Source organism: Acomys russatus, chromosome 11 (assembly GCF_903995435.1).
Source record: "Acomys russatus chromosome 11, mAcoRus1.1, whole genome shotgun sequence".
Lineage (NCBI taxonomy): Eukaryota > Metazoa > Chordata > Mammalia > Rodentia > Muridae > Acomys > Acomys russatus.
This window is the reverse complement of record NC_067147.1, coordinates 39,982,703-40,096,586: the sequence shown is the minus strand read 5'-3', so window position 1 is coordinate 40,096,586 and position 113,884 is coordinate 39,982,703. Positions and strand designations below refer to the sequence as shown.

Below are 113,884 nucleotides of genomic sequence, written 5' to 3'. Positions count from 1 at the left end.
TGCCTCTGCCGGGATTAAAGGCGTGTGCCACCGCTGTCCTGCCTTAAAAACCAGAATCTCACTGGAGTGCTGGTGTATGCTCGTAGTCCCTGCACTTGATATGCAGAGGCAGGAGGACTCCCACAAGTTCAAGGGAAGCCTGGTCACCATAGTGAGTTCCAGGGTAGTTAGAGCTATATATTGAGACCTTATTTTTAAAATTTTTTTTCATGTGTTGGGGTATCAACAAAAAAACAAAACTACCCAGGGTTGAAGAGACACTGGGCATGCTTCTTGTTTTGTTTAAGACAGCCTCTTAACAGTCAGGGCTGATCTCAAATTCATTATCGTGATGCTGGAGAGATGGCTCAGAGGCTAAGAGCACTGTCTGCTCTTCCATAGGTTCCGAGTTCATTCCCAGCAACCACATGGTGGCTCAAATTCACTATAGCTGAGGGTGACCTTGAAATACCTTTAGAAAATTAAAATAGGGTCTTATAGCCCAGGCTAGCTTTGAACTCCTTATGAACCAAGGTGATCTTTAACTTCTCATCCTTCTGTTCCCTTTTCTTTTCTTTTTTGTTTTTGGTTTCTTGAGATAAGAGTTTCTCTGTGTTAGCCTTGGCTGTCCTGGACTCATTTTGTAGACCAGACTGGCCTCGAACTCATAGTGATCCACCTGCCTCTGCCTCCCGAGTGCTGGGATTAAAGGCGTGCACCACCACGCCTGGCAATGTCTCTCCCTCCCAGTGTTGGTATCATAGGCGGGCAAGATGCCTGGTTTATGTGGGGCTTGGACTTGATGACCCACAGCTTTGAGCATGCTAAGCAAGCAGTCATCACTTCTATCACCCTAGCTCTAACCTGTCCCTCTACCTCTTGGTTTATAAAATGCCAGGCAAGTACTCTCCTAACTGAACTATATTCCCAGACTCATTTAAAGTTTTGTTTTTCTCATTAATGATGTTTTTGTGGTTTGTTTGTTTATTTTTTGGACATAGTTGGGAAAGAAAGGCTTTTCCTCTATTGTTTGAGACAAGGTCTATGCAGCTAGGATGGCTGTGAATCCATCACCCTATCTCAGTCTCTCGCATGCCTGATTCTCTGTGTTGTAGTGTAAGAATTGCCACATTAACCACTTGAGCACCCATTTCAGTGAGATATTGATGGTTTATTAAATGCAACACCTCAAGACTGACCATGGCCAGGGCAGTGGACTCAGGAGCCAAACTGTGATGTTGGCCTGTTTCTAAAGCAGGCCTTTTTTGTTTTTGTTTTTTTCGAGACAGGGTTTCTCTGTGTAGCCTTGGCTGTCCTGGACTCGCATTGTAGACCAGGGTGGCCTTGAACTCACAGGAATCCACCTGCCTCTGCCTCCTGAGTGCTGGGATTAAAGGCGTGGGCCACCAATGGACAGATGGGCAAGCAGGCTTTTCATAAGAAAAACTGTAACAAGGTGGGAAGCAAGGGGAGGTCAGCACTACAGAATTTTTTTTTCTTTTTCTGGTTTTTCAAGACAGGGTTTCTCTGTGTAGCCTCGACTATCCTGTACTCACTTTGTAGACCAGGCTGGCCTCGAACTCACAGCGATCCGGCTACCTCTGCTTCCCAAGTGCTGGGATTAAAGGCATGTGCCACCACCGCCTGGGCGCACTACATCATTTTGACTAGCTAAACACAAGAATCGATTTTGTTCCACATTGTATCCGGTGTCCAGGTGGCCAGACAAAACATTTTAAGCTGATTGGCTAGGATATAGGGTTGGGGGCTTTCCAGTTCCCCACTGTTCCAGGAGAAGGGAACATAGCAAGTATTGTGGTTTTGTTTAAGTAGAGCATATATCATTAATTCAAGAAGAGGATTCAGCTAGTACTGAATTGTAAGTAAAAGGCTGTTCAAGCTCCAGGCAGGCAGAGTCTGAGAACCTGTACTTAACTTCACCTTATGATCAAAATAAAGACTTGAAAATAAAATGGTTTCTGTTATAATAAAGACAAAAGCAGGTATTAACAGGAGCCTACAGGTTTTTGTTTTGTTTTGGGGGTGAGGGTGGTGTTGAGACAGGGTTTCTTTGTGTAACAGCTCTGGTTGTCCTGGGCTGGCTTTGTAGACCAGGCTGGCCTAGAACTCCGAGATCCGCCTGCCTCTGCCTCACAAGTGCTGGAATTAAAGGCGTGTGCTACCACCGCCTGACTAGGAGCTACAGTTTTAAGCAAGTTATAACACCTGTACTTCTACACTAAGTGGAAGTCAAGAAGGCCCATGAAATCACATACTTATGAAGGTTCCCAAAAATGTAACTCAAAAGGAGTAGGTAGAGGGGGCTGGAGAGATGGCTCAGAAGTTAAGAGTACTGGCTGTTCTTCCAAAGGTCCTGAGTTAATTCCCAGCAACCACATGGTTACTTGTAACCATCTATAATGATATCTGATGCCCTCTTCTGGCATGCAGGCGTAATACTATAAATAATAAATCTTTTTTTTTTTTTAAAGGAGTGGGTAGAAGTGGGTGCTTGTGTACTGGAGTAGTAGTAGGAGAGGTGTCTTAGGTGAGATGTACAGGTCTTCCCTCGTTGCTTCTGGCGAGGGTCAGCTCTAAGATAGCGGATCAGTGGCATGTCTGACTCTCTGTAGTGTGGGCACAGTAGCTGTGATGCTTGCTTTCAATATATGAGCAAGGTCTGTGTTGTCCCGTTTATATTTGTTGATCATGTATGATGGTCTTGAGACAGGGTTTCTCTGTGTAACAGCCCTGGCTGTCCTCACACTCTCTCTGTAGACCAGCCTGCCTTCTGATGTAAAAAAGGATCCGCCTGCCTCTGCCTCACAAGTGCTGGGATTAAAGGCGTGCGCCAACATTCAGCTTTTCTTTTCTTTTGTCTATGAGTTTTTAAGTTCAGTGTTGGGGGAGGTGAGTGAGGAGAAAGGCAGAAGGAAGAGGCGGGAGGTGGAGTTAGTTGGGGAGAAGTAGGAGAGAGAGCCTGGGAGCAGAGTGAGAATTATAAGGCAGAAGAAGAGAACCGTCAGTTTCTAAAGGGGGGGAAACTGGTTAAAGTGAACAAGAGTCTTCAAAGCAGGTACACTGGGCTAGCAGAGGATGGTTTTAGAAGGCATAGATTTTGAGCTGGGCATAGGGATTTTGTACAATTAGCCAGTGGCCAATATAAGGAGACTGAGGGAGGTGTTCTGGGGTCCCTGTGACATTGGCCAGATGGCTTGGGCAGTGGTGGAGTGCAGGGAGCCTGTTGCTGGCCAACCCACTTTATATGAGGGTCAACTGGCCTCACAAAAAGCATGCATTTTTCCCTTAGTGAGGGTAACACCATAATCCCCAAAACTGTGGGGAAATTTAATGTGCAAATTAGGGGAGATTTGGAATAGCTGGTCACCATTATGGAGAAAGGTTTACAGAACTTTAGGAAGCAACGGGCAAAAGGGACCAGACTGGAGAAGGCAACAGTGAAGGTGAGGTGACCTCAGGGGAGATCTTTGAGTTAAGGACAGAGAAGAGGAGGAAGGCCCACCTGCGTACTTGTTCATAAAGCTTGAGAGCTCCTGTCCTTGGAACAAAGGAGGGAAGGTAGGTTTGCAGACAAAGGGGCAGAACTTACTGGAACTGTCAATATTATCCCAGGAAAGGGATTAACACTGCTCATGTAGCACAGCTAAAAAGGGTAGTGGGTTGCTCCCTGAAAGGTGAGCAAGCTTTGGGTTGGCTTCTGGTTGTCCCTAAGTGAAAGAGCCTGGAGGACTGACCAGCTCTTCTGTTCTTGAGACAGACAACAAAAGGGACAATATACAACAGATATCCAGAGAACGAAGATCCACACCTTCCCTGCCCGCCCCCCCACATGGACAAGCACTGTCCAGAGCAGAACTTGCCTTTGGTCACCAGTTGTCTCTCCATCTTGGGAGTTAGGGGTTCTTGACAGTAGGTGGATTCTGAACTGACATCAGCCATCTGAAGTCACCATCTATTAGGACCCATTCAGACTCCGTAGCCTCTGCCAGATTCCCAGCTCTAGCCATGGAACAAACTGGTGCATCACCAAATCATTCATACATTAGTTGGGCTGGCCACTTGCTCAGACTAAACCAGAAAACTAGATCTGTCCTGAGTGACATTGCAGTATAAAGCAAAAGTATAGGCAAAGACACTTCACCAGGAGTGCTCTTCTTGACCCAGAACTGAATTTACCATACAGATTTACCTCCCAGAAGTAGCAGCTGGATTGAATACATTTGGTATCTCAGAAAGTTGCAGTCATAGTGGACTTCACCAGACTCAGTGAGAGGAGTGGGGTTCTGGAATATCTTTAGGTCATGCCTCCCTTTAACCTCTTGTCCAGAGTAAGACTTAGTCCCAAGCATTCTTGGATAGGCCACTAGGGCTTCCATATGAGATGCTCACATGAATAATTTATGGACCACCATGAATATAAGGCCAAGTAAGGGAGTCATTTATTTAAGCTGACAAGTGAGAGCAGGCTTCTTCCACAAAGAACTCTCAGCCCTTACATAAGAAAATAGAGTTACAGAGGCAAAACCAAGCTTGTTTTCCCTGTAAGGAAGGAGGAAACTCTTTGTTCTGTCAAGAGGTGTGTGGTTTTGAAGTGGAGGAGAGGTCAGGGATGGAGAGTTAATGACCTAAAAGCTCCAGGCAAGGTAAGAAACAGACAGGAAAGCTGATGCATTGATCACATCTGCAGGCAGGAAGTTAACACACTGCTAAGAATCCCACTGCAGCACACAGATCTGTAGATGGGATTTCCACCCCAATAGTTCCCTTTTCTGCTGTATAAAACTTTCAAGCCCTGGCCACCCCCAGCACATTCTCCAATCCTGCGGAGAGATTGCTGCCCTCCAGTGTCCTAATAAAGGACATTCGGCTCCCTTTTATTTGCAAGTCCCCTTGATCAGTGCTGCTCTAATAAGGTCAACCTGACTTCTGGACCATTTCATGCACACCTGTCTTTGGACTAGATTTTACATACCATTTCTCTGTGCCTCTTGTTTGCTTTTAAGTCTGCAGAAATCTTGTTATAGTTTTGAAATTACTACCTTGACTTGCCATTAGCCCATCAAAAAACTAAATACTTGCATTATTCAGTGGTTACCATTATCACCAAAACAGATAAAAAAAATTGAGTGTAAAGGACCTCCCTAAATCCCTAGCCTTACTTTTGTAAATCAAAAGCACTTAGCAAACTGTTTCTAGACTCTTATTTGACACAAAATGTTACTTACTATATAACATGTAACTTAGTTACTAAATTATAATGTTTAAGTATGTAGCAGTAAGAGGAACCATCTGACCAACATGTTTTTAATTTAATGTTTCAGTCTCGGGAGAAAATAGTATCCAACTGCCTAGTCTCTAATTTTAGATCAAAGTATTCTGGGAGGCAGCAGTGTTGCAAAGTAAAGATCTTTATTATGGTGGCTGGGCCAACTTAGTCTCCATGGGAATAGGAGAAAAGTGGCCCACATATCAGGACACACAAACAATTTATAGCCCATACAGAGAAGTTGGGAGATATTCAGGAGGGCTTGGATTCCTCTGACCCTAAGTGAACACTTATGCCTGAGGTAGGTGACAGTTCCTGAACAGATCTGGGCCTCCTGAAAGGGAGCTTGTTGCTTTGCCAGCCCAGGGGGCCTGGTCTCAGCGCAGACTGTTGGAATCTCAGCCTTCCGTTGCTTCAGCAGTGAGGACTCTGTCTGTGACAGCATTTGTGGGGCCTTCATGAAGTTGATGTTGTGAGAGAAGTTATGTTATCAGGATTGTAGGGGTTGTACAGTCAATTCCATTGAGTCCCCAGTAAAGGTAGCCTGAGCCTTTTACTTATGTAACCAGTCTCTCCCCAAGACGGGATATGGGCAGTTGGGCATCAGAAGAAAAGAATGAGTCATAGGCCAGGCATGGTGGCACATGCCTTTAATCCCAGCACTTGGGAGGTAGAGGCAGGTGGATCTCTGAGTTCGAGCCCAGCCTGCTCTACAAAGTGAGTCCAGGACAGCCAGGACAAGAGAAACCCTGTCTCAAAAACCAAACAAATTGCAAAGAATGGGTCACAGTTCTGTTAGCTAAGTCAGTGATCCGGGTCTGGGGGTAGTTCTTGGATCTTTCCTGTGGGGAATGATAGTGCTCCCCCCCTACCCCCTGCCTTTCCACAAGGTTCCTCTGTGTAACAGCCCCAGTTATTCTGCTTTGGAGGCCAGGCTAGCCTCGGACTCAGAGATCCACCTGCCTCTGCCTCCCCAGTGTGCTCGCCACGCCTGGCTCCCTTCTGCTTTTTAAGAGTCACCATCAGCTCCCTATGTAGTGGATGTAAACATGCTTTTGCTTTAATCCCAAGTGTGGGATGTGAAACAGACTTGTGTGAGGGTTTGCGGTGTTTTTCCACTGGAAACAGACATGTGAGAGAACAGGTGATGTTTGTCCACTAGAAGAGGAACCACCTCTTGTGGGGCCATGGTCTTTGCCAACTCGTAAACATCCTAGTACAGACTCTGAGAGGAATATCTGTGAGCCCAAAACAAGCGAATGGGCTTCTGGTCTTGGCATCATTTCCTATTGTTCATTGCTCCCCTTTGAGACGCTCCAAGAACTGTTGCAGCGAACGCTTCGAGGTTCCAGCTGCTGTGGTTGCAGTCACCTTTGCTGAATTGCTGGTTTGCTGTTTAATGGGTCTGCTGGCGTCCTGCCAACTACGTGGAATTGCTCCAAGGAACTGAGTCTAAAAAGGTCTACTCCTGTTCCCATTAACCTCTTTTCTCTCTTATCTCGGGTAGGTAGGATGAAAGGGAGCTATAAGCATTAAAGAAACCCAAATAAAGTAGGTTTGAAAAAGGTCAAAGCCTACAAGTGATGCCCAATAGAGGATCCAAGGAAAAGCCTTGGTTTCCTCATGCATTGGTGACAACCAAGATGTGGGGTTTGTTTTTTTCCTTCTAACAAGGACAACCACTCTTCCAGTGTCCTTTTTCCTTGCAATAGATGCACTGATACTTTTCTAGCCTGGATCTTTCCTTGGCCCCAGAGAGGGTTTTATTCTTTTGTGGTGGTGGGTCTTCTGAGATTTCCTCCTATGGTTGTCATCAGTACCCTTGCTATTTCCTTTCCTTGGGCTTGGGCTGGGGTGTCCTCCCTAAAAACACTCTCTAAGCTATCGCCATTAATTCAGAAATCAATTTTCCTTTGAATTCTTCTAGTTTTTATAATTAAAGAAAATGGGGGGGGGGTTGTTTCTGAGTTTTCCAGTTGTAAAGGCCAGTGCTTGAGAAAAGGGCATAAATATAGACTATCTTAGCTGAGTGTAGTGGCACACCATTTAATCCTGGCAGGTGGATTGATGTGAGTTCAAGGCCAGCCTGGTCTACAAGGTAAGTCTAGGTTAGCCAAGGCTACACAGAGAAACTCTGACTTGAAAAACAAACAACACACACACACACACACACACACACACACACACACACACACACACACACACACACAAACACTATCTTGGTCCTGCTTTCTCCCCTTGTCCATTGGCCTACGTCAGCAAAGGAGGAGAAACAGGGTTTGGGGCGTGGGTGGACAACTTGTCAGTGGAGTTCCAGCTGGGAGATAAATTTGGTGCGGGGATGATCTATTTCATCATCAGGAGTCTGTACGCCTGATAACGTTTCTGATTAAAAGAAAATGAGCTGGGGGTGGGGGGTTGGCTTCAGAGTCAAAGCCCCTAAACTTCGAACTCTTCGTGAGCTCGAATGGTCTTTCTTCTTAAGGATTGCGTCCCCCGCCCCCAGGGATAACTCAACCTTATATTGTCACACGGGTGGTCCTCCTTGATAACCACCTTCTTAGGTTAAGAATCGTCCCTTTAAAAAAAAAAAAAAAAAAAAAAAAAAAAAGGATCGTCCCTTTAACCCGGAGATGCGGTTCACCCAGACCCTCCTTTCCTTCCTCGGTCTTTATTCTCTGTTTCAGAACGTTCAAGTCCTGTAGCTCAGTGGTAGAGCACATGCCTAGCATGCTGATGGTCCCTGCATCGAGCCTTAGCAGGGAGAAGCACGTGTACTTACACACGTGTCACACAAACACTTTACTTACTGTCGTAAAACCAAATTTCCCTGCAACCCGTCTTGATCTGTCACAGCTATGTCCTCCAACGTTATCCTGTCAGAAAGCTAAGGATAATAATTCACCAGTCTTTTTGGAAATGCACTTTGGCGTTTGAAGCCACATGCTGCAGGACGCTTGGCTCACCGGAGTGGCCAGTTTGGTCACCTGATAACGCTTGTAAAGTTCCCCGGGGCTCACGTGTGACATCCGTACAGACGCCTGGTTATTTCCCCTTCTTTGGAGAAAGATGCTGTCAATTGCAGCAAAAAAAAAGTGAGAGGATTTGAGCTCGTTTCCACCAGTGTACCGTACAGAGGCAATTTTCTCCTGAAGAGAGCAAACTTCAGGTCTTTGCTTCTCCTTTTCGGTCAGGCTCGGGCGGAAACAGCCCTACTCTCTCTCTGGGTCCTTTCGCTCCGCGGGCGCCGGTGCTTACGTCATTGCCCGGCGCCCAGTCGGCGGGCTTTTCCCCGGCTCGTTTAGAGCCCTGGCCCCGATGTCCTTGCCTCGGTGTACCCTCCTGTGGGCTCGGCTCCCGGTGGGGCGCGGGGCTGGGCCCCGGGTGGCCGCCTGCTCCCCACTTCGCGCCCTTGTGGGGCCGTTCCCCGGAGCTCCAGGACGCGTTCCCTGCCTAGCCGCCTCCTCTTCTGCCTCTGGTGGCTCCAAAGCCCCGAATACATCCTTATTCGTGCCGCTGACAGTGAAGCCTCAGGGCCCCAGCGCCGACGGCGATGTGGGCGCCGAGCTCACTCGGCCTCTGGACAAGAGTGAGTGCTGGAGCCCCTGGGCGAAGCGGCAGGATCTGCGGCCAGAGCCTGCAGAAAGCAATGTCTGTTCCTTTCTGGAGACCTCGGCACCCGGGATCAATTCATTCCTAACCTCCTCCATAGGGACACTGACCCTTCCCTTCCCTCTTCTGAGCGATTAAACCTTAACTCTTGTATCGAGGTGATTAGGGAAGAATTTCGTGCTTAAGTGGTGCACCGCTTGAGCTCCTCGGCTCCTCAGAGGGTCTGAAGGGATTAGCAGTGAAGGACTTCTCAGGATTCTTCGCCGCTGCCTGGACTCGGATGTCTAACAATGTTATGGTTCCATCTGGTTGTCAAAACATCGGGTCTCAGATCCCGATTCCTCTTAAGTTTATTTTCCCACGAGGCAGACCTGAATGTAGATTCAAGATAGAAGTTGAAAAAGTGGCCTTTTCAGCCGGGCGTGGTGGCGCACGCCTTTAATCTCAGCACTCGGGAGGCAGAGGCAGGCGGATCGCTGTGAGTTCGAGGCCAGCCTGGTCTACAAAGTGAGTCCAGGATGGCCAAGGCTACACAGAGAAACCCTGTCTCGAAAAACCAAAGAAAAAAGAAAAAGTGTCCTTTCCAAAAGAAGTATCGTTCCAGGTTCCAGAGATGAAGAAAAAACCCTTAGCATCACTGGATGAGTTTGCAGTGGGTTTTGCCCTACCAAACTGACAATCGGTTAATGCTTTCAGTGGGAGGGGGCTTTAGATTATATGGCTGATTGTACCTCTGTATGATTAGGAGGGTGAAGGGTTTGTTTGTTTTCCAAGCCAAATGACATTCTTGGAGATAGAAGAAATGTCATAGGTCATGGCACAAGCTGTCCTGGAACGACCTTTAGTCAGGTGGCTTCAATAAATAAAATTGATGCTTCCTATTGTGACCTTAGAATATAGACTTCATCTTGGGAGTCTGAGGCAGAGAGATGGTGAGTTCAGTGCCAGCCTGGGCTCCAGAGAGAGTTCAGAACCAGCTAGGGCAACTTAAAGAGATACTGTTTCAAAATAAAAGGGTTTTTTGTTTGTTTTAAGATTTTATTTATAATTATTATGTATACAGTGCTCTGCTTGCATGTACATCTGCAAGCCAGAAGAGGGCATCAGATCACATTATAGATGGTTGTGAGCCAGCATGTGGTTGCTGGGAATTGAACTCAGGACCTCTGGAGGAGCAACCAGTGCCCTTAACCTCTGAGCCATCTCTCCAACCCTTGTTTTTGTTTTTTGTTTTTAATGGACTTGAGGATATAACCCTGGGATAGAGCACTTGCCAAGCATGTGCAGTGAGTGACCTAGGTTTGTTTCCAAGTACTGTATAACCAGCTAATCAACAAATAGTACTCCTCTCCTTTTCTCTTCCTTCCCTCCTCAAAATAAGCCCGGGTTGTTCTCAGATTGGGGATTGTCATCAGTTATTGTAGGGGCCACCATGGCGGACACTGCTGCTAGCAGAGAAGCACATCTGCCTCTGGTAGCAGGACCCACCTCTTCTTGGAAACAGTGGCTACTCGGGGAGTTTTGCGCACAGGTCGAGGTTGGAGGGCAGCTCTGTGGAGTTGGTCCTCTGCTTGTGTGTCTGCGGTACAGCAGGGATGTTGAGTTATTTTACTCTGCCATTTTCCTTTCACTCCATCGCACATTAACTCACCAAGAGAAAAAAGCCCAAAGCATCACATTCTTGTTGCATTCCTGAGGCTACTGCCTTTGGGTGTTGTGACTTCAAGTTCCTTTTGCTTGTCCTAGATTATCTGAATTGGGAAACAAATGTTAACCTTTTATATCTCTCTTTTAGATGAAGTAAAGAAGATCTTAGACAAGTTTTATAAGAGGCAAGAAATTCAAAAGCTGAGTGCTGACTATGGGCTTGATGGTAAAGGCAACAACTTAAAATTCATTTTTAATTATCTTATCATTTAATATTTGTGAGTATTTTGCCAGTGTGTGTGTATATACGGCTTTCATGCAGTACCCATGGAATTGGACTTAGAGATGGTTGTGAACCTCACTGGGTGCTGAGAATGGAGCCTGGTTTATGGGGATGAGCAGCCAGTGTTCTTAACCCCTGAGCCACCAGCTCTGCCAGTAACATCTTTATAGAGGTGTTGCATTTTACTTTGTACTTTGTTTTTTTTGAATATTTATTTATTTAAGTATACAGTGTTTCACCTTTATATATGCCTGCAGGCCAGAAGAGGGCACCAGATCTCACTGTAGATGGTTGTGAGCCACCATGTGGTTGCTGAATTGAGCTCAGGACCTTTTGAAGAGCAGGCATGCTCTTAACCTCTGAGCCATCTCTCCAGCCCTGTACTTTGTTATATGTAGTTATAGTACATGGTTGTAGGCTGAAGAACTCTCTCTCCTTCCAGGGACCTGCAGGCCCTCCTTGCATGCCAGACTCAGTGCAGGAACTGCGCTCAATGTGGTGTTTAGTTTTAATTTTAACTCTCTTGTAAAAACGAGCTGTGCTACCAAAATGTTGATAGGTAGCTGGAGTTTGCTGTGCTGTGTATATGTTTCAACAACGAGAGTGGAAATAAAAACTAAAGTCTTACATGCTTTGCTTTTGTGTTTTCCACAGCTCGTCTCTTCCACCAAGCTTTCATAAGCTTTAGAAATTACATTATGCAATCTCAGTCTCTGGATGTGGACATTCACATTGTCTTGAATGACATCTGCTTCAGTGCAGGCAAGTGCTTAGGGAATTCTTTTGTTGTTGTTGTTTTTGTTTTTGTTTTTGTTTTTGTTTTTTTCGAGACAAGGTTTCTCTGTGTAGCCTTGGCTGTCCTGGACTTGCTTTGTAGACCAGGCTGGCCTCGAACTCACAGAGATCCACCCGCCTCTGCCTCCGAGTGCTGGGATTACAGCTGTGTGCCACACCATGCTCTGCTGTGAGGAGCTCACACACAGCAGATGATATTATGTGGTGTGTGTGTGTGTGTTGTATGTGCCCCTGTGTGTTCCTTTGGGAACATGCAGAGACTAGAGGAAGACAGCAGGGTCCAGCTATCCCTGGGTCTCTCCGACCTTTGAGCTGGGCTGGTGGCTGGCAAGCCCCAGTGATCCTCCTGTCTCCCTGCCCTTTCCCCTTCCAAAGCTGGGGTTAAACCCTCACCCAGCTCTTTAGGTGTGTGCTGGATCTGAACTCAGTTCCTCATGCTTGCACAGTGAACACTCATGTGCCCTGAGCCATCTTTCTTTCTCTCTTTCTTTTCTTTTTATTTTGAGACAGTTTCTTTGTGTAGCCTTGGCTGTCCTGGACTCACTTTGTAGACCAGGCTGGCCTCAAACTCACAGTGATCCTCCTGCCTCTGCCTCCAGAGTGCTGGGATTAAAGGTGAGCACAAGCACGCCTGGCTCCTGAGCCATCTTTTAATCCCTGAGAATTTTAAGAATCTTAATGGATGTGCTTTCCTGTACTTAGTGTTTATTTCTCTAGCAGGGCTTCCTTGTTTTCACAATAGGTTCTGGCAATGAATAAACACTATAAATAAGTCACTGTGCGTTTATATCAAATCCCTCCGGTAGGAAGTCATGCACAGACAGTCTTTGATCCCTTGTCATCTGTTCTCTGTTAACATAGGTGAGCCCCATGAATGGAATTGTGCCAAATAGAATTAGTGCATGGCACCTTTCATCTGTTTCTACCATTGGCTTTTCTCTCCTGCATGAAGTTCTTGTCCTAAAAGAAAAACAAAGCACTAAATATGGTGGCTCACTTAGTCCTAGCCCTCTGGCGGCCAAGGCAGGATTTCTTTGAGTTCTTCTTGGTCAGCCTGGGCTCTAGTGTGGCCCTGTCTCAAAACAAAATGAAAAAACATAGTAGGAACATTCTTGTTTGACTTCCATGGGTATCTTCGTCTTAATTATAGTGTTGAATGTGTTTGACACTTCAACCTTTAGCTTGTGCCTGACACTGAGGGAGAATCCCATATGTAGCCAAATGGGGCGTGCTTCCACTTTCTCTCAGAGCCACTAAGGTGTGGAGAAAATGTATTTGGTTCTCTGTGGTCTTTGGGGTAGAGGTGTAGCTTGGAGTTTGATCATAGGCTCAGTGTGCACAGATCCCTGGGTTCGAGCCCTGACAGTTTCCCTACCCAAAACATTTCACAAAAAGAAGTTGGTATCTCTAGCGTATGTCCAAGCTCTTCACTTTTAGTTTAATCCCCACTGTGTTAACCTTCGCATGTTCATACTGGAGAGAGAGCCACAGCATGGCAATGGACAGCTAGTTTTTTTTTTGTCAGAAATGTGAGTGAAGTTTAGAGGGGGAGGAATAGAAAGTGGGGTCCCAGGGAAAGATGGGGCCCCTTGCTCCAGAACTTGCTCTGAGGCTCTGGCAGTGTCCAGCTCAAAAGAAATGGTTTCGTAGCTCTGGGGTCTGACCTGGGAGGACTGCAAGTTTACGGTTCAGTTGTGAGGATCATGCAGAGCAGGTGTGCTAACGCACTGTGCTGTTTTACAGCTCATGTGGACGATTTATTCCCATTTTTCTTGAGACATGCCAAGCAGATATTTCCTGTATTGGAATGCAAGGAAGATCTACGTAAAATCAGTGACTTGAGGATACCACCCAACTGGTTAGTTCTTGTATTTACTCATAGAGAATTTCTTAATTTGGGGAAATAAATGTTGATGCTTTTGTTTTATACTAGAAACAAAAATAGAGTCTAAAATTTGTTTTCCCAGAAAACAAAACAAGACAAATTAGCTAAGAAATTAATTCTCTCAGAAATTTTTACTGGTGTGTTCCTTTCATCTGATGGAGCTTGGATTGAGGGTTTTGTTTGTTTGTTTTTGTTTTGTTTTTTTTTTTTTCTTTTGGTTTTTCGAGACAGAGTTTCTCTGTGTAGCCTTGGCTGTCCTGGACTAACTTTGTAGACCAGGCTGACCTTGAACTCACAGCGATCTGCCTGCCTCTGCCTCCCGAGTGCTGGGATTAAAGGCGTGCACCACCACTGCCTGGCTTCCTTTTTTTTTTTTTTTTTTTTTTTTTTTGCCTCCCAAGTGCTGGGGTTAGAGGTGTGCGCTACTACGCCTGGTGAGGTTTGTTCTTTTGTTTTGTTTTGTTTGATTTGGTTTTTCGAGACAGGGTTTTTCTGTGTAGCCTTGGCTGTCCTGGACTCACGTTATAGACCAGGCTGGCCTTGAACTCACAGAGATCCGCCTGCCTCTGCCTCCTGAGTGCTGGGATTAAAGGCGTGCGCCACCACGCCTGGCTCTGGTGAGGCTTTTTTTTGTTGTTGTTGTTTTGTTTTGTTTTTCGAGACAGTCTGGTGAGGTTTTTTAAAGACAAATTTCTGATGAAGTTCCTATTGCAAAGTTGTCCTAAGTTGCAGTCCTGACACCTTAGCTGACTACCCCAATGTAAATAGTTCTTTCCCCGGGCCGGAGCTGTGGTGTCTCTTAGCACCGTGGCACCTTTGAAATTACAAAGCCTCGGATGTTTGCTTTGGGATCTTTGGGTTTGGAGTTGTGGAAATGATGTGACATGGGACAGATGGCAGTTTAGACTCATTCTGAGTAACACTTGAGATGTCCAAAACATTCCCTTGCATTTGAGGGTTCTGTCATCCGGTGAGCGCCATCCTTGGAAATCCTGTCATTTAATGTGGTTATGCACCACTGAGCTTTCCAAAGACTGTTCGCTGGGATAGATTACGCGTTCATAACGTTAAGCTCTTCACCTACTCGTGCTGCAGGTACCCAGAAGCCAGAGCCATCCAGCGGAAGATAATATTCCACTCAGGCCCCACCAACAGTGGGAAGACTTACCATGCAATCCAGAGATACTTGTCCGCGAAATCTGGAGTGTACTGTGGCCCTTTGAAACTGCTGGCACACGAGATCTTTGAGAGGAGTAATGCTGCTGTCAGTACACTACCAAGTATTTACTCATTTCCTTGATAATTTTTCTTTATTGGGGTGAAGGTGGATGTGGGGAAGGAAATGCATAGTCATTCACTGTGGACAGAAATACCTGTTTCAGAGTACGAAGAGGCTGTCACTTGTAAGAGGTGATAGTGTCACACACGACCGTGGGAGAAAGATGCTAAACTCCGATTGCCACCAATATGCTGCCTCTTAGCGCAGAGAGAATGTGCAAAAATGTGGACTGTGGAGGAGGAGGATCTTGAGTTTGAGGCCTAGAGGTAGGCCTGGACCTCAGACGGAGCCTCTGTCTCAAAAAAATGAACAAAAGACTATCAAAGAAAAGTGAAAACAGCAGCACCTAGTGCAGAGAATGAAACGAGATATTACTGGAAATTTTATGTAGAGAGAATTGCAGAAAATGATGTGGTGCCTGCCATCACACTCTTCATGTGCTTCGTCTTCCACACTCCCTTTTATAACTTTTGCTTGCTTTTTCAAGAAAGAAAGCGTGAATTAATTGAAAGTCTCTCTGAACTGCATCTTGGCTTTTATAGTGCTCTGCCGGGATGTTTAGTTGTGCAGCAAAGTAGGTGAGAGAGAGAGAGAGAGAGAGAGAGAGAGAGAGAGAGAGAGAGAGAGAGAGAAAATGTGTGTGTGTGTGTGTAGGTGAAAACATTGGTAATGTTTATTCAGCTATTTGAATAAGTTTGATAGTAATGGAATGAATACTTTTTACCCTAGGCTACATTTTGTTACCATTTTCAAGTCAGAGATAAGTCCGGGTTTCTTTTTGTCGTTCCAGGGTGTGCCATGCGACTTGGTAACGGGTGAAGAGCGGCTAACAGTTGAGCCTGAGGGGAAACAAGCCAGCCATGTCTCCTGTACTGTGGAGATGTGCAGTATTGCAACTCCTTGTATGTATATGCTGTTCAGAAAACTAGGATTTGGAGGTTTTCAAAATAGCTAACCTCAGGGTATAAGGCTTAATGGTAAAAAAGTTAAAAAACTTAGAAGAAATTAATATTTAGTGCTTTATAGCTAACTTTGCTATGCTTGCTTCTGAATGCTTGTCCTTTGTCATGGGTGAAAGTGAATCCAAGCACTTTAATTCCGGCACTTGAGGGGAGGCAGATGGGTCTTTGAGTTCCAGGGCAACCTGGTCTACATAATGAGTTCTAGGATAGCCAGGGCTACATAGTGAGGCTTTGTCTTTTAAAAAAAAAAAAAAAAACTAAACTAAAAACAGGCAGACACAGTTTGGTTGTGTTACACACACACACACACACACACACACACACACACACACATATCCATTTAAATTGTTTCACAGTATTCCTTTTTTATGACAAAAAAATTCTTCATTCTCCTACCAAGGAATATTTAGGTTGTTTAAATTTTGCCATGATGCCAGGGGTGGTGGTGCACACCTGTGAACCCAGCCCTCAGGTGGGCAGAGGCAGGCAGGTCTCTTGAGTTTGCAGCCAGCCTGGTCAACAAAGCAAGTCCAGGACAGCCAGGGCTACACAGAGAAACAAATTGCCATGGGTTAGGAATGTAGCTCACTGGTAGAGCACTTGCCTAGTAACTGCAAGGCCCTGGATTCAGTCCTCAGTGCTGAAATCAAAAGTCTGTATTATATACAGTGAATTAATGAACTTAAGTGTAAGCACCCAACACAACTCTATGTAATTTTTCAATCCCACCCCAAACGTGTTTAGATTTTATTATGTCTTAAAGCAGGGTATGCACTCAGGTGGATATGTTAACTATAGTAAGGATCATATAGTGTTTTGCTAACAGCTTGCTTTTGGTTTTTTTTTTTTTCTTTTTTCTCTTCTTTTTTTTTTTTTTTTTTTTTAGACAAAGTTTCTCTGTGTAGCCTTGGCTGTCCTGGACTTGCTTTGTAGACCAGGCTAGCCTTGAACCCACAGCGATCCACTTGCCTCTGCCTCCCAAGTGCTGGGATTAAAGGCATATGCCACCATGCCTGGCTCACTTGCTTTTCTTTTTAAAGTCAGCTTTTCAAATAAATAGTCTTAATTTTTTTGGTGTGTTGAGAAGTCATGTAGTATAACCATGCAAGTAGCACACAGACGTCAAAATGTCCTTTGCTTTCTGCTTATTAGCCTTTTGTTGTTATGTGCTGAGTAATTTTTAATCTGGTTTTTAGTATAAATTACACTTTTTTTTGGTGTTCTCAATTCCTTGGTATTCTGAGGAAGGGAATGAAAATATGACTTACAGAAATAGTGTGCCATGGTTGGAAGTATGTGGGCATTAGAGAGAAGTTGAGGGGCTGCTTTGCTTTCCACGCGAAGGCAGGAGCAGAGCCAGGCCTGAGAAGCCCCACTGCACCTGCTGCTGGTGAGCACCATCTCAGGGAAAGTGCCTCGCTCATTGAAGGCTCTCCATTCTCACTCCCAGAAGTATAGCTACCTGCCTTCTCCTTTGCTGCTGTGTAGATGTGGTGGTTGGTTTCTGTTTTCTGAAACGGCGCCTTGGCTGGCCTGGAACTTGCCATATGGACCAGGCTGGTCTCAATCTCATAAGAGATCTGCCTGTCTAGGCTGGAGAGATGGCTTAGCTGTTAAAGACTAGACTCACAACCGAAAATATAAGAGATTTGCCTGTCTGGCTCGCTATTGCTGAGATCAAAGACATGTGCTACCATGCTGGGCGATGATTTATTTTAAAGTATGTGTGGGCGCATACATGTGCCCTTAGTGTTCAGAAGAGGGCATCAGACCCAGGCCTTCCAGAATCTCCCTCTGTTGCCCATCAAGCTTTCTCTAGTCCGATGTGGTCGTTCCTATTACTTGGAGTCAGCAGGGTGTGCATGCTAGAAAAGACGCCCCCAATAAGCCATGGCAATGATGCTGGCGAGGGGGAAGTTGGTATTGGAGTTTCAGTGGCTTTATTGCTCATGGAGACTCTTTTGTTCTAAGATGAAGTGGCTGTGATAGATGAAATTCAGATGATTCGAGACCCAGCCCGAGGATGGGCCTGGACCAGAGCCCTGCTAGGTGAGTGGTCTTCCTGCTTCAGCCAGCTGTTGCCTCTCACAAGTATAAGCTGTCATTATTTAAATACTATCTTAATGATGGAAAGTCCTGTTTTATATGTTATAATTTAACCAAATGACTAAAGTAGAAATGTTTAATCTCTGAGGATATAACACAGTGGTGGAACACTCTCCTAGCACGGGAGGGCGCTGGCTTTAATCCTTAGCATCAAAAAAAAAAAAAAAAAAAAAAAAGTTACAAAGTTTGGGACTGGGGACATAAACCAGGTATGGTGAAACATTCCTGTTGTCGCAGCACTTGGGTGGAGGAAGCAGGCCCATCAGGAATTGAGAGGTTTGTCGTGAACTACACAGCAAGTTTAGGGCCAGCCCAGGCTACCTTAAGATTCTGCCTCAAAAAGAAAAAGGAAAGAAAGTTTGTCCTGCCATATTTACAGTCACCGTGAATGTCTTGATGTGTGTGGCGTTTGAAGGACTTAGAACTTGGAGTTTCGCTGTTCTCCAGCTCTGGTGTTCACCGTGCTCTTTCTGCTCTGTAGACGAAGCTGTCTGGGCGCTGTCTCCTGAGAAGCAGTGCTGCAGTGTCTCACGGGCTGAACACTCTCCGCATTACCACAGCAGTAGGGTTGCTGGTGGATGTAGCTTCTTACTTTTGTTTTTTGTTTTGTTTTGTTTTTTTGAGACAGTGTTTCTCTGTACAACAAGAGCCCTGGATATCCTAGACTCGCTTTGTAGACCAGGCTGGCCTCGAACTCACAAAGATCCGCCTGCCTCTGCTTCCCAAGTGCCTGGCTCTTTTGGTTTATTTTTAATTGCTTTGTAGAATCCTGGAAGAGGAATTCCTGAGGATCACGGGCATGAATGAATGGGTTTTGCCTGAATTTTGAAGGGATTTTTGTTGTTCTTCTCTTCCTCCATCTTCTCCTGCTGCTATTTTTTTGTTTTTTTGTTTTGTTTTGGTTTTTCGAGACAGGGTTTCTCTGTGTAGCCTTGGCTATCATGGACTCCCTTTGTAGACCAGGCTAGCCTCGAACTCCCAGAGATCCACCTGCCTCTGAAGTGCTGGGATTAAAGGCGTGCGCCACCACACCCACCCTGCTGCTACTTCTTATTTTCTTTCTTTCCTCCTCCTCCTCCTTCTTCTCTTCTTTTCTTCTTCTTTTTCCAAACAGGGTTTCACTTTGAACTCCAGGTCCCCCTACTCCAGCCTATAAAGTGTTAGGGTTACAGTAGCCCCCATACCACCTCTTGAAGCACCTCAGCTCCCATGGGGTTCTACTCAGAAGGATTCAGGCCTAGGACTGACAGCCATCACTTAGCCAGAGTGCCAGCCTCCAGTCCTGCTTGGCCACTCCCTCCAGTGTGTCAGCCTCGCTCAGAGCAGTGTGTGAACCCACACAGCTGCACTCTGCCTTTGTCCACTCAAAGAAGGCTTGAGTCAGAGAGACTGAAAACATCGGGCACTTAGCGTGCCCTTAGGAAGAGAATCTAGCAGTGTAAATCCCCGTGTACGTTTACAGGACTCTGTGCCGAAGAAGTCCATTTGTGCGGAGAATCTGCTGCTATTGACCTGGTCACTGAGCTTCTCTACACAACTGGGGAGGAAGTAGAGGTAAGAGACTGTGGGCTTCATTCTCAGGCTGTGCTGCAGAGCTGAGGGTAACCGTGTGAGCTCTAGGCTGGCCAAGTTAGAATTAGCTACAGAGCGAGCGCACAGTGAACAAAGTACCACATGTGTATTAAACTGAAAAAGGCATTTAAAAAAAAAGAAAGAAAGAAAGAAAGAAAAATTAAAAACAGCAAAAAGGAAATCTTTAGTGTAGCTGACTGGCACATATATATGGTTGAACTTCATAATGTGAGGTCCTGATGGAGAAGCATGACCCCCTATGTCTTCCAAGAGTGTGGAGAGTGCTTCACCTTCACAAATTCTGTGTTGTTTTGGAGTGTGGCTGTTTCATTGGTTTTGTTTTTTGTTTCTGAGATATGATCTCACTGTGTGCCCCAGGCTGGCCTCAGAATTCATGGCACTCTCCTGCTTCAGCCTCCCAAGTGCTGAGATTCTAGGCGTGCTCTACCCAGCCAGTGTTTAAACCTTCGTTTTCACAAAGATCTCTGGAGGACTGAGCCAGATATGTTTACTCACTTATTTACTTAGTTGTGGTGCTGGGAGTCGAACCGAGGGCTGCACTCACGTTCTACACTGAGCTACACTCAGAGCTCATGAATAAATCTCCTTAGAACTAAGTAACTCAGATGGTTGAGTTTGAAGCCCAGACTCAAATCCTGGACTTTGCTGCTTTGGGCTATCTGCAGCAAACCACAGAAGGCTGAAAAGATGAGCTTCTTATCTTATATTTTGCTGGACTATGTTATTCCGTCATAAAATGAAATTTTCAGTCGATAATCTTTCTGAGGTTGCCACATTATCCTGAAAATCAATGTACATTAAAGTTCTTTGTTTGTTTGTTTGTTTTGTTTTGTTTTTGCAGTCAGGGTTTCTCTGTGTAGCCCTGGCTGTCATGGACTTGCTTTGTAGGCGAGGCTGTCCTCTACCTCCCCCAGTGCTGGGATTACAGGCGTATGCCACCTTGCCCAGCATATTACAGTTCTTTAAGGATGTCGACACAATAACATCAATTTAGCAGTGCCAAGAATTGGAGGTGGCACAGCATAATAAATGCTTCCAAGCGTTGCTCCCGAAAGCTGCAGCCTTTAGTTCTGGTTGACTGCCTTGCAAGCTTTTCAGTGGTCGGTCCTTTGGTAGTGACTTGAGTGTGTTACTTTTCCGTATGTGTCTTTGTCACAGGTTCAGAAGTACGAGAGGCTTACCCCCATTTCTGTGCTGGATCGCGCACTGGAGTCTTTGGACAACCTTCGGCCTGGGGACTGCATTGTCTGTTTCAGCAAGAATGATATTTATTCTGTGAGCCGGCAGATTGAAATTCGGGGACTGGAGTCCGCTGTGATTTACGGCAGCCTCCCACCTGGTAATAACTAGCTTTACTGTGAATGCTGTGGCAGTTCTCACATTTCCCATTTAGGTTGAGATGTGTATAGAAAACACAGTAAGGAAAAAATAGAATTAATGGGGGTCTGGAGAGATGTCTCAGCGGTTAAGAGCACTAACAGCTCTTCCAGAGGTCATGAGTTCAATTCCCAGCAACCACATGGTGGCTCACAACCATCTATAATGTAATCTGATGCCCTCCTCTGGCCTGTAGGTGTATGTGCAGGCAGAGCACTGTATATATAATAATAAATAAATAAATCCTTTAAAGAAAATAAAAAGAATTAATGTGAACTCTTCCTTCCAGGAACCAAACTTGCTCAAGCAAGAAAATTTAATGACCCCAGTGACCCATGCAAAATCTTGGTAGCCACAGATGCAATCGGCATGGGACTGAATTTGTAAGTAATTTGTTTTTAACAAACAGTGGCTTAGGTGGCACATTTCCTTTTTTCTTCAGTTTACTAATAGGTTGGGATGGAAGTAATTGTATATATTTGAGCTTTTGCTTTTTACAGGTTGGGGAAGTAAAGAGACTGTCACAGAGCACTGGACTTGGAGTGCTTCCCTGACTAGGGCACACCAGGTGTCACCCGGCTTTACTTGGGTTTCTTAGTCGTCAGGTGTCCAGGTGCTTCCAGGTGCTGCCCGCATCATCTCTAGCTAGTGGAAGTGACCAGACTGTGAAGACTCAAGAAACTAGACTAGGAGTTCTTGGCAATTCCCCGTGCGAGTGTGTTTGGGGCAGCTTGCTCGCTTGTCCAGGCTGCCCTGCCTTGGGTTCGGCATGTGGCGCCTGACCTTAAGCTCCTGGCCACCATTCAGCTTGCCTTTTTTGTTTCTTTTGATTTTGTAAAGGATTAAAAAAATATATTTTGTGTACAAGTGTTTTGCCTACATGTTATGTACATGTACCACATGTATTGTATGTCATGATGGTCCAGAACCTCTGGAAGTGGAGTTGTATTGGTGCTGGAAACCGAACTCAAGTCCTTTCCAAGAGCAGCCTGTGCCCCTAACCTGAGCCACTGTTCCAGTTGGTATCACTGCATAGCCCAGGCTGGCCTCAGACTCCTGGCTTCAGACAGTCTTTGTGCCTCAGCGTCTCGTACTTGGGGCGTGAGGGGGATGCCTGTTACACAGTATGTGAGCACTTCATTTGATGTCATTTTCTTTAGCTTAATAATTCTAGCATCCTACAATTCATCCTTTCAAAGGGTGATTTTTTAGTAGATATGCACAGTTCGGCCATCTTGCTTGAGAGCTGGGCCTGTAACTCTAGCAGTTGAGGGCCTAGGCAGGCAGATTGTAAACTCAAGAGTTCTGCAGACTGAGCTGCAAGCCAACCAGGGCTACAGATAAGACTCAGTCTCAAAAAATAAAACAAGCTGGGCGTGGTGGCATACGCTTGTAGTCCCAGCACCCAGGGAGGCAGAGACACGTGGATCTCTGGGTTCAAGGCCAACCTCGTCTACAAAGCAAGTTCAGGACAGCCAAGGCTGCACCCAGAAACCCTGTCTCAAAACAAACAAACAAACAAAAAACAAAAACAAAAACAAACAACAAACAACAAAAAAAGAAGATGAAGAAAAGAATTCACAGGAAGTTCCCCCCCCCTTTTTTTTTTAAAGACAGGGTGTCTCTGTGTTAGTCTTGAATGTCCTGGACTTGTTTTGTAGACCAGGCTGGCCTCAAATTCACAGTGATTTGTCTGCCTCTACCTCCAGAGTGCTGGGATTAAAGGCGTGTGCCACCACGCCTGGCTTTTTTTAAGCCAGGCTGGCCTAGAAGCCATTGGTAGCCCAGTTTGACCTCAAATACACAACAGCCCTCCTGCCTCCTGTCTCAGCTTTCTGAATGCAAGGGTTATAGGTGTGAGCTACAATGCCTGACTTTGTCTCATTAAGGAAAAAATTAATTAGCCAGATGTTGTGGCGCACGCCTGTAATCCCAGCACTCAGGGAGGCAGAAGCAGGTGAATGTCTATGAGTTCAAGGTCAGCTTGGTCTACTAGTCTACTTAGTGAGTTCCCGGAAAACTAGGCTTATATAAAGAGACCTTGTCTCAAACAAAATTGTTTTATATATATGAGTATTTTTCTGATGTACTTTTACACAACACTTGTATGCTTGATGCCCTTGGAGGTGTTATATTCCCCCAGGACTGGAGTTGTAGGTGGTTGCGAGCCACCGTGTGGTTGCTGGGAATAGAACTAGGTACTCTGGAGGAGCAGCCAGCGCTCTTAACTGCTGAGCCATCTCTCCAGCTCCATTTCTGTGGTTTTTTTTTTTTTTTTTTTTTCCTTTTTGGATAGTTGCAAGATTAGACAAGGCCTAAATGAGATTTGGCCTGAGCACATCTGTGACGACCCAGGTGACAGAGGGCTGTGTGTGGTCTGTGGGGTCACTTTTATTTCTATTTCAGGAGCATAAGGAGAATCATTTTTTACTCCCTTATAAAGCCCAGCATCAACGAAAAGGGAGAGAAAGAGCTGGAGCCAATCACCACCTCCCAAGCCCTGCAAATCGCTGGCAGAGCCGGTAGATTCAGCTCCCACTTTAAGGAGGGAGAGGTTACAACAATGCACCATGAGGACTTGCCTTTATTGAAGGAGATTTTGAATAGACCCGTGGATCCTATACAGGTAAGGCTCAGCGGTCGCTCCTTCCCTAGTCTCGTGGGAGCAGGAGGGCTGCTTGAGCTGGGGAAGCCATGACAGGGAAGCTCCCCCGGGGCTGCATAGCTGGCTCAGCAGTTGAGGGCATACTGCTTTTGCAGTGCGCCTGAGACTGATTCCCAGTACCCAAGCCAGGCAGCTCATGAGCACCTGGAACTCCAGCCTCAGGGGTCCTCTGCTCCCCCTTACTCCCTCCCCCCAGTTCCCACTCTGATCCCACCAAAATAGGTAAATAGACAGAAGGCTTTCCTTTATTGTTTTAGAGCGGCATGGATACCTCTTAGATAGGCAGTTGTATGCAAGTGAAAGATCTAGGCTCAAGGGGTTTAGTTAGCCTGGTTTTCACACATAGGGTCATGTTAGTGACGTGGAAATCGGAGAAGCTTGAGCAGAGTTATAGTTGTAAGCAAGTAAGGACCAAGGTACATGTGTGATTATTGAATCATTTTAAAGCAAGCTAACTTAATGCTTTTAAGTTTCTAGAAACCTGCTTTAGTGGCTCATTTCATTTGTCAGTAAGATGACACAGATAATGGAGCCAGAGGCTGGTGACATGACTTGTGTTCCTGGGTGGCTCCTGTGAGGTTTATTCTCAGCCCCTCTTTCCGTCCTGTGTGTCTCTTCTAGACCTTGTATGACCTGGAGGGCTTGAGGGCCTGAGGGCTTGCGTCTTCCGATTCCCTCTTCCCCGCCATTCCCTCTCTCTCCACCTCATTCTTACCTGTGGGCATTGCTTAACACTGCAGTGTGTGAAGAGCCAGCTGATGTCCAGGGTAGATGTTCCCTCGTGTTCTCTCACCCACATTGAAGTAACTGGAGTTGCCTTGTTCATTTTTATTCAATGGAGGGAACTGCAGTTTGGAAAATTGTTTCATCCTTACAGGCATTTTGTGCATTCTTTTGCATCGTAATATATTCTAGAAGTCTGACTGAAATACAACAAGGGGCTACATAGTGTGCTATTTTCTTTTTGTTGTTGTTTTTTGTTTTGTTTTGTTTTTGTTTTCCTAGACAGGGTTTCTCTGTGTAGCCCTGGATGTCATGGACTTACTTTGTAGACCAGGCTGGCTTTGAGCCCACAGTGATCCACCTGCCTCGTCTTCCCAAATGCTGGGATTAAAGGCGTGTGCCACCGAGATGTTTTCATTAAATAAGTCTATCGGCTTTTCTCATTGTAGTAAATGGTTAAAATGGTCATGTCTTTTTTTTCTATGGTACTGATATTCTTGGCATGGGACTCATTTGGTAAGAACCTAGCCTAATGTAGGACATTGTTTCAGAAGAGGAAAATGCCTTTCAAAAACTGAAGGAAAACTCAGCTCATGGTGATCTTGTCTTTCCCTTCTGCAGGCTGCTGGGCTTCACCCAACTGCTGAGCAGATTGAGATGTTCGCCTACCATCTCCCGGAGACTACGCTGTCCAATCTCATTGTAACTGGAAGCTCTTTTCAATTTTCCTTCTTAAACTGCTAACAAGCCATGTCAGTACTGGCTACTACATAGGCAAGAGTGGATGCTCTGCCCCTGTGTAGTTGCCACACACGAAATTTTTATGACTGGTGAAAACTTCCAAAATCTGGGGGTTTTGGGTATGTGGGTGCACACCTGTCCTTAGAGTTGGAAGCCAGCCCAGGGGGCATAGTGAGCCTCTGTCTCTAAAGAAAATTCAGGTTAGGAAAGCAGTAGGAGGGGCTGGAGAGATGGCTTAGAGGTTAAGAGCGCTGGCTGCTCTTCTAGACGTCCTGAGTTCAATTCCCAGCAACCACATGGTGGCTCACAACTATCTATAATGTGATCTGATGCCCTCTAATGGCCTGCAGCTTTTCATGCAGGCAGAGCGCTGTATACATAAATATAAATAAGGAAGGTGTGGGAGAAATGCCTTAGTTTTAGAGAGCAGTAAGTGAAGCGCACCTCTCCTGAGGTCAGCTGGGGATTGTGACTTGAGTTCTTTACCCATACCCAGTAGGATAGCACATCCAGGCAGCCCAGTAATTTCGCGTATATTTTTCCCCCAGGATATTTTTGTAGACTTTGCACAAGTTGATGGGCAGTATTTTGTCTGCAATATGGATGATTTTAAGTTCTCTGCAGAGTTGATCCAGCATATTCCGCTAAGTCTCCGGGTGAGGTATGTGTTCTGCACAGCCCCCATCAATAAGAAGCAGCCTTTTGTCTGCTCGTCATTGTTACAGGTATGTCATTGTTACAGCTCTGTGTCATTTTGAGATCTTTCAGATTGATCTGTTTTTCTCCAGACAGTATTTTGTCCATTAAAAGAAAGCACTTGCAAGATATCCTAGACATGGGAAACCTAGATAGACATAAAGCGACGTGCTGGTCGCTGAGGATAGCTTTGCCTGGTGTTTGGGTCCGGACGGTGGCCACTGTAGGCTACCATCACTGTAATTGAGTAGGTGTTGGAAGGGATGAGGGTTGGGTGGTGGCTGCCAGGGTTGTGGGGTGTCTTGTGAGGAGCATGGGATTCTGGTAGGAAGGGCAGCAGGGCTGAGCTGTAGGTGGGGGCCCTAGCCACTGAGCTCAGGGTTCTTCTCCGGTCTGGCCATTTCTACTGCAGGCCTTAGCATTCTGTGTATCAGCTCTACTTCAATTAACTTTATTTCTGAATTTGCCTTTTAAGTCATTGTAAAATTATGTAAATGATAAACAAATGCTTGTTATGTCAAATTAGCACATTAAGATAGGCTAAAATAGTCTGCCATCCCCAGCCTCAGGCCTCTGAAATACCTGCTGTCAGAGTTGTTCCATATGGCATCCATATGTTCCTCTAGGAATTTCTGTAAATGTTATAATGAATTATTCTGCAACTCGCCTTTGCCTTTTCCCTTACCAGTATGTCTGAGAGTCTGTGTTTAGGTCTTTTCTTGCAAGTATGTCATTGGTGGGAAAGCTAGGATAAAGGGGAGGTTTGGGGGAAGTCTTTAGGTACTGAGTGCTCACGTGACTGGAACTGATTCCTGTGGCCTTAGTCCTGTTGGCACCTCAGGCAACAATTTCAATGAAGCAGGAGCCTCTGCCCGGAGGGAGGATCTCTGAAGAATGGAAGCCAGCAGTTTCTTAGGACTTGTGTGAAATCTGCAAAATGTTGGTTGTTTTGTTTTGATTTGATTTGTTTTGTTTTTTTGAGACAGGGTTTCTCTGTGTAGCCTTGGCTGTCCTGGACTAGCTTTGTAGACCAGGCTGGCCTCGAGCTCACAGCGATCCACCTGCGTCTGCCTCTGGAGTGCTGGGATTAAAGGTGTGCGCCACCACGCCCGGCTACAGATTGTTCTTATTCTGCTGCCTCACCATCCGGAGCTGTGAGGAGCTGTCTTGCTGATGGCCTCTGGGGCCACTTGGGACAGTGGTTTTGGGAAAGCAGTTGAATTCTGGGGACCAAACTCAGGTTTGACTTAACAGCAAGAGCCCTTCCCCAAGGAGTCAGTCTAGTGGCCCCATTTTAATTTTAAACATTTTAATCTGAACATGGTGGCACACTCCCATGACCCCGGTGCTTGGAAGGTAGATGCAAGAGAATCCAAGACCTCTCTTGGTTAGATAGAAACTTTGAGGCTAGCCTGGCCTATATAAGACCTTGTCAAATAAATAAATATGTATACTTTTTTTTTTTTTAAATCCTAAGAAAGTATAAAGCAGAAAAGGAGCCAGCCTATTTTTTGAAACAACCACAGTTCACAGGTTACCCTTGCCTTTTCTCTATGACTATAGACCTAAGAAGATTCTGGCTGTTCACCAAGCGTTCTTCTTTGCTCTCAGTTTGCCAGGCAGTACAGCAGGAATGAGCCCCTGACCTTTGCATGGCTACGCCGGTACATCAAGTGGCCTTTGCTGCCACCTAAGAACATTAAAGACCTCATGGACCTTGAGGCCGTCCATGATGTCTTTGATCTTTACCTGTGGCTAAGGTAACAAACCTTTTCTTTTCTACGCAATCAATTTTCTGACTCATAGGGCAAATTGAAGGTTTCCTGAGTGGGTTTCTGCTCTTTCAAGTTAGAAAGATACTAGAAGGGTACTCTGTATTATATTTTCCATGAAGGTGCTTGAGTTTGGTTTATACTGGTTCCTGAAAAGATTTCAAAGTCTCTAAGATCGCCTAATGAGGGCATTGACTACCTTGCTAGGGAGAGAGTGGTCCTTGATCCGAGGCTTCGGTGTGCCTTGAGAACTCAGGGTTAGGAGTAAAGAACTTGAGCTCCATTCAGGTTTAAATTCTGCATTACACAAAACTCTCTCTCTCTCTCTCTCTCTCTAACTTTGTGGAGTTGGTCCTTTCCTCCATATTTTATGTGGGCCTGCGCTCTAAGTCAGGCTTGTGAAGTAATCACCTTTAGCTTCTAAGCCGTCTCAACAGCCTAGACCCTGCATTTCAGCAAGGTCTTCGTTGATGTCTGAGAAGCCTTGCTCCAGAGCAGAGCTGCGCAGAGAAATAGTCCCCATAATGGAGTGTGTTAGAATCCCTGATGTGACTGGTGCAGTGGCACAGACCTGTAATCGGGGAGGCCAGCACTTGGGGAGGCAGAGACAGGCAGATCCTTTGTGAGTTCCAGGACAGCAGGGCTCCATGGAGGAACCCAATCTTGAAAAATCATTGAAAAAAAAAAAATCCCTTGAAGTGGGGTTTGGACAGTCTCAGGAGTGGGCAGAAATAAAGACTGCACAAAGCATTGCATTGATAGACAAAGGGTGTAAACAGCTGTGGTCAGGGTATGCAAGGGTTCTTACACTTGGCTCAGCGCTATTGCTCTAATACTCTTGGTTCTTTTCCCAGCTACCGATTTCTGGATATGTTTCCAGACTCTGGCCTTGTTCGAAGTCTCCAGAAAGAACTGGATGCCATTATCCAAGATGGTGTGCACAACATCACCAAACTGATTAAGATTTCTGAGTCACACAGGCTTTTGAATCTGGAGGGCTTACCATCAGGGGACCAGTCACGTTTGTCAGGAACCACTAAGAGCCCGGCAAGAAGGACACGTGGCATCAAAAGTGTAGGGGGTAAAGCTGCAGAGCTGCCCAGCCCCGGGGCCAAGGAGCTGCCCCTCTCCTCTCGCCTGGTGCAGCAAGGACTCCTCACTGCAGACATGCTGAAGCAGCTCCAGAAGGAATGGCTGGCCCAGCACCCAGAGCAGAGCAAAGAGAAAGCAGGGACGCGAAGAAAAAAGAAAGACCCCAACTTTGATTAGGCTTCTTTTGCTTCTTTGTTTTTGTTTTGCTTAATACAAAACCAATAATGTAGCTGCCTAAGAACTCAGAGTGCTGTCTGGGGAGTAACCAACCACCGGCGGTGAGGTATAGCCCGGCGGGCGTGGGGGTCCAGGTGGCACTGATGGAGGAGGAGTGGAGTGGAGTCATTTAACTTGCTCAGGAACCATGAGGTAGCCACGCTCCTGTGAAGTGAGACAGGAAGGCTCAGGCGGGTAATGAGGTAATGGCCCAAGAACATACTGTCTTATAAATTCTCATGACAGTATTCTAACAGGGCTGCCAGTGTCATATCTTCCCAAGTATGTTCTTGACCAATGATGATAACGATCTTGTTGTTAACGGATCGTCACTGGTGGAACTCTACCCAGGGGCCTCATCCCCTAACAGATATGAGTGACAAAACCATGAGGCTGACCGCTCATTTCAGGATAGTAACTAAGCGCCGCTCACAGTCCTTCTCGCTTCACTATGGCCATGTAAGTGATCTCTAGCTGTCTGGGATTTACTCCTCCTGTCTCAGCGGCTTGGGGTGGATTTTGAGGGGGCAGGGGATGAAGGTGGCAGTGGATGCTTTCCTGGGGAAGTTTTGCCAGATAGCGGATAATCGGAAGGGCATAGGCTTTGTAGCTGATTGCTTTCATCAACCCTGTGGGGACTCAGATTGGAGAGGGCTGTCTGGTTCCTAACGCCATAGAGGGTGTTTCTGGCTGCCAGCTCAACCCCTGGCCTGGATCAGCTTGAAGATCTGAAGCACTGAGTACGTTGCCATGAGGCAGGCTTGGAGTGTGGTCATGCGGAGGGGTTGGAGAGCTTCAGTAGTGGAGGTGTCATGCTGCAGGCCATCTGGCTCTGCTCCCAGTCAAGGTCAGCATCTGACTGTTGGGGATCACACTGGTCCTAACATTCCTCCTCTTCTTCCCCGTCACTCTCTGAACCCAGAAGCTGGAAAGGTGGGTAGGATTCTCTCATGCCTCCCGAGGAGCTTCCTCTCTGCTCACTCCCCCTGCCCTCAGACTGATGGTGGATTGTAGTCTAGGTCCCTTTCAACAATGGCCCTGTCATGCTGGCCTAGAGCACGTGGGAGATGTGGAGGGCCACTTGGGAGGGATGGATTAGTGGATCTGGCAGCAAGGGGGCCTGGTCCTCCTGCAGCTGCGCCCCCAGCGGCAGCTGCCAACTGCTGCAGCTTCTCACGTTTTTGTTGCCAGTATGACATCAGCCTGCAGTGTCCCGATCTCATGCTTTTTATTGAACTCACTAAGGATCTTTGCTTCAGCCTGGTCAAGACCAAAGTTCTTAATTTCTTGTTCCTCAGCATGTGCCTGGAGTTTCTGTTTGGCCTCACCAGCCGCCTCCCTGAGGTGTTGGTATTGTTCCCCCACAGTGACCCCAGCTAAAGTGCTTCCTTGAGCTGTAACTACCCCCAGTGCAAATGCTGACAATTGCAGGAAGAGGCCATGCTCCGGATTATTTACTCCTGCCAGGCTGAGGATGCAGGCAAAGGGAGAATACTCCTTGTGCCTGGCTAGCCCTTTCAGAGCAGGCTGAAGGCTGTCAACCTCTGCCCTCACTCTAGAGTCCGAACCAAGGGATGAAGCATAATACGGTTGCCTTCACGATGTAAAGTATGATCAAGCACCATTTTGACAATGAGTAGCCCCAAGAAGCACGCCTGGGCCACTGAGCTGGTAATAATTAATGTCGTCAGCACCGTGCCCAGCTTCCAGATTAATGCTGTGGTGGATAAGCAGGAACTTAAGGGTGAAAGTAGCCCGCATTATTCCAAAGACGGTGATCATGAGTCCTGTGGCCTCCCAACCAGCAGGATATTGTGGCAACCTCTGCTCAGCATGAATAGTGATTTGACGCAAAACCTTCTCCAAACATGCTTTTTCGCTGACAACAAGTTTGGGAAGGAAGAAAGAAATTGGCCCATGCGTCACAGCTCAAGATTATTGCTTGTGTACAGAGGGCCTGCTTTGTTCCACGTCCCCATCCAGCTGAAGGAAAGAACTCATGAAGGTCATGGTTCTTCTCCTCAAGTGCTTTCACCACAAGACTGTTGGCCTCCAAGTACCAATGGGCAGCACGACCCTCAAAAACCTGTCAGTTGCCCTCGTAAGCATGATGTAGACATAACATTAACAGGTCCTGCTGTCCAGCAGGTCACCAAGGTCAGTGCCTGCTTCCATAGTATGGATGATCTGGGTGCAAAGCCCATTGGGCTCAGCAGCCACCAGAGCATGGATCTTTCAGCTGAACATGAAGGATTCAACTGGTTGTGACCCAAGGTTCAAGATGCCATATAAGTCAGTGTCCTCACTGCCATCAATGTAGGAGTGGGGGGACGGGGGAGGCCATGGTGTGTGTATGCTGATGGCGATGGGCCTGTGATGACCAGCCCCAGCTCCATAGTGATGCTAGGTACGTTGTTCCGGGGATGTGGCAGGAGTTGGCGTTGCAGTGTTAAGTGTAATGATAACGTGGCAGCTGATAGAAGAATTAATCTTCTCTGATTAGGTTTTTTAATTTTGCAAATAAAATCAATTTTAAATCCTTATGCACATGACATTCACTGCCTGTAGTAGGATTGTGACCATCTTACAGTTTATTTTTTTCCTCACAAAAAAGTGAATTCCCAAGCTGGGCGTGGTGATGCACGCCTTTAATCCCAGCACTTGGGAGGCAGAAGCAGAAGGATCACTGTGAGTTCGAGGCCAGCATGGTCTACAAAGGGAGTCCAGGAAAAAACAAACAAAAAGTAAATTCCTAAAACTATCTAAACTACTTAATTCCAACTGTTAAAATAGAGTACGTTTGAGGTTTTGCTGAAGTTTTTGTAGTGGCCTTTGGTTGACGAGCCAGGACACTCTGTATGGCATCACACCAGTTTTAGGAATTGTTAGACCTGTTGATGTCACGGGTGGAATTCTTCGGCACATACTGCTGTCTTGTTAACACCCACTACCAGAGATTGTTCTAGAAGCTGGAAATAAACACCGATCAAGATGGAGTACAGCTCAACAGGGCAAGGGCACTTGTCTCTCTAGTGCCCCACTGTGGCCACATGTCTAGGCTAGTCTGATTCTGTGACATGGGCGCACACACATAGAGAAATAAGTAATGGGACAGTCAGCTCCGTGAAGGCCAGTCTGTTGTATAGTGGCCTCCGTTTGCCCTGGTTAGAAATGTAGTTAAAGGAAATGACAGTGCCAGCTTTGGTGTTGCACAGACGTGGTTGAGCTGTCTTCAGCACTGCACTTGTGAAGGAGCGGGCAGTCTTGCTCAGAATTGCTGGAAGCCTAAGTGACATAGGCTGTTGAGTCACAACCTGTCCACTTCAAGTGTTCCCTAAATGAGCCTGAAGGTTTGGGCCATTGGGGCTAAGAATGGACCTCTCAGGTCACACTGAGAAATAAGCCAGTTTCCTGAGCATGTGCTGGGTTGAATCTGACCCCAGAGCAGAGGCTTGGGGAACAGCCAGACACGCTGCGGTAGCTGCCGTAGTTGCATCTCAGCTTTTAGGTGATCCTGAGCCGGCGGCATTTCATTTTCCTGAGATGGCAGGCTTCATCTTGGGCCTCTGTCCTGTTCTTTGCCCCTGAGTGAAAGACTGAAGTGCCTGGGAAATGTGGTTCTTCCCATACCCTGCCTGGACAACTCCAGCTTCTAGAATTTGCCGTAGGACTTAAAATGTGCAGTGGTTCTTGTCCCTGTGGTCTCACAAAATTCCCACGGATGGAAGCAGACAGTGAGGCTTTTACAAGCAGCAAGTTAAATTTCTCCAAGCTTTTGACAGGCGGTGGAAGACAGGAGGGCTCTGGTTTAGCAGAAGAGACTGGAGATGTTTGATAGCAAAGGACACAGATGGAAACTGATCCGCAGTGGCCCAGGGCCGATTGTAGAGAGCGTAAATTATAAGCTTGGTCTTTTTTTTTTCAATATTTATTTATTATTATGTATACAGTGTTCTGCTTGCATGTACACCTGCACACCAGACGAGGGCACCAGATCTCATTATAGATGGTTGTAAGCCACCATGTGGTTGCTGGGGATTGAACTCAGGACCTTTGGAAGAGCAGACAGTGCTCTTCACCTCTGAGCCATCCTTCCAGCCCCGAGAGCAGCTTGGTCTTAAGGTATGACATGTCACCTTTTTGTACAGGCTTGTGCTAATTCCCGTGTGAACATCTCAACCTAATTGATTGTGATTGTACACTTTGTAAAAACACAGCTGCTTCCATTTTCCTGTTTCTTTTTTTTTTTTTTTTTTTCTGTTTGGTTTGGGTTGGGTTTTTTTGTTTTTGTTTTGTTTTGTTTTGTTTTTTTGTTTTTTTTTCCACAACAGGGTTTCTCTGTGTAGCCTTGGCTGTCTTGGACTCGCTTTATAGACCAGGCTGACCTTAAACTCAGCGATCTGCCTGCCTCTGCCTCCCAAGGGCCGGGATTAAAAGTGTGCACCACCACGTCCGGCTCCCGTGTAGTTTTTTAATGGGCTTTGAAGTACCTGCCTTAGAGCCCTTTGTGGACTATTGTGGGTTCTTCTGAGCATCAGCATGAGCTGTTGACTGAGGATACTGACCTCAGCTCTGTCACTATAGACCTGGGGCACTTAAGGAAATGTGGTTGGTGCCTATCTGCTGCCACTGATAACCTGTGACTTAGCACTTTGCATATTATATCTGTGAGTGAGTCCACATCTACAGCTTGGCACTCAGCCTTTAGAAAGATAACTTCCTGTGAAAAGTAGATGCCCAGGACTGTCAGCACAATTCATCAGACTCTTGCCCAAACCCAGTTGTCATAATGCAGTCACTCTGTATTTAGATTTAAAAAAATACATTCAGAGTCAGGTGTGGAGGTACACGCCTCCCCCACCCCCCCCCCCCCCCCTACCCCCACCAGACATGGTTTCTCTTGTGTAGTTATGGCTGTCCTAGACTCACTTTGTAGACCAGGCTAGCCACCATGCCTGGCCCCTATCTTTAATCCCAGCACTCTGGAGGCAGAGGCAGGCAGATCTCTTGAGTTGAGGCCAACCTGGTCTAAATACCAATTCCAGGGTAGCCAAGGCTACATAGTGAGAGTGTATCTCAAAACCAGAAGCAAACATATATAGGACATAGTGGAATGGCGCAGCTTGCTGAGAGACAAACACGTGTTAGGCTAAGATTTTCCTGTTTGAAAGCTTTAGAAACCTGAGAGCGTGTTGTGTTTGTTTTCCCTTGAGACAGGGTTTCTCTGTGTTGCCCTGGCTGTCTTGGAACTCATTCTGTAGACCAGGCTGGCCTGCCGTCCCAGCATTTTTGATTGTACCTATAACCCTGTAATGGAACTGGTGCCTTCTCGTGGTTACGATTATGTTTTAGTGAGTGGATGGAAAGGCTGCATACATTTTCTTTTCCTCAGGGACCAAATGGGATGAGATGAAATAGGAATTTTAGGAGGGGTCCCTAGCCTTGAGAAGACTCCAGTCTGGTGATGACTTTAGTGTGCCGAGGAGACTCTGCTGTCTGCTGTGAATTCTCTAGTTGTCCTTTGTTGTCAGAGTGAGCCCCAGAGCGCTTAGGAATCTATAGCCTTTGGAAGGAAATGCAAACATGAGAACCCGGGCCACATGCACTTTCCGATGCTCTCTGCGGCTGGGGCTGCCTGTCCAGACAAACCCCTAGGTTTCCCTGTGCTATGGTGCTACACTGCCTGTGTTTGAATTTCTATTCCACCAGCTACCAGTAGGGCTCTGTGCTCTGTTCCTGTCTGTAAAATACAAAGTGTGATTTCTGTGGGGATTAATACAGCAAAGCACCTTGTAAGCTCCATGCGTTTTCTAAATAAATAGGAAGGGTTTACTGGGCTGTCTGGACCTCCTGCCAGGCTCAGTACCTAAAGGATGCCTCTTTGGGCTTAGATGAGGCTATGTGGGTTAAAGCAAAGCTCTATGGAAATGGACGTGTGTGTATAGAGAGCTTCTCTTCCTGTGTTGAGGTGCTGGGTCAGATGGACGATTAGATAGGTATTGGCTGTTACAACAGTGACAACACTCACGTGTGTCCTTAAGCAAAGTCCATGACAAGACCCAGACATTCTCGACGAGCTACATAGTGGCTGGAGACTGGCAGGGACCTTTGGCTGTGGTTGATTTCCTTCTGCCCACTGCCCATCGTAGTCTCATATGCCAGCCTGAAGTGGGTGACCCCAGCTGGTGGTGCACAGGCACTTCAGAGGGAGTAAGTTAACTAGCATTCCCAGGCAGGCAGCCTGCCCAGGATGTTGTCTGAGACCATTTCTGAGTACCAGCTGCGGTTTTTTTTTTGGGGGGGGGGGGGCTGAGTTGAAACTGAAGGTTAACCTTTTGTTTGCTTGTGCGTTAAGCAAGGGAGATAAAAGTCAGAGTTTGGGGGTAAACAGACTGAAAGGGCCGAGGTTTCTCCACCAGGGAAGCTGTTATGTCAGTCTGTGGAAAGTATGTAATCATCTAATCAAGACTGGCCTAAACCAGACAAGACTGGCCTAAGCTAGACTTCCGGTGGTTTCTGAAGAGGCAGCTGTAGAAGGCCGCGCCCAGGCAATGGTCAGTCATTGCTTTGATTGGTAAGATTATGCAGCGGAAGAGCAGACAAAGCTGAGGCCATGAGCTGACCTATTCAGAGACCGCTGGAAAGTGGAAGACAAGAGACACCAAGGTGCCCATAGCCATCTAGACAGTGGTTAATTTATAGTGCATTTTCTTCATGTTCGGGAGAGTAGAGTCAGGAATTTGTTTTTCAAGAAACCCCTTTCCCAAATGATGATCACTGGGTGGGGGAGTCACAGCTTCGTGTACTGGTCATGAGCAGTGGATCTAACTGCTGGGGTTACTTCCTGGCTGAAGCATTTACAACCGTGATTCCAAGCAAGTCACTTAGCCTTTCAGGGCCAGCTTTCTCATCTACAAGATGAGATTTATAACTGGGCATGGTGGTGCACACCTTTAATCCCAGCACTCAAAAGGCAGAGGCAGGTGGATCTCTGTGAGTTCAAGTCCAGCCTGGTCTACAAAGTGAGTCCAGGACAGCCAAGGCTACACAGAGAAACCCTGTCTTGAAAAACCAAAAAAAAAAAAAAAAAAAAAAAAAAAGGGATTCAAAAAGTCCCCATCCATGGTGATGGCTGTTAATGCTAGTTTCACTGAATTCAACTGGGAGGAGTGCAAAGGTTGACAAGAAAACCAGGCAACTGGATTGACAGCGTACCTGTACCACCTAGCACTTCTAGCAAGGCCTGGTGGCTTCCATTTTTTCTTAATACCAACCCCCTCCCCTGGCCCCCCCCTCACGCCCTGCCACAAACATACACAAATCCCGGCCCCAAGTTACTCCTTGTGAAATAAAGGCTGTCTGGCTTATCACTGTTGAATATTGAATACTTTTCTTTCTTTCTTTTTCCTTCCTTTTTTTGTTTTGTTTTGTTTTTGATTTTTTAGACAGGGTTTATAAAGAATCAGAACTTGTAAAAGCACACCTGATTATTCACATGTTTGAGATCACATAAAATAGGGTGCCAAGAGAAATGTGGGGTTTTATTTTATTATTTTGAGATAGAGTCTCATTATATGGCTCACACAGGTCTCAGATTTCTGCTATTTCAATTTCCCAATTACCTAGAATTACAAGGTCCTGGCTGTCCTGGACTTGCTTTGTAGACCAGGCTGGCCTCAAATTCAGTGATACATCTGACTCTACCTCCTGGTTGCTGAGATTAAAGGCATGCATCACCATGCCAAGCTTTTTTCTTATTTATTTATTTTTGATTGACTTTCACTAACCAAGCTAAGGTAGAGGAATTGTCTCAGCAGTTTTGAAATTGCAGGACCAGGACACTGCTAACCTTAGTTAGGATGATGCCTTAGGGGGCTGGAGAGATGTCTCACATGTTAAGAGCACTGATTGCTCTTCCAGAGGTCCAGAGTTCAATTCCCAGAAACTACATGGTGGCTCACAACCATCTATAACATGATTTGATGCCCTCTTCTGGCCTGTAGGCAGAGCACTGTATACTAAAAAAAAAAAAAAAAAAAGATGATGCCTCAGAAGCTGGGCAGTGGTGGCACATGCCTTTAATCCCAGCATTCAAGAGACAGCTACAGGCAGATCTCTGAGTTCGAGGCCAGCTTGGTGAACAGGGTGAGTTCTAAGACAGCCAAAGCTATACAGAAAAACTCTGCTTGAGAAACAAAACCAAAACAAAAACCAAAACAAAATGATAATGCCTAGAGGGTCCGGGAGTCTACAGTTCTGTTGGCTGGCTGGGGAGGGCAACCCTGGAACTGAGATTTACTGCTAAAAGTTAGCTTTGTTTTGCCCCCCAACTTCTCACAAGATTTTCCACGACTGAGTCGACTTGGAGCACAGACCCGAGCATGTTGCTTAGCAACAAGATTTTGTGGTCCCCAGCCTCCCCTTCGTCTGGCCTATAGCTCCCACCAGAGCCTCCTGTTAGACAATTGAGTGTGTGGCAGAGGGAGGGACCAGCGACGGGCAGGCGAAGTTTAATCATTGAACCGAGGCAGCTGGAAGTATTTAGTTCCAGCACCCCGCTCCCAGCCTGAACTAGAAGTGTACAGCACTTGGAAGAGGGACAGCAGCAACTGATCGGGAAATCTCTGCCTGTGTCGGAAACAACCAAACTCGGCGAACATGTTTGCGGTACACTTGATGGCGTTCTACTTCGCCAAGCTGAAGGAGGATCAGATCAAAAAGGTATGGCCTCTCGAAGCTGAAGTGTCCGGCCCAGGGATTATGGCGCTGGGGCGGGGGTGGGGGGGGAGGGGGGGGGGGGGGGTGGGGCCGTCCGGTAGCTCTAATGGTAGAGTGCTTGCCTAGCTTGTGTGAGGTCCTGGGTTCAAGCCCCAGCATGGAAAGAAAAAAAAAGTATTTAAGAGACTTGATTAGAAAAGATACTGGGAGCCAATACCTCTGAAAGTCTCAGAGAGGAAAGGTAGTGAGTCTCCTACATTCCTTACTGTCCCAAGTCCTGGCTTTCAGTCAGAGCCTCTTGGCAAATACGGGCTATGAAAGTCTTTAGAAGGCTCAAGGAACTTTGTGCCAATTCAGGGCCATTTAGGAGTGAGGCCACAATGAAGGCGAGTCATTTATAGAGAACCAGAACTTGTAAAAGCACACCTGTTTATTCACGTGTTTTATTTTATTTTATTTTATTTTTTATTCTTTTTTTTATTCACGTGTTTTAAATCACATAAAATGGGGCACCAAGAGAAATGTGGGGTTTATGTTATTATTTTTGAGATAGAGTCTCATTGTATGGCTCACACAGGTCTCAGATTTCTGCTGCCTCAGCTTCCTGATTACCTGGAATTACAAGCCATTAGGCATGGCTGGGATGTAACTTTTAATACAGTTGTAATTTTTGAGTATGTGCTGTTGGCCAGTGATGTCCTATTAATGGTGTGGGGTTTTTGGCTGCTTTGCTGTGGTACTCATCTCCAAAATCAAGATGGGCTGTAGCTGACTGATGAAATCGGGATTCTCTCATGACAGCTAAAATGAGCCCAGCCTGCTTCCCTGGCTGCTGGCAAGTGCAAGGAGGAGGCATGCGATATCTCAACTGATAACAGGAGTCCTCTGGGCAGCCAGACTCTGCCAAGGTCACCCCAGACATTCAAAGTGAAATAAGGATCAAGCTGAAATTGACAGATGCCTCTTCTAGTCTTCAAATTGCTTTTCAAAATAGAGAGAGGAAGTGTGGCCCCTTGTAGCCCTCCTGTGCTAGTGCCCCCCGCCCCCCACCGGCTGCAGAAACCCATCCTCTGTAACAATTGGTGTAGTCTGTCCTGTGTTGCATAACTTCTCAGAGCCTCCTTTGACTGCTTGAGGGGGTGTAAAGTGCAGCCCTGTTTCAGAACTCACTTTCTGTTTCGACCTGCCAGGTACTCTTTGAGGCTGGGACCTTTAGTTTGTAAAGCCACTTTATTCCCTTGACTCCTTTTAGTGGCTAGCCTTTAGTGGCTAAAGCTGGAGCATATTCGTTCACCACCTCGTGTACAGGCTCTACTGATGCATTCTGGGTCTTCTGGGAGAAGGGTCAGCCTTGTTCGATACCTGGGTTCAGTTTCTCCCCCACCATGGGCAGCAAGAAAGTCAGGGATCCCTAGAAGCCACCCTAAGCAAGGGCCCAAGCAGGTGCCTTGGGCTTGTGGGCAGACTGGTTTGTAGCTGGTCCGAGTCACAGCTTGGAGGACATTCCTCCATAAGTCAGAATCAGCTTGTCAAAAGGCGTAGCCCATGGTCTGAGTAGTAACTCTCTCTCAGTGGTTCCTGCCTGACAGTTTGCACACTTCCTGCCTCTGGAGCTGTCAAGGTCCTGGGACGTGCTTCCCTGCAGAGATTAGTCCTCAGACCCTTGCACCATGTTTGAAAACCTCCGAATGACATTATGACTAGAAGAAGGTCACTGCCTGACATTCATTTCCAGTTCAACATATTGACATATTTGACCTATTGATAATGCTGGGTTGGACATTGACCCACAGATGGTTCATTCATAAGAACAGGACAGACTGGGTTTTCAGTGTGTGTGTGCGTGTGTGTGTGTGTGTGTGTGTGTGTGTGTGTGTGTGTGTGTGTATTTACAGTTGAATAAGTCAACATTGCAAAAGTGTGGAGATGTTAACTTGAGTCTTAATTTCCCTCAAATCCCATGCCTTACATGTGCATTGTAGGCAGCCTTGCATTTTGTTTTGTTTTGTTTTGTTTTGTTTCGAGACATGGTTTCTCTGTGTAGCTCTGGCTGTCCTGGACTCATTTTGTAGACCAGGCTCGAATTCACAAAGATCCATCTGCCCCTGCTTCCCAAGTGCTGGGATTAAGACGTGCGCCACCGTGCCCGGCTCATTGTGTGTGCTGTCACAGCTAAGTTGGCAGGTGTTGTGGGTCAACTCTGATTGTCTCCTGTACACACCTCTCCGTTATCTTCATGGTCACCTTTCAATGCTTCCCTAGAGTCCAGTAAGTACACGTGTGCCATGGCATTTCACTTTCCCTCTCGCTGGTTATTTGGAAACTTTCGAAAGCATTCTTTCCAACAATTAAAGTATTACTATATTAAAAAAATAATCTGAGCGTGGTGACTTAAGCCTTTAATCCCAGCACTTGGGAGGCAGAAGCAGGCAGATCACTGTGAATTTGAGGGCAGCCTGATCTACAAAGTGAATCTAGGACAGTCAAGGCTACACAGAGAAACCCTGTCTCAAAATTAACAAGAACAAAAACAAAATAATAATAATATTGAGATTCTCCCTTGAATCTGCTTCCTGATTTAATCTAGCATACAAACCAAATTCCCTCAATGGAAAAAAAAAGTCGCTACAATGAACAGTGGCATATATTTATTGTCCTCCCTTTTGGGAGTAATTTTCTGAGAATAAATTTTCAGAAATGAAATCAGTAGGTCAAAGTGTGGAACCTGTTTATGATTCGATTCATAGTATGAGACCTTTGGACTGAGTGATCTTTCCGGCCCCTTCAGGCTCCTTCCTTCTGTAACTGAGCAGGCTGGAGAGTCAAGGCTTGTCACTGCTCTCTCTGAAGCTGATTGACTCTCCTAGTCCCATTTGGTAGGCAGCCTCTGAGGAAGTGGCCTTGGGCAGCTGCCACTTGTGCCCTTGTGTGGGGCTTGCGTCCTGTTTACACGTGCCCCAAATTATCTGTCTGGATTGAAAATGGTGCTTTTTCTTTTTTGCCCCAATTTATGTCTCACCATCCCTCCTTGCTGCCATTTTAGGAAGATACAAGGAATAAACAAAAAAAAACAAATACTGTTAAGTTGACAATCTTCTGTGACTCATGCTCACTGAAAGAGCAATGGTGACCCAAGATGCTAAGTGAGCCTTGGGTGGCAGCTTGCCTGTCACCCCCCAACCCCCATGACTTACACAGGATGGCAGTCTGTGGATGTCTGGAGATTCTTTTTTTTTTTTTTTTTTTAATTTATTTTTAAAATTAATTTATTCATATTACATCTAAATTGTTATCCCATCCCTTGTATCCTCCCATTCCTCCCTCCCTCCTGCTTAGGGGAATAGGATAGAGAGATTCTTTATGGTCAGGCTGAGCAGTAGGTTCAGGGCTCTGTCTGGGGGCTTTGGCAGGACAGTAAAGGATCCAGTCGAGGCCCCACACAGGGCATTCCACCCTTCCTCTGCCCCAGTTACTTGGGTCATGGCCTTCCTACCCAGTTTTCTCCATTTGTGCAAGTTTGTGCCAACCGATTAGTCATCAACAGCAGAGCAGGAAGTCCTAATGAGGCATGACCTGGTTACATCCTATCTTCTCAAATAAGCTGAAAGCTCAATTGCCCTCTTTTTGTTGGTGGGCCTCAATAGTTTTCTGGCCACTCTCTATACTGCTTATACCGCCCCCTCTCCAGATCCCAGAGTCATGGGACCATGTCGCCATCTTGGGCCTATTGATTGGCTCCTTCTGTCCTCTGAGGCCTGGCTAAGGAAGACTGGCACTTGTGTTCAGAACAAAGGTGATGTAAGGCCTGTGCTTTTGGTACTCTATGGGGCTTATGGGTATGTCTACGGAGCTCAGTAATCCAGCTCAGTTACACTGTCAAGGCTCTGAGCCTTGCCTGACTCACTTTCAGCTAAGAACTGAAATTTGGCCTTATCTGGCTGCCTTAAAGGGTCATGGAAGTTTGATGGCGCGGCATACACAAAAACACTGAAGAATGCCACACATGCTGTCTGACGTGGCTGGTGTTCTCCCTCCAGGAGTGTGCCTGGAATCAGGCCTCCTTGGGACCCGGACGGGAGGGGACTGGGCCCAGCAGGTGTAGCAGGCTGTTTTGTCCTGCCTATCTGTAGTTCGTCCTCCTGGGCCCCAGAATCCAGACTGCCATCAGCAATTGACTGAGACATCTTATTGCCACCCCTAATGTGACAAGTTACCATCAAGGGGGCCAAGCTTAACACCATGGCTTTTGTAACTTCCCGTACTCTGGAGCGGTGGTCCTCTGCCTCAGTTCTGGTTACCTAAATGGCACGTCACTCCCAGTGTCAAATTGACATGATTTGTTTTTGTGTCTGAGGCTCCTATAGGCCAGGCTCACCTTGGACTTCCTCCATAGCCAACGATGAGCTTTCACTCTTGATGCTCCTATCTCTCCTTCCTGTGCGCTAGAGTCACAGATCTGTGCCACCACACCAGGCTTTAAAGATCAGACTTCAATCTAGTGAGCCTCTGTCTCCAAAAGCAAAACAAAACGTCATCTGGATTAGGACAGTGTCGCTAACTCACTTAAACTAAAGTGGAAATTTAGAGGAAGATTTGCAGTGGCAAATCAAACTTACCTCTAAGCTTCCTGGCAGCCAATAAACAGAGGAATGTGTGTGGATGTATCTGTTGGCTGGATGAAAGCTTCCGCGGTTAAGCCGGGCACAGTGACACATACCTGCAATCCACTCAGGAGACAGAGGCAGGAGGATTGCTAGTTTGAGGCCTGCCTGGGAAACTTAGCAAGTTCTAGGCTACCCTAGTTTACATGGCTACATAGTGAGACCTGAAGCGCGCACGCGCGCGCGCGTGCGCGCACACACACACACACACACACACACACACACACACACAAGAAAAGAGAAAAGTGTAGGAACCTGAGATTTGAGGAATAGCTAATCTCAGCGGAGAGACAGCGGGCAGCGCATGGTGAGGGCCCCCAAATTGGGAATCAGACACTCAAGCACCACCATACCCCAACCCCCATCCTGACTGAAATGGGGAACTGCGTCTTCCATTCCGCCCTACCTCGGTCTCCCATTCTCCCCAGCTGCTGATGCACCGGTAAGGAACCTTAGGAGTGCACATGACAAAGCTGTCCCCAGAGTCAGGAGTGCAGCTTCTCAGTAGAACTGGGAGTTCATAGCCTCAGCTAGGGAGGCAAGCCCCCGCGGCAGCCAACCCTGGCTGACTCAGCATCTGTTCCAGGTGGACAGGTTCCTGTATCACATGCGTCTCTCGGACGAGACCCTCGTGGACATCATGGCCCGGTTCCAGGCCGAGATGGAGAAAGGCCTGGGGAAGGACACCAACCCCACCGCCTCGGTGAAGATGCTGCCTACATTCGTCAGGGCCATTCCAGATGGCTCAGGTAAGTGGGGTTCAGGCTGACAGGGACCCCCTTCCCCACTTCCCATACCAGCTCCTTAGCAGATGACTACCTATTGCTTACCCCTGTCCCTTTCCAACTTCCCCAACCTCTCTCTCTGCCTTAGTCCTGCTAACTGAAACAAACACACTTTTGGGGTCTACAGGCAGAGACCCTTTGCTTTTTCCTCTGCCCACAGTGTCCTCGCTTATCCCATTTGCTCCCCTGCTTGAAGAGTCCCCCCCTCACTCTTGCTCCTGTAAGTGCCACCTTAATTTTCCAGATGCAGCCCAGAGATCACCCACTGCCTCTCTCTAGGAAGTGTCCCAATACTGGGGTGGGGGCTTATTAAAACCCTTGTCATGCTTGCGGGTGACAGTCTCCAGAAGCCAGGGCTTAGCTACCATGTTGCTGTGAGCGCTTACCAAATGCAAGCCCCGGACATATGTGTTGAGTGAATGGTATGCGGCCCTCTCTCCAAGGCCTCTAGATTCCAGGCTAGAAATAGTAGTGAAAGAAGTGTGTGGTGAAGTCATACTAAATGGCAACCAAACTTAGCCTAGTTTCTTCATCTGTCAGACGAGAGACATTGGCTTAGCCATATGCCTGCTGGGTATTAAACCCAGGGCCTTGGCCACACTGGACAAGTTCCTGTTGCTGAGCCACGCTCTCAGCCCCTGTGTGTTAGGTTTCTCTTGCTGTGCTCCTCTTGGGGGTGAGCCCAAGAGTGCCCAGGTAGTCCAGCAAGGCCCAGATGATGTCCCCAGCAGTCTCCACTAGGACCCAGGGTCCATGTTTGCCTGAGCATAGAAGATCAACCCATCTGTGGCAGCTCCTAAACACAGCTGCTGGAGGCTGGGGACGTTCCCACAGATGTGTAGACGAACACAGTACAGTTCTGCCATAGTTCACAAAACCAGAACTTTGAACCGGGCCTCACTGGGCTAAACTCAAGTTGTCAGCAGGGGCTGTGTTCCTTCCGGAGACTTTGGGGGACAGTTAAGGGAAGACTGTTTTCTTGCCTTTTCCAGTGTTTAGAAGTACCCGCAATCCTCTGCCTGTGCACCCTTTCTGTCCTCAAAGCCAACAGCGTGTTTTCAGATCTTTCTCTGACTCTGGCCCTCTGCCTCCCTTTTCCATGTCTGAAGGCCCTGTGATTACATCAGGTCCACTGAGGTAATCCATGCTAACCTCCCAACGTAAAGGTCAGTTGATGAGCAATTCCAATTCTGATTCTGCCTACGATCTGCAACCTCAATTCTCCTTCGTCGTGTGCCCTAACATAGGCATGTGACCCATGCCTCTGGGGATGAGGAGGGCCATTATTTGGCCCACCACCACAACCTAGTGCCCCTTGGAAGGTTCTATGAAATCCCATCTAGATTTCCAACTTCAGCTCTGGCTGGAGGCCTCTCTGTCATGTGGTCCTCCCAGAAGAACATCAGGGGGTGACTGCTGTTGCTGGTTCTGACTGGGAAACAAGAGACTTCCCCAGTTTCAGGGTGTCAGTGTTCAGAAGCTGTTGAAGGGACAAAGACTGAAGCTTGGGGCCCACTTAGGAGACCTTGGATTGGATTGGCAGGATTCTGGTGCCAATGTTTGGATCACAGTAACTCAGCTAGCTATGCGAGAGGCTCAGAGACAGGGATGGGGGAGACACTGCATCCCTTCCTGTAAGGTGGGTGGGTGCTTGTGGGTAGTGTGTTACCTAAGGCAGTTGTTCTCAGCCTTCTGAATTCTGTGACCCTTTACTACAGTCCCTCATGTTGTGGTGACCCCCAGAAAATTACTTTGTTGCTACTTCATATCTGTAATTTTGCTACTGTTGTGAATCATAATGTAAGGATCTTTGTTTTCCATTGGTCTTAGGCGACCCCTGTGAAAGGGTCTTTTGACTCCCCTCCCCAAGGGGGTCTGGACCCACAGATTGAGAACTGCTGACCTAGAGGCACATAGAATTAGAAGAGGTCTAACCTACTTTGAAATCTGGGCCCTGTCTCTGATACTAGAGGAGAGTGCTGCCAGGACTGTGGTCCTTGATAGGTCACCTAGGGCCATCTGACACTTGAGTCATGGGGTGTGTGTAGGGTGGCGAGGAGCACCAGGGCTAAGTCCTCCTAACGCACTGGGTGTGGCTCCAAAGCAAGGCAAATGACCTTGGGTAGTCTGGTGGCCGTGGGCCTGCTTCAGAAACTTTAGAGATGAGACTGACAGATTCTACAACTTGCTTTTCTTCAATCCTGATGACCTTTTATTATGTGATTCGGTGCCATGCCATTCTGTGGCACCTGGGTCCCACGGCCCTGGGCAAACCGTAGGACCACTGTTCTGTGGGCAGAACATTGTAGGTTCAAATTGTAAGTTTGCAGTGGATGAGCCAAGGGGCTTTCTGCTTCGCTTGAAGACTGAGCCTTTAGGTATGCTGAACTGAACATGTGCACAGGAGCCATATGTAACATGGAGCTCAAAATGCGGGCCAAGTGGGTGTGGCTTAAATACGGTCCTCAGAGGGGAGAGGAAGGTGAGGGTTCTAGGCAGTGTCGGGTAGTAATTGACTTGGTGGGTATAGGCACGGGATGGAGTGTCTTTAGGTGCTGGTGTTTGGTTTTCAGTCTCTAGCCTTGTGGTTTGTTTGGCGTCATCACTATAGAGAGATGAGAGAATTGCTGGAAGCACTGGATTCGGCTGGCCTGTGTACACAGATGCCCACAAGAAACCCTGCCTCAAGCAAGATGGAAGGAGGGGACCAACACCTGAGATTGCCCTCTGACCCCTCTGCACATGGACTGTGGCACTCACATTCTCACATGCGTGCACACACATGTTTTAAAAAATCCTTTAAATGTTGTCCCCAGTTCTCCCTAGTTCTATGAGCTGGTTTTGTAGTTTTACAATTACTAACAGAACAAAACACATAAAGCAACCTCTCCTAATCCTCGTGGCTTCTGTTTCAGAGATGTTTCCTGTTTCGCTGTAAAATGTCTCCTTACTCTCTGTAGTCCTCCTCGCTCTGAACCTTACCAGCCTCCATAGGCCTTAGTCAGGAAGCTAACGTGGACCATTCTTTCTTAGGACCAAAAGCCCTAAGAGTGGTGCTTCGTGGCATCTATGTACTTGGCCTCCAGTGCCCTTAGGGGATGCTGTGTTGAGAAATGGAAAAGGCAAAGGCTGTTTTCTTAATAACTGCTATGAAAGGCCCTTCTTGCCTGCTCTCTTGCTTCCTCCTCCCCTGACCAGGGTCCAGGAAGTCATTCCTCTGGGGTTAGAGTCACACCACGTGGAAAGGGTCACACCACAGGGTTTCCGTGAAGTGACATCTTGAGTCACCAGTAAGCGAGGGGTGTTTACACAGCGATAAGAGTATGAGGCAGGGGATGAGGGAGGAAGTGGAACTAACCGGTTCTCAGCTAGCCACCTCCCATCTCGCACCAGGGCTGGAAACTCTCAATCCTTCCCTCCCCTCCCCTTCCCTCCCCTCCCCCCTTTCCCTCCCCTCCCCTCCCCTTCCCTCCCCTTCCCTCCCTTCCCCTTCCCTTCCCTTCCCTCCCTTCCCCTTCCCTTCCCTTCCCTCCCCTTCCCTTCCCTTCCCTCCCCTCCCCTTCCCTCCCTTCCCCTTCCCTTCCCTTCCCGTCCCTTCCCTCCCTTCCCCTTCCCTTCCCTTCCCTTCCCTCCCCTTCCCTTCCCTCCCCTCCCTTCCTCCCCTTCCTTCCCTTCCCTTCCCTTTCCTCCTCCCCTCCACTTCCCTCCCCTTCCCTTCCCTTCCCTTCCCTCCCTTCCTTCCCTTCCCTTCCTTCCCTCCCCTCCCCTCCCTTCCCTCCCCTTCCCTTCCCTTCCCTTCCCTTTCCTTCCCTCCCCTCCACTTCCCTCCCCTTCCCTTCCCTTCCCTTCCCTTCCCTTCCCTTCCCTCCCCTTCCCTTCCCTTCCCTCCCCTCCCCTTCCCTTCCCTTCCCCTTCCCTTCCCTTCCCTCCCCTCCCCTCCCCTCCCCTCCCCTCCCCTCCCCTCCCCTTCTCTTCTCTCCTCTTCTCTTCTCTTCTCTTCTCTTCTCTTCCCTTCCCTTCCTTTCCCTTCCTCAAACTCTTTCTGTGGCTCACCCACACCTTCTGTGACTCAGTCTCATCCCCCCAACCCCATCCCCCACCCCTCATCTCCCCCACTGGGATATGCCTGGCTGCCTGACTCCCTCTTCACACTTCACTTTGTCTAGAGGGCTCTCACCTCTCCTGTGCAACCCCACCCCAAGCCTCCACCCCCATGCCCCCACCCCCACCCCCACCTCAGGCACCCCTAGCTTCCTAAGCAGAACACTTGTCCTATCTAGCACTGTACTTCTGATAGGCTCCCCAGGGTGCTCACACTCTGTCATCTTGGCCTCCCAGCACCTGGCACTGATACGGAGTAGGTGACCGTGAGTGTTTGCATAACACAACCCAGGAGAGTGCCTCTTGCTGGGGATGGTGTGGTGAGTGCATGGGGTCTTGTGCCTGGATTCCTTGGCTCAACAATAGACCTTAAAGCACTCCCTGAGGCTCCTGTCTGTGCCACCTAGGGAGACAACCTCTAGATGCTTCCACTGAGACAGAGGTCCAGCTGGCTGGGTCTATAAATGATTGACATCTTGGCGAGCTGGAGGCATGCTCAGGCCCTGCTTTGCTAGCTAGGTTCCCAGAAGTGTGTGACAGTTTGCACAGCACTGGTCTGGCTAGCTAAGCCTCCACCTTTAACTCTTGGATTGCCAGAAGAGAGAAACCTCTGGAGTATAGTCCTGACATGTTTGTTGTGCAAGGATGGGGATTGAGAAAGAGGCACAGCAAATCGCATGGAGGTCCTGAAGCAGGGGTCTCTCTGCACTCAGCTTGGGGGCAACTGGGCCTGTGAGCTGCTCCCGTGTATCTTTTGCCTTTGCTCTCTGCTAGAGGTGGTCTTCTACATCAGGTCTCGTGGCTCACTAGGAGTGATCGACTGTCTAGCTGATCCTTGATGCAACGGGTAGCTGAGGTTGCCGTTGTATGACACCAAACACGGCTATTTGGGTTTGCAGACATGGGATTTCTTTTCTGTGTGCACACACTTGGCATATGAACCCACTCTGTAGGCTTAGATAGTTCTTCATGAACACTTCTTATGTTAGGACTTCCAATACATGTGGCTGACACCAATGACACTGGCATGGGTCCTACATAGGTGTCGTAGGGCACGGTGCCTCCCCCAACACATGCATCGTTCTGTGTCTCCTTTTGTAGCATCCTTCTTGGGCCAGGCTGGGTGGAGGACCATCTGCTCCTGGTGGAGAGATTATGCGCCCCTTGGCACCTTAATGTCTATCATCTGGTCTCTGATGCCCTCCCCTCCTGGGGCATTTCCGTCTGAGGACTGGGGCTTATGTGAGGCTGGCTTCTCTTTGTGGTGCCGCTCTCTTCCTCATGCCTTTTTCTGCATTTCCCTGGTGGCTAAGTGCAACAGCTTTCTTCCTCCATATAGCATTCAAGAATAGTATCTGCTCTCAAGGCACATTTCTCAGACCCCCTCACAAAATGTGTTCACACGTGCCTTTCCTCGGTGATCTTGTTCATTCTCTCCAGCATGACCAAGTGGAGCAGGGTCAGGCAGACTTGGCTTTACACCCTAGCTCTGCCCCCTACTGCATGGTACAGATGAAAGACCATGCTCTCCAACACACAAGCACGTGGGGTGGTGACCCTAATCCATGAGGGGTGGGGTGGGGGGGTTGTGACGTTGGACAGCACTCACTGTTTGTCCAGCTGTCACCCCAGGTGAGATCTTCACAGAGCGGTGACTGTTTTCCTTTCTTATAGAAAACGGGGAATTCCTTTCCCTGGATCTTGGAGGATCCAAGTTTCGGGTCTTGAAGGTGCAAGTCTCTGAGGACGGGAAGCAAAATGTCCATATGGAGAGTCAGTTCTACCCAATGCCCAACGAAATCACCCGTGGGAATGGCACGGAGGTACTGGCCGGAGGGACAGGCCTGGGCACTGGTCACGAGGGGCTGGGCCTAAGCCTGCCTGTGCTCTCTCCCGCAGCTCTTCGACTACGTGGCTGACTGCCTAGCAGATTTCATGAAGACCAAAGATCTGACGCATAAGAAGCTGCCTCTAGGCTTTACCTTTTCTTTTCCCTGCAGACAGGATAAGTTGGAGGAGGTAAGAGCGGAGGGTTGGAGCACGCAGACAAGCGCAGGGGTGAATGCTTTAGGCGGTTCTCGGGAGGGCTTGCTTGGGCCCTGTGCTCAGTGGGCCCTAAGTGCACATCTCTAGGCTGCCAGGAGATGTAGCGCTGGCCCCAGAGTCATGGATATCTGCCTGCCTTTGCCCCCTGGCACTTAAAAGGGGAAGCTGGTTCATCTCTCCTCTGTTGGCCAAAACCAGGCAGGAGTGGCCTGCAGTGGCCACAAGGTGGCAGTGTGGCACAGAAAACAATGGTGGGTCTGATTGTTGGGTCTGAGTTCTGCGCTCCGATTGGAGCTCCTGGATTATTTTCCTCTTTGTTTCTTGGTCCATAATTTAGAGGGACTAGAAGAGGTGTGTGCCTGGGGGGAGGGGGGTTTGCACGCTCCCGATTGAGTGGGTGGTGGACTTGGGCAATTCTGTTAACCTCCAAGTTCTCCTCTCACCTGAAAGACCCTGTCATTTCTTGCCGTTTTAAATGAGAAATGCCATTTGTAGATAATCATTCATTCAACTTGAGAACCATTTTTTTTTTCCAAGTTGAAATTAAGTTCTCCAAGAAGTTCCTATAAGGTAACAGCATGCTAGTTCTGTGTGGGGCCACACACACCGTGTACTTCATACACACTGCACGGACCCTACCCCAGGATATTTTGAGAGGCGTCATTTCTTTATCACTTTCCTGTGCAGCTGGAGGTGGGGGTTGGGGGTGGGGTGGGGGGAAGTGTGTGTGTGTGTGTGTGTGTGTGTGTATGTGTGTGTGTGTGTGTGTGTTATTATATAGATGAAAAAACTGAGGCTCCTGTGTCTTGTGACTCAAGTTCTGGCTCTTCAGCAGTTGGGCTTCCTGTGACTGGAAAAAGATAAAAGGAGGTGTTTCAATTATTAAAACATCCCCCCAAGGCAACATTAAACAAATCTCTTCACAAAATATGGAGTCAACCCAAGTGTCTCTCAGCTGATTAGTAGATTAAGAGATACTCTTCAGGGCTGGAGAGATGGCTCAGAGGTTAAGAGCACTGACTGCTCTTCCAAAGGTCCTGAGTTCAATTCCCAGCAACCACATGGTTGGTGGCTCATACCCATCTATAATCTGATCTGGTGCCCTCTTCTGGCCTGCAAGTATGCATGCAGGCAGAACACTGTATATGTAATAAACAAATAAATACATCTTAAGAAAAAGAAATACTCCTCAAAAGGATGCTGGTCTGTCACTTGTGGGAATGTGCAGAAACCTTAAATTCAGTGAAATAAGCCAGGCACAGAAGGACAAACTACACATATCTCATTCTCTTTGTTTTGTTTGTTTCTTTTTACTTTTGTTTTCTGAGACAGGCTTTCTCTGTGTAATAGCCCTTGCTGTCCTGGAACTCTCTTTTGTAGACTAGGCTGACCTCAAACTCAGAGATCTGCCTGCCTCTGCCTCTCAAGTGCTGGGATTACAGGCGTATCCCACCACACCCGGCTACATAGCTCACATTTTTGCTGTGGTTGTTTTGTTTTTTCAAGACTGGGTTTCTCTCTGTGTAGCCCTGGCTGTCCTAAAACTCACTCTGTAGACCAGGCTGGCTCACAGACATCAACCTGCCTCTGTCTCCCTAGTCTCACTTGTTTTTGAAATCTAGATAAGTTTCATCACAAAAAAAGCCCATAACTGTTGTAGTGGTTGTGTGGATTGTCCTGAAGGGATCGCCTACTGAAACCCCTTTCTATACCCCATAAATGTGTGGAATGTGTACCAATTAGAAAGAAAATGAACCCAAAGGAATCAGAGTGATTGAACATAGAGAAGAGAGCCAGTGGGACTCAGAGCATGGCCTGGCTGACTGCTATGGTCCACCCTGAACACCTCCTCACACTGACCACCAGTGTCCTCACAGGGCTTCCTGCTTTCCTGGACCAAGAAATTCAAGGCCCGGGGAGTCCAGGACACAGATGTGGTGGGCCGCCTGGCCAAAGCCATGAAAAAGCACAAGGTAAAGGGCTCATCTTGGTGTGGAACCTCCTAGTCCTCGACCCTCGTGCTTGGGGGCCCTGTACCACACTTGCCTGGAAGGAGAACTGGCTAGAGGTGGTTGGGGGATCCCTATTTTGTAGTGAGGATGGATGCAGTTTAGATAGGCCTTCTGGAGAATCACAGAGAGATAGATAGCCTTTTATATCCTGGTTTCTCAGGCTGGAAGACTTGAGCAGTGGCTCTGTTTAAGCCCTACCTTGGCTCCTCTTTGGACTGAGATGTAGTAATAGCAAAGCGCATGCACAGGCCTTTGGGAAATTTGTTATTGTCCCAACCAACCAACCACCCACCCACCCACCCAACAAACCAACCACTCACTCACCCAACTAACCAACCACCTATCCACCCAGCCACTTACCTACCCAAACAACCAACCACCAACTAACCATCCACCCACCCACCCACACACCCACCCACACACCCACCCACCCACCCACCAAACTAACCATCTGCCTATCCAACCACCCATCCACCCAACCAACCACTCACTCACCCAAACAAACAATCATCTATCCAATCAACCACTTACCCACCAAACTAACCAACTCCAACCACCACCCAAACAAGTTAACCAACCACCAAACTCAAACAACCGCCCACCCGCCCACCCACCCAACAACCTGACTACCCACCCACCCACCCACTCAAACAACTAACCAAACAGCCAACACACACACACACACACACACACACACACACACACACACACACACACACACACACTATTTTTTCTGGTCTAGCTCTCTATTCCTCTTTCTACACCTGTTTTTTTTTTTAAAAACAAGTATTCATATAGCAGAGAGAGAGAGAGACAGAGAGAGAGAGACAGAGGGAGAGACAGAGAGAGAACACTTAAACAAAACACTTAAAACCTAACCTGCATGTTTCCCGATGAGAAGAGGAACTGTTATTGGCTGAGCCTCTAGGATGGTGGCAGGTGTCCCCTCGGAGCTATGATCCCCCAGCCCCAAAGGAACATTTCAATGTGTCACCTTCCAGGCTTTTCTTCTCACTTTAAAACAATCCTCTAGACCTGAAGGAACCTTGGTGTTATGACCGAAGTCGCCTACACAGAATAAGAAACCCAAGTAGGAGAGATGGCTGTGCTTGCTGGTTTGACAGGGCCCCATGGCAAGAACTGGCATGCTTTTTCTTAGAAATGCCATTTTCCCAAGAACAGATATATTTCCACTGTGTCCCCCAGGGGTAGATACCAGGGGTGTCCCTATAATCCTTTTTTACAGAGTCATTCCCCTCAATGTAGGAACACTTACTCCTGCCGCTTCCCATAGACTCCGAATTTTGACAAAATCTGTTTCTTGCAGGCAGTGTCTAGTGGTCTTGCCTGTTTTGGGGGTGGGAGTCCAGCTTCTCACCACTGAGACCTTGAGGCTTTGTGTTCACCAGGATCTGGACGTGGACATCCTGGCCTTGGTTAATGACACTGTGGGGACCATGATGACTTGCGCTTATGATGATCCCAACTGTGAAGTCGGTGTTATCATTGGTAACTCAATGGACTTGGCTTTTTGGAGGTGGGAGAGGGGGCTGGTTTGGGGCTGAGTTTGAGTAAAATGCAAATAAATATGAAGGGTGCTGCCACTTCTCTACAAAGCAACACGGGGAGATGGGAAACCTACCATCTATCTCCATCCTCCCTCCCTCCCTCCCTCTACCCTCCCTCCTGCCATCCATCCAACTTCCATCCATTCATCTTCCCTCCTTCCTCTTCATGCATCCTTTCTCTCTCCCTCCCTCCCTCCCTCCTTCCCTCCCTCCCTCCTTTCCTCCCTCCCTCCTTTCCTCCCTCCCTCCCTCCTTCCCTCCCTCCCTTCACCTTCCATCCATTCATCTTCTCTCTTTTCTCTCCATAGGTCCTTTCTCCCTCCCTCCCTCCCTCCTTCCATCCTCCATTCATCTTTATTTTCTCTATTCTCCCTCCCTTCCCCATCCCCCCCACTTCCTTCCCTGCCCCCTCCTTCCCTCCCTTGTCTCTGGATGCTCTGGTGTGCTGCCTGTGCTCAGAGCTGGCTCACGGTGACCCTACTCATACGCTCCTGTGTAGGAGCTTCTCAAGCTCAACTGTAGCTGGACGTAATATTCCCATCTGTAACCTCAGCCCTCAGGGGTCAGAGGCAGGAGGATTGCTCTAACTTTGTGCCAGCCTGGGCTACTTAGTGAGTTTCAGGCAAGCCTGGGTTTAAGAGTGAGCTCTTGTCTCAGTTGGGCTGAGCCTGTGAGACTGATTTCCAGGACAAGGGGCAAGGTAGGCCACCTGTCAGAGCCCACTGAACTGTCAGCAAAGGGGCAAAGGGGCCTGAGCCATGAAGATTAGATGGCACAGAGGTGACTGAGGTGTCTAGCAGCTGGGGGAGCCTGTGAGAAGGCAGTTGGAGGCACAACAAATTCAAATATTTTGAGACATGGTTTCATCTGTAGACCAGGCTGGCCTTGAACTCACAATCCTTCAACCTAGATGACAGGTATATGAGTATGTGGGGAGGGGGTGCACTCGGCTGTATGTGCCACCATTCTTGGCTCCTAGGTTGCTCTTAGGTAGCCACTCATCTGCCTCCTGTTCCTCTGCCAGGGCTGGGGCAGCTCCTGATTTTCTTTTTTCTTTTTTTTCGAGACAGGGTTTCTCTGTGTAGCCGTGGCCATCCTGGACTCACTTTGTAGACCAGGCTGGCCTCGAACTCACAGCGATCTGCCTACCTCTGCCTCCCGAGTGCTGGGATTAAAGGCGTGCGCCACCATGTGCCCGGCCAGCTCCTGATTTTCTAAAGGGACGTCCTTGGCCTGGTTTTCCTAAGGGGACCTGCCCACCTGAGCAGCCTGACGTGCCTAACGATTCCAGGACCCCACTTCATACTGGAACACGCACTTGCCAGTTATGGTGTCACCTGCTGTTGTCCTCTCTGTGTATCTTGGTGACTGTGTCTGGGACCACAGATTGAATTTTAAGCTTGAACATTGTTCCACACTTGTCTGTGAAAAGCTTTTTCCAAATGTCATCTTGTAGTCTACATTTTTACATTCCTCATTTGTTTTTTGTTTTTTGTTTTTTGGTTTTTTTTGTATTGCAATTTAAAATACCCAGCTCCAGTTTCAGGGGATCTGACACCCTATTCTGGACTCCACGGACACATGCACATACCCACCCCATAACTAAAAGAGAAATAACAACAACAACAACAATTTATTTTTGAGAACAGGGTTTTGGCTGTCCTGGACTCACTTTGTAGACCAAGCTGGCCTCAAATTCACAGCGATCCGCCTGCCTCTGCCTCCCGGCTCTCTCTCTCTTTTAAAAAAATATTTGTTTGTTTGTTTAGAATACAGTGTTAGGCTGGGCGTGGTGGTGCATGCCTTTAATCCCAGCATTTGGGAGTCAGTGGCAGGCAGTCTGCTGTGAGTTCAAGGCCAGCCCGTCTACAAAGCAAGTCCAGGATACTTAAGTCTAACACAGAAAGACCCTGTCTGGAAAAACCAAAACCAAAACAAAAAAACAAAAACAAAAAAGTACCCCCCAAAAGTCTTTTGCCTGCATGCCAGGAGAGGGCACCAGATCACATTATAAATGGTTGTGAGCCACCATGTAGTTGCTAGGAATTGAACTCAGGACATTTGGGAGAGTAGGCAGTGTTCTTAACCAATGAGTCATCTCTCCAGCCCTTAAACTTCTCTTAAAAAAAAAAAAGTGTATACACACACACACACACACACACACACACACACACACACACACACATGTCCATATATGTACACAGGTATGGTGGTACATAGGCATGGGGGCGCGGGGTTTTAAAGAACAGTTTTGGCTTACCCCCTCATCTCTGTTTTTTTTTTTAAAGCATTGATGCATATTCACAAGGGATGGTTTCACAGCTGCCTCCACTCATAGCTGCACACCGTCATGACCTAAGGTGTGTGAGCCTCATACGTGGGCCTTGTTCCCCTTGAGAGCTCAGGCTTGCCTGAGGCAGCAGGGCAGAGCAAGAGCACAGCACTGGGGTAGCTGAGTTCTCCCTGGCTTACCCAGCTTCTCGTTCTCTTTGAGTGTTCTCTCTGACCCTCTTTCCAGGCACAGGCACCAATGCATGTTACATGGAGGACATGAGCAACATTGACCTTGTGGAGGGCGACGAGGGGAGGATGTGCATCAACACAGAGTGGGGGGCCTTCGGGGACGACGGCGCTTTGGAGGACATCCGCACAGAGTTTGACAGAGAGCTGGACCTGGGCTCGCTCAACCCTGGGAAGCAACTGTGAGTGCCTTCTTGTCACCCACCATCCGGGCATCAGCACCGGGCGGCTCCTGCTCACTCAGCCCCTCCTGCACATCAGGGTATGTAGGTGAATGGTTACAGAGGAAAGCCAGACACAGGAAGCACAGGATCCCAGGGCTGAAGAGATGGCTCAGGGCTTAAGAGTACTGGCTGTTCTTCCAGAGGACCCGATTCAATTCCTAGCGATCACATGGCAGCTCACAATTATCTGTTAAGTCCAGTTCCAGAGGTTCTGACACTCCCACACAGACATACATGCAGCCAAAACACCAATGCATGTGAAATAAAAGTAAATAAAAAAAAATGTTAAAAAAAAAAAAAAAAAAAAAGAGCACAAGACCCTGCCCAGGGCTTTCAGTGTATGCTTCCTTGGGGGCTCCCTAGCCACCTGACATCCTCAGGGGCCTCACCTCACAACCACCAATGTCTGTGTCTGCTGTTTAGCCACACTCTTTCTGAGTGTCGGCCATGGCCGGCAGAACAGCTTCTCTGGCACCTGCAGCAGCTCCTTGCTGTGTGCTGAGCTTACTCAAAGCTCACCGCACAGCTGGCTTTGCTGTCCTCTCCACCTGCTGCGCCTCACGCACCTTTCGCAGCTCAGTGTTTATCCTACACATACCGGTTTCCTTGTGTCCATGAGCTGTTACAAGCCAAGGCAGTAGTGCTTCTCAGACTGTCACTTTCATTTAGCTCTGCTTCACTCTCTTAAATCAAATCTGAATCTCATTTGCTTGCTTTCTGTTTCTCCAATGTTCTAAGATGATTATTTTTTAATTAGTTTTTATTTGTGTTTGTGTGTGTGTGTAGACATGTGTGCATATGCACCTGTGCAGGTGTGAATGCAGGTGCCCATAGAGACCAGAAGATGGCATTAGAGCCTGCCTCCCCCCTCAGAGCTGGAGTTACAGATGGTTGTGAGCTGTCTCATGTGGGTGCTGGGAACTGAACTTAGGTCCTTTGGAAGAGCAGCAAATACACTTAACCCCTGAGCCCTCTCTCCAGCCCTCATGGTCTAAGAGCTTTTGTATTGCAATGTATAAGTCTGGTTATGAAAACCGATAGTTCTGGATTTTGCATCTTACTATATTTGAAGACTGAAAGTTATATTCCTGTTATGGGTAGCAGTTGTCTGGTGTAGAGACCAGAGTGGAGGTGAGGGCTGCCTCCTGGGGTCTTCCACCCATGTCACGATGGGCCTTTGCTGGGCTCTCCATATTTCATGTCAGTTGCAGTCTGCTACTGTAACAACTGCCTAAACTTGTGAAGGTTCGCCTGGCTCACAGTTTTGGAGGTTCTAGTCCATGGTCAGCTGACCCCATTGCTTTGGGGTCTGTGGCCAGGCAGCATGTTATGGTGGAAGAAGCCATTTACCTCATGGCTGGGTGTGACACAGAGAGAAGAGAGAGGGCTGGGGACCCACTTTCCTCTTCAAGGACATGCCCATAATGGTGGGTGACCTTTATAGGGTCCCCTCATAAAGGTCCCACCACTTCCTGACAGTGCCAGGTAGTCTGAGGAGCAGGCCTTTGACAAACTGGTCTTCAGTTGACACTCCAGATTGAAATCTCAGCACCAGGCTCTCTTAGACAGATGCCCAGTGTCGGGGTTAGAAGCCTCCTGGTTGTCATGGGATGATTGAGTGACAATGAGTCAACAACATTGTGGTTCCTCATGGTAGAAGTAGGAGCAGCTCCCTCACGGCCAGGACGTTTGGGAACTCCTATTGCTTAACCTGAGGTGTCACTTCCACTGACCTGTTCATCCCACTGCAGGTTCGAGAAGATGATCAGTGGCCTGTACATGGGGGAGCTGGTCCGGCTCATCTTACTGAAGATGGCCAAAGTTGGTCTCCTCTTTGGGGGTGCAAAATCCTCTGCTCTTCACACAAAGGGCAAGATTGAAACACAGCACGTGGCTGCCATAGAGAAGTAAGGTGCTGGGGTGTCCCTCCTGCCTTGCCTCTGTGAGAGCTGGGGTGTCCCTCCTGCCTTGCCTCTGTGAGAGCTGGGGCGTCCCTTCTGCCTTGTCTCTGTGAGGGCTGGGGTGTCCCTCCTGCCTTGTCTCTGTGAGGGCTGGGGTGTCCCTCCTGCCTTGTCTCTGTGAGAGCTGGGGTGTCCCTCCTGCCTTGCCTCTGTGAGAGCTGGGGTGTCCCTCCTGCCTTGTCCTTGGGAGAGCTGGGGTGTCCCTCCTGCCTTGTCTCTGTGAGAGCTGGGGTATCCCTCCTGCCTTGCCTCTGTGAGAGCTGGGGTGTCCCTCCTGCCTTGTCTCTGTGAGGGCTGGGGTGTCCCTCCTGCCTTGCCTCTGTGGGAGCTGGGGTATCCCTCCTGCCTTGCCTCTGTGGAGGGCTGGGGTGTCCCTCCTGCCTTGTCTCTGTGGAGGGCTGGGGCGTCCCTTCTGCCTTGTCTCTGTGAGAGCTGGGGTGTCCCTCCTGCCTTGCCTCTGTGAGAGCTGGGGTGTCCCTCCTGCCTTGCCTCTGTGGAGGGCTGGGGTGTCCCTCCTGCCTTGTCCCTGTGAGGGCTGGGGTGTCCCTCCTGCCTTGCCTCTGTGAGAGCTGGGGTGTCCCTCCTGCCTTGCCTCTGTGGAGGGCTGGGGTATCCCTCCTGCCTTGCCTCTGTGGAGGGCTGGGGTGTCCCTCCTGCCTTGCCTCTGTGGAGGGCTGGGGTGGCCCTCCTGCCTTGCCTCTGTGAGAGCTGGGGTGTCCCTCCTGCCTTGCCTCTGTGAGAGCTGGGGTGTCCCTCCTGCCTTGCCTCTGTGGAGGGCTGGGGTGTCCCTCCTGCCTTGTCCCTGTGAGGGCTGGGGTGTCCCTCCTGCCTTGCCTCTGTGAGAGCTGGGGTGTCCCTCCTGCCTTGCCTCTGTGGAGGGCTGGGGTGTCCCTCCTGCCTTGCCTCTGTGGAGGGCTGGGGTGTCCCTCCTGCCTTGTCCCTGTGAGGGCTGGGGTGTCCCTCCTGCCTTGTCTCTGTGAGAGCTGGGGCGTCCCTCCTGCCTTGCCTCTGTGAGAGCTGGGGCGTTCCTCCTGCCTTGTCCCTGTGAGAGATGGGGTGTCCCTCCTGCCTTGTCTCTGTGAGAGCTGGGGTATCCCTCCTGCTTTGCCTCTGTGAGAGCTGGGGTGTCCCTCCTGCCTTGTCTCTGTGAGAGCTGGGGTGTCCCTCCTGCCTTGCCTCTGTGGAGGGCTGGGGTGTCCCTCCTGCCTTGCCTCTGTGGAGGGCTGGGGTGTCCCTCCTGCCTTGCCTCTGTGGAGGGCTGGGGCGTCCCTTCTGCCTTGTCTCTGTGAGGGCTGGGGTGTCCCTCCTGCCTTGTCTCTGTGAGAGCTGGGGTGTCCCTCCTGCCTTGTCTCTGTAAGAGCTGGGGTGTCCCTCCTATCTTGACTCTGTGGAGGGCTGGGGTGTCCCTCCTGCCTTGCCTCTGTGAGAGCTGGGGTGTCCCTCCTGCCTTGTCCCTGTGAGAGCTGGGGTGTCCCTCCTGCCTTGTCCCTGTGAGAGCTGGGGTGTCCCTCCTGCCTTGTCCCTGTGAGAGCTGGGGTGTCCCTCCTGCCTTGTCTCTGTGGAGGGCTGGGGTGTCCCTCCTGCCTTGCCTCTGTGGGAGCTGGGGCGTCCCTCCTGCCTTGTCTCTGTGAGAGCTGGGGCGTCCCTCCTGCCTTGTCTCTGTGAGAGCTGGGGTATCCCTCCTGCCTTGCCTCTGTGGAGGGCTGGGGTGTCCCTCCTGCCTTGCCTCTGTGGAGGGCTGGGGTGTCCCTCCTGCCTTGTCTCTGTGGAGGGCTGGGGTGTCCCTCCTGCCTTGTCTCTGTGGAGGGCTGGGGTGTCCCTCCTGCCTTGCCTCTGTGAGAGCTGGGGTATCCCTTCTGCCTTGTCTCTGTGGAGGGCTGGGGTGTCCCTCCTGCCTTGTCCCTGTGAGAGCTGGGGTGTCCCTCCTGCCTTGCCTCTGTGGAGGGCTGGGATGTCCCTCCTGCCTTGCCTCTGGGGTGTCCCTTCTGCCTTGCTTCTGTGGGAGCTGGGGTGTCCCTCCTACCTTGCCTCTGTGGGAGCTGGGGCGTCCCTCCTACCTTGCCTCTGTGGAGGGCTGGGGTGTCCCTCCTGCCTTGTCTCTGTGAGAGCTGGGGTGTTCCTCCTGCCTTGTCTCTGTGGAGGGCTGGGGTATCCCTTCTGCCTTGCCTCTGTGGAGGGCTGGGGTGTCCCTTCTGCCTTGCCTCTGTGGAGGGCTGGGGTGTCCCTTCTGCCTTGTCTCTGTGGAGGGCTGGGGTGTCCCTCCTGCCTTGCCTCTGTGAGGGCTGGGGTGTCCCTCCTGCCTTGTCTCTGTGGAGGGCTGGGGTTGGTGGCCACAGTGGTGTGTACTCGGAGCAGCAGTAGTGACAGGACTTTCTTCCTTCACAGGGAGTTTCAGTCCTGGACTTGGCGTCAGGCGAGCTAGAAATCTCTGGTGTGGCTCGGTGTCACACTCCTGTGGGTTTCAGTAGGCAGGGTCTTTGCTGTCAGGAAGCCATCCTTTCTCCCCTGCTTTGGGCAGTCACAGGTTCCTTGGGGAGTTCGACTCAAGTCCTGGAGACTTATCCTAAGTTGCCCATTTGCATGTAGTTTTACCCATCATGGTTCCCATAGACTCTGTATGGAGCCTCAGAGCCCTTCTGTAACCTGAGTCTTTCCCCACGGAGTCCTGGCATGGCTACCTTTTGATCTGGTGGTTTGAGTCTTTACACTCAAAGCCTTGCAATGGTGTAATAAAGAAGCTTAGCTCAGTCAGGTCAGAGACCTGCTCCTCAGGTATGGAACCCTTAGCATTGCCCTGAGCTTTGCCACCAGTCTAATGGGCGGAGCCTGGATCTGCACAGAGAGTGGCAGAGATGGAACCTAAGTGGCGTAGAACATGGGGTGCTTGAAAGCGTGGACTGAAATCTAACTACCAGAGTTCAAGCCGTGGCTCCAGCATGTAGGAGCTTTGTGAGCAGGGACAAGTCACTCACATGCTGCCTCAGTCCTCTCACCTGTGCTGGCTTCTAGCAGTACTTCCCTCAGGATTCTTGTGAGGACCAGATGAGTTGACTTATGTGCCAGAGCCTTAGTAGGTACCTGGTACACAGTGCATGCTTAGCAAAGGGCAGCTGCTCTTTTCGATGCTGCTGTTGCTATTGGCTATACTATGCTATTATAAGGTAGTGCATGCAATCCCGAGAGCACATCCCAGGAGGATGCCCACAGTGTGGAGAAGTGTGGATCCCTCATTCCTGTCTCCTGGCTAGGAATAAAGAAGGCCTGGCTAACACGAGAGAGATCCTGGTGGATTTGGGCCTGGACCCCTCTGAGTCAGACTGCATTGCTGTCCAGCATGTTTGCACCATTGTCTCTTTCCGCTCGGCCAATCTCTGTGCCGCTGCCCTGGCTGCCATCCTGACACGCCTCCGGGAGAACAAGAAGCTGACCCGGCTCCGCACCACAGTGGGCATGGATGGGACCCTTTACAAAACACACCCTCAGTAAGTGCCACCCACCGCTGAGTGGTGGGGTGACTGGTCCCAAACTATGACGTCCACTTCCTCCTGTCAGAGAGTGGTAGTACCAAGGGGGCTGCTATGGTGACCACAGTGGCCTTTCAGGTACAGGCCCAGTGTAAACAGATTGACAAGATGCTGGCCTTGTTCCAGCTGAGCCCTGGTGCTCCCTTGGGTCTATGCTGCATATCTGGGTGGCTGGAATCAGCTCCCTCTTAATGGGTCTAAGATTTCCACAGCTGGCTGGGTGCTTTGGGGGAATCACTCTCGAAGAGAAGGGGGCTTTAGCTTGATCTGCTGGTGCATGCCAGTGATCACAGAACTCAGAGGGGTTGACCAGAGGCAGGCTGTCTAGGACACAAAGGGCAGAGCAATGGAGACCTCCACTGTGAGGAGGCAGGAAGGGAGGAAGCTTGAGGCTAGCCTGGGCTATGCAGCAAGGTCTATCTCAAAACCACACCAAATCAAACCAAAGTCTGTTAAAGCAGTTGACTAATTAGAAAGGCCACTTATCTGTTTGTCTGTCATCTATCTATCTATCTATCTATCTATCTATCTATCTATCCATCCATGCATTGATCAGTGTATTCATTCATCCATCTCTCATGTGTCCATATGCCCACCTGCCTGCCTATCTGTGTATTTAGTTATGTATCTTCCTACTTTTCTGTCCGTCATCTTTCTCTCCATTATCTAGGTAATACCTACATTATGATAAGACTGGCAAGTCAGGGCTGGAGAGATGGCTCAGAGGTTAAGAGCACTGGCTGCTCCTCCAAAGGTCCTGAGTTCAATTTCCAGCAACCACATGGTGGCTCACAGCCATCTATAATGAGATCTGGTGTCTTCTTTTGGTATGCAGGCACACATGCAGGCAGCACACTCTATGCATAATAAATAAATAACTCTTAAAATAAAAAAGACTGGAAAGTCAGAAATACCTGGTCATGATGGGCAAAATCTGTAATGGCAAAGGAAGACTTCTTCCCACTAGGAAGACGTGGGGAAATGACAATTTCTCAGGAGGACTCAGAGTGAAAGACCTTTTAGCATTGGAAGCCAGGAGTGCGCACGCACCCTAGAAAGTGCTGAGCAAGCAGACCCTTCCCCTGTGGACAGAGATGACATCTCCCATCACACTGTCCCATCAGACACGTGCCCTTCGAGCTGCAACATCAACACTCCCTTAGCTTCCCGGGTGCCCTTTCTACTGCCCTGGTTTTCTAGCCCGTTTCTATTGTTTTTAAAATTATCTGTATTACCTGTAGGCCCGGCTAGCAATCAATGAAGACACAGACACTTGTTATATTTTAAAATAGCCTTAGTTAACCTGGGGCAGGGCAGATATCAGTCCTCTAAACTACCTCCCATAGTGGGACAGGCATTGGGATCCCTGCCTCAATCCCGTGCCGTCTGCTTCTAATAACTTCTATCAAGTTACCGCCCATCCATAATCCCATATACTTGTTCATGTTCTTCATCTGGGCCGGATTCTCCATCCATGCCGGCCATGTGCTTCTCCTCCAGCTAACCCATGGCGGCCTTCCTCTCTTCCCTTCAGGTGTCTCTCTCCTTTCTCCTCCTGGTGGTCTCTCTTCTTCCCAGAATTCCTCTCTCTCCTAGCCCCACCTATCTTCTCTGCCCTGCCCAGGTGGGATGGCTTTTTATTAAGCAAAAGGTGGGTCACAGACAGCAAGCAGTAATCAGCATCAAAATACATCAGACCATCTCCCAACACATCCCCCCCACAGGTCCTCCAGAATCCATTACCCACCAGGCCTGTGTCTCTTCCCGCTAGCCAGACCTGGCTTATATGATTGTTCAATATTTGACTGTTACCTCTACCTTCAGGTACCCCAAACGCCTGCACAAAGTGGTGAGGAGACTGGTCCCAAACTGTGATGTCCGCTTCCTCCTGTCAGAGAGTGGGAGTACCAAGGGGGCTGCTATGGTGACTGCAGTGGCCTCTCGGGTACAGGCCCAGCGTAAACAGATTGACAAGGTGCTGGCCCTGTTCCAGTTGACCCCCGAACAACTCATAGGTGTGCGGGACAAGATGCGGAGTGAACTGGAGTACGGGCTGAAAAAAAAGACTCATGCTCTGGCTACGGTGAAGATGCTTCCCACTTATGTCTATGGGATGCCTGATGGCACAGGTAGGTTGGCACAGGCACCTGCCCTACAGAGAGATGAGCAGGGCTGGGCCTACCATCTACAAATGCAGCGAATGCTAGAGTCTTGGATGAGGAGAGGGGACAGTTGGTAGAGGGTAGTTCTGGAGCTGTGTGTGTGTGTGTGTGTGTGTGTGTGTGTGTGTGCTTGTGTGTGCATGTACATGTGTGTGAAGGTGTGTGTGCACATGTGTGAATGTGTGAGAGTATATGTGTGTGAGTGTATAAATGTGTATGCCTGTGTGTGTCTGTGTGTCTGTGTGTGTGCATGCACATGTGTGTCTGTGTATACAGGTATGCGCGTGTGTATGTGTGTGTGTGTGTGTTCTAGGTGCAGGACTGGATCTCACACTGTGAGTCAGCAGAAGTCCCTATGCTGCCCCTACCCTCCTTTTGGACACTTGGTTTTGTGTGGGCCTTCAGGGCTTCCTCTGACTGGCACTGTTCTGGCGTTCATGTTAGGGCCTTGCTTCCCACTATTTTCAGCCCTGACTTTTCCAATTCTTGATCCTGCTGTCTTCTCTGCTCGGTTGAGGGAAACCACTGAGCTGTGGAGCCAGCTCTCTGCAGCTGCCTCACCTCTGTGATGCTCACAGGCCTCTGCTGGGAACAACGGCCTTCACTAACTGCCTTTGGTGTTTTTCTTTCACTTTTTAAAAACTTTTATTTATTATACAAGTGTGTTTACATGCCATGGCACACACATGGAGGTGAGAGGACAGCTTGTGGGAGTTGGTTCTTTCCACTTTGTGGGTTCTAAGGCTCAAACTCTGGCCATTAGGCTTGGTGGCACGTGCCTTTACCAGCTGAGCCATCTTGCTGGCCCATGCTCAGGCCTTACAGTTTGCTTTGAATTCTGTTACTTCATCCTTACAAAAAACTTTGCCCATTACCTGAGGAGGGAATAGTTCTATTTTGTGGATGTCACCAGCTGGTAAACTTGTGAGGATTACACACTTTGAATCTCTTAACAACAATGTTTTTATCTGGAGCCAAAACCCTTTAAGTTTACAGAAAAACTGAGAACAGTAGAATAAACAAACCATTTCTTTCTCCTTTTCATCTCTTTGCCTCTTCTACCCTTGTCCCTCAAGGGGACATGTGCGGCGTCTGCTCTAGGTGCATCAAAGAGCTGAGTCCCTGTCCTTATGAATGGGCCTTAGCCAGGCAGGCAGACAGTGAAAAGGCCAATGGCAGGTGACACGAGGAAGTGACAGGGGCCAGGAAGAAAACAAAGATGGCTGGAAGGGTTCCTTTGGCAATTTTGAGAAACAGAAAGATCAGGATGGGTAGGAGCAGGTGGGTGAGTGGAGGGCAGCGAGAGAGGCTGTGTGGCCCAGGCTCTGATGCTGAGAGCTGGAGGAGGAGGTCCTGCAGGTGGGGACCTGCACAGTTCCATGATGCAGGGCTGTAGGGGGTTTCCCAGGCCGAGGACACGGGGACCAGGGAAGAGGGAACAAGTATAAACCAATTCTTACTTGTGTAAGCCTGGCAACCCGAGTGCCACCCCAGGGGCACATGAGGAGGTGGCAGGAGAGAACCGACTCTACAAAGTTGTTCTCTGGCGTCCAACTATGTGCCGTGGCACACCTGCCCTCCTACCCATGTCATGAACACACATGCACACAGTAAAAGAAGAACAGGTTCAGGTTTATGGGGGAAAGAGCTGCAGAGAGAGGCCCTGGCCTGCCTAAACAGGATGGAACTATTTCCTAGAGTCCCCTGAGCTCAGGTTAGCTGCCCAGGATTCCTGTTTCAGGGCCTCCAGAGTGGCAGGTTCAGCCCAGTAGGTCCTCTACCAGAAGGCCTGGCTCAGTATAGAGTGCTTGGGACCCATTGATCAGTGGGGTTTAGAGCTGGGAGAAGCCCTGAAGGCCCAACTTCCTTGCTCTGTAGACATGGAAAGAGGCCCAGAACGAAAGTTCTTTCTCAGAAGCAGTAGGTGGTGAGCAGTGCCTGGGTCTTGGGGAAATGAGGGCTAGAAAAAGTGTTCTGGCCTAGGGCAGGTTCAGAGTGCTTGCCAGGGCATGAAGTGTCTTCGGTTTAGGAGGCCAGAAGCAGATGTTCCCCTACCCCGCCCCCCCTGCCCCCGCCACCGCTTCTGCTGGGCTTGGCCCCCTGTTCTTTCTCCATGTGCCCAACACAGGTCTCTGTTCATACCACCCAGTATGCGTTAAAGGGACACATGTGACCCATGTGTGGGTGGGAATGCAGCCTCCACTTTCTCTATCACAGAGAAAGGAAAGTTTCTTGCCCTGGATTTGGGGGGCACTAACTTCCGAGTCCTCCTGGTGAAGATCAGAAGTGGACGGAGATCGGTGCGAATGTACAACAAGATCTTTGCCATCCCCTTGGAGATCATGCAGGGTACTGGCGAGGAGGTGAGTGTCAGGGCCTGGGTGCCAGGTGCCACACCCATCTGTGCGCACCTTGCATGGATGCCACCACCCTTTCTCTCTCTTTCTCTGCAGCTGTTTGACCACATTGTGCAGTGCATCGCTGACTTCCTGGACTATATGGGCCTCAAGGGCGCCCAGCTGCCTTTGGGCTTCACATTCTCCTTTCCCTGCAGACAAACGTGCATTGACAAGGTAAGATGCCCCTGCCCTGTCCCTGCCCTGCCCCTGCCCCTACCCCTGCCCTGCCCCTACCCCTGCCCTGCCCTGCCCCTACCCCTGCCCTGCTCCTGCCCCTACACCTGCCCTGCCCTGCCCCTACACCTGCCCTGCTCCTGCCTCTACCCCTGCCCCTACTCCTGCCCTGCCTCTGCCCTGCCCCTGCCCCTACCCCTACCCCTGCCCTGCCCTGCCCCTATCCCTGCCCCTACCCCTACCCTGCCCCTACCCCTGCCCCTACCCCTGCCCTGCCCCTACCCCTGCCCCTGCCCCTAGCGAGGAAGCATTTCAAGGTTTCTCTGTGTCTGTGCTCACATTAGGTTTTGTTTTTGAGACAAGGTCTCAAGTATCCCAGGCAGGCCTCAAATTCCTCATGTAGCCAAGGATCCCCCACTTCTGCTCCCACCTTCTGAGCTCTGGGATGGCAGGCATGCACCACCAAGCCCAGTGCATATGGTGCTAAGGATTGAACCTAGGGCGGTGTGTATACCAGGCAAGCACTCTGCTGACTGAGCCACGCCACCAGGCCAACGTTCCCACATCTGGGAACACATGGTCTAGAGGGGTTTAGCTGTGCAAAGGCTTTTCTAATTCACCGTGTTTAGTTTCTCCTTATTTGTCATTTGCAAAAGAGTTGACTCCTTGGTATCTTCACGGGATTGGGCCCAGGGCCCCACTGGCGCCATAATCCACTGTTGCTCAAATTCAATCTAAAGAATGGCACAATGTCTGCGCAGACCCTGTGCATATCCTCCTGAATACGGGCTGTCATCTCTTGACTGTGTCCCACAGTGGAAACCGCTGTTAGGCAAGAATAAGAAAGATGTCTGCATGCATCAGGACAGCTGCAGCTTCTGTTTCTGAATACTTTTTAGTTATTTGTGTTTGTTTGCTTTTGAGTCTCTGTCTGCACGTGCATCTGTGCAACCCATGTGTGCAGCACCTGTGGAGGCCAGAGGAAAATGTCAGGTCCCCCAGAACTGGAGTTGCAAGGTGGTTGTGAGCCACCATGTGGGTGCTGGGGACTGAACCTGCATCCTCTGCAAAGGTAGCCAGTGTTCCTAACTGCTGAGCCATCTCTCCAGTCCCTTTCTGAATATTTTTCATCCACGGTTGGTTGAATCTAGGGAGTGGCCCTCTCAGATATGGCCTGGTATCAATAAAAGGACATATGTGACATTAATGTAAAAGAGGGGTCTAATGATTTTACGGAGAGGCTTGAGAAGGTAATGACCAGTGAAGGCTAATTAGAACAACCGAGCAATATATTTTTATGTGCTCTGAACAGCATACGTGAACAGGGAGATGCCAAAGTTGTAGAGTTTTATTGTCTGATGAAAGAAAACTCACCCACGTAACTTAAGAAATGCATTTCCCGCTGGGTGTGGTAGTGCACACCTTTAATCCCAGCACACGGGAAGCAGAGGCAGGTAGATTGCTGTGAGTTTGAGGCCAGCCTGGTCTGCAAAGTGAGTCCAGGACAGCCAAGGCTACACAGAGAAACCCTGTCTCAGGGGTGGGGTGGAGGGGGGGAGAAAGAAAGAAATGTGTTTCCCAAGCTATCATGGTGGCAAATGCTTGAACACTAGCACTTGGGAGGTAGAGGAAGGAAGATCAAGAGTTGAAGGCCACCTTTGGCTATGTAGGGAGTTCAGTGTCAGCCCGGATTACAGCATCAGCAGGATGACAATGATAGTGATGACAATGATGACAATGATGATGGTGATGGTGGTGATGGTGGTGGTAGTGATAGTGATGATCATGATGGTGGTGATGATGGTGATGACAATGATGATGGTGATGGTGGTGATGGTGGTGGTAGTGATAGTGATGATCATGATGGTGGTGATGATGATGATGGTGGTGATGATGATGATGGTGGTGGTGGTAGTGATGATGATGGTGGTGGTGGTGATGATGATGAAGGTGATGATGGTGATGACAATGATGATGGTGGTGGTGGTGATGATGATGGTGGTGATGATGATGATGGTGGTGGTGGTGGTGATGATGATGATGGTGGTGGTGGTGGTGGTGATGATGATGATGGTGGTGGTGGTGATGATGATGATGATGATGATGACGACAGTGACAACAACGATGACAATGGTGGTGGTGGTGGTGGAGAATTAGCTGAGACATGGTGTGTACACAAATGCATTCACAATGTTAGTTCTATACCAGACACTGCTCTGTGCTCTTCAGGGACTCTGCCTGACTTGGGGTGGGGGGAGAACAGGACAACCACAGAGTCTGAGGTGAATTGTCAGGCTTCTTATTTATTGCCTGTGTGGCCTTGGGTAAGTTCTTTAACCTCTCTGTGGTTTCGTTTCCTTGGTTTATAAATGAGGTCAGGGGCTGGCGAGGTATATCAGCAGTTAAGAGCATTTACTGTTCTTGCAAAGGACTCAGGTTCAGTTCACAGCACCCACATGGCGGCTCACGATCGTCTGTAATTCCACCCCCAGGGCATCTGGCATTCTCTTCTGACCTTGAACTTGCACACACATGGTACACACACACTCACACAGACTTAAAAAAAAAAATCAGCCAGGCATGGTAACACACACCTGTAATTCAGCACTCGGGAGGCAGAGGCAGGCGGATCTCTGTGAGTTCGAGGCCAGCCTGGTCTACAGAGTGAGTCCAGGACAGCCAAGGCTACACAGAGGAAAAAAAAAAAAACCCTATCTTAAAAAACTAAAAACTGGGACTGGAGAGATGACTCAGAGGTTAAAAGCACTGACTGCTCTTCTAAAAGTCCTGAGTTCAATTCCTGGCAACCACATGGTGGCTCACAGCCATCTATAATGTGATCTGATGCCCTCTTCTGGCCTGCAGGTGTACATGCAGGCAGAGCAATGTATGCATAATAAATAAATAAATCTAAGAAGGAAGAGGAGGACAAGGACGAGGAGGAGGAAGAGGAGGAGGAAGAAAAAGTGGCCTTAGACTTTGATTCTGTGTAACAGTGACAGGAAACACATCTGACTCTTGAAGACTATGCAGAAGAACAGACTTGGCAGGAGCCCTTGTCTGGGCCATGCTGGGCCAGTGGAGGTAGAAACAGGCCAAGAACAAGCATGTTCCAAGTGACCAGATTCAACATCTCATGTCCGTGGGATATGAGCTTCTCTGTGACCCTGAGGACTGCCACCCAAGTGATATTATCCTTCTTTGTTTCAGGGGACTCTAGTGGGGTGGACCAAAGGCTTCAAGGCCACCGACTGTGAAGGGGAGGACGTGGTGGACATGCTCAGAGAAGCCATCAAGAGGAGAAACGTAGGCTATGGTGGGGAGGCGCATGATGGACCTTGTCCTCTTCCCCTGGGCCATTCTTCTCCCGTGCTCTGCCATGCTATGCCCAGGCCACGGGCCACAGGCCACAGGCCACAGATCTCAGTCTGCCTTGGGCGCAGGTGCCCCTTGCACATTCTGCTTTCTTCCTTTGCAGGAGTTTGACCTGGACATAGTTGCAATAGTGAATGACACGGTGGGGACCATGATGACGTGTGGCTATGAAGATCCCAATTGTGAGATTGGCTTGATTGCAGGTACATGATCAGTCATGTGCCCCCCACCCCCGACACTGGCCTGGACCCATCTGACTCTCTTGAGGGCTGACAGGGTCATTGCTTTGTTGCCAGAGGCTGCTCCAGAGGTGGTGTAATTCGGTCTGGGGGTCTAGCTTAACTAATTCCTAAGGCTCTTAATATCTTTATCACCAAGGTTCTAAGCCAAGGTCATTCCTTTTCATTGCGGAAGGAGAAGATACACAAAGTAGTTTTCTTCTCTTTCCTCCTTCATGTTTTGGACATTTTCATATTAGTATGTAATGTGTTGTAATTATAGTCACCTCCATTACTGTGTCTCCCCTTCCTTAGACCCCCTCCTTCTTCTTCTTCTTCTTTTTTTTTGTTTTGTTTTGTTTTGTTTTTTTGAGACATGGTTTCTCTGTGTAGCCCTGGCTGTCCTGGACTCACTTTGTAGACCAGGCTGGCCTTGAACTCACAGCGATCCACCTGCCTCTGCCTCCCGAGTGCTGGGATTAAAGGCATGAACCACCACACCCGGCTCCCCTCCTTCTTTTAAACTATGGTTCTAGGGCCACTTGTCTTGAAAGGAAGGGAGGCCACTCTTGGACATGGTAGCCTAGGGTAGCCTAGGGCTGTGGAGGTGGGTTCTGACTCTGGTTCTGCTGCTGCTGGGGATGATGATGATGATGATGATGATGATGATGATGATGATAAGCAAGATGGGCATGGTGATGATGGTAATGATGATGGCAATGGTACTGCTGCTGAGGATGATGATGATGATAGGTGTGGATAATGATGTAGCTAGAGATGATAATGATAATGTTGATTGGTGGTGATGATGATGATGATGATGATGATGATGATGATGGGGTGATGGAGGTGATGGGGAAGAAGGAGAAGAAGATGATGATGATAATGATGACAGAGATGCTGTTGCTGCTGCAGAAGATGGCAAGTATCATTCATTGGCTACTTAACACATGGAGAGAACACACACGTGACGCCTCATTCTTTTCTTTTTAACAACTCTATAGGGCACCTGCTTAAGACTGGCCAGCTGAGTACAAAGCTGGAATCCCATTCAGCTCCGTCTCAGACCCCGACTTATTTATGGCACTCACCTGCCTCTCTTAGACCTAGTGTTGTCTTTGAGGACTAAAGTCCCTTGGTGATTCCTTCCAGGGACAGGAAGCAATGTGTGCTATATGGAGGAGATGAGGAACATTGAGCTGGTGGAAGGGGACGAAGGCCGGATGTGCATCAACACGGAGTGGGGAGGATTTGGAGATAATGGCTGCATAGATGACATCCGCACCCAGTATGACAAGGAGGTGGACGAGGGCTCCTTGAATTCTGGCAAGCAGAGGTGAGACAGGCAGGTGGTCACGTGCATGTCGTGCATGAAGGGAGCAGTTCGGTTCTCGCAGCATCAACCCAATGGCTTTGTCTATGCTTCTTGCACCTCTGTACCAGATGTCAGTGCAGGATCATCCTGGAGTGGAATAGGCCATCTTGATGTTCTAACAGGGAGAGGGAGGGGTCCCTTTTCTGATTACCATAAGGTACCATGAACGCTTGTGGGAGTCTGGAAGCCAGCCAGAAGCTGTCACAATGTCTTCTTGCAAGTGCCTGCGTGTAACAGAGCAGGGATATGGTGACTGAGTGGGCCCGAGTGGGCTTTACCAGGTCCCATTAAGAGGTCAAGGTCCTGAGCCTTTTAAGGTCAGGGGGAAAGTGGTCCCCATGATGCATGGGAAGATTGACTCTTGATGTGGTATCACACCTTATCAGGGATCACAAGCCTTTGTGAGGTATGTTTCAATTACTAATTTCTGAAAAAATAGGAAAAAAAAAAACCCTAATGGCTTCTAGATACCTCACAGTAGATTTCCACCTGCATTCTGACACACATTGGTGAGTGGAGACAAAAGGGCTAGACTGAGGTGGGGCTAGTGTCCCTGGCCCCAGGAGGGAACCCAGGCCCTTCCCCTGGAACAGTGTTGGGAACCTTTTCTAGAACTGGCCGGAGAGTGGTTTAGAGTGTGTGAGACGTGTGGCCTCCATCTCAGGTAAGCTTGGTTTTATAGTATGTAAACCGAGGGAGTGGAGGTTTATTATGAGGGCTGGTGAGTAGAGGCTGACAGCTTGGAAATGTGCTAAGCCCAGGTTCAAGGCCACTCTGGGGACTGTTGAGCTGAGAACATGGTGTAGGGAAGAGGCTTTTGCAAGGACAGGATGGGTATTGGTAGTCCCTGCACCCTGCTTTGGTGACCGTCGTCGTTGCTGGGTGGCAGAGGGTGTTCGAAAACCAAGGGCCCTCAGGCTGAAGGGTGCTGCTCAGTGCCCTGTGTTGCTGTAGCCTGCAGGAAACCTGGCCTCAGTACTCACACCCCTCCACCCCCTCGCCCCCCCCAACCCCGTTAGAAAGGGCTTGAAGACTTATCTCTTTCCTCCCAGGTAGTTTCTGGGTCTTAGGTCTGTTTCTGTCTGCTGTGACTCAGACTTCTGGACAGAGTTTAACGGAGTGGAACTGGGATTTTGGATGAAATGAGCACATGACTCTCCAAGGCATGGCCAAAAAGGCTTTTATTATAGCGGTGAGGGAGAGCACAGCCAGAGGCATCTGGAAGAGTCCAGGGCAGGGAGAGAAAGCAATAAACTAAACATGGCCAGTAGACGGGGGAACTAGGCCAAGAGAAGAGGTAGAGGGGGCAGAGTGAGAGAGGAAGAGGAGAGAGAACAGAGAAGAGAGTGTTAGGTCCTGCTGCAGAGTTGCCTGCCATGGCCTGCCCTCTACCTAGGGTGGGGGACTTCCCCTCTCCCAGAGAATCACTATATAAACCAGACATTTTGGTTTCCCTGTCCTCCTCATCCCTTGTCCCTTTCCTACCTTCCTGCCTCCCCTCCTTCACTCCCTCCCCCCATCTCCAGGTGAGCGCTCTCCCTTCCCCTCCCCCTCCTGAGCTGCTTCCAACAAACCTGCATTTATATATTATAGCTTTGTTGCCATTAGCTCATTCCAATAATTTAATCAACCAGAGAAGGCCATGAGGGGTGGACCAAGAGCCAGGAGCGGAGAATCAAGAGTACATGGCCAAAATGGCAGGCTTATGTAGGAATGAGAAGGTGGGGCGGAGAAGCCCATAGGCTGGAGAGGTTTTGGGGAAGAGGCACAGTGAGAAGTGCGAGGAGCCAGGGGGCCAGCATTCACTGTGCTACACTAATAGGCGCCCCGTTGGGGTTAGCCATTTGTCCCCAAGATTCCTTCGGGCCTGACAAAGTTGCCTTGCCTTATGTTATTTTGCAGTGTTTTTCTGCTGGGTCCTAGAACAGTTGTGAGTGTGAGGCTGGCATCGAGCGTCAGTGCACTTGGGTTTCCATTCACCTCTTGGTTGGTGGGAGTCCAGCTCCCCAGTACAGTTGAGACCGGCAGTGAGATTGTGTTCCCATGCACCGAAGCTTCCTGGTACTGGCTGCTTCTTTCCTAAGCCCCTTCCTGTCTTGCTATGTATCCATATGGAGCCCTGTGCAAAGGGGGGAAGGCTGATGAATTATTTTTAGCACCTCTTAAGTGTTGGTAGCTTGTTGTGATGTCTAGTGGACAGACGTCTTCAAAGGCAAAGTTGATGTCCCCGTGTCTAAGGCAAAACCGAAACTGGCTGGGGATAGTTGACATTGGGGCCAAAGGAGGGGTGGCTCCTGTCCCCTGTATGCCTTACAAGCCTGCTTTGTTCCCCAGTTTACAGATGAAGCTCACATTTGGGGTTCATGCCCCGCCCCCCGTGACTGCAGTGTGGGGAGCTGGGCTTGGCTCCCAGGTGGCTCTGAAGCCTCTCTTTCTCACTTCACCCTTCTCTTCGTGTTATATTCATTTGACAACTGCAGCGAGAGCATCCCGGGACCCCTCTCTGAACCATGAACTTCCGGTGCCAATGGCATGCCTTCCGCACCCAGCCCTGGGTCCTTCCGAAACCACCTTTCTCCCTCATCAGTCTTATCCCCCTTCCCCCAAAACAGATATGAGAAGATGACCAGTGGGATGTACCTGGGGGAGATAGTGAGGCGGATCCTGATCGACCTCACCCGGCAGGGGCTCCTCTTCCGAGGGCAGATTTCAGAGCGACTCCGGACCAGGGGTATCTTTGAAACCAAATTCCTGTCCCAGATTGAAAGGTGATGTATGACCAAACTTACTTGCTTAGTGTGGGATGCTTGGGGAAGGGATGGCTGTCATCCCACCAGGGGTGGGAAGATTTAGGATTGAAAGCAAGACTGGAATGTAGCTCAATTGGTAGAGTGCTTGCCTGGCATATGTGATGTCCTGGGTTCGATCCCCAGCAACTTCATAAAGCACATGTGGTGGTTCACAACAGTTATCTCAGCACTCAGGAAGTGGAGGCAGGAGGATCAGAAATCCAAGGTCACTGCTGGAGAGAGGAACAGAGACAGAAAGTAGGAAGGCTCCTGGGAGCATGGAGCTTACTCAGGGCCATTCCCCTATCCACCTGCCTCAGATTCCAGCCCAGAGGACAGCATTCTGCCCAGAGCTTAGCCCCAGGCGCTTACTTGAAAGGACTTGGTTCTCTACTGAGGTTCCAGAATTAAGTTAGGCTAAAAGTTAACCCTCTGTTTTCAAAAGATAGTGTACCCGTAACAAAGAATTTGGAAAAGGAAATCACTCATCCGCTTATTAGCAAATACAGCTGTTTTGAGCTTTGTGTGTGTTGTCTCCTCTTGAGTTCTTTAATATATGTAAACTTATTTGATACATGCCATCATATTAATTTAATTTACATATTATTTATGCAATGTTTAGTCATAGAAAATTTCACTTACAGTGCTGTTGTTTGTTTGTTTGTTTGTTTTTTAGACAGCTCAGGTGGCCTCAAAGTTGCAATGTAGCTGAGGTCTGTGTCTACCTCCCAAGTGCTGGAGTTCCAAGCGTGTGCTACCATGCATGCCTGGCTTCTGTTTCTTGTTTTACTCTTTATCATGGAAAAATTTAAACATCTACAAAAGTAGAACAATAGTGAAATGGGCCCAGTGTTCCCATCACTGCTCCCAACAAAGGTCAACCCATCACGGCTGGGCTTGTCCCACACTCCTACTGGCTCAGCCTCTGGCTAGGTTAATTTGAAACAGAGCCCACACCTTTGTGTCAGCCCGTTTATAAATATTTCAAAATGTATTTCTAAAATAGCAGCTCTTAAAAAAATTCATAACCAAGTAGCACCATTAACACACCCAAAACAGCTAGTGTAAAACCTTAATGTCAAAATATCTTCTTAGAGTTTTGCTTCTTGAATTGCCCAAACAAAAACAAAAGCAAAACACAGCAGTATAGTTGTTTGGTATGCATTCGTAGGCCCTTCGAATTGGTTGGCAGGTCCACAATCTATTTCACTCTGTAGGCATCCCCTCCCTTCCTTCTTTTTCCTACCTGCACAGTTGTTGAGGAAGCTGCAGCTCGTCCTGCGACTTCCCTGTACCCCAGACTCTGAGGGCTGTTACAGCGTTCGGTACTCTCCTCTGTCTCTCGTATTTTCTGGAGGTCTCACAGTTGCCCTGGATGCCTGATCAGATTCAGTGCTGACTTTTGGTTCATCTGTCCTTTTCCTATACTGTCACCGATGCTTACGGTGACAGTCTGATGCCATCAGCACTGATTAGTTATAATGTTTCTTCCCTTTATTGTCTCGTTAGTGTGACGATCCTTATGAAGGGCTATATAAAACCTCCCTGTTACTATACTATAATTTACTAACCCTCCCATGCTAATGCAATGCCAAATTATAATTTATGATTTTTTTGTTATTCTGAGAAACACCATAATTACGCTTTTTGCACATAGTCATTTGCATCTTAGGAATTAATTATTTACGATAGAAGCATTTGACAAAAAGAGCACTTCCTGAGGGTGCATTGCTCTTTGGAAAGTGGCTTTCCGAGGCTGGGGGAGGGGCTCAGTGGGCAGATTGCTTCCCTGGCATGCACAAGCCTTTCCTTCACTCCCCAGCATAGCAGAAGCCAGGTCTTGGGGTGGGGGGTGCATATGTATAATCTCAGCACTTGGGAGGCAAAGAAAGAGAAATTTAAGGTCATCTTTGGTTATACAATGAGGTCTAGGACAGCCTGGGTTATATGAGACTCTTGAAAAAAAAAAAAAAAGATTTTCCACCCCCACTATATCAGTTATGTACAGATGTGCTATCTCCTCTCAATTTGTGCCCAATTTTATTAGTCTGTCTGGTTAGGTGGTTTTGAGTGAAAAAGCACAGCTGGGGGCAGTGATGGGAGTAAAGAGAGACCAAGCCAGCCATGGTGGTACACATTTCTTATCCAATCCCTTGGGAGACAGGGACAGCAGGATCACTTTAGGCTGCATAGGGACTGCCAGGCCAGCCAGGGCTTTATAACAAGACTTTATCCCAAACATACAATTAAACAAAAAGGACAGAAAAATAATATACATCAGTGTATTTTCTTAACAGGTGAAATCAGTGTTCACACAGGAGCACTGCAGGGTACTTGCTGTCTGGGAGCTGGCCGTAGACGGTAGAGTCACTGTAGGGTCAGGAGTTAGAAAGAGAGAGCTCAGGAGTTAAGAGCAGTGGTTGCTCTTGCAGAGGGCCTGGGGTTTGGTTCCCAGCACAGGCATGGCGGCTCACAACTGCCTGGAACTCTAATTCCAGGGAGTCTGCTGCCCTCTTCTGGTCTCTTCAGGCAAAAAGTTAGTCATAGCACAGGCCAAAAAAACAAAAAACAAAAAACAAAAACAAAAACAAAAACAAAAAAACCCCCCAAAAAACAAAAACAAAACAAAACAAAAAACCCACTCAAACACATAAAATGAAAATAATAAATCTTTAAAAAGAAGAAGAGCAGGGGAGAAGGAAGGGGAAGAGAGGGAGGAGGGGGAGGAAGGGACAGGGAGGAGGGGGAGTCAACAGTGGTCTGCAATGGTAAGGAGCAGGTGTAAGGAGCCGAATGCCCTGAGAACAGTTTTTCCCTCAGTCAGCCTGAAGGGCCTGTGCTCTGTGGCTGGCCTCAGCTCAAACAAGTTTTCTAGAAGCCAGGTGTTGGCATGCAGGAAGCTCTGTCCAATTGCCAGCATCACAAAATAAAAGTTAAGAGTCAGTGAGAGGAAGAAAGTAAGGAGCTCCTATTACCGACCAATGCCTCAGGATCTGTTCTTCAGCCTTTCTGTGCAAAAACAAATGTTAGAATACACTTACTGAGACAAGAAACAAAACCCAAACAAACATGGCCATCCCAAGACCAGAAGCACACAGTGCTTTACCACCAAACAAATATGGCCACTCCAAGGCCAACAGTATATAGTGTTTTACCATCCCTGGCCTCTCCAGCCACGACATGAAATGGCTCATGAAAAGTCACCCACTGGGTCTGCAGATCTGTAACCCTTCTGTGTGTGATCCCTGACAGGCCATCAAGGCAGCCTGTCTGTCATTCTTTTGTGGGCTTGAGTCTCAGAGTTCAGTGTAAGTGTCATTGCTTGTCACTGGTTCGCTGTCACTTAACCAGGGTCTAGACTTGAGACCAGCTTGTCCTTGTGGCACCATTTCTCTGTACACATTCGTGGTCCTATCAGGTGCCTACTGTTTTGTTTTGTTTTTCAAGACAAGGTTTCTCTGTGTAGCCCTGGCCATCCTGGAACTCACTCCGTAGAACAGGCTGGCCTCGAACTCTGAGATCTGCCTGCCTCAGCCTCCGAGTGCTAGGATTAAAGGTGTGTGCCACCACCACCCAGTTGGCTCTCATTCTTCCTTACATTTTTTCATTTGAGAATTCATATATGTGTGTAATTTATTTTGACCAAACCCACCCTACCCCTCCCCAATTTCATATATTCTTTTTAAAAAAGATTTATTTATTTGTTATTATGTATACAGTGCTCTGCCTGCGTGTACACCTACAGGCCAGAGGAGGGCATCAGATCACATTCTAGATGGTTGTGAGCCACCATGTGGTTGCTGGGAATTGAACTCATGACCTCTGGCGAGCAGTCAGTGCTCTTAACCGCTGAGCCATCTCTCCAGTCCCGACATATTCTTTTTAAGAAAACCCACTGGGTCCACCTCATGCTGCCTGTATGTGCGTGGGCACATGGCCTTGTACTGGAGCATGGCAACCTCTCAGGGCCCCCCATCCCTGAAGAAAAGTAACTCTCTTGAACTGACTCTTCCTTTGCCAGCGGCCACCAGTTGCCCATAGCTCCTCAGCTAAGGGAGCTGTGTGGCCTCTTTGGCCATCTGTGCTGTGGGCTAGATCTTCCTCAGGTCTTGGGCATGCAGTCACAGCTGTCCTGAGTTATGTGGGCAACTGTCCTGTCATGTCCAGTTCTGATACAGTAGTCATTCAGTACCTCAGGCTCTTACATTTTCTGCCTCCTCTTCTGAGATGACACCTAAACCTTGGGCGGGTGGGATGTGATCCAGACATCCCAATTAGGGCTGATTTCTCAGCAGTCTCTATTCTCTCTGTGTGTTGACTGGTTGTGGGTCCCGGGGTTGAGTGTTCCTATTCTTTCAGGTATCATTGTGCGCCATATATCCACGCAGTCACTAGGTCACTGACTATCCCCAGCCCTGTGCAAGTCACTGCTGAAGACACAGTCTCACCTCTAAAGAGCACAGAGTCAGCTGGGTAGACAGCACACGCCTGCCTTTAACCCCAGCACGTGGGCAGTAGAGGCAGGGCGGTTATCATGAATTTGAGGCCACACTGAGATACATAGGGAACACCAGGCCAGAGGCTACATAGCAAGCAACTGAAGGCAAGCAATCTCAGGACCACAAGCGTTATTAGCTGAGAGCTCTCCTTAGTAGCCAGGACTACTGGAACTGGATGTTTCTGGATGGGCAGCTGCCCTGAGCCTGAACTCCAAGCAACAAAACCCAAAACGATAGAAATAGGTAGGAGGAAATTGGTCTCCGGCATGGGAAGAGCGTACCGCAGGGGGAGGACTAAATTGTTGTTAGGTCTAAGAAGACATCCCTGTACTTCGAACCTCAGACTCCTGGAAAACGGGCATCTGGTATGTTGCTTGCCGACCCTATTATTAGCTCCCAGTGAGATGGGCAAGAGCATGCCCAACACAACGGCACTCACACCTTGCTATTTAAAGGCAATGGGGGGCTGGAGAGATGGCTCAGAGGTTAAGAGCACTGTCTGCTCTTCCAGAGGTCATGAGTTCAATTTCCGGCAACCACATGGTGGCTCACAACCATCTATAGTGAGATCTACTGCCCTCTTCTGGTGGGAAGGCACACATGCAGGCAGAATGTTGTAAACATAATAAACAAATCTTTAAAGGCAATGGGACTTCCTAGATGGAAGTCTTGTATCTCTGACATTCTTTGCGCAGACTGTGAAGCAGGCCCAGGTGCAGGAAGCAGCTGCTAACGTTCGGGCCTGTTTGTCCACAGTGACCGGCTGGCCCTCCTGCAGGTCAGGAGGATCCTGCAGCAGCTGGGTCTGGACAGCACGTGTGAAGACAGCATTGTGGTGAAGGAGGTGTGTGGGGCCGTGTCTCGGAGGGCTGCCCAGCTCTGCGGCGCGGGCATGGCTGCCATCGTGGAGAAAAGGAGAGAAGATCAAGGGCTCCAGCACTTCAAGGTCACCGTGGGCGTGGACGGCACGTTGTACAAGCTTCATCCTCAGTGAGTGCCCGAGACACGCGTGGGAACCGGGACACGGGGCAGGCCAGCTGGTGGCCTGGGCTGGACCCACACGAATGCTTCATCTTCACACTGGGAAGATGTAGCCCTGTGGGGATGGTAACTGGGCATGGTGGAGGCCACTGCTGTTGAGGCTGAAGCAAGGGCTGGCGCTTCTGCTTCCTCGTTGTCCATGTGAGGCTAATAGCCTTTAAACTCCAGCCAGGGGCCTCATCTGTGCCAGGTCAGCAGCAGTGACCTCTGCCTCTTAGGGTATGTATGATGGGGGCCACCCAGCGCCAAAGGAATACATGTGGTCATTGCTGCACTGGTCGGCATAACATGGCCAGAGTGCCAACCAGGGGTGAGCTGGCTGTAACTTCTCAGTTCAGTCAGTGGACAGAAAAATAAAAATCCCTGCCATACAACACAGGGTTGATTCCAGGCTCTACCGTGCAGAAGCCAGGTGACATAGGGCCAGGTTTTGCCTGCTTTGAACTTCCAGTTCTTTTTCTGTAGAATGGAGACAAAGAAAATCATACCTCCCAGGCTGTCACGAGGCTTAAGCTTAATAGCTTCACTAGTGAAAGCTATTACTTTCTTTTAGGGGATGGAGAGTGAGACAGGGTTTCTCTGTGTAGCCCTGGCTGTCCTGGACTCACTTTGTAGACCAGGCTGGCCTCAGACTCACAGAGATCTGCTTGCCTCTGCCTCCCGAGTGCTGGGATCAGAGGCGTGCCCCACCACTGCCCAGCAGAAGCTATATTTTTGTTCAGTGTTTCTCATTTTATTTTGGTGGCAAGGAGCTGTATGAACAAGATTATAAAATCCCTGTGGTAGTGATCGCTGGCTCACAGCTTCTCTCTTTGTCCCTTGGATGATACACATTTGGGGGTTTGGTTTATTTTTCTTTCTTTCTTTCTTTCTTTTTTTTTTTTTTTTTTTTTTTTTTTTGATTTTTCAAGACGAGGTTCTTCTGTATAGCCTTGGCTGTCCTGGACTTGCTTTGTAGATCAGGCTGGCCTCAAACTGACAGAGATCCACCTGCCTCCACCTCCCAAGTGCTGGGATTAAAGATGTGTGCCACCACTGCCCAGCTTGGGGTTTAATTTCTACAAATACAGCCTTTTAAAAATATTTTTACATTTATTTTGTATGTACATGTGTATATATATGTACATATGTGGATACATAGGCATCAGTTCTCTCATCATTACATGGGGCCTGCCCAGGAATCGAACTCAGGTCATCAGGCCTGGTGGCAAGCACCTCTGAGCCATCTCACTAGCTCCAAATCTCTTTCTTGAACTAAGACTTGAATAAAGGCTAGAAAGAAATAATACAATCCTTTTTGAAAGTGCTCACTCTAGGCTGGGCGTGGTGGCACACACCTTTAATCCCAGCACTCGGGAGGCAGAGGCAGGTGAATCCCTACGAGTTCGAGGCCAGCCTGGTCTACAAAGCAAGTCCAGGACAGCCAAGGCTACACAGAGAAACCCTGCCTCAAAAAACAAAAAACAAAACAAAAGGTGCCGACAGTTTGTGGAGTCTCCCACCCCTTCACAACAAAAGCTCTCAGAAGTAGGAACTGCAGTCTCCTGGAAGCTGTCGCTCCTGGGAGTCTCCTACAGCTAACACCACACTTGACTCATGAGGGTGGGGTTTTCACCTAAGGCCATGGAGGAAAGCACGGTCACAAAAGTCTAGACGGCCAACCTATTGCAAGGGCTGATATGTTGTCCTCTTTGTCCCAGCTTCTCCCGGATACTGCAGGAGACGGTGAAAGAACTGGCCCCTCAGTGTGACGTGACATTCATGCTATCAGAAGACGGCAGCGGGAAGGGAGCAGCTCTGATCACAGCTGTAGCCAAGAGGTTACAGCAATCGCAGAAGGAAAGCTAGGTGGCCCTGTGGGGCCCGTGATGCCCCATGCTGACCAGGGACCACCAGATGACCTTCTGGCTGACCTCCCCTCCTCAGTACTCTTAGCATCCTGGTGCTGGTTTTGCCGTGACACTTGGTGACACTTCTATTTGGTATATTTTGGCTAAAGATGGACTGGCTTTCCAAATCAAAGGATCTGGCCTACGAGATCTGGTTTTGGCAGATTTTTCATTTGAGCTGTGAGCATTTAATAGCTTCAGGTCTCATGGCTGTTGGACTCCAGATCTGCACAGGTGGTTGATGACTTAGTCCCTCTCTGGCATTAAGCTACCTCTGGCTGGAGATTGGGCCTAAGACAAACCCTTGAGAGGGAGAAAGAGTATTAGTGTTCTGGAGGATCTAGCTTAACATGGCCCTCTTGTCATGTTGGCTTTATAGGTGCTCAGAGAACAAAGGCTTTGGCCCATTGCCATGGAGCCAGGAAGAATCTTACCAACTTCGGAGCGCTCTGTGAGCACCCTGGGGTGTCATCCCCCATGTGTGTATTGTGGGGTGGGACACTGCTCAAGGAACTGTTTTTCATTTTACGGGATGCAGCAGGTGTCACTGCTGTTCGTATTTGTTTCGAGGACCATTAGGTATGTGAAGTGCAGGTCCACAAATAAAAAAAACTTGGGTTTCTGGGAAATGGCGTGATATTGAGCTTTCTCCTTAGGGGCTCGTTGGTGCCTCACATCCTGTCAGGAGAATAAGGAACCTGGAGAGTCTAGTCCAGACTTCCTGCCAACAGAAGGGGGCATATGGTACAGATTGTTCAAATTTCACTTGATTGAAGTGACGTACTTCCTGCGACTGAGCAGTGGCCACGTGACTACGTGACAGTGCTTGCTCTTGAACTGGGGTCAGCTGGAAGTCATGTGTGCACGTGCATGTTTGTGTGTGTGTGTGTGTGCATGTGTGTATATGTAGATATGTGTTCATGTGTAGGCACGTGTATATGTGTACGTGTGTGTTGTGTGTACACATGTGTATAGAGGCCAGAGGACAACGTCAGTATCATCTCAGAAATGCCATCCATCCCCTTTGAGACAGGGTCCTTCAGTGGCATCTGGGGCTAGGCTAGGCTGGCTGTCCAGCAAGTCCCAGGCATCCTCCTGTCTCCACCTACTAACATTGGAATTACAGGCACACCACCACACAGGGTGGGTATCCTTATGTATGGATGGAACTCGGGTCCTGCTGTTTGGCAGAGAGCACTTTCCTATCTCCCCAGCCCCTAGAATCCTTTCTCTTCCTCTGTTGCTCTCTCTGTCCCAGAAACAGGGTCCTCCCATCCACCCCAACCCTCCCATCCAGAACTCTCTGGAGCTGTGTCCCTGACCCTTTCTCCAGGAGCCATCCCTTTCTCTTCACTCTCAGCTCTCCTCTGACCGGCCTGCACTTTCTGTCTTCTCACCAGACTCTGTGGGCTGCTTATCTAGTCTAGTAGATTGTAAGCCTGGTGATGGTCATATCTTTTTTTAATTGTCAGAGTGAACCCAGAAGTGTGTCATTCTGATTCAATACTGAGGAGATATGATTTTGTAAGCTAAGACGTTTCCCTGGCTTGGGGCTTGGGGTTGGGGTGCGAGTGGGGGGCAATGGCAGGCCATTATCACAGGAAACAAAGTGAGAAGACTGCGCAGTCCAGGCTGATTTGATGTGTTTGACACAGGTTCAACCCCAGGGAATCACAGTTGCCTCTTCCTGACAGGATGGCCCCTGTACTGAGGGTTGTCATATGCTGCGGGACAGAACCAGGCAGGCTGGTCCCAGGGAGAGAGAGGCCAGCCAGGCCTAGGATCAGATGAGGGAGCAATGTTTTTTGAAACACTCAGTAAACACGTACAATGTTAGCACTGTGAACAGGTCCTAGATGGCACCCTTAGCCTTTCCTATATTTTAAAGCTATGTCTCTCAGCAGAAATATTGCAGGATTTGTTATATTTATTCTTGTATTTTATTTGGATATAATGTCTCTCTGGGGAAACCTTTTCCTCTTTTCCCTAGTTCCCTTTCTCCTTAAAAAAAAAAAAAGATTTATTCTTATTTCATGTGTATGAATAATTTGCATGCATGTATGTCTGTGTACCATGTGCATGCCTGGTGCCCACCAGGTCAGAAGAGAGCATCGAATCCCCTGGAACCGGAGTTGCAGATGGTTGTGAGCTGCCATGTGGGTGCTGGGAATAAAACCTGTGTTCATGCAAGGGCAGCCAATGCTCTTAAGCCAATCAGCTATCTCTAACGAAAGCCTTTTCCTTTGATTTTTAAGTTTTCACATTTTATTTTGTGTGTGTGTGTGTGTGTGTGTGTGTGTGTGTGTGTGTGTGTGTGTGTATGTGTAGGTTGGAAGGCAACTTTTTAGAATTAGTTTACTCCTACCATGTGAGTTCTGGGTCTGAACTTGGTGGCAAGCACGCTGACTGGATGGGCCACCTCACCAGGCCTTTGGTCTTTTTGAAAGAGTAAGGTTGTTCTTGAACTTGGGTTGATTCTCCTGTTTATGCCTCCCGACTTTACCAGGCCCTGAAGAAATCTCATTAGGTTGTTATCTTAATTAGCTGGGAACCTGGCTGTCTTTGGTTTCTTTCCTCACTTCTCCTACCTGGGGACCACACCCTCAGCTTTCCAATCCCACTTCCCTCTGAATCTGCAGCATCCTTTTTGGACAGATAATCTGGCCCACTGGTTCAGCCTGCTCTTCTGCCATGCCTTCCCTTGGCTCTCCGCACATGTAGGCAGGGGTGAGGAGGCCATCCAGCCTTCTTGTGTAGCTCTGATCTCTTGGAAGAAAAAGAAGCCCCAAGGTATCTACGTATCCTTGGCCACTGTAACCAATTGATGACATCATAGAGTTTGTACCAGAAAAGGAACTCCAGAAAAGGCAAACATCCATTCCATGACTGCAGTCTACCCCTGAAACACCTGGGGCAATGGAGGGTCCCCCTGTCCTCAAGGCTTGCTAGGCCAGACCAGTAACTACATTAAGGTAAACTGTTTTTAGAACCTCATTTCTTCTTTAGAAAATAAGGGGGGGTGTAGGTCAACCGGGAGAGAACGTGCCGGGCATGGACAAAGGCATGGTTTGCTCCATAGCACTGCTTAAACCCAGGGTGGCAAGACTTCTCCCCAAATCCTCGTCCTCAGGAGGGGAAACTCAAGGTCATCCTTGGCTATAAATGAGTTAAAAAGCCAGCCTGAGTACATGTAACCCAACTTCACAACAAAAATAAAAACAGCCTTGGCATTGTGGGGGGAGAGCTCTGTGAATTTGAGGCTAACCTGGCCTCTATTACGAGGCTGTCTCATCAATCAAAGACAAGAGCATTCTTTGTTTTGTTTTGTTTTTGTTTGTTTCCCCCCAAATAAAATAGTCATACAGGTACCTATTATTAATTCATTATTATACAACAAGTGCCAGCAGAAGATAACAGCAATCATAATTTTGAAGCTCTGATGAGCGTAAACCTTATTTTGAGATGTTTACAAGAACAACAATAAAAATATCTGTAGTTTTTTTTTTTTACCAGGGAGATGGCTTAGTGGGTTAAGGCTGCTAAACCTGGCAACTTGAACTTGATCTTTAGAACCCATTTGTAGGAAGAAGAGAACTGACTTCCAGAAGCTGTCCCTGACCTCCATATGCATGAGGGGACATGTGCCACCCACCCCAGAAACATAAAAATGGACGTAAAAATCTGTGGTTTTTATTGAAGACAAAGTCACAGGCACTGTTGACACTATGGCTCTCACCTCTAGAAACACTTAGGAATTTTTCTTTGTGATAGTTCATAATGTAGGATGCCTTTCCTCTTGGTTTCTTTCTTTGTTTTAAATTCTTATTTTATGTGCATTGGTGTTTTGCCTGTTTTTTTGTTTTGTTTTTGTTTTGAGTTTTTTTTTTTCTTTTTTGGGGGAGGGGAGGGTTTCAAGACAAGGTTTCTCTGTGTAGCCTTGGCTGTCTGGAACTCACTCTGTAGAACAGGCTGGCCCAGAACTCACAAAGATCCACCTGCCTCTACCTCCCGAATGCTGGGATTAAAGGCGTGTGCCACCACACTTGGCTTTCTCTGTGTATCCTTGGCTGTCCCTGACTTCCTTTGTAGACCAGGCTGGCCTCGAACTGATCTGCCTGCCTCTGCCTCCCGAGTTGATGTTTTGCCTGTATGTATGTCTGTATGAGGGTGTCGGATCCCTCTGGAACAGGAGTTACAGTTGTGAGCTGCCATGTGGGTGCTGGGAATTGAACCCGGGTTCTCTGGAAGAGCAGCCGGTACTCTTAACCACTGTGCCACCTCTCCAGCCCTCCCCTTGATTTCTTGTTCATGGCCGAGGCTCTTCACTTTTTCAGGCTGTGAGGAATGTATGCCACTTTATTCAAATAGCTTCCACCTCCAGCTTGCTTCCATCTTCCTGGCACTCTTACCATCCGATACCACCTCTTCCGCCTCTGCCTTTCCCGTTGTCTGACATTAAACTCTTCATTTAGCTTTCTTGTCCACTTACTGGGAGCCAATAGAACCTTCCAGTTAAACAGCTCCTTCCTCTGTCTTAATTCTACTCAGTGGTTGTCTATCTATTGTGTTGGATTGTCTATCGTCTAAACAATTGCTTTAGAAATATTATTAATTCTTTGAGAATTTCATCCATTATATTTTTTATCATAGTCACCCCAACTCCACCCAGGTACACCCCACCTCCCTGCGCCTTCCATCTTCCTGCTTTCATTTTATTCACTAACCCATCTACTGTCCACTTTGTTCTAAGTAGGGACACCCAGGGGAGTGCAATTGACCTATCAGGAGCCATGTGCTTAAGGAAATCTGACTCCCCAAGCCATTAACCATCCAAGGTTCCTGAGTGAGGGCTGAGAGCTCAAGAGCCCCCTCCCACTCCACATTTGAGTTTGTGTTGGTAGCCACAGCTGCTGGGAGTTCATGAGTACAGTGGTTCTGTAAACAGTATCTTTCAAAGAAAAAAAAGTTTTAAAACCAAGTATGGTGGTACACACTTGTGATCTCAGTACTTGGAAAATGGAGGCATGGGACTCAGGTGTTCAAAGCCAGCCTCAGGTAAATAGCGAGTTTGATGCCAGTCTGAGCTATGTGATACTCTGTCTCAAAAAAGATTTAAAAAGAATTTAATTTTGAGGTCTAATTTATTATTTTGTATTTTTGTATTCTATCAAAAAACAAAAACAAAAAACGATAACCCACCAAAGTATGGTCCTGTGTTTTTATTATTTTTAATGAACTATTTTATGTATTTCACACGGGATATTTCTAGTTCTTTCTCCATTTTCAGCTCTTCCTATGCATACGTATTTTCCTCCTCATTTCAGTGTCCTCTCTGCTGTCCCTATTTGACACTCTTGGTTGGCCTGTTCTGATTCCTGCTGGAGGTGGAGCATGTTACCCAGTTTGTTGATGTATTTTGGGGTAGTTTTCTTCCTTAGACGTCTGGTGGCTTTTGTCCTGTAAGCTTTTCACCCACGGGTCACCCACCGCTCTATCCTGGAATGTCCTGGGCCAGAGCCACTTTAGTCTGAGTCATTTTGATGGAATGAGAAAGGCAACCTTGAAAGCAGGGAGTCCCGGGCACCCCAGATCCTCAGGGAAGGGAAACCTTCCTGCCAGCCCTGCTAGTCTTGTTTGCTGTCTGTTTAACACAAATTAGAGCCATGAGGGAGGAACTGCCTCTCCCAGGTGGGCCTGTAGGCTGGTCTGCAGAGCATTGTCTTGATTAATGATTGACAGGTGAGGACTCAGCCCACTGTGGGCGGTGCCCTGGTGGTCTTTGGTTATACAAGCAATTCTGCTGAGCAAGGCCTGAAGAGTAAGCCAGTATGCAGCCTTCTTCTGCGGTTCCTTCTTCAGTTCCTGCCTTGAATTCCTGCTCTGACTTCCCTCAGTGAGGCGATGATGGACAGGGTCCGAGTGTAAGCCACATAACCGCTTGCCTCCCGGAGTTGCTGTAGGTACCAGTGCCTATCACAGTAACTCATTGCCAAGTGGGACAAGTCTTAGGCCCCCTGGACGAAATTTTAGGGGTTGGCCTTTAGTGTGGTCAGAGTCAGCACCTGGGAGGCTGCCCACCCTGAGGGGCTGGTGAGAGAGTGAGTGAGGCTCCCTAAGCCTACCAACACCTGTGCTGGCCTCGAAGGTGAAGCTTCTCTCAGCAGTGAAGGGGCAGACAACACTTGTCTCGGGGTGGGGGTAGGGGTGGGGGGGTCACTCATACAGAGACACGGAGATAACTCGCTGTGGTGATGAGGGCAGAACCCAGGGCCTCACTCATGCTACGCCAGCACTGTGCTGAACTTAGTAAACCCCCAGCCCTGAAGCAAAATTTCAATCGTCTTTCTCTAACCTCCACCATTTTTACCAGCAGAAAAGACCACTTCATGGTGTGTAATTGGTACGCAGATGAGAACTTTAAATATTTGTTGTTGTTGTTGTTGTTGTTTTGAGCCAGAGTTTCTCTGTGTAGCCTTGGCTGTCTTGGACTCTCTTTGTAGACCAGGCTGGCCTTGAACTCACAGAGATCCACCTGCCTCTGCCTCTGAGTGCTGGGATTACAGGCGTGTACCACCACGCTTAGCTTTATATTGCCCCATATAAGCAGAGCTCTAACCCTGTTTTCCAGGTGCCCCAGTGATGATGAAAACCATCTATGTTATAGTAAACTGTAGAGAGAAAGATAGTGCAGATGCTGGGGTGAGCCTGATACTGGGTTAAAGCAGAGGGCAACAAGGAGACAAATGAACAGTTCCCATGGTAACCAAATAGTTCATTCCTGTCCCAGGTCAGGGCCATCTTCTTGGAGCCACCCTGACACCTAACATGCTACCACATCACGTCCACCTTGAGTGTTTGGTCTCGAGTCTGCCTTGTCTGTGAAGTTTTGTGCTGGCTTCATGCTTCTGTTCTGGCCATCTCCGACTCCTCTCATCCTTTCCCTCTGGTGCCTTGGACTCAGAAGGCAAGGGATACTGAGCTAGATCAGAAATCCACCAAATGAAGCCATGTGGTCAGTCTCGGGCCGAGATTCTAATGTCTTGGTTTCTGTGTGTGCTCATGAACTCAGGGAGTGCTTGGGGCTGAGGCAAGGGTGGACTGGCCTGGGATGAAAGCTTGGATCTGAACGGTTAGACAGTGTCTGGAATTGTGCACAAAAGAGAATTGAATTGTAGATCAGCTGGGGAGCTAGCGAGACAGCCTCAGTGCCCTTGGCCTCCAGGGCTGGAAGCCTGTGGGAGCGCATAGCTGGCATTTTTTTTTAAAGCATGAGATTAGGAAGTCTTTTTGCTTCCTCTGTAAAGAGCTGGGATTCAATGAACTCCGAGGTAGGATGGGATGGGAGGTTTTGTTTTGCTTTGTTTTGGCAAAAATAAAGCAGATCTGGCTTGAGTGGTATGAGGCACTGCAGAGAGGCGTGCTCTGCCTAGTGTTAGGTGAGCGGCAGGTTTGGGAGCTGCGTGCCTTGGCAACAACCAAGTGTGTGGAGAAGCTGTGAGTGCAGTTTCGGAAGAGGGGCTTCCCACTGGACTCTCCAGACACCATCTTTATTTGAGAAGCCTCAAAACACCATTTCACAGTAAGTTCTGAGGTTTGCCTCTGGCCAGTGCTTTATCAGTGGTTCTCAACCTGTGGATCATGACCCCTTGCGGGGGGGCGGGGGAGGAGGGGGTCAAAGGACCCTTTCACAGGGGTCACATATCAGATATCCTGCATGTCAGATGTTTACATTACAATTCATAAAAGCAGCAAAATTACAGTTATGAAGTAGCCGCGGAGATCATTTTATGGCTGCTGGTCACCACAGCATGAGGAGCTGTCAGGAAGGTTGAGGACCACTGACTTGGAGGCTGGCATCTCCTCCAGATGGTGGCATCCAGAGTCCTCACTCAGGCACTGGCTGGTGCTGCTATGATGACGCGGAGAGGGAGGCCCGCCCTGGGAATCTTGGGAGGCGTCAGGCAGGCTCACTCTGATATGAGATGAGTAGCCTATCTCTCCATCTCCAGCTCTTGTCCCAGAGGATGTTGTCAGGCAGGGCTGATGGCTGTATGGGTAACGGTGCTCGCAGCCAAGCCTGACGCCCTGGGTTTGACCCCTGGGACCCTACATGGTGAAAGGAGAGAGCCTACTCCCCCAAGTTGTCTTTCGACTTCCACATGTACACCGTGTGCAGGCATGCTCACATGTGCGTGTGTGTGTGCACATACACATACATACAAATGCCAAAATAATTAAAATTTAAAAATTCTCCTTGATGCCAGGTGGTGGTGGTGCACGCCTTTAATCCCAGCACTTAGGAGGCAGAGGCAGTTGGATCTCTGAGTTTGTGGATAGCCTGGTCTACAAAGGGAGTCCCAGGCAGGGCTACACTGCCTCAAAAAACAAACAAACAAACAAACAAAAACCAACAAAAATTATCCTTAACTTCTACCACAGCTTTGCAGGATCCATTTTGTCCATTAACCTGGGCACTTAAAAGCATCTTTGTGTGCGCAGTGGGAGTGGGAGTCACACGTGTCACGAGCTATGGGTGGAGGTCAGAGGACAATCTCGGTCCTTATGTTCCACCTTGTTTGAGACAAGATCTCTCGTTTGTCGCTGTGCCCCGCAGGCTAGGTGGCCCTGGGGCTTCTTGCTCTTCTCCCATCTTTGTCTCCATCCCACTATGGGAACACTGGGGTTACAGGTGGTCACTATTATGTGGGGGCTTTTACATAGGCTTTGGGGACCCCACCTGGTCCTAATGTTTATGCGGAAGTACTCTACCCACTTAGCCATCTCCCCAGCCACAACCTGAGCATTTCTTTAATACACTTTGGGGCCTGGGGATATAGCTCAGTCGGTATAGTGCTTGCCTCCACGCATGAAACCTTAGTGTGCTTGTAATCCAGCATACGGGAGGTAGAGGGAGGAAGAATCTAAATTCAAGGTCATCCTTGGTGGCATAGTGAGTTCAAGGCCAGACTGGGTATCTTGGTCACTGGTCTGTTGCTGTGAAGAGACACCATGACCAAGGCAGCTCTTATAAAAAGAAAGCATTTAATTGAGGTTTGCTTATAGTTTCAGAGATTTAATCCGTTATTATCATGGTGGGAACATGCTGTGAAGGGAGCGTGGCAGCAGGCAGGCATGGTGCTGGAGAAGTGGTTGAGAGCTACATCCAAATCTTAAAGCAGAGAGAAAGAGAAAGCTTGGGCCGGGCATGGGCTTTTGAAACCTCAAAGTCTCTTCCAGTGACACACTGCTTCCCACAAGGCCATAGCTCCCAATCCTTCTAATCCTTTCAAATGCCACTCCCTGATGACCAAGCATTCAAATATATGAGCCTATGGGGGCCACTCTTATGCAAACTAACACATCTCACTCTCTGGCCCTCTATAGGCTTGTAGCCATATCACAATGCAAAATGCATTCCATCTGACCTCAGAGGTCTCCCATAGTCTATAAGGCTCAGCACTGTTTAAAAGTCCAAAGCTCAGCCGGGCGTGGTGGCGCACGCCTGTAATCCCAGCACTCAGAAGGCAGAAGCAGGTGGATTGCTGTGAGTTCAAGGCCAGCCTGGTCTAAAAGTGAGTCCAGGACCACAAGGCCAGGGAAACCCTGTCTCAAACCACCTCCCCCGAAAAAAGTCCAAAGCTCAAAGTCTCTTCTGGGACTGATGGCAGTCTCTTAGCTGTAACCCCCTGTAAAAATAAAAAAACAGATCACATACTTCCAACATACAATAGCACGAAATGTACATTACCATTCCAAAAAGGAGGAAAGGGGGCATAATAGGAAACACTGGACAAAATGAGACCAAAAACAGCTGGGCAAAACCAACAGATGTCAAAGCACTTTCAGCTTGGTTGACTGTAACATGCTTTTCTGTCTTGGGCTGGTTCTGTCCCCTGTCTTGTTGTCAACAGGCCTGTAGCATCTCCAACATCTTGGGCTTGGAGACTGTGACAGGCCTGACCATGCTGCTTATAGAAGGCTTCAGCACAATCCAGAGTTCACCCTCACAGTGGCCTCTCTAGGCCTCCAGGTAGGGACCCCGTGACACATGCATGGTCTCAGCAGCTTTCCTTCATCTCAGAGGAAGAAAGCAAACTCATTCTATCCTTGACTCTAAAGCCAGACCTATGTGGCCAAAGCTGCCAAGTTCTGTTGCTTACTGGGGGTGGAATCTGGACCCTTATTCAATTTCATCTGCATCAACTTTCTGCTGTGGATGGTTTTCTTAACTGCTTAAACTTTTAATTCCTTTCACAAGTTGAAAGCTTTGCTGAGTGGGGTCTTGCCCTGAGGTCACCACTCCCTGTATTCCATTTACATCTGGCTTTCCTCTCCTTGTACACTGGACTTAGCTCCATTACATTTCTTGGCACTCCTTTTCTCCTCAAACTGTGTATTCTGTATTTGCCTTTGTCCAGCTTGCTCCTTTTTATTGTAGATCTGCATAAGAGTGACCACTAATAACTACATGGCAGAGTCAACACTAGGCTGTCTTGAAATCTCCTCTGCCAACACCATTAATTCTAAACACCTCAATTTAGGCTCAGACAGATTTTTAGGACAAAGGCCAATAGCATTCACATTCTTGGTCAAAATATCACAAAGCTACTAATGTTCCTTCCCTCTGAAGCCTCTTAATGTTATGCTATATAGTCATGCAGCAACAGGGTACCATGGTGGGCTTGCACTGAGGTCTACCCAGGAGGAATTATGCCATTCAACAGATCTGGTATAAAGGGGATTTACTGGGGTCAGGGAGAGGAGGGCTTGGAGAAGAGGGTAGAGGTAGCAAGCGAGCCATGAGGGCAGAGAAAAGAGGATCAGGGAGGGAGAGAAAGGAGGTGCCTAGAAAAAGGAGAGAGGGGGGTCTGGAACAGAAGGAACAGAGCGAGCTGGGGTGGTGGTGGGGTCCTTTTATCTACCAGCCACCTGGAGGCAGGTGATGACTTAAGATGTTGCTAGATCCCTGAGGTCAGACCAGCAAAATAATCTGCACACTAACACTTAAGCTGGGCCCACAATGCTCACAGCACTACTGCTCTTGCTCCTACTGGGATGATCCATTAAGCCCGCTGTCTCCTTGAAGTGTTCAGCCACTTTTCTAATCCAAAGTCTCAATGTCCTCCACATCCCTCCAACAAACAGCATGTGTCAGGCCTTGCACAGCAATGCCCCATTACCTGGTACCAACTTCTGTCTTGGTCACCATGACAAGGCAACTCTTATAAAATAAAGCATTCAATTGGAGGCTTGCTTATAGTTTCATAGGCTTAGTCTATTATTGTTATGGCAGGTGAATGAAAAAACAAGTAGAAAGAGAAAGACATGACTGCTCCTGGGCATGGTGGAGGAAAAGGTTTTTGTAAATAAAAGGGAGAGGGTAGGCAGAGACAGGGCTATCTGGGAGGGTCCAGAGTGGACATGACCAGACTGAACTTGGCCATGTGAGAAGGGGAGGGGGACAGAGAGGGGAACCAGGTGCAGTGGCCAAGAGGGCAAAGGTACAAAAGAAGTGGGACACCAAAATGGCTGGGTTATATAGAGAAGAGCCTCTAGGGAAGGGCAAGGGGAGGGTAAAGGGCAGGGTATGCCAGCCATACCCTGTAACAGGTAGGGACTGAGGAATGCTGGGAGAGCATGCTGGCCAAGTCGGCTTTGGTATGTTAAATAGGCAGCTAGGGTCCTCTCTCCCAGCGGTTGAGACTTAACAGCAGGGAGCACAGTTGCCTGCAGGCAGGGGGAGGAGGAGGAGGAGGAGGAGGAGGAGGAGAAGAAGAAGAAGAAGAAGAAGAAGAAGAAGAAGAAGAAAAAAGAGAGAGAGAGAGAGAGAGAGAGAGAGAGAGAGAGAGAGAGAGAGAGAAGGGGATGTGAAGGGAGAAAGGGAAAGAGAAGAGAGACTGGCCCACCCTCAGTGACACACTTCCTCCAACAAGGCCACACCTCCTTCTAATCCTTTCAAACAGTACTAGTCCTGGTGACTAAGCATTCAAATATATGAGCCAACCAGAGACATTTTTATTCAAGCCACCACACTGGGCTGCATGAGATAGATCCCCATCTCAAAACAAAACAGACAAATGCTTATAGCACCTCAGCTGGTCTTATTAGCGCTGAGCTTCTCACCAGCCCTCAACCTTAGCCCCTGCACCCCTAGAAGGAAGAATTAGAGTGGAAGAGACTGAGGTCTGAACCCAGATCTTCTGTTGCTGTTCTTCCGTGAACAGGTGCCTTGACTTGTCTGAGCTCCAGCATCCCCACAATAGAATGATCTCTAGGCCTCCTGCTATTGGGAGCTTCCGGACAGCCATGCACCGAGGTCCTTAGTGCAGTCCTGACATCTGATCACCACCTTCATGGTTAATATCCGCATCACCGTTGTCCCCACTCTCTCACCCAAGATGTCTGGGAGTCTCCTGTAGAACAAAGACCTGGTAACTCTCCAGGTGTCATGGATATGTTCTGTGGTATACTACTCTCCGAATGTCAAGGGCATCAAAATCTAGAAGGGGACAAAGAGCAAGGTCCACGTGGTACTCCAGATCTGTGCCCTGCTTTTCACAGGGTTGCTGAGTGGCTCAACCCGTTCCAGGCCTCCGGGGTGATTCTTCTGTCTCTTTCTGTTCCTTAGGACGCCAACTAACCAGTTAAAGACTGTTCCTCAGAGACCTGGGAGGAGAGAACTCGTCCTGGTCCCACGTGTTTTTCATCTGCAACCCAGTCACTCTTTTACAGACAGCAAATGCTCTCTTTTGGGAAAAATGAGAGTGCATGCAAGTGAAGAGCTGTCAGAGGTGACTCAAAGTCTTCAGAGGCAAGTGCTTGGGGACCTGGGTGCTGGCTGCAGACCATGGTGGGTTTTACAAAGCTCCTGTGATTTTCTGCCTCAGGCAGCTTCCTGGGTTCAGTAAGATGCATTGAGAGTGACCATACATTCCACTGAGGGGGCCTAGAGAGCATCACTTTCCCAGGGCTATACAGTAGTTTGAAAATGGACTTAAACTCCCTAATTAGGTGTCTGAAGTGATGAGGCTAAGACCTTTTCTTTCTTTCTTTCTTTCTTTCTTTCTTTCTTTCTTTCTTTTTTAATGAGTTTGGAAGGGCAGATACTGTACTGACACTGATCACAAGTGGACGACCTAGGAAACACCAATCCCCCAGTCCCCATTGCTCTTTGTGTTGTATGTGTGTATGCGCGTGCGTGCACATGCATGTGTATATATGTAGGCTCAAGACAACTTCTGGTGTTATTCCTCAGGAGCCGTTTACCTTGTGCTTTGAGGCAGTTTCTCACTGGGTTTTGGGCTTACCACCTTGTCTAGGCTGGCTGTGCAGCAAGCTCCAGGAACTCACCTGTTTCTGCCTTCCTCGCACTGAGATTGCAAGCAGGTGCCACCAAGCATGGCTATTTTCCTCCAAGTCCTCGGAATCAAACTGATGTCATCTGTTTTACCAGCCATCTTCCTAGCTTCCCTCCCAGCTGTCTTCAAAGATAGGCTCTTGCTGTGGAGTCTAGACTGGACTCAAATCCACCATCCTCCTGCCTCAGCATCCCAAACGCTGGGGATTGCTGGTGTTCAGCACCTCGCCTGGTTTCTCCTTCCTTGTCAGTTCAGTGTCTTTAGCTGCTTTTCCTGTTGCTGTGATGGGATACACCTGACAAAGGCAACTTCAAGGGTGAGCCTTCATTCCGGCTCACAGTTGAGGACTGCTGTCTGTTGTGGCAGGGACGGCTCAGCAGCAGGAGTTTGAAGCAGCTGGTCACCGCCCAGCTAAACTCATGGAGCAAACAGCAACAAATGCATGCTGCCACCCTCTCTCTCTCCTTTATACAGCCCAACGGTCCACACCAGGTACTGCCCACAGTTCAGATGAATTTTTCCCCACATCAATGGATTTATGGTCGTCCCTCATAGGCATGCCCAGGTGCTCATTCTCAGGTACTTCTGGATCCTTCCAACTTGAAAATTAACATTCAGTGTCTGAATTGATGCAATGCTGTGGAGGGACAAATTGACTAAGAAGAACGTGACAGCGTGAGTGCCCAGTTGGCTTAGCACAGACCTATAATCCCAGACACTCACAAAGCAGAGGCAGGAGAACTGAGAAGATTCAAGGGCCGTGAGGGGATACCAGACAACTTTTGAGTCCAATTTAGGGAGAGCCTGTCTTAAAAAAAATTTTTTTTTAAGTAAAAATGAAGTTAAGCGTGGGGCTATAGCTCAGTGGTGGATACTTTTTCCAGCTGTGTGAGGTCCTGAGTTCGATCCTTAGTACCTGACAGGGTTGGAGAGTGAAGGGGTTGGGAGGGGGAGTTGAAGATCAGCAGGGCATAGTGGTGAGCTGTGGGAGCTGGAGCCAGATCGCCAGCCCAGTTTTGAACCTCATTCTTGCTACTCGCCATCTGTCTGAGCTGGGGAAGCTCTCTGACCTTCCCAGAAGAGAGCACAAGGCTTGTTGTGATTGGAGGTGGGGGTGGGGGCCTCAGCTCTCTACTCACTGCAGAACCGTCACCTGCTGTTTGTAAAGATTCCTCTGGAGTAATCAGTGAGAGCATGTTGAGCTAATGTAAGGGAAGCCAGAGCTGGTCCCCAGCAAACTGAGAATGACCTGAGGGGTTTGGTGTTACTGGCACAGTGAAAAACCAGGAGCCTTGGATTCAGGCAAATGACCCTGCTATGCCGAGATTACCCAGCTCTCGAGAACCGCCCAAAAAAGACCAGCAGGACTTGATACCGATGCAATATACCCAGGATAGGAGAGTGATACTGGAGCTTCAAGGGTAATGAGTTTATAAGGCAGCTCGTTAATTGTATCTGATTGTTCCAGTGGCAGGTCTAGTTTATGGCAGTGCGTGGGCTTTCTCGGAACACAGGAAGTAGTGAAAACACTTGGAGAACAACTTCTCACAGACCACGGCATTAATTGTAGACTATACATTACATATAGGATATGGCATTAATTTTGCCCCTACAACCCAAGAAACGAAACCTCTCATCTGAAACTCAATGGTCCCTGGGCCAGAATTTTGGGGAAGATGCACACTTGACTTAAGCAGATGTTTTTTACTCTGTTGGAGGGAAAGAAGGAGCCAATGAAGACAGTTCTACACTCCCTCACAGCCCCAGAGAGGACCCTGGGCTTGCAGGGCACTTCCAACAATGCAGGAAGTGCTCACCCAGAATGAGCTGCACAGCACAGTGCGTGCTGCCAGCATGGTGGGCCACAGATATGCTCCTCATTTCTGCCTAGTGTCTGGGACCAAGCAATCTCCTGTGTGAGACCTATCATCACTGAGCCTCCAACAGACACCCAGATACCTTCCCCTCCCCCGCTCATCTCCCGGGCAACAGTTAGTGGTTAGCAGAGGACGGAAGCATCATCATCCAGCTTCTCCATCACCTGTACTAATGGGATGGGGAGCACCGCCTCTCTGTAGGATGCTTCGTGACCCAGGGCAGGCTGGGGAAGCTGCCCTTGTGCCAGGAAGGCAGGCAGGTGTGTATGTGGTTGTCTGTGGGCTTCGTAAGCCTGACTAGTAGAGAGAGGAGGGCATTTCTTATAATGACAAAGCTAATTCACACATGATACCGGGTGCGGTGGCTCACGCCTGTAATCACAGCACTTTGGAGGTGGCTCACGCCTGTAATCCCAGCACTTTGGAGGCTGAGGCAGGAGGGCTGTTGTAAGTTTGACACTATTACAGTTTATGTAGTAAGTTCTAGGCTAGTCTGGACTACAGAGCAAAATACTCAAAAACAAAAAACCAAAACAACAACAGCGACAAAACAATAAACCACAAAAACTCATAAATTATGCCTGATGTGGTGATGCCATAATCGTGGCACTGGGAGGCTAAGGCACAAGAGTTGCCATGAGGTCTAGGCCAGCATGGGCTGTTGTGTTCTGGGTTTGGCTGAGGCTCTGCTCTGGGCTGGGTCAGCTACTGAGTCTCATTAACAGAGGCTGCAGCCTTCGGAGCCAGAGCAGTACCTCTGTGCAGAAAGCTGACGGGAAGCCAGGGCAAAAGCCTTCACTGAGTTTCTGTCTGTAAAATAATCTTGCACTTTTGGGCCCTGGCTCATGCATTGCCCTGGCTCGTGCATTTTAAATATCCTGAAGTTATATGCATTAAAGTCTGCAGGAGGCAAGATAAGTGTTCTCAGGGCCTGGGGAGATGTATTGCCAATGGCTAGGAGTGTCTCCAGGGGATGATGGGCATTTCCTTTCCTGTGTGCGGATGTCAGTGTGGTATATATGCACACTGGGGGCGGGGTCCAGGTACATGTGCATGTATATGCACAGAGGCTGGAGGAGGATGCTGGGTGCCTTGCTCCATCAGCGCCAGCCTCACTCGCTTGGGATGCATCTCTCACTGAACCTGGAACAAGGCTGGGAGCCAGCAAGGGACGGGGATCTCTGCCTAATCTGCTCTCAGAGATCTGGGGCTCTAGGTGTGTGGCCACATGTGGCCTTTTTATGTGGATCCGATACTGTATGTTTGTGCTCTTACCCACCAACTCCCCTCTCCAACTCCATACCTTGCATTTTCTAGAATTAGACAGCAGCGAAGCTTGTGCCCTGAAAACAACCGAAGTCTTCAAATCTTCAAGGGAATGTTGGTTTAGGGGCTGTATTCCCAGTAGTTGTTGTTGCTGGTTTTTTTTTGAGACACGGTTTCTCTGTGTAGCCTTGGCTGTCCTGAACTTGCCTGGTAGACCAGGCTGCCCTCAAACTCACAGAGATCCGCCTGCTTTTACTTCCCCGAGTGTTGGGATTATAGGATTAAACTGCTCAAGACTGCATTTCAAGTTTTAAAGTGTATATGCACTTACCATTGATAATTAAATAAGTTAATATTGTCATTATATGGAACAGCCCTAAAAGTTACACAGCTGAGTTATTATTCATCGGGCAGTGGTGGCAATCAAACCTAGAGCCTTTGGTGCCTGTGAGACACAATCTGCCACTGGGCTATTCTTTGAGCCCTCTAAGGTAAAATGTGAAAACTCATAAAGGAGGCTGGAGAGGTGGCTTTGTGTCCTTCATCTGGTGGCCTGGGTTCCCAGTAAGATAGGGAGCCTCAAGGTCAAAGGTACCATTTCTAGCTCAGGGGACGCTTAGAGAGCTCTAGGGCAAGCCTGTGCCCTAGGCTGGGGTGTGGAAAGAGTGTTCCACTCGGTGTGACAGTTAGCTAGCTCTTTTAGAATGAGATTGCTGGTATCAGACAGCAGTAGATCCTGTGATGTTACCACAAGTGTTATAGCTCCTTGATTAAGCTGCTGTGCTAAGCAGGACAGAGGAAGTAGGCAGATGCCTAAAACTAGCTGGAAGGCAGGTCCAGTAAGGTTTTTTTCCCCCATCAGTCAGCACTGAGCTTTCCGCGATGGAGTGGGTTTCAGCGACTCCTAAGGCAGCTGCGCCATTGCTGTCTGACCAGCAGTCAAGCCCCGGGCATGGAGCGGTGATTCTTCCCCAGAATAAATGAAGTCTTGGATGGTCATGGTGGAGGAATGGTGTGAGCATGAGAGAGCAAGGCAGCCTTTATTTTCGTGAATCAGGGATCTATAAACCTTGACCAGTGGGGAGAGGTTTGAGGGTGAATGTGTCTGATTCACTGGGGCTAGGGGTGCCAGGATTCTTGATTACATGCAGTGGTGCAGTACCTCATTTACATGCAGTAGCATGGGGTCCTATGGCAAGAAGGACAATACTGTACTTAATTATCCTATGGGTTGGGGTAGAACTTTCAGGTATGATTTTAGGTCATTTGCTGAAGGCTAGGATCTCCTTAGTATAGGGTGAGGTGTTTCCAAGAATCCCCTAGGTACTTGCTGAACAGGTTCTATCAGGAAAGGGTCGGGCCTGGGGCCTGTAATCTACTGTGGGGGCTATGTGATAATCCTTACAAGATCTGGGGTTTCCCAGATTAGGCAAAGAGAGAACCCCACTGAAAAAGGGAGTCGACTGTTACAGATTTAGCTTAGAGACAATTTAGAAATATCAGACTTTAACTTACCAGCATAGTCCCACCAGACATACTGCTGGTAGCTCACTCCTTTAATCCCAACACTTGGGAGGCAAAGGCAGGTGGATCTCTGTGAGTTGAAGGCCAGCCTGGTTTACATAGTGAGTGAGCCTAGGACAGCCAGGGCTGTTACACAGAGAAACCCTGTCCCAAGAAAAGCTAAAAAACAAAATAAAACAAGCAAACAAACAAACAAAAAACCCAACATAGTCACACAGCTCAGCAATCAAAAGTACTGGCTGCTCTTCCAGAGGACCCAGGTTCAATCCCCAGCACCCACACGGTGGCTCACAGCTCTCTGTAACTTCAGTCCCAGGGGACCCAACACTATCTTCTAGCCTTCTCTGGCACTTCTTACATGTGCTGCCCAGACATACATGCAGGCAAACCACCCATACAGATGAAAACAAAACAAAGCACAAAGGAGCACTGTGGGAACAAAGAACCAGCTGGGACAGACAGTAGGTGCCATGTCCCCTAGTCACGCCTTAGGTTCATTTCATTCCCACCACACTCAAAAAAAAAAAAAAAAAAAAAAAAAAAAAAAAGAAAAAAGACTGAAGGAGATGCTGAGGGAGTAAGTCAAGGTAAAGGATTGTTACAGAAACACTGCATGGTTGCCTGCTAAGCCAGCTCCCCCAAAGCCTGAAGCAAGCCTGAAACATCCCTGTAAAGAAAGAAGACGACACCCAGAGGGAAAGATGTGGGCAGCCCTACAGGCAATGAAGATGCCAGAGCAGATCAGGCACAGAAGGATAAAGGTGTGTGTGTGTGTATGTGTGTGTGTGTGTGTATGTGTGTGTGTGTGTGTGTGTATGTGTGTGTACACACAGGTGACTGATAATGTGTACATCTGACTATATTGAGTCTTATTTAAAAATGCAGAGTTTCATTTAAACAAATAGAAGGTTATATATAAAAGTCCCTGCTGGGCAGTGGTGGCACACTCAGCAGATGGAGGCAGGTGGATCTCTGTGAGTTTTAGGACAACCTGGTCTACATAACTCCAGGACACCCAGGGCTACATAATGAGACCATCTCAAGACAAAGTCTTCCCAGTTCAAAGCTAGTAAGAGGCCAAGCAGGGCTCCTAAGCTACACATCTTGGCCTGGCAGGTGAGCTTCACCCTGAAGCTACATCCAGCACATGTCGCTATATGAGGGGGTACAGCTTTTTCACCCCATCAAACTGGGCTGTCAGTACACAGTCTAGTTATTGCTATTCCCCGGCACCCTGAAGACTAATACAAATCCCAATTCTCCTTCTTTTCTCATAGAAACCTTCAAGTGGAGGGATTAAGTGTAAATATCAAATCCAACTTTGATTTTGTAGCCTAATAACAAGGATGAAAGCACACTAGTTTTGTCTGTGTCTTTCTGCCAAGCTCCTGCAGAACTCTGCACTGCCAACCTTAGTGACTCGGGCCAGCTGCCTGGCACTGGACCCATATTTGAAGCCTGGGTCCTTGGCTTCCCCGCTTGGAGAAGGAAGGGCCTCTTTTGAGGTAGCTGCAGCATGCGAATTGTTAGGCAAAGCACAGAACAGTCAGGCGCTGTCCTGGCTATTAAAGAGTGGGATTCACCCCTCAGCTTTACTGATATCGAATTGACAAACAGTATATGATTAAGGTATTAAACGTGTGCACACACACATACACACAGTGAAATTATTATCCCAGTCAAGCTAACTAACACAGCCATTTTCTCAGCTAGTCCTTTTTTTCTCCAGTAAGTACCATTTTAGCAAGTTTGTTTGTTTGTTTGTTTTTGAGACAGGGTTTCTCTGTTTAGCCTTGACTGTCCTGGACTCGCTTTGTAGACCAGGCTGGCCTCGAACTCACAGTGATCTACCTGCCTCTGCCTCCCAAGTGCTGGGATTAAAGGCGTGCGCCACCATGCCCAGCAGCAAGTTTTAATTATTCAGTATATTTAACCATCACCATGCTCTGCATCAGGCTCTCAACACTTGTTGATCTCACAAAAATGGAAGTGAATACCCTTTAATGTACATGAGACTCTGACTCAGGAAAGAGAGGGGGAGAGGGGAGAGAGGAGAGAGAAGAGGAGGAAAGGAGATGAGAGAGAGGTAGGAGAGAGATAGAGAGAGAGGAGAATATTTTTTTACCATAGAGTATTTCATGGAGAAAAAAGGTAGATTTTAAAATAATAATTTAGGGCCAGTGAGATGGACAGCAGGCGACCATGGGGATAGCTGCCAAGCCTGGATCCCTGAGTTCAGTCCCCAGAACCCACATGGTAGAAGCAGAGACTCAACTCCTGCAAGTTGTCCTCTGCCCTCCCATGCTCCTGGTGGGACACATGTGCATGTACACATAAACAGTCGATATAAAACAAAGAATACTGTAGCATGCCTCTCTTTTTTTGTGTTGGTGTTGATATGTAGGTACCTGAAGAGAAACACAAAGAAAAAGACATACCTAAAGGAATAAATGTTATTTCTGTAGACATGTGATTTCAATTTTTTAAACCACTTACTTGTATTGCTAGACTTTTTGTTTTGTTTTGTTTTGTTTTCAAGATAGGGTTTCTCTGTGTAGCTATGGCTCTGTAGACCAGGCTGGCCTCAAACTCACAGAGATGTGCCTGCCTCTGCCTCCTGAGTGCTGGGATTAAAGGTGTGTACCACTGATACCTGGCGTATTATTGGACTTTTAAATGAGCACAGTGCATTGTTTTTAGACTTAGAAAAACAGGTTTTGCTCAGAGATTCTCTGGACCATGCTTAAGTTAGACAGGTGAAAAGAAGTGGGAAGATGGATGAAAGTCAAGCTTCTGAAAAGACAGCCGTTGGAAGATGCCTCAGCTCATCCGCAGCTCACCTCCTGACTACAGCTTCTGCCTCCAGCAGGAGGTCCAGGAAGTGCTTCCAGACTGACACTTTGCTAGAGACTATGCTTAGGTTTATGGCTCATAGATCTTTCTAGAAACAGGGCTCTATACTCTACCTGGGGTCAATCCTCAGTGTCAGGGTACTTAGCTGCTCAACTGGTGAGGACAGAATGGCGTTGTAGAGACTCTGACCTGCCTCTTCTTAATTCATTTTTCTCTAGGAGCAGGAGATTCAGCTTCTGAGAATAGAAGACCCCTGGGAAAACAGAGTAGCCAGCATCTCTACACTATGGGACAGAGCTGCCAGCGAGGAAAGGTAACCACCACCACCCCAATCCCCAGGATCTCACATATCCTAGGCTGGCTTTGATTTCCATGTAGCCAAGAATGACCTAGAACTCCTGATGCTCCTCCGTCTACCTCCCAAGTGCTGGGATGACAGGCGTGCACGACCATATCCAGTCTGCATGGTGCTGGGGATTGATCCCAGCCAGGGCCTTTTACATGCTGAGCGAGCATGGCTAAACTGAGTCATAGCCCCAGGTTTTCCTAGCCTCTCAGAGGGCCCGATAGGCCATGTCTCTCTCAGGATATTGACTTAGGGTCCAGCGTAGACCTAAGACACAGCAAGAACATATCCCAGGACAGGCAGGAGCCTTCCATCTGGCCTCTGGCTTTCAGTACAGGTTATTTTTCTCAACCAGACCTGTGGTTTCTATCTAAGGGAAGCCTTGCAACCTCCTGGCTGGCCACATCTCGGAAAGTTATACTGCAAAGTCATGAGCATGGCCTAAAAGCAAGATATGCTGGCTTCGTTCTCTAAGGGAAGCCATTTGGGCAGAATTCCCCAAATGCCTTGCCCATCCCTGGACATTGAAGCACACCTCCAAAAATGCAGCTAGCATGGATTATATTCCGGTGGGTAGCTAGCTCATTTGAAACCCATCTTGCTGCACATGGGCCCTGGAGTGAGGGCCACAACTGTTTCCTTTAAGGGGTGGAAGGGAACTTGTATGCCTCGTGGGTGTAAGCCCAAGGACAGATGCAGGGCTGGGTCTCGTGACATGCTCCGTGGGCTAGGACTCCCTCAGAACTACAGGAGTAGCGGGCCTGTCAGCCCATAGGGGATATATTTATCCTGACTAGCCTTAAGAATTGGGGACCTAGCCGGGCATGGTAGCATACACCTTTAATCCCAGTACTCAGGAGGCAGAGGCAGGTGGCTTCGTTGGAGCCACACTTTTCCAGAGGAGGAGCCTCTACATGCCACACTGGCTGAGGAACACAGGAGAAGGTGGGGGTGGGGTGTCAGAGGTCCAGAGGCCACAGGGCCTCTTCATGGTGATGTCTTTTGTTCTTTCGTGATCACCATGTTCCACTGCAGTCCACAGAGGTGCTTTATGTTTGACAAGTAAAAATGAGGCAGAGTGTGAGAAATAGGATGAGTTGGAGGCCAGCCTAGCCTACAAAGTGAGTCCAGGACAGCCAAGGCTACACAGAGAAACCCTGTGTTGAAAAATCATACAATCACCGCAAACTGGGGAGAACAAACTCAGGGTGCCGATCTGGATTGGAGACAAATGGTTTAGGCATCAAGGGGCCCACAAAGTCCCCTCACCTTGGGAGGAGTAGTGTAAACACTGTTCTTTGTCCCCTCTGACAGAACCTTTGCATAGTCTGGCCCAGATGCGTTTTCTTTCCCTTGGAGGCTTCCAGAACGTCCAGCTTGCCTTCCTCCCTCTTCAAGACAAGTTCTCACTATAATAGCTTAGGCTGGCCTTGAACTCTCAGTCTCCTGCCTCCACCTCCTGAGCCCTGGAATTACCGTGCCAAGTTTATGGGGTGCCAGGGATCGAACCCAGAACTTCATGAATGCTAAACAAGCATCTACCACCTGAGCCACACCGTAGCTCCTCCTTCCTGTTTCTCACGCTCTGCCTCATTTTCGGTTGTCAAACATAAAGCACTTGTGTGGACTGCAGTGGAACATGGTGATCACAAAAGAACAAAAGACATCAACATGAAGAGGCCTGTGGCCTCTGGACCTCTAACACTTCACCCCCACCTTCTCCTGTCTTCCTCAGCCAGTGTGGAACATAGAGGCTCCTACTCTGGGAAAGTGTTTTTAACCACGAGGTTTATTTGGGATGTCATTGCCACCTCCCCCTGCACCCTTCCTGTGCCCTGTCTGGCTTTGCCAGCCCCAGGCAGAATGCCACCAAGAGTTTATAAAGCAGTCCAGGCCAGCCTCAGCGAGGCGGCACAAAGCAGCCAGTGTCGCAGGCACCATGTGGCAGTCAGGAGGCTTGGATACTTGTCTGGCATGCGGCCTCAATCCAGGGGTCTAGCCTTGGTCTCTGTGGTACTGGGGAATCCAGAGAGACCCATGGGCTCTGGAGTGTCAGACTCAAGGTTGATAGCCAGGTGTTAGAAATTGGTATGTCCCTCAAGCCGCCCAAAGAAAGCTTCCGTTTTTGTTTTGTTTTGTTTTACCTCCCTGAGCCTCTGTCAGTTCATAAGCTCTGCTGAAGCTGCTTCCATTGCGCAAGCAACCCCAACTGTCTCTGCGTTTGTGGTTCCCATACCTGTCGGTTCATCTGCTAGTGGACTGAAATATCCCCCCCCCACACACACCCCAAATTACATCTGTGGTGGATAGTATAGACATCTCATTCTGCCACCCCCTAAACGGCACATTAGAATAACTTCCAGCACTGTGACATGCATCCACAGCAACCAGAGGTGACTGACTGGGAGGGGCTGGGCACATGGCTCAGTAGGTAAGATGCTTGTGCAGCAAGCATGAGGACCTGAGTTCTAGTCCCCAGCACCCACAAAGAAGCCAGGCACGATAGTGTACCTCTGAAACCCCAGTGCTGAGGGAGTGGGACCAGGGGTTGAGTTGAGTAGGCCAGTTCCCGAAGGCTCAACAGCCAGATAGCCTAGCTTAAGTTACCAGTGTTGGGTTCAGAGAGAGACCCTGCTTCAGGAAAAAAAAAAAAAAAAAAAAATGAGGTGAGGCTGGGGAAGTGGCTGAAAGTGCTTGGCTGGACAAGCCTCAGTCTCTGGGACCCGTATGATGGGGGAAGGAGGTGGGTGACTCCATAAAGTGATCCTCTGAAGTCCACATGAGTGTTGTGGCCATCCCCCTCAGTAACTGAAACAAATGAAGTAACGAGTGATTGAGAAAGACACCCAATGCTGATCTCTGGCCTCCTTACATGTGTGTGTGTGTGTGAGTGTGTGTGTCTGTGTGTGTGTGTATACACATACATACATACACACAACCACACAAATGCATGGAAATTCCGCACCCGCCCCAACAGGTATGTGTACAGAGCTTGTGTGGATGGTTCTAACAACTTTAGCTTTTAGTCTGCAGTGTGGCTCGCTTGTCCCATTCTTTGTTAAAACCATGATGTCTGGTGGGACAGTATCTTTATTTTGGATCCCTCTCGGGAGAGGGCCCAATATTTCACTTATAAAGAGCATACACTTATTGAGCACTTCATGTATGGGTCACTACAAGAGGCGCTGGAAAGACAGAGTGTCCCTGCCCTCCTGGGGCTATAGGTACACAGGCTGCCTCTGGTTTTTACAGAGCTGGCTGTGCACCTTTGGGGTCCTATACAGCCTTCCAGGAGCCTTGGTGCCCGTCTTTATAAAGGGTATAATCCCTTCTCACCTATTGGGAATTGGGAGGGAGCTGACAAGGTGGCTCAGTGGGCAAAGGCATCTGCTGCCAAGCCTGAGGATATGAGTTTGATTCCTGGGGCCACATGGTAGACAGAAGCAACTGACTCCTGCAACTTGCCCTCCACACCTGTGCTGTGGCATGTGTGTCTCCCCTCCCCCACAATAGTAATACTATAAGTAAAAGTAATTTTTAAAAAAAGGCTTGGAAGGGAGACTAGGAATTGTTCTAGTGACCAACTATCTGACATGCAGCACTTGAGGGAAGACAGGTGACTCTGCCTCACGGTGAGGTGAGCAGCGCTATGGTGCAGGAGCATGCTGGCAGCCAAGAGTTCTTGCTTCCTTGGGAAGCAGAGAATGGACAGGAAGTGGGGTCAGCCTATGACTCCTCAAGTTCCGGCTGTAATGACCACTTCCTCCAGTGAGGCCCCACTTCCTAAAGGTTCCACAAGTTTCCAAAACATTCCAAAACAGTGGGGGGGGGGGGAGGGGAAGTAAAGCCTTCACACAGAAGAGCCCCTGGGGACACTTCACCTTCCAAACACAGCAGGAACTAATAAAGGGAGGTGCTTTCCGGAGCCAGACACAAGGACTGGCCGGTGGCCCTTTCACGGCCTGCTCTGAGGGGCCAATGGCTGAGTTTGGTTTAAGAAAATGGCTTTTCCTTCTCTGCCTTGGCAAAATCAACTGCAGGCATTGTAGAAGCTGAGGCCAGTCAGAAGCCCTAAGCAGGCACGGTGGTATACATTTTTACTCTCAGCACTCTGGAGGCAGAGGCAGATAGATGGGTCTCTGTTAGTTCCAGGTTAACCTGTCTGTTTTGAGAGTTCTAGGACAGCAAGGACCACAGAGTGAGACCTTGTCTCAAAAAACAAAACAACAAAGCAAAACAGAAAACAACAAAACCCTACCCAAAACAAACAAACAAACCAACCCAGAAACAAAAAGAAACAAAGAAGCCTTGACTTGGGACCCAGACACTTATATATAAGACATGTGATCTGGCCAAGGTACTTTAGGAAGTTTCTTTCTAGCGGCCCAGAAGTTGTCTAGGACCAAGATCCACTCCACCTCTAACTGTTAGATAAGACTGAGCTGTCCCCTGCTGCCACCAAAGCAGGAATGGTGGCCACATTCCTGGCGGGAGGTGTACTTGGGTCCACCACTGACCTTTGGTCATCTCTCCAGCTCCTACCCTGTAGCCTGTGCATGTGGGGACATTGATGAGGCTCCAGCCTCAGTGTACCTCCTAGAAACCCTAGACTTTCTTTCCCATAATGTAATCCAGCAATGAGAGGGCCATGCTTCTGAGCAGGCCGCCATATTGCCTTATCCTGGGGAATATTTCAACTCTCCATTTGTATCAGTTGGCTTTCACTGTGTCACTAATCTCCTGAATACTTAGTGGCTTCCTAAAGTCCTCCTTCACTGATCCCTTCCTATAACCTTCCTTTATTGATCCCTTCCTATAGCCCTCCTTCATTGATCCCTTCCTATAACCTTCCTTCATTGATCCCTTCCTATAGGCCTCCTTCATTGATCCCTTTCTATGGGCCTCCTTCATTGATCCCTTCCTATAGCCCTCCTTCATTGATCCTTCCTATAGCCCTCCTTCATTGTTCCCTTCCTATAGCCCTCCTTCATTGTTCCCTTCCTATAGCCCTCCTTCATTGATCCTTCCTATGGGCCTCCTTCATTGAACTGGCAATTTGGCCTGAGCTCAACTGAGCTCTTTACTGCCTGGGGTTCTTTTCCATGCCTAGTAGTTGACTGACAACAGACAGAGGTGGCAAAGAGCTGTGGGCCACTGCTCAACCAACCTCCAGGAGACCTGCTGGGAGGGCCTGTCCATGTGGGAGTGATTGCAACAACCCAAAATCAGCAAGAGGTGGTGAACATAGGCATACACACCTTGGACAAGAGCCTCTGCCAGCCGGAGGTACATTAGCTGTACATCATGACGTACAGTTGGCAAGAGTTTCTCCCATTCTGTATGCTGTCTCTTTTGTGGTTGTTGTTGTTTTGTTTGTTTGTTTGTTTGTTTGTTTGTTTTTTTGAGACAGGGTTTCTCTATGTAGCTCTGGCTGTCCTGAACTTGCTCTGTAGACCAGGCTAGCCTCAGACTCACAGAGATCCACTTGCCTCTGCCCTGTAGGCAGTCTCTCTACCCAGCCGTGTCTTTTGCCATCCAGAACTTTTTGAGACTTCATGCAACCCTATTTGTTGGTTCCTGGGCTTATTCCCCGAGCCACCGGAGTCCTTTTCAGAAAGCCCTTGACCATGCCTGTGCCTTCCTGTGCTTTTCTCTAGCAGTTTCAAAGTTTTGGGTCTTATATTAAGACACTTGTTCCAGTTTGAATCGATCTCTGCAAGGCAAGAGGTACAGGCCTAGTTCCGTCCTTGCACATATGGAAATCCATTCTCCTGGCTACTCTCAAACAACAATTTATTGTACCCGCCCTATGCCTTCAGGAACCACTATGAAGAAAATCATATCAAGCCTTTTCCAGTTAGGACCGGAAATGTCTACACCTTGTGGAGTAAGGGGGGTTAGAGATGGGCATCAAACTAAGTCACGGCTCCCAGGCTTACCACTAGCTGTCACTGCCTGACGGCCACTCTTTTCCCACGCTCATGTAGGAAGCACTGTATCCTAAACTGTTGGGGATCCAATGGAGCCAATGGCTGGACAGAGACCAGACCCCTGTGTTCCCATCTCTAGGCCCCACTCCCCTTTTAGGATAGGGTCACATGTAGCCCAGGCTGGCCTGGAACTCACCGTGTAGCAGAGAATGACACTGAACTTCTGAGCCTCCATCTCTCAAGTGGTAGGGTTACAGACATGTGCCACCACACCTAGTTTATGTGACACTGGGGAATCAAACCAAGGGCTTTATGCATGCCATGTAAGCACTGTGCCCACCGAGCTACATCTCTAATCTCTTGGAGCTGTGTTTTCATTACCAGACAGCACATTGTCTTAGGGGCCAGTCCCCAGTGGACTACTAGGCCCCTAAAGGGCTGAGCCTTTGTGTTCTCAATTTTTGTTGTTGTTGTTGTTGTTTTTTAAAAGATTTATTTATTACATATATAGTGCTCTGCCCGCATGTATACCTACATGTCAGAAGAGGGCAGCAGATCTCATCATAGTTGGCTGTGAGCCACCATGTGGTTGCTGGGAATTGAACTCAGGACCTCTGAAAGAGCAGACAGCGCTCTTAACTGCTGAGCCATCTCTCCAGCCCCATTTGTTGTTTTTAAAAGAGATTTATCTTACTTCCAAATGTTTTGCCGGCGTGTATGTTTGAGCACCATGCCCATGCCTAGCTCCCTAAGAGTTCAGAAGAGGGTGCCAGAGCCCCTGGAACTGAAATTAGGGATGGTTGTGAGCCACCATGTGGGTGCTAGGAATTGAACCTGAATCCCCTGCTAGAACAAGTGCTCTAAACCGCCGAGCCATCTCTCCAGCCTGCTCTCCATCTGCTCCATTCTTTGAATTGCTGGTGCTTTTGAGAGGACCCAATATGTCTTCATTTGAGTAAATTCATGGGTGGGAAATGTCTGCGGATACATTGTCTCGTTTGCACTGGTTTCTGCTAATTGCTTCTCTTTGCTGACTCAGATTGATCAGTACATCAGTGTGTGTAGCTATAGGTTGTCAAGCCATCTTTGTAACTTGTCTTTTTTGTCTTTAAGGCTGTAGATGTTGAGCCACAAATACGACCTCCCCTCACAGAAAGTAAGGTAAGAAGCCTAAATGTGTGTGTGTGTTGTTTTTTGTTTTTGTTTTTGTTTCCTTCTGGAGCATTTTTGTGGGTTTAACTGATATTGTCTGGCTTTTCTGTTTCTTCTGGGGATTCTGATAATGGTTTTTTAAACAACTGGGCAAGTCCCACAGTAGATTCCCCTGGGTTGGGGGCCATGTTTACTTCCAGGCTGTTCCTCTCTGGGTCCAGATTTCCACTTGACAGCACGCAGTGAAAGAGCCTTTGTAGCAGATGCCCCTTCCCGGCCCTTTCCTAAAAACAAAGTGTTAACCGTCTGAGCTGAACACGGGCCTTGGCATAGCGTAATGACTGGGGAGACCGAAGATGAGACAGGTCTCTCTCCATGTTTCCTGTTGCACAGACCCAGAACTCAGAACACATCCCTTCTGCCCTTCGGCATGGATGAGCGTCAGGCCTTTCTTACCCACATAGGCTGACATATGCCATATGACCCCAAATAGGAGTTTTCTGTGACTCCTTTCTATTCCCCAAACAGGCACCGTACAGTGTTTTAAGGCGAAACATGGGGAAGCGGGTCCCGTGTCTTATTACTTAGGAAGCAGAAAGCAGGGGAGCAGCTGAAAATGTGAGGACAGCCAGGCTACAAAATAAGACTTTGCCCCCCCCCCCCCCCCCCCGCCCTCCCCACACCACCCTACCTGAAAACAAACCCGGAACAACAAAATGCAATAGACAGACTCCAACACTGTTTGCTTGGGGAGAAGATGGTAAGTAAAGGCTTTAGTAACTAACTTGCTGTCACAATGTTGCAGCGAGAGCGGGTGGGCATAGGCCTTGGCTAAGGCAATAGGAGTAACAAGTTTGGGGCCTCACCTAGTGAGGGCCAGGCCTGCCTCGGCAACATAGAAAAACCTTGTCAAAAAAAAAAAAAAAAAAAAAAAAGTCAAAGTGCCTGCTTACTAAGTCTGTTTTTGTTTGTTTGCTTGTTTTTGTTTGTGTTTTAAAACAGGGTTTCTCTGTGTAGCCCTGGCTGTCCTGGACTCACTTTATAGACCAGGCCGGCTTAAATGACTTTTCTTGAGACCACATCTCACTATATAACCTAGTATGATTCATGACCCTCCTCGACCTCCTATGTGCTAGGGTCACAGGCTGGGACTGTATGTCTGCCTAATAAGTTCTTGTTGTGGATTTTTATTTTATTTTATTTGGACAGGGTGTCACTGTATAGCCCTAGCTGGCTAGCCTGAAACTATGTAGACCAGGTTGGTTTTGAGCTCACAAGGACCTTTCTGCCTCTACTTCCCAAGTACAGAAGAGAGAGATGGGGGCAGAAGAAGGACATGGTATGGGTTTTAAAACCTCAAAGCCCACCCCTAGTGACACACCTCCTCCCATAAGGCCACACCTCCTAATCCTTCCCAAACAGTTCCAACAACTGGAGACCAAGCATTCAAATATATGAGTCTACGAAGGCTGTTCTCACCTAAACCACCAACCCTGCCTGCTTTTGACCTTGGCTTTCTAATCTCCTAAATCAGGAGACAATACATGTATGTTGTTAAGCCACTCCGTCTGTGGCACTTCAGTGAGGCAGTCATGCCAAAAATTACCTTAACTTTCCAAAGTGGGGAAAAAAGCCAAATTTTCATCTGTTGATGAAAGGGTAAACAAATCATGGTATGTCCTCACAATGGAATATTATTTGGCAACAAAACAATAAAGCTCAGATACATGTGGCACGGATAAACCTTAAAATTATGCCAGGTAAGGGAAGCTAGTCATGAAAGACCACATTTTGCGTAGTTCCATTTATATAAAACATTCAGAACAGGCAAAGATATGGACACAATAACTGTTTGCCGATGACCCGCTCATATAGAAATTTGCAAGCTGATAGCTACCAGAAAGAGAGGGAAAGTTCTGAAGTTCTAATCTGTGGTGAGGATCTCCTTGCTCAGGGATTGTATCTAAAATCACTGAGCTGTATTTTCCCTGCAGTGGGTGAAGCAGCTGTGTTATGCTGCCTGCCTATAGTCTCAGCTCCTTGGAGGTTGAAGTAGGGGGATCCCTTGAGCCCAGAAGTTTAAGGCTAGCCTGGGCAACCCGGAAAGTCCCTAAAAAACAAATAAAAAAATAAATACATCTTAAAACAGCAGCTAAATAAGGAGCTGGAGAGATGGCTCTTCATCAGTGAAAAATTCTTCACGGCAGCTCAAAACAAACAAACAAACAAAACCAAAAAACTCGAAAAAAAAGAAGTGTGTAACTCCAGTTCCAGGGGACACGAAGCCCTTGTCTGGCCTCTCTAAGCACTGTGTCCATGTGGTGCTTGGCTGGCATTCTGAATGTGATTTTATAGTCCATGGAGCTGGTAGGAAGGAGATGGCACAAAGCTGTTACCAGAAGTCACCAGGAGACACACTCACTTCTGTCTCTTTATCTCCTTAAGAGGAGATTGGCCACATGGCCACAGTTAGCTGCAGAGGAGGCTGGAAATATGATCCTGGGGGCAAGGAGGGGGTCGTTATGTGGCTGAATTCAGCTAAAAACAGAAACATTGATTAGTCAGGCCAAAGGAAAAGTGGTTATCATGGGATGTGACTGTGCTAGCGACACCACGCTGGCGCTGGCCTAATAAATATTTAAGTAGGATTTGTTCACTATCTCCCAAAAAGTGGTCAGACACTCTGTCTTGTCCACTGGCACATTACAGAGCAGAAGGCATCTTAGAGATTTATTGAGGTGAAAAAAAATGACATGGGGGCGGTGCTTGAGAATAAGTAGGGTTCTTTTAGCTGTTGTTGTTTCGCATTTGGTTATCTGAGACAATGTCTAAATATGTAGCCCAGGCTGGCCCTGATGCTCCTGACTCTGCCTCCCAAGTGCTGGAATTACAGGAGTGAGGCACCAGAGTTGATACAAGCGTATTTAAGAATAAATGACTTCAGTGGGAGGCACTGTGTTTCTGGGCTTTATGGGGGAGAGGGTTCGATGGTTCAGAGAAACTGGAAATGTGTGTCGGGAGCTTGGGAGGCCTGTGGAGGCTAAAAGGCCTGACAAGAGTGACTCTTCAAGGTGTTGACATTGAGATATACTTACAGAGGGGCTGGCGAGGAGGCTCAGTGCATAAAAGTGGTTGCTAGGACCCCAACGTTAGAAGAATGTAATAAAAAGTTAAAAAGACACTCCTGTAGACTGTGTCTCTTTGAAACTGGCTCTCACTATGTAGTCCTGGCTGGCATGGAACTTGCTATGTAGATCAGGCTGGCCTCAAATTTGGTGCAACCATCCTGCCTCTGCCTCCTAAGTTTTGAATACAGTAGCGCTGTTTCTTCCTCCTCTTCCTCCTCCTCCTCCTTCTTCTTTTGTTTTTCAAGACAGAGTTTCTCTGTATAGCCCTGGCTGTTCTATAGACCAGGGTGGCCTTGAACTCAGATCTGTTTGCCTCTGCCTCCCGAGGCCTGGTACTAAAGGTGTGTGCCACCACTGCCCCACACTGCAGGGCTTCTTAAACATTTTCATTTCTAACCCACTTTTGCCTAAGAATTTTTTATATGACCTTGAGTACATAGGTATATAATGTAGTATACAAATAAAAATATTTACTGGTAATAAATCATAATTTACTTTAAATTACTATTTAATGTAGGGCTTCACTGTGTAGCCATCATTGTCCTGAAATTTGCTATGTAGACCAGAGTGACCTCAAACTCATAGAAATCCTCCTGCCTATGTCTCCTGGGTGCTAGAATGAAAGGCCTGTACTACTACAGTAGGCTATAATTTTTAAATTAATGATTGTTATCTGAGGGGGGGATGTTGGTGCACATGCATGCATGTGTGGAGGTCAGAGGACAACGTAGACAGCATCTTCTCTCTTTCCATGATGGGTTCTAAGGATGGAACTCAGGTAGTCAGGCTGACATGGCAACGGAGTGCTCTTGCCTGCTATCTATTAAAGATGAGAGCAGTTTGGCTGCTAATCAGATGGGTGTGTTTTTCCATAAAGAATTAAAGCCAGGCCTCCGTTTCATCCTGAAGGATATACAGGAACTGAATCCTTACGGTCTTTCTGGAGTCATTGTTTAATTTCGTAATTATCAATGATGAGAAAATTGCTTCCCATAAATACACAGTATAAGATAGTAGAAGCATGTTTAGGGCCATTACATTGTTAGAAAGTCTATCCTAAGCCTGATGTGGTGATGAACACCTTTAATTTCAGCACTTGGAAGGCAGAGGCAAGTGGATCTCTGTGAGTTCGAGGCCAGCCTAGTCTACAAAGTGAGTCTAGAACACCCAAGGCTACACAGAGAAACCTTGTCTCCAGAAAAAGACAGAGAGGGAGAGAGAGAGAGAGAGAGAGAGAGAGAGAGAGAGAGAGAGAGAGAGAGAGAGAGAGAGAGAGAGAGAGAGAGAGAGAAAGGAAAGAAAGGAATAAAGAAAGAAGAAAGGAATAAAGAAAGAAGAAAGTCTGTCCTAATTCCAAGCTAAAATCCACTGAACATTTTTAAGAATTTATTTTATTTTTAATTTTTTTATGTGCATTGGTGTTTGGCCTGCTTGTATGTCTATGTGAGAGTGTCAGATCTTGGAGTTACAGATAGTTGTGAGCTGCCATGTGGGTTGGGTGCTGGGAGTTGAACCTGAGTCCTATGGAAGAGCAATTGGTACCCTTAAGCACTGAGTCGTCTCTCCAGCCCACCACTGAACAATTTTTAAATTGCTCATTAGCAACTCAAATGGTAATTTATTTATTGCTTATTGAATTTTTGAGACAGGCTTCACTCTGTAGCCCTGGCTGTTCTGGAACTCAATATGTAGACCAGGC

At 48.3% G+C, this 113,884-nt stretch overlaps 2 protein-coding genes across 2 annotated transcripts; both read left to right on the top strand.

Annotated features, from left to right (window-relative positions):
* Nucleotides 1-8,537: 8,537 nt before the first annotated feature.
* On the top strand, nt 8,538-28,723 carry Supv3l1 (Suv3 like RNA helicase). Its single transcript, XM_051153130.1, has 15 exons — nt 8,538-8,855; nt 10,674-10,751; nt 11,463-11,570; nt 13,347-13,461; nt 14,584-14,752; nt 15,558-15,669; nt 17,701-17,778; nt 19,298-19,389; nt 20,587-20,767; nt 21,095-21,188; nt 23,212-23,431; nt 24,815-24,895; nt 25,483-25,659; nt 27,242-27,390; nt 28,257-28,723. Exons 1-15 carry the CDS (start codon nt 8,585-8,587, stop codon nt 28,669-28,671), a joined length of 2,340 nt encoding a protein of 779 aa, XP_051009087.1. The 5' UTR covers nt 8,538-8,584; the 3' UTR covers nt 28,672-28,723.
* Nucleotides 28,724-37,168: 8,445 nt separating this feature from the next.
* On the top strand, nt 37,169-80,922 carry Hkdc1 (hexokinase domain containing 1). The gene is made up of 18 exons (XM_051153129.1): nt 37,169-37,431; nt 42,676-42,838; nt 48,650-48,798; nt 48,875-48,994; nt 50,899-50,994; nt 52,443-52,542; nt 55,120-55,303; nt 57,097-57,252; nt 60,555-60,788; nt 62,655-62,959; nt 65,210-65,355; nt 65,446-65,565; nt 68,776-68,871; nt 69,044-69,143; nt 70,311-70,494; nt 73,146-73,301; nt 78,578-78,811; nt 80,563-80,922. Exons 1-18 carry the CDS (start codon nt 37,369-37,371, stop codon nt 80,708-80,710), a joined length of 2,754 nt encoding a protein of 917 aa, XP_051009086.1. The 5' UTR covers nt 37,169-37,368; the 3' UTR covers nt 80,711-80,922.
* The last annotated feature ends 32,962 nt before the right edge of the window (nt 80,923-113,884 follow it).

Coding starts and splice junctions, on each gene's coding strand:
- Supv3l1 (XM_051153130.1), top strand. CDS start 8,585: ATGTCCTTGCCTCGGTGTACCCTCCTGTGGGCTCGGCTCCCGGTGGGG. Junction 10,752..11,462: donor TGCTGACTATGGGCTTGATG/GTAAAGGCAACA, acceptor TGTTTTCCACAG/CTCGTCTCTTCCACCAAGCT. Junction 21,189..23,211: donor ATCGGCATGGGACTGAATTT/GTAAGTAATTTG, acceptor TTTCTATTTCAG/GAGCATAAGGAGAATCATTT.
- Hkdc1 (XM_051153129.1), top strand. CDS start 37,369: ATGTTTGCGGTACACTTGATGGCGTTCTACTTCGCCAAGCTGAAGGAG. Junction 48,995..50,898: donor GACAGGATAAGTTGGAGGAG/GTAAGAGCGGAG, acceptor GTGTCCTCACAG/GGCTTCCTGCTTTCCTGGAC. Junction 62,960..65,209: donor TGGGATGCCTGATGGCACAG/GTAGGTTGGCAC, acceptor TCTCTATCACAG/AGAAAGGAAAGTTTCTTGCC.